This window comes from Dendrobates tinctorius, unplaced genomic scaffold, assembly GCF_039654945.1.
Source record: "Dendrobates tinctorius isolate UK_male_01 unplaced genomic scaffold, ASM3965494v1 ptg000265l, whole genome shotgun sequence".
NCBI classification, from domain to species: Eukaryota; Metazoa; Chordata; class Amphibia; order Anura; family Dendrobatidae; genus Dendrobates; species Dendrobates tinctorius.
This window is the reverse complement of record NW_027361932.1, coordinates 9,424,722-9,568,900: the sequence shown is the minus strand read 5'-3', so window position 1 is coordinate 9,568,900 and position 144,179 is coordinate 9,424,722. Positions and strand designations below refer to the sequence as shown.

Below are 144,179 nucleotides of genomic sequence, written 5' to 3'. Positions count from 1 at the left end.
CCAACAATGACATACTGGTGAATTACCAGGAGTTTCAAAATTCTAACTTAAGTAATTTTGCAGATAATAGCAAAAAAGTAAGCATGGGGGCCTAAAAGGCCCCCAATACGCATTCTAGGTTAAGAATTTTTCGGTCATAGCCAAAACATAAACTGACATGACCAAGAAGGGAACAGATTTTCTTCTTGGTCAGTCAAAGGCAGTAAATGCTTTTTTTGCTCTCAAGACAGCTTTCTCCAAGGCTTCTGTTCTCATTCAACCCAAGGTCAATCTACCTTTCTGTGTCAAGGTAGACGCTTCCGCTATTGGGATGGGAGTCACTCTTTCGCAAAAAAAAATGAGTATCTTCATCCTTGTGCTTTTTACTCCCAGAGGTTTTCTCAGGCCGAATCTAATTATGATATAGGTGACTGAGAGGTTCTGACAGTTAAAAGGGCTTTTGAGGAATGGAGACATTGGTCGGAGGGGGCAAGACATAAAGTGACGGTCTTTATCAATCATAAGAACCTGTTCCATATTGATGCTACTGAAATTGGGAAACAAAAGTGACCACTGGGCCTGCCTGGGGATCAATCTTTTTTGTGATCGGTGATCACAGTGACTGGATGAACAGCCCCCTCCAAAAATGCCTCCTTTCTTCAAAGGCCAATTTCACCACTAGAAGCTCTCTATTTCCCACATCGTAATTTCTCTCAGCAGAAGAGAACTTTCTGGAAAAGAAGGCACAATGTTTGAGGTTGGTCAGAGTAGCGGGACCCTGAGACAACACTGCCCCCACTCCCACCTCAGAAGCGTCGACTTCCACAATAAAAGGTCTAGACAGGTCTGGCTAAACCAACACTGGGGCGGAAATAAAACACTATTTTAAAGTCAGAAAATAATTTTTCGCAGAAGTCGACCAATTCTTCACATCAGTCCCCTTGAGTGTGAGATCAGTCAGGGGCTTAACCACCTGCGAAAAACCCTTAATGAACTTTCAATAGTAGTTTGCAAAGCCCAGAAAGCATTGCAAACCCTATAAATCATGAGGTTGAACCCAATCAATAATAGCCTGGACTTTTTTCCTATCCATGCAAAACCCCTCATAAGAAATGATCAAACCCAAAAAAGATAATTCCTGTAAAAAGAATGAACACTTTTCTAACTTAGCATACAAATCATTTTCTATAAGTCTAGGAAGAACAGTTCGCAGATGGTGCAAGTGGGATTGACTATCAGGTGAGTACACTAAAATATCATCAAGATAAATGACCACAAAGTGCCCAATCAGATCAGAAAAAATTACATTAATAAAATTTTGAAAAACAGCAGGAGCATTTGTCAGACTGAATGGCATGACCAGGTTCTCAATCAGTCCTTCAGATGTGAGAAACACCATTTTCCACTCATCCCCTTCACAAACTCTTATAAGGTTATAGGCCCTCTGTAAATCAAGCTTGGAAAACCATTTGGCCCCCGAGAGTTGGTTACACAGATCTGGAATGAGAGGGAGTGGATACGTATTTCTCACGGTAATCTTGTTAAGTTCCCGAAAGTCGAGGCACGGCCGCAAACTGCCATTTTTTTTCTTAACAAAAAAAACAGCGGCTACAGGCGAGACAGATGGGCAAATATGCCCTTTTTGGAGACTCTCCGCAATATACTCCTTCATGGCTTGGCGCTTGGGCCCGGACAGATTAAACAAATGAGCTTTGGAAAGTTTAGCCCCAGGAACTAAGTCAATGGCACAATCGAAAGGTCTATGTGGTGGTAGCGCCTCAGCCTCGCTTTCGAAGAACACGTCTACAAAGTCTTTTAGGTACTCTGGAATACCCTCCAGACCGACAGACGACATAGATACAAATTTTAAAGGGGTGGACAATGGCACAGAATTGCAACACAGACTGGTACAATTGTATCCCCACTGGACAATTTCCCCAGTTACAAAATAAATAATGGGGTTATGGCATTGGAGCCAAGGCATTCCTATCACCAGACCCACAGGAAAATTATTCTAGACAAAACAGCTTATATTTCCACATGAGCAGGACCCACTCTTAGTGAGAAAACCTCTGAGACAAAGCAGATTCCCTCTCGGGTGAGAGGAGAAGAGTCAATAGCCATCACCTTGACAGGGGATTCAAGCCTAACTGTCCCTATCTTATAAAGAGTCACAACACGATAGTCAATTAAATTGATGGTAGATCCACAATCAACAAAAGTGGTCAAAACGGGGCCACCAACAACCTCCAACTCCACCTGGAGACAGATTTTAGCAAATGAGGAAAATCGTACCTGGGAGTCTGGGCAACATCCTCGATTGTTACACAGACTTAGGCGTTTCCCGACATCTTAGATGAGGAGGGACAAGAAGGACAGTCCTTTTTCCAGTGTCCCGGGGTACCACAGTAAAAGCACAGCTGGTTATCTCTGCGACGTCTCGTCTCTCTCTCTTTGACCCAGATGGCTCCCATCTCCATGGGTTCTGTAGACAAAGTGGTGTCCCCTGAGCTGGAGTATAAAGGAGTTTTCTGCTGCATCACCCCTCTGACACGGAGCCTACGGTCCATACGGACAGCCTGGGTCATGGCGTCTTCCAGGGAATCTGGGGGAGGATGCAAGGCCAAAGCATCCTGCAAATGTTTTGACGGGTCTCTGCGGAACAGCCCTCTTAAGGCGGCATCATTCCAGGATATCTCAGCCGCCCAGCGTCTGAGCTCGGAAGAAAACCACTCCGCTGAGTGCTTCCCCTGTGTCAAACTCATCACCATATCCTCAGCCAGATGCACTCTATCAGGCTCATCATAAATATGCCCAAGAGCCTCAAAAAAATAGATCCACAGACATACATTCCAGAGCGGAGGGAGAGAGAGAAAAAGCCCAAACTTGTGGAGTCCCCCTTAATAAAGAAATAATAATTCCCACCCTCTGGTTTTCATTCCCAGAGGTGCGCGGACGCAGAGAGAAAAACAGTCTACACCCCTTTTTGAAAACCATGAATAATTTTTTATCCCCAGAAAAGGTGTCAGGCAACTTAACAGGTTGTTCGGGGGAGATTAAGGAAACATCTGTGGTACCCTCACCCCGGGCCCCAGAAGGAGAAGAACCCTGCATGACGTCAGCAACCTCTCTCTGAACCTGTTGATGTGACTGAGCCAGGGTTCGCTGCTCCACAGATAGTTTTTGCATCATTTGAGTGAGGCTATTCAGAGAGAGCATGCAGTGAATCCATGACCAAAGGAAAAAAAAAGGTGCAAAATCTCATTCAAATGTTTGGGTCATTGATAATAAAGAACCTTGCTGCAGACTTACAGCTGGAGTCTGTGCACATGTTACAGAAGGACAGATAGTATGTGAGGAGCACTGCGATGAGCTTACCTGCCGGAGCGCAGGACCTTAGACACGTGGCCGGAGGTGGAGCCAGACACCGAGAGAGTAGTCTGAACATTCCGAGGTCAAGCGGGAAGGATTATAAAGTGCCAAAGGGTGAGACAGTAAGAGTGGTCAGTACGTAGCAAAAAGGTCGGGAAGCCAGAGATAGCTGTGCAGTACAAATGGGGCAGGCAGGTGGGAAGGAACCCTGTCCACAACTATAACATTTACCTTCACCCAAAGGTCCATAAGGACCTTCCTAATCCATCAGGGCATATGAATAAAGGCATTGTCTTTGGCATAGGAGCGCTATGTGATATGGCTTGTAAATTTGTCGATCATTATTTGAAAACTATAGTCGAAACTCTGCCCTCCTATATCAGGGACAATACGGACGCTCCTACAAAGGCAAATTGTATCTATCTGGAATCAAACATGATTCTGGTTACTATCGATATAGAATCGTTGAATACCTCAATACGGGAATTCAATTCTTCTTCCTGGGGATGTCCAACTGGAATGGCCATTTGTGCAAGTTTATTCTGGAACTACTTCAGTTCATACTAACACTTTTTTTGTGTTTAAGAACAGGTTCTAGTTATAGAAACAAGGACAGCCATGGGTGCAGCATGCAGTCTGTCGTATGCAAATCTGTTTCTCAGTTTTTGGGAGAGGCATATTTTTCACGGTGACGGAGCGCACTCCGCCGACCCAGTCCAAGGCTGGTTCCGCTACATAGACTATGTCCTGATGATCTGGCAGGGCTTAGTGAATGAGCTTGCACAATTCATGCATACTTTGAATGTTAATGAGTTCAATCTCCGATTCACTTACAAGTGGCATAAGACTCGGATTGACTTATTGCACATTCAATTGTGTGTTGATGAGGATGGTTCTATACAAACTGATCTGTTTCATAATGAAACATCTGTAAATTCTCTACTCCATGCCTCATCAGCACACTTCCTTCCTGTAATAAGGGCCATCCCAGTTGGTCATATCTTAAGGTCTCGATACATCTGTTCCACTGATGGCAGATTCGAACATCAGTCTTGCATTGAAGACCCTCTTAATGTGAACAGCTAATTTTAAACACCATTGTACCCTTTCTCAATTCTTAAATATATCTGCGGGGTTGTTGTTTTTGTGATACAGAGACACAAATCTCCTGCACAGCGAGAGAGGTAAAAAATTAAATAAGTAAGACATAGAGGTTAGCTGGATCAATTTTTGAACTTTGAACTGAGGTGTGGTTACAGGGCACATCCTTATACTTCATCACTGAATAAGTTTATTGCAAATAATCAGTTATTACGTTGTAATGGATTGTTGATGTACACTGATGAGCAAAAGGGTAACAATGTTTTGAACTTTTGACTTACAGGCTCCATATTTCCCCATCCACTACTGCTTTGATTGTGAGACTACCTGTCATGGGTTTACCACTACAGAGAGGAGCCAGAAGACCGCAGCGTCTAATTTCTCCTACTCCTGCATAGTTTAGAAGCGCTTCACCTTCATATTAAACTACGCATGTTTCTTTCAGCAGTACAGGGGTTAATGTGCTCAGTTGACAGCTCATGGAAGCTTTCCTGCATTTAGGCTCTCAGCTGTTCACTCTTAGCCACTCCCATCGCCTATATAATCTGGGCCCTGGCTAGCACTCATTGCCAGAGTAGCTTATGCTGCATGGTTAGAAGATGGTGGTTTGTGGTAGTTTGGTGGATTTATCTGAGACTGTTGTTAGCTTTTGGGTGTGTACTAATTCCCCTCCTTCACCTACTTTGGTTTTGCCCCATCCTCCACTCCCCAGTGTTTACCTCTGTTATTTGTGTGATTATACTGTATTTGTATGATTGGTATTTTCCTTTATTCCTGCTTGTATTATCTTCTTAGTCTGGTTGGTGTATTATGGTACACTACTACTCCCCTCTTCCCTGGGTGGAGAAAAGGTACAGACTGAGGGGGGATTCAGGAGCTAAGGCAAGCTACATGGCCACGGGGTCCTCAGCATCAGAAGTAATCTGGGGAACAGGGCGAGCTAGGGCACCTCTAGCGTTAGGGAAGGAGCCCCTGGTCCCGGGACACCAAACAGCAGAGTTGTGACACTACCATCATTTTATAGAAAATCATCTTAACTATATCATACATAAATTTGACTTGCAACTATTTAGCATATGATTAGTTATGCAGATTCTTGTCATGTCACTGCATTGTTAGTTTTGCTCCTGGTGATGGAAAAATATAAATCTGTTCTCACATTCCCTAATAGCGCATAGTATAATTAGGTTGAGTCCCAAGTGAAAGGTCATTGGTTTGAATCAAGGAGCAACCATAAAGACGATTTCCCAAGAAAAGAGAAACAGTATCATCCAGCTCATCGATAGCGGTCTTTTGGCCAAGAAAATTGCCAAACTGCATCATGTGAAAGCCATGACAGTTGGAAGAATACGAAATGAAGTCCGTCCATCAATTCAGAAGACAAAATATCGGAGTCAACAAGTCGGCACATCCCAAGGTCTATTAGTTATGGTGCGTCAAACACGACAGTGGAGATGACTCGTATGCTTCATAATAGTGAGATCACAGACATTGATGCAAGCACCATGCAACGCACATTACACAAGTTTGGAATAGTGGCCCTAAAAAAGGTGAAGACTCCTCAATTTCAATACTGTCATAAGAAGCGTTGGTTGGGTTTACAAACAAGTACGAAAAGTGGACATTTAAAGATTATAAACAGGTGATTTCGAGCGATGAGACGAAAGTCAATAGACTACGTTCTGATAGGTGCAAATGGGTCTGAAAGAAACAAGAGAAAAGAGGGCTAACAAAATGAGAAATTGAATGAAATGTTAAGTTCGGTGGCGGAAGCCTGATGATATGGGGTTGTTTCACAGCCAAAGGTATTGGATACTTGATCAGGATCGATGGTGGTCTCAATGCTGAGCTATATGTGAGGATCCTACAAGATGAGTTACTTTGTACACTCAAGTACTATGGGTATGAAAAGGACAACACAGTGTTCCAAGAGGACAACACGAAGCATATGTCAAGATTAGCAAACAAATGGTTTAGTGACAATGAAGTACAGGTGCTGGAATGGCCCCCACAGTCCCCAGACCTGACCCAATCAAACACTTGTGGGTAAAGATGAAGAAAAAACTGCATACATACCCAAGTGAGTCAACCAGTATGCAACAACTTTGGGAACATGTTGAAGAAACCTGAGATCAAATTTCGGTTGATACATGTTTGAATCTGATCGAGAGCATGACCAGAAGGATTCAGGCAGTGTTGAAAGTAAGAGGTGGATTTACAAAATAAAATGCTAACAAAACAATAAAAACTAAAATTTAGATCTTTAGGAGCAAAACAGTAACAATGTAACAATGTAATGACATGACAAGAATCTGAATAACTAATCTTATGCTAAATAGTTTTAAGTCAAATTTAAGTATGAGATATTCAAGATGATTGTCTATAAAATGATGGCAGTCTCAAGTTCAAAGCAGAAGTGGATGGTGATATATGGAGCCTGAAAGTCAAAAGTTCATAACATTGTTACCCTTTTGCGCTTCACTGTATGTGGAATGTATGTATTTGCTTCATTAATATATTATTTTATTGTACACAATGTAATCAATACATGTAAATTGTAAATGCCACATAGGTGGTTGTTTTAATGCACTGCATCCCATTTGGGGTGGGCTTGTTATCTTTGCTTTGACCTAGACCTTTAAATGGAGCTCCTGAACATTATATGTTCTGGTTGGAGTGGTTGAACATGAGAGACCTATATGAAATCTTTTTGAAAATAAAATCCTGGCTGTATGTAATTACCACTAGCTGACATTTTCAAGTTTATTTCACGGGAGTCTTATATTAAAGACAATCACAAGATTTCCCCTAGATGCGCTATCTTTAATATTCAAATTTCTCCACATTATTGGAAAAAGACTAACTACTATGGTGTCTCAATTTACTACACACAGAAGAGATCCTGATCCCCCCCACCTCTACTTAGCAGCCCCCCCAAATGTAGCAGCATCATGGAGGAGACGATACAGTATTACTGAGAAGTGTGGATGTGAATCCAGGTCGGCAAATAAAACATCAAAAATGCCATCACTGTGTGTTTTATTCTCGGTGTTACTCTGTCTTTTTGTAGAGACAGAATGAGTTAGCTGAGAATCCACTAGTGATCTTGTTTTAATGGGAGAGTTTAAAACTAATTTTTTCTTCTTCTTATCCATCCAGAAGAGGCTCACTCAGGGATTCTTAAGCCACCTTCACACATAGTGAGTTCGCTAGCGATCTCGCTAAAGCGTCACCGATTTTGTGACGCAACAGCGATATCGGTAGCGATCTCGCTACATGTGACACCTCTGACCCGGCTCCCCGCTGGATAGCGCTGATCGCGCGAGAACGGGATGGTCCATTTCTCGTCGTCGGCTTCCTGCTGGCGCCGACGAGCGACTCCATGGACGCGGGCGGAAGACAGTCATCATCGCCGCGTCTGACAGGTAAGTATCAGCCACCGACAGACAGTGTAACACAGAGGCTATAGAAGGTAAACAGTGCAACGTTTTAATGAAACCCAATTACAAAAATGATTTTTAGCGAAAAAAAAGTGCTCCTGAACATGTCTATATCCTTGAAAGGTCAAATAGCTGCTTATACACAATTACGGACAAAAACAATGCAAAACAAAATTAACACTTCCCACTCAAAATATTGCAAACAAAATAAAATTAAATAGATACAATTTTAATTATAACATTTTTATAGTTAATTATTCTAAGAAATATGGTTGAAAACTACATCCAATAATATACAATAGTTTAACTATTCAAATGAAAGCACCCTTAGGCCTGTTTCACACATCAGTTTTTTAGTGTCAGTTAAAATCCACCAAAAATGGCGGAAAGCGGATCCGTTGGTAACTGATGTGAACGGAAGGCACCGGACCGGTTTTTTTTGACCGATCCGCCGAATGAAGAATTTTAAAGGAACTGCTGCCCGGGAAGGGGAGAGAGAGAGAGAGAGGTAGGGGGAGAGAGAGAGAGAGGGAGGGGGAGAGAGAGAGGGGGAGAGAGAGAGGGGGGGGGAAGAGAGAGAGAGAGAGAATTTTTCCTGTCAGCCAGAAATGATTTCAGGGTTAAATTTCCGGCTGACTTCATTCCTCCGGGCATGCGCACTATAAAAATGTAGATCCTGCAGCACAAAAAACGTTGCATGGTCCGTCCAGGCATCTCGGCGGACGCAAAAGAATTGACGGATCCGCAAAAAAACGGATCCAACGGATGGCCATCCGTCCTGTAATGCAAATCAATGGGGAAAAAACCGGATCCGCCAAAAAAAATGGCGGATCCGTTTTTTTTGCAAAAACGGCGGATTTTGACTGATGGTCAAAAACGGAAGTGTGAAACAGGCCTTAGGCTGTGTGCCCACGTTGCGTTTTTGTAAGCGTTTCCACAGCGTTTGAGCCGGATCAGACGCTGCAGAAACGCATAAAAGAAGCTTCCCATTAAATTTAATGCATTTGGGCATTTTTGCATGCGTTTTTAAACGCTCAGAAAACGCTTAGCGGCTAAAAACGCATCATGCTCATTAATTTCCACATAGCTCCGTGTTTTTAGCTGTTTCCAATGTTCCCAGAAAACACGCGGAAAAAAAACACATCAAAAACGCGCGGAAAAAAACGCATCAAAAACGCATGTTTTTTGTGCAAAGATCGTGCAAAAAAAAGCGCAGAAATAAACCGCGCGTTTTCTGGGAAGGAGTCTGGTTTTCTAAGCGTTTAAAAACGCTAACGTGGGCACATAGCTTAACACACATCTGCATTTACATTAGTTTAAACTGTCAAGTACATGAAGCCGATAAACAACTCCAAAAGTTTCCAAGCAATATTTTTCTTTAGCTAAAATAACACGTCATACTGTTCAATGTTTGTAAACATTTTTTAGGATATTTTACTCACTGTAACTCTTTACTTATTAGCTCTATTAGAAATAGGGGGTCACTAATTAAAAACAGAGACTTGGGGACCACCCAACTTGGATATTGCAACCCCCTCTGGGGAGGTCACAACCCCAGCTTTAAGAACCAGCGGGCGATGACATACGATCCTGGAATATTTTTTCCATAATCTCACTGCATGTTCATCTAGGATTGGTGAGGCTGCATTTGCTGTGATCACTGCAAGCAACATATGCTTTTCAGGAAGCCAAGAACCTTTCAGAAATCATTTGACGGGTGAAAAAAAATAAATCTAGGCAACATTACAGAACACTTCTTGTCTTTCTGTCAAGTAAGAGAAACGTATTGTAAGTCAACAAAGAGGAAAAAAAAAATCCTGGACTTTTTGCCTTCTAAATATTCACTTTGTTTATATGGAATCTAAGGGAGATATGCAAATACTGGCAAAGTAATAAGTAATGTCCAAGATATCTTTCCAAATATTGCATATATATATATTTATGTTTATATGTGTATATATTTATTTAAAATAATAATAGAAAAGTGCAGAAAAAGCTGATAGTAAAAGTAAAATTAGCGAGCGTTATCTCACTGTACAGTGTATCAGGAGGAAATCATTAGATCCCTCAAAGCTTATAGACATGGATACACAGGAAAGAGCAAACGGCTTGAGGGTGCATAGGCCATGGCCATTTAGAATGAAGGAATTTTAAGAACTCTCACTGTATATTTTGACTAGAAACTAATGCCCAGTTGACAAGCTCTACCAGTTTTGGATCCCCTTTTTGTCTTCCTCCCCCCACCCCTACACCACATCTTTGGCAGGAAACTGTGCAGTCCTACAAGCCAAGCCTCGCTTGCTCTCAGCGCTCAAATGATTAATGAACCTACAGGACAAGGCTTTTTAAAGAAATGTTTTTCTACCGATCAAGCACTACCAAGGCAAAAAAACATTATTATAGGGAGTGGAGACAGACCCTAGGTAGTCCAGCTTTCTAAACAAGTGTCCAATGTAATGTTTTGGATATATGTAAGAATGAGTGTATATACAGATGTTTGTGTATGCAGTGTGTGTATATAAGTGTGTGTATACAATCAATTGCATACACACACACATACACTTATATTACACACATAAAAATAAATAATATGTCACAGGTTCCTCAGAAATATGATTGCAGCCACAGTGTTGCTAAATTCCATCCAACTTCCCAGGATTTCTACAGCATCTTCTTGTTAGGCGCCGGATTCCTGCAGCAACACAACAGGAATCCAGAGCAGCAAGTCATTCCTGAGGCTAAGTTCCTCTGCTGCTCCACTGAGCATGCTCGCAAGACGATCTCCCATTGGAGGTCGGGAGTCACGTGCTCAGGTCCTTCTCCAGATCTGATTGGTCAATCTCAGAGATCAGGAAGGTCCCGGCAGCGCACGGCTATAAAAGGCCCGCATGGCCACTCAGCCATGCGCAAGTATAGACTCTTCTTGCTAGATGTGTGAATGGTGATGGATGTATGATTCTGGTGACTGACTTATTAAGATTCCCCTCCCTCTGATATTACGCATGTGGATAGGGAACTATAGAAAGAGCCATAGGCCACTGTGCACACCGCACCTCTACACTAGTGTCCGGTGGTGTCTCGTCTCTCACAGCACTATCGCATAGCGGCTGTGTTTGCCGCCGCGCTGCATTCAGCAGCACTTACCGGCGTCCGCAGTAGCGACGCCGCACGCACGGTAGGTCTAGACGGACACAGTCCCCTGTCTTGAACTCGTGTCCTGTGACCTGATACCGTGCGTGCAATTTCGCTGAGACCTGTGAGTCTAACAGGCTCAGTGTTTAGGTTTATGTTACAGCACCTCTGTGAGTTAACAGAGTCCGCTCTGTGCACATCGGGTGACGTTGAACCCGTGCGCATTATACCGCCATATAGCGTGTCTGCCATTAATTAGCTGCACGGAGGACCCCAAGCGGCGAACGCACTTTATTATTTATTTATTTATTTACTGTAGTGCGTTCCGCCGTTCCTAACACTTCTAACAGGAAACATACTATGAAAGAAGCAAAAAGTTTACATGGGAAAGCTTATCATGCACAATGTAAGTGTCTTCCATCCAAAGCCCGAATTATACCTTTGTAGATTACCATTATACTAGTAAATCTGCTTTGACCCTAGAAAATTAACCTGTTATTTACAGGTTTAGTAGTCAGTTATTGGTATATTTACATTTTGTATTTGCATAAGTGACATGGGAGCAGCTACTGTTCCACAAGTCTATAGATACATAGCGACTTAAATAAAAAAGAAATGGCAATTTGATCCAAAAAAGGCATACAAAATCTCACAAACTAAATTTGTCTTACAGGGACCTAATCTTCCTTCCTGATCCCACATTGCAGTTGGACAATTTCCCTGGAACAATTGGATATTATTTCACTGGGCATCGGTATATTATCTCTAACTTTCAATGACAGACATAAAGGTTATCACCTGTTTTTGTGCACATCTTGTAAAGATTATATGTTAGTTTTGTTGTATTAACAGTGCACATACAGTCATGGCCGAAAGTGTTGTTACCCTTGAAAATGTTACAGAAAGCTAAGTATTTCTCCCAGAAAATTATTGCAATTACACATGTTTTGTTATACACGTTTATTTCATTTGTTTGTATTGGAACACCACAAAAAAAACAGGAAAAAAATATCGCACAATACCCCAAAACTGGACTGGGCAAAAGTGTTGGCACCTTTCCAAAATTGTGGGTAAATAACTTTGTTTCAAGCATGTGATGCTTGTTCAAACTCACCTGTGGCAAGTAACAGGTCTGGGCAAAATGAAAATAACACCTGAAACCAAATAAAAAGGAGAGAAGTTGACACAATCTTTGCATTGGGTGTCTGTGTGTGCCAGACCAGACATAGAGAACAGGAAGAGAAGAAAACTGTCTGAGGATTTTAGATCTAAATTTGTTGAAAAATATCAACAATCCCAAGGTTATTGTAGTGTCGTGATGTCGGCGATAAAGAATTCAGAGACGTACGCTGATGTGCTGGTGCTTGGCTGCCAGGCCGTGCTTTTTCTTTATTCCTTACTTCCTCCTTCCTCTCTACGTCCCTCCCCCCGACTCCTCCTCTCCCCTACATCACTGTTACTAGGCAAAGAATGCAAACAAGGGCAACAGCCCACAAACAACAGGAGATGTGACAACATCACACCTCTTCTTTTCTCACAACAAAAAAAAAAACTGAAACATTTGAAGAATATTGTCGTTCAAACATTAAGTCTCACTGCAGAACATAGTCTGTAAGGTGGGCAGGTGGTCTTCGATAGGTCCTAGTCGGATAGCGGTGAGACAGCCCATCACCAGATGAGCCCTGAGTATCCCCGGAGACATCCCCTGTTAGGCTTACGGCATCTCCAGTCTCTGGCAGGAAGTCGTCGCTCTCCGCTTCCTCAATAGGCGTGGTTTTTGGGACGTGGCCCCGGAGTTTTTTAAAGTGGGACACATTTCGTGTGACCTGACGACTTTGATTCCGGGCAGTAACCATGGTGCCCTTAACGTCTATAACTTGAAAGGGTTCCGGATAGTACGGTGATGCAAACTTGCTAGTCGCTTTTAACCTTTGTGCCAGGACCCAATCGCCCACCTGTATTGCCGGCTGTCTGCCTCGATGGTTGCGCTTATCTGCGTACCGTTTCATCTTTTCCTTTGATATGGAGTCATTAATAGAAATCGGGGTCTGGACGGAGATTGCTGGAATGCTTGGAAGTTTGACCCGTAAGGGCCTGTTGAACAGTGCCGTTGCAGGTGGGATTCCCGTTGTTGAGTGGGGTGTAGCCCTGTACTGTCTGAGGAATGCGTTCAACTCTTGCTGTAAGTCCTTGTGCTCCATGGTAGCAATCCTTAGGGTCTTGTTGAGCGATTGCATGAATCGTTCGACTTCTCCGTTGGCCTGAGGCCAGCAAGGAGTTATTTTCCGGTGTGTGAAACCCAGGCAGGTTGCGAAGGACTGAAAGTCTGTGCTATTAAAAGGCGGTCCATTGTCAGATTTCACGATCTCAGGTATGCCATATGCCGAGAAGATCTTGTCTAATTTTGGTAAAACAGCCTTGGCCGAGGTTGTAGAAACATGTTCGGTGACTGAAAACCTTGAAAAGTCATCCATGATCACCAGCAGATAGGAGCTATCTGGTAGACTGCAGAAATCGATGCTAACAGCTATCCATGGGCCGGCTGGCAGGGGTGTCATTTGTAATGGTGCACGTCTATGGGCAACTGTAGTGGCTTGGCACGGTATGCATGTTTCAACGAGTGCCTCTACCTTTTTGTCAAGTCCGGGAAACCACACTTTCTCCCGAAGTAGCTGCTTCGTTTTCACGACCCCTTGATGAGCTTCATGCGCCAGATCCAGTACCCTGCTCTGAAGTTTCTGAGGTATTACCAGGCGATTATCTCTTAAGAGCATATTTGAGTCTGATACTGATAGTGAATGTCTCGCGTTAAAGAAAACCTCCAGGTACCCAGCCTGATCAGGAGGGTGAAGGCGGGCCTCAGCGAGAAAACTGCTCCAGTTCTTGGACCGAACCGTCTCTATCACAAATTGAAGTTGGTGATCGGCATCCAGCGCTTGCTTAATTTCCTGTATGGTCATAGCTTTCGGTACCGAATGGGCGACGACAAAGTTGACATGCTCCTCCGCCAGAATCGTCGCGGGGATGTCGCCTGTGGTGGGCTGTGGTGCTGGGTGTCTCGAGAAATAGTCTGCGGGATTTCCAGCTCCCGCCTCGTATCTCAACTGGAGAATAGTTCTGTAAGCGGAGCAACCAGCGTTCAAGACGCGGGGGAGGCTTTGACGAGGGCTTATTGAAAATTGGAACGAGTGGCTTGTGGTCAGTTATCACTGTGAATTGATGTCCAAAAAGGTATAAATGGAAATGAAGGCACCCCCACACAACTGCCAGGACTTCTCTCTCAGTTTGTGAATATCGCTGCTCTGTATCCGTTAGTGTCTTGCTGGCATATGAGATTGTGGATATGTCGCCTGCGCTAGACACTTGTGTGAGAATTGCCCCTAGGCCTACTGGACTAGCATCCACCAGTAGCTGTGTGGGTTTTGACGGGTCAAAATAGGCCATGACAGTGTCGCTGGTTATGTTGGTTTTCAATGCGTCAAAAGCTGCTTGCTGCTCAGTACCCCATGTCCACGGAGAGTCTTTCTTTGTGAGCTTTCGCAGAGGTTCAGAAACAGTGGCTAGGTCAGGTATAAATCGCCCACAGTATGTGACCAGTCCTAGGAAGCTGCGAACATCTGACACATTTTGCGGTGGGCTAGCCGATTTTATGGCAGCCACTTTCTGTGGGTCAGCTGAAACTCCTTGTTCAGAAAAGATGTATCCAAAAAAAGTTAATGATTTTTGGTTAAATTCACATTTTGACGGATTGACAGTGAGATTGCAGGCTTGGAGTCTTTGAAACACTTGTTCTAGGCGATTGTCATGTTCCTCTTGGGTTGTGCCATAAATGAGAATATCATCACTGACGTTGAGGACTCCTGCAATGCCAGACAGAACCTGGCTGACGATATTCTGAAAAATTTCTGCGGCCGATGAGATGCCAAAGTTCAATCTCTTAAATCTGCGCAGGCCCACATGCGTGCTAAAAGTTGTAATGTACCTGGAGTCTGGATGCAATTCAAGTTGATGATAGCCCGAGTTTAGGTCAATTTTTGAAAATACCTTCGCACCATTCAGGTCTGCGAGAATGTCATCAATAGTGGGCGTGATGTGCCTTTCTCTTTGGATCGCCCGATTGGCGTGGCGCATATCCACACATAGTCGGATTTTACCTGGCTGCTTCGGTTTAGGTGCAACAACGATTGGTGAAACCCAGGGGGTCGGGCCTTCAACGCGTTTGACGACATCGGACGCCTCCAGGTCTTGCAGTTCTTGCTCCACAAGCTTGCGGACATGGAATGGAATGCGCCTGTGGGGCTGAATAGAGGGCTGTACTGACGGATCTATATGCAATTTTATTTGAACATCCTTTAGCTTACCTAGGCCTTTAAAGAGATTTGGGTACTTCTGCATAATGTGGTGGGCCGAAGGACCTGTAATGCTGTTGACAAGGTTCACAAGGCCCAGAGATATTGCACTGGTACAGCTGAGAAGTGTGTCCGCAGAGCATTCTACCACATAAAAGGTGTCAGTGATGGACTTTCCTTCAGCTGCAACTTCTGACTGAAATTTTCCGCACAGGGGCAGTGCAGCTGCTGAGCCATAAGGAAAAATCTTTATATTAGTACTTTGTAGAGTAGGTTTGTTTAGGAGCTGGTTGTAGACAGTATGACTGATGACGTTGACTGATGCCCCCGTGTCTACCAGGGCTTCTATTGGATTGCCATTCACTAGGATTACTCGTTTTGGATTAGTAACTGCGTGCACAGTATTAGATCCCTCTTCCATCACGGAGAATAAATAGGTGCTGTGGGACTCGTCATTAATCTGCAGTGTTTGGATCTTTGGTGGCCTAGGTTGTGCGGTGGTATGAGGAGATTGTGGCTTGGATCTACACACCTTTGCAAAATGATTTTGCTTTCCGCAATTATGACAAGTTCCTCCCTTTGCTGGGCAGACATTCTGGTGAGGATACGATCCACCGCAGTTGTAACATGTGGCTGCCTGCGTGCGAGGCACATTTGGTTTCTGTGTAAGCTTTGCTATAGAAGATGTCGCGTCTGGCTCATGCTCGATGTTCTCTATCAGTTTAGCTTGTTTGTCTGCAGCATCATTTATACGCGCTGTATCTAGCAACAGGGCTAACGTCATGGTGGGGTCTCTGAGTGCTTGTCTCCTTTACTTGGAGGAAATACATCCTTGTACGATCTGCATTTGGATTTCTTTGTCTACTTCCGCAAATTCACAGTGCGCTGCAAGGTGTCGTAGCCGGACATGATACTCAGCCATGCTTTCTGTCGGCGACTGCTTTGACTGCCTGAACTTAAAAATTTCAAATGCCGGATTTCTGTGAGGGGAGAAGTGCTTGCTTAACGCAGCTTTGCTGAGCTCATAGTCCTTGTCCTCCCCTGTATTCGGCAGAGTAATGAATATATCGTAAACCTGCTCCCCTGCGTAGTGTAACAGCATGGCTTTTTTTCGGGTATCATCAGAGATATTCATGGCTTGCAGAAATATCTCGAATCGCTTTAGCCATTTATCCCAAGATACTGCCAGGTTTGCTTGGGACTGATGCACATCAAAAGCAGGAAATGCGGGTAGACAAGCCATAGTGAGTGCTGATAGCCTTGTAGACTGTTCGTGGGACTGAAATACCTGTGGCTGATGAATGAACGCTTCCTCGTCGCCAGTTGTAGTGTCGTATGTCGGCGATAAAGAATTCAGGTGTCTGTGTGTGCCAGACCAGACATAGAGAACAGGAAGAGAAGAAAACTGTCTGAGGATTTTAGATCTAAATTTGTTGAAAAATATCAACAATCCCAAGGTTATTGTAGTGTCGTGATGTCGGCGATAAAGAATTCAGAGACGTACGCTGATGTGCTGGTGCTCGGCTGCCAGGCCGTGCTTTTTCTTTATTCCTTACTTCCTCCTTCCTCTCTACGTCCCTCCCCCCGACTCCTCCTCTCCCCTACATCACTGTTACTAGGCAAAGAATGCAAACAAGGGCAACAGCCCACAAACAACAGGAGATGTGACAACATCACAGTTATGAGTCCATCTCCAGAGATCTTGATGTTCCACAGTTCATAACATAATCAAGAAGTTTAAAACCCATGGCACTGTAGCAAATCTCTCTGGGTGTGGACAGCAGAGAAAAATTGATAGGTCACAATGCAGGATAGTCTGAATGGTGGATAGGCAGCCCCAATCAAGCTTCAAAAAATGCTAGCTGTCATGCAGGCTCAGGGTGCATACTGTATGTGTTAGTGCGAATTATCCATCAACATTTGAATTAAATGAAATTCAATGGCAGGATACTCCAAAGACCCCACTGCTGACAGATACATAAAAAATAGACTGCAGTTTGACAAAATGTATGTGAGTAAGCCATAATACTTCTGTGAAAGCGTCTTGTTGACAGATGAGACCAAGACAGAATCTTTCGGTAAGCACACCAGCCTACTGTTTACCGAAAACAGAATAAGGCCTTAAAAAACCCACATTACCTACAGTCAAATATGGTGGAAGTTCAAAGATGTTTGGGTTTTTTTGCTGCCTCTGGCACTGAGTGTCTTGACTGTGTGCAAGGCATCATAAAATCTGAAGATTACCAACAAATTTTGGGTTGCAATGTAGTGCCCAATGTCAGAAATCTGGGATTGTATCCTAGGTGATGGGTCTTCCAGCAGGACAATGACCCCAAACATATGTAAAGAAGCACTTGAACACCTGTGGAGAGATCTTAAAATTGCTGTTGGGAGAAGGCAGCCTTCAAATATGAGAAACCTGGAGCAGTTCACAAAGGAAGAGTGGTCCAAAATTCCAGTTAAGAGTTGTAAGAAGCTTGTTGATGGCTATAGGATACAATCTATTGCCTCCCATCTTCTAACGGTGACGTCCTCTTCTTTCCTTCCCGTCGTGCTCCTGCGCAGGTGCACTGCTCTGCCCTGTTGAGGGCAGAGCAAAGTCCTGCAGTGCGCAGGCACCGGGAGAGGTCTGGCACCTGTGCACTGCAGTATTCTGCTCTGCCCTCAACAGGGCAGAGCAGTATGCCTGCGCAGGAGCCACAACAGGCAGCAAAGAAGAAGACATCACCGTTAGAAGATGGGAGGCGCCGGACCGGACTGTGACACCCATCGGAGCAAAACCAGACCCGGAACGCCCCTGGGTGAGTATAATCTAACTCATTTTTCTTATCTTTCAGGTTACATCGGGGGCTTATCTACAGCATTACAGAATACTGTAGATAAGCCCCTGATGTCGGTGCCGGCAGCTGATAGGCGAAAAATAGGGTGACAGATTCCCTATAAGTTGAGCGTTCTAACAATTTTGTCTGGCCCATTTTTTGGTCTTGTGTGAAATTATGCCTAATTTGCATTTTTTCTATGTTTTTTTGGGTTGTTCCATCACCCACAAAGGAAATAAACGTGTATATCAAAACATGTGTCACTGCAATAATTTTCTGGGAGAAATACTTCATTTTCTGGAACTATTTTCAAGGATGCAACAATTTCGGCAATGACTGAATTTCCATCACGTGTGGTGCCTGTTTTATATTTCAGATAGAGAGCTCTCTTATTCCATGTAGTTGTTCATCTTCTCTAATTTTAATTTATCCCACTGTTCTATAAGTAAAACTATACACTGAGAAATTTAAAGTCTTCAGCAGGTCACATGTCAGTTTTTACTGCAGATTATTGCCACGGAAAGGGTGAAAGCTGTTGCAAATTATATCTTTTTAAAATGAAATCACAAAAAAAAGTACATATGTGACTTGCACACTTAGCCATGTAGCCACGAGCCGCTCTCCCTAATCCTCTCAATGTTCAGTAAAAAACTGAAAGCAGGATGAGAAGCTCGTTGTCACAAGACCATAACTATGAAAATCGCATATGAGTGAAGTGTCCATGTGATGACTACTGGAACCTGCAGAGCTGAGTCCTGACATTGCAGCTTCTGAATTCTCACAACGAATGCCCTGCACACTTTTAGGATTCTCCCTTGCCGATGTACAGTCATGTCAGCACAAGTATGTGATTTGTATAATTCTGGCCACATTCCGACTAGACGTGCCCGGCCTCGCTCCGTTCATTTTCATTGAGTGAGGCCACACATGTCTAGTCAGCATGTGACCGCATGTATGTAAATTACCGGCACGAGAGAATCCTGACAGCGTTCAGTGAGCACTGTGAGAATTCAGAAGTCTGCAGTCATATAGAATGACTGCAGACTCAGCACACCTGGAGAACCCCTTTAATGTTCCTAACAAATAAAAACATGAGAATTAGTATCACTAATAATATTTACATCCAGGTACCTTATATATGACGTCGTCTCTGCAGTCGGTCTCCTTTTCTTCTTCTTGTCCCGACCCCATGATGAGTTTTCTCATCCACATCTCGTCTCTGCAGACTTCCATCTTCTCCGGTCTTCTGCAGCAACTCTCCACACGATGCCCTTAAAGATAGAAGTGTCATTATAATGCTCCTAAATAAAAATGTCTGCAATATACTGTCCCCTCACACTATTCCCCTCCCTCCTCATACTGTCTCCTCTATCATCCTCCTGTTCACTATACTGTCTCCTCATATATATACCCCCTCACTCTCTATACTGTGTGGTCACAAATACCCCCGACTCCCCATACTGTGTCTGCACACATCCCATCACCCTCACTCCCCATACTGTGCCCACATACATTCACCCGTTCGCACCCCTTACTGTCTGCACCCATCCCCCATACTGCTTCCTCATATATGCCCTCATACATACTCTTCATTTTGTGTCCTCAAATCTCCCCACACACGTTAAATACCATCCCCACTCCAAATCCCCCCATCTCAAATCCACCACACACATTAAGTACCCCCCATCCCCACTCCAAATCCCCCCACACATTAAGTATCCCCCATCCCCACTCAATAATCCCTCGTCCCTACTCCCAAATCCCCCCACACATTAAGTATCCACCATCCCCACTCAATAATCCCTAGTCCCTACTCCCAAATCCCCCCACACATTATGTACCCCCTCTCATTAACCCCCATCCCCACCCATTAACCCCTCCACTCATTAGCCCCCATCCCCACTCATTAACCCCCATTCCCACTAATTAACCCCATCTCCACTCATTAACCCCCATACACATTAATCCCCATCTCCACTCATTAACCCCCCACTTATTAACCCCCATCCCCACATTAACCCCCATCTCCACTCATTAACCCCCATCTTCACTCATTATCCCCCCACTCATTAACCCCCATCCCCACATTAACCCCAACACTTTAACCCCCACACTTTAACCCCCATCTCCACTCATTAACCCCCATCCCCACATTAACCCCCATCTCCACTCAATAACCCCCCACTCATTAACACCCATCCCCACATTAAACCCCATCTCCACTCATTAACCCCCCACTCATTAACCCCCACACTTTAACCCCCACTCATTAACCCCCATCCCCACTCAATAACACCCCCCCATCTCCCATCTTCGGTGGTTCTTCAGCTCCACAGTGGAGCACACTTACCACCAGCGTTTGCTCTGGGCGCCGGGGAGTGACGTCAGCAGCGTGATCACATGTCATGATCACGCTGCTGACGTCCCGGCGGTCAGAGCTTCAATTGTACAGGTGTCTGTATAGACGCCAGTACAATTGCTCCCTGGGAGCCGGCGCGGCCTCCTTCTCTGCGCCGGCTGTCAGCTTGTCAGCCGTCACAGAGAACCGCCGACTCTCAGGCCGGGGGGGCGGCAGAACGCAGCCGCCGGGGGAGACACTGCGGACCGCTGCATTAGGCGGCCCGACTGCGCCCCCCTGCTGGCTGCGCCCGGGGCAACTGCCCCGGCTGCCCCCCCCTGGATACGCCACTGGATACAAAATAAAACAAAAACAGATATGGGAGACAGATGGGGATAGCCCCAAAGTTAATACTTGGAGGGCAGTAAAAACCACAAAGAGATAGCAATGTAGGCTAGTAGTCAGTTAGACTGATAACAGTAGTCATGCAAATGGAGGTGTCCCAAGGGTACGAGACCGAAAAGATTGTGTTAAGTAATTTTGCAGTGAGAGAGTCTATTAATATAATGCAGCAGGACAGTGAATAAAAGTGGTATTCCCATCTTGAACATTTATGTCTATAGGATATTGCATAAATGTCAGATTGCTTTCAGTCCCCACTATATTGTGGAACACTCCTTTAAATGGTAGTTCTCAGCATCATCTTTTAGGATAGCTTGACTCCCGAGTCTGCCGACTTCCTAATACTGGGGGCAGGTGTTCCTGATTGAGTGATTGTCCACAGCATCATCATGCCACTAGTCTGACTGTGTACTGGGGGGGGGGTTAAGTGGCAATATTGTAGCCCAGGAGCAGCTTTATAGAAGAGGACAGGATCAGCAGTCAGCTCACATGCACCAGAATGCGCACTACCAATATCATTGTTGTAAACTGTATAGGAATGAATGTTCCTCCAACAATCCGCCAAATTAAAAGGTTTCCTGGCCAAGAAGCAATAAACAAAAAAAAAAATAAATAGAAAGGATTAATCAGTGGAAAACAGAGATATATAGAGATGACAAGTACATTGCAAACTTGCTTAATTTCCCAGTTTATGGTTCTGATTATTAACACAAGAAAAGAACTGTAAAGGTGAGGTGGCACTTAATTTCAAAGACAAGGTTAGCAAACATTTTGGCGTGAGAGCCACATGGCGCACTGACTTTGGTGATAGAGGTATCGGCATTTCTAGAACCTGTTAAACTAGTCACCTAACCATGGTCATCTAAGCATATGGAAGTATCTGTTAGAAAAATGACTTGTTTGTGATGGAGGAAATATGCTCGAATTGGGCAGTAGAAAAGTTTGTGGAGTAAAGTAAAAAATCCATGGAGCTATATTGTGCCATGGAGGAGAGGTTGTATTTAGACTGCAGCATCTAAAATGAAAGTAGCAGATTGGAAAGAGGGTTTGCCATCAGTAAATCTAAATAGTGAATATTGGAACAAGGGTCTAGACCAGTGTTTCCCAAACTCCAGTCCTCACGGACCCCACGGGTCATGTTTTCAGGATTTCCTTATTATTGCACAGGTGACGGAAGTACCATCAAGGCATCAGGAATTCTCTCACCTGTGCAACTCTATGGAAATCCTGAAAACATGACCCATGGGGTCCGTGAGGACTGGAGTTTGGGAAACACTGGTCTAGACAGTGAGGCTATGTATGATAAAAATAAAAAAAAATATGAAAAGGGAAATAGAAAGGGGAATCTGGTATTACGCTAGAGAAGCGTTTCCCAAACTCCAGTCCTCACGGACCCCAACATGTCATGTTTTCAGGATTTCCTTAGTATTTCACAGGTGATGGAAGTATCATCAAGGCATCAGGAATTCTCTCACATGTGTAACACTATGCAAATCCTGAAAACATGACCTGTTGGGGTCCACGAGGACTGGAGTTTGGGAACCACTGCGCTAGAGCCAAAAACATCTCCAGTGGCCCTACTAGGTAGTGTAAGTGTGAGTTAGTTAAAAAAAAAATTGGACCAAATGTAGATTATCCACAATTTATCTATTTTACACCACTTGCTATATGCTGAGAGGCAAATACTTGATGCCAGATAACATACGGTAACTGAGCAGTTCAATAATCTTAGTTATTAAAGACAAATCATCATTTTTCTACATAAGCTCCCTGCTTTTCAATACACCTTGTCCATCTGTGAACAAGATTTTGTATTCCATCATTAGATTTGAATGCCATGAAACATTTTAGGCTGAGCGGTGAGCCACAAATGCACCACTGTCTTCACCTCTTCATCAGGCGTGAATCTAGGTCCTCGTAGGGCTTCTTTCAGGGGGAAAACATTATCAAACAACGTCTATCCAATAGAATCAGTTCAGGCGTAAGGTTTTCCAGGTCGGGGCTTGTTTATGTAGGACTGGGACAGGAAGTATTTAGGAAAGGCAATACTGTAAGTAATCAGAGTAAGACCATTTTTTGTCTTGGATGGAAATCTTCTTTAAGTAGTAGTTTCTCATTTTTTTTATTAGTTATAGTAAGCAGACTGATCTAGCCTGACAGATGGCAAGCAATTTGCTATAAGTTAGTTGTTGCTACAAGAATACAGATACAAGCCAGTTTCAGAGTTGCACAATATGGGCACATTGTTACACCAGTAATATGGCTGTACAATGGCTTGAGAAAGTATTCACCTCCTTGGCATTTTATCTGTTTTGCTACATTACAGCCTGTTTAAATATTTTTGCAATCGCTAAAAAGACTAAGTTGGTAAAGTGAGAAAAATATAGGTATAAATTACATTTATGGAATAAAAATAACTAAACATTGGCATGTGCATATGTATTAACCCCTTTTGCTATGAAGCCCTTAAAAATTTCTGGTGAAAGCAATTACCTTCATAAGTCACAGGCTTAGTGACAGGAAGTCCACCTGTGTGCAATCTAAGTGTCACATGGTCTGTCAGCATATACACACTTTTTATGAAAGGCCAAAGAGGCTGCAACATCACTAAGCAAGACGTACCATTAACCAAACACCAAGATGAAGACCAAGGTGATCTTCAAACAAGTCAGGGACAAAGTTATTGAGAAGTACACCCTCATCACCTCACTGTCCAATAACCCGAAACGTCTCTTTGACACTTTTCATTCTCTACTCAATCCAAGAGTACAGGCCCCAACCACGGAGCTCCGAGCTGACGATCTGGCCAATTACTTCAAAGAAAAAATTGACCAGATCCGACAGGAAATTACCTCCCAATCACCTCATACCATGCACTGTCCTCCCTCCCCCACTGCATCGAACTCACTCTCTGATTTTGAACCAGTCACAGAAGAAGAAGTAAGCAGGCTCCTTGCATCTTCTCGCCCAACTACTTGCACCAGTGACCCATTTCCGTCACAGCTCCTTCAGTCCCTTTCCCCTGCTGTCACCCCTCACCTAACTAAAATATTTAACCTCTCTCTCTCTTCTGGTATTTTTCCCTTCTCATTTAAGCATGCCATCATACATCCACTACTTAAAAAACCATCCCTCGACCAAAACTGTGCTGCTAACTATAGACCTGTCTCTAATCTTCCCTTCATCTCTAAACTCCTGGAACGCCTGGTCCACTCCCGTCTTATCCGCTATCTCTCAGAAAACTCTCTTCTCGACCCTCTCCAATCCGGTTTCCGCTCTTTACACTCCACTGAAACTGCCCCCACTAAAGTCTCTAATGATCTGCTAACAGCTAAATCAAATGGTCACTACTCCATGCTAATTCTCTTGGATCTCTCTGCAGCATTCGACACTGTGGATCATCAGCTCCTCCTCACTATGCTCCGTTCCATTGGCCTCAAGGATACCGTTCTCTCCTGGTTCTCCTCCTATCTCTCCGACTGCTCCTTTACTGTATCTTTTGCCAGTTCCTCCTCCTCTCATCTTCCCCTTACTGTTAGGGTCCCCCAAGGATCGGTTCTAGGTCCCCTCCTCTTCTCCTTGTACACTGCCCCTATTGGTCAAACAATCAGTAGATTTGATTTCCAGTACCATCTCTATGCTGATGACACCCAATTATACGCTTCTTCTCCTGACATCACGCCAGCCTTTCTAGAAAACACCGGCGATTGTCTAAACGCTGTGTCTAATATCATGTCCTCACTATATCTGAAACTGAACCTGTCAAAGACTGAACTCCTGGTGTTTCCTCCCTCTATTAATGTACCTATACCCGACATTGCCATTTCTGTGTGTGGTTCCACTATTACTCCCCAGCAACAGGCCCGCTGTCTTGGGGTCATACTTGATTCCGAGCTTTCCTTTGCCCCCCACATTCGATCACTGGCTCGCTCTTGTCATCTGCACCTCAAAAACATTTCTAGAATTCGACCTTTTCTTACCTTTGACTCTGCAAAAACTCTTACTGTTTCTCTTATTCATTCTCGTCTCGACTATTGTAACTCTCTTCTAATCGGTCTCCCTCTTACCAAACTCTCCCCCCTCCAATCTGTCTTGAATGCTGCAGCCAGGATCATATTCCTCACCAATCGTTACACCGATGCCTCTACCTTGTGCCAGTCATTACACTGGCTACCCATCCACTCCAGAATTCAGTATAAACTTATTACCCTCACTCACAAAGCCCTCCATGGCTCAGCACCACCCTACATCTCCTCCCTTGTTTCAGTATACCACCCTACCCGCGCCCTCCGTTCTGCTGATGACCTGAGATTAGCATCCTCAATAGTCAGAACCTCCCACTCCCGTCTCCAAGACTTTACACGTGCCGCGCCAATTCTTTGGAATGCACTTCCCAGGTCAATACGATTAGTCCCCAATCCCCACAATTTTAAGCGTGTCCTGAAAACGCATTTATTCAGACTGGCCTACCACCCCAACACATTAACCTAATCTATCCCCGTGTGGCAGAGCCAAAAGTTTTACCATAACCAGGTTCCCCGCATCATGTTCCCACATGCTTTATGCCTCCATTAGCCCTCTGTGTCTGTACTGTTACACACTTAACATTATGACTGGTCCATACAATCAGGGTAACTGTTACCACCCACCTTTCGTGTCTCCCTCTTTCCTCATAGACTGTAAGCTTGCGAGCAGGGCCCTCTTTCCTCTTGGTATTTGTTATAATCTACTGTATGTGATTATTGTTATGCTGTAATGTCTATTGTCTGTACAAATCCCCTCTGAAATGTAAAGTGCTGCGGAATATGTCGGCGCTATAAAAATAAAATGTATTATTATATTATTATTAGTACAAGTCAGGGTTGGGTTATAAAAAATATCCCAATCTCTGATGATCCCCAGGAGCACCATCAAATCTATTATAATCAAAGTAACATGGTACCACAACAAACCTGCCAAAAGAGGGCCGCCCACAAAAACTCGGCAAGGAGGGCAGCAATCAGAAAGGCAGCACTGAGACCACAGGCAACCCTGAAGGAGCTGCAGATTTCCCAGAGACTGGAGTATCTGTCTATATGACCTCAATAAGCTGTACATTCCATAGAGGTGGCCTTTATGGAAGAGTGGGAAGAAAATAGCCTTTACTTACACACAAATATTGTAAGGCTCATTTTGAGTTTCCCAAAGACATGTGGGAGACACTGCAAATGTATGGAGGAAGGTGCTGTGGTCAGATGACACCAAAATTGAACATTTTGGCCACCGAGGTAAATGCTATGTCTGGCACCAAACCAACACAGCTTATCACCCCAAGAACACCATCCCCACAGTGAAATATGGTGGTGGCAGCATCATGCTGTGGGGATGTTTTTTGGCAGCAGGGACTGGGAAAATGGTCGGAGGGGAAAATGGATAGTGTGAAATACAGGGATATTCTTGAGCGAAAGCTCAAAAAAAGTTTCAGTCTGTCAGGGATTTGGGACTGGAATGGAGGTTCAACTTCCAACAAGACAGTGACCCAAAGCAATCCGTTAAAGCAACACTCGAGTCATTTAAGGGGAAACATGTAAATGTTTTCGACTGGCCTAGTCAAAGCCCAGACCTTAATCCAACTGAGAATCTGTGGTCAGACTTGAAAATTGCTGTTCACCAGGGAAAACCATTTAACTTGAAGAAGCAGTTTTGCCATGATGGACAAAATTCCCAGTGGCAAGGTGTGGAAAGCTCAAAGAGACTTATCCAAAGTGACTTGCAGCTGTAATTGCCACAAAAAGAGGCTCTACAAAGTACTGACTTTAGAGGGGGTACACTGAAGTTCTCAGTTATTTTTTCAGATTTGTTGTTTGCTTTACAATAAAAAGAAAACCAAATGTTCACAGTTGTAGGCATGTTCCCTAAAAAAAACTGTTAAATTCTAGGATGTGATGCAGCAAAACTTGAAAAATGCCAAGGTGGTAAATAATTTCACAAGCCACTTTAAGTAATGGCTCCAGTTTAGGACACTCTGGTACAGGAACCAATGATGTTCAGTGGTCACCTGATTGCTGGGGCCTGTGATTGGCTGCAGTGTATAAGCAACTGAAACAGGACACATTTCGATGTACATCCAATGAACTCCTGTTTTCGTCACCTGACTGCTGTAGCCAAACAAAGGCCTCACCTTGTCAAGTAACCAGAGCACTTCATCACCAATTGAATGGCCCATAATTAAACCAATGGGATTAGAGTCAGTGAATATGCCTTAATTTTTATTTTTTACCTGTATAGCCCCTTTAAATATCTGCAGGGACATAAGGAAGGAATGTATTAAACTGGAAATATGAACATGAAATATATGAAAATGATGTTGCAATAATATGCCTGTTTGGTTGGGCAAGCAGCAGCTCTTCCAATCAAGTGGTTAAAATGTGTAATATTTTTTCAGCATTACATATTATAAAGAACATTTTTTAAAAGTTTGTTTTAGCAATAGACATACCACTAGGACTATATGTAAACACATATGCACATACATTCCCTAACATTCCTGTTATTATTGTAAATGCATATGTGCAAAGTATTACATTATAGCGAAATGGCATGATGAAAAGCACAGTTCTATGAAAACATTGTTTCATGTGCTAATTAGTAAAAGTCTATAAACTATACTCATTTGAAATAAAAAAAACAGCATGCCTTGGGAGTGACAGGCTTAATTTATCATAAGACTCCCATAACTCAGCTTAAGGAGAATAACAGAGTAAGCGAGCACCACCCATTCCAGATGCAAAGAACACGCTGACCCCAGCTGCTTACTAGCCACTATGTAATCCTAAATGGCAAGCTTCTTGCACAAATCTAGATCTGTCTAAAGCAAAGCTATTTTTCGCATTTAATTTCTGATAGTCTACCAATTTATATTAATTATGATGAACAATAGAGATACATAATCCCAAAAATATATGCATATTTATTAGGTCCATTGTAGACACAAAGCATAGAAAAAAAACACGTTTCAAAAAGATGTCCTACATAGACAACAAAAAGGAAGGACATGTAACAAATACATCGCTCAAAGAGGAAAAAGATGTCAAATAGATACAAAAGTAGATATCTAAGATATAAAGTAATGTGGATTCAATAAAGTAAGAAAACCAGTTATCTTTTTTACCAATGATATATGCATATGATGAAAATATAACTAATACATGAAGTGTAAAGTGCACCTGATGTATAAGAGCACAATATGAGTTAGAGCAGGATTATAGTGAAGTGGCAAGTGCAAAGTGCACACCAAGATATCGGAGAATATACTGTATGCACGTAAGGATACAATACCAAGAAACCTCACAATTACGATACAAAAAAGAGGGGCCACTTGGCTTTATTCTTGCTAGCTATCCTGCTATACTTATTGTACTTACTTGGGCCCTGATTCATCAATGCAATTTCACCTGAATTCTGGCTTAAATTGCTTTGAAAAGTCGCAACATTTTGACGCAACTCTGATTTGTGCAAACATACAGTATTGCGACTTACGGTGTTTTTACGCCAGTTTCTCATAGCTATGCCAAAAGGTGCGGAGTGGGGGGCACAACAGCATGGCTCATCAAATTTATGATGAGCTGTGGCGTTCCTTACTCCAGAAATCTTACTCAAGTCAGGGACTGGTGTACGATTTTTGGTGTGCAGGGTACTTGTCAGACACGTTCACCTCTTCATGAATCAGGATGTTCAGTCTCCACAACACCCCCTAATGAACACCGGAGAGAAAATTGCCAGACTTCGTGAATCGGGGCCTTGATGGCTGATCCTTTGTATGTACTTTAACATGTACAGCACTTTTCTGCTCACACTGTGATGTAGGAAAGTGTTGGCACCCTTGAAATTTTTCCAGAAAATGAAGTATTTCTCCCAGAAAAGTATTGCAATTACATGTTTTCTTATACACATTTGTTTTCTTTGAGTGTATTGGAAGAATACAAAAGGAAACCAGAAAAAGGGGGAAATTCAACATAATTTCATACAAAATCCCAAAAATGGGTTGGGCAAAATTGTTGGCACCTTTCCAAAATTGTAGGTAAACAACTTAGTTTCAAGCATGTGAAGCTCGTTCAAACTCACCTATGGCCAGTAACATGTGTGGACAATATGAAAATCACACGTGAAACCAGATAAAAAGGGGAGAAGCTTGCTCAATCTTTGCATTGTGTGTCTGTGTGTGCCACACTAAGTATGGAAAACAGAAAGAGGAGAAGAGAACTCTTTGAGTACTTGAGAACCAAAATTGTTGAAAAATATCAACAATCTCAAGATCATGATGTTCCTTTGCTCATGGTGCACAGCATAATCAAGAAGTTTACAACCCATTGCACTCTAGCTAATCTCCCTGAACTGCAGAGAAAAATTGATGAAAGGTTGCAATGCAGGATACTCTAAAAGGTGGATAAGCAGCCCCAATCAAGTTTCAAGCAAATTCAAGCTGTCATCCAGGCTCAGGGTGCATCAGTGTCAGCGTGAACTATCTGTTGACATTTGATTGAAATGAAACGCTATGGCAGGAGAGCCAGGAGGATCCCACTGCTGACACAGAGACATGGAAAACCTAGACTGCAGTTTGCCTAAATGTATGTGAGTAAGCGAAAATCTTTCTGGGAAACTGTCTTGTGGACACATGAGACCAAAATAGAGCTATTTGGTAAAGCACATCATTCCACTGTTTACTGAAAATGGAATGAGGCCTACAAAGAAAAGAACAAAGTACCTACAGTCAAATATGGTGGAGGTTCAAATATATGTCAAGGTTGTTTTGCTGCCTCTGGCTGTGTGCAAGACATCATGAAATCTGAAGATTACCAAAGGATTTTGGGTTGCAATGTAGTGCTCAGTGTCAGAAAGCTGGGTTTGCGTTCTAACTCATGGGTCTTCCAGCAGGACAATGACCCCAAACATACTTCAAGAAGCACCCATAACTGGATGGAAACAAAGCTCTGGAGAGTTCTGAAATGGCCAATGAGTTCTGATCTAAATCCCATTGAACACCTGTGGAGAGATCTTAAAATTGCTGTTGGGAGAAGACACCTTTCAAACATGAGAGGCCTGGAACAGTTTGCAAAAGAAGAGTGGCCCAAAACTCCAATTAAGAGGCGTAAGAAGCTTGTTGATGGTTATAGGAAGTGATTAATTGCAGTTATTTATTCCAAAGGGTGTGCAATCAAATATTAAGTTGGGGTGCCAACAATTTTGTCTGGCCCATTTTTGAGGTTTTGTGAGAAATGATGTCCAACTTGCCTTTTTTCTCTGCTTTATTGTGTTGTTAAAATAGACACAAAGGAAATAAACATGTGTAATTGCAATAATTTTCTGGGAGAATTGCTTCATTTTCTGGAACAATTTCAAGGGTGCCAACACTTTCAGCCATGAATGTATATCTTTATTTTGTCACTTTGGTTCTCTATCAAGTACTCAGAACTCAACGTTATTACAATGTGGCACTTGCATTAGTGGATCCATCCTATATTATATCTCATTATATACAGCTCTTGCAATTATTAAGAGACCACTTTCAAATGCTCAGTTTGTCTGATTTTTCTCTTTATAGGTATACTAGCTGAGGAGCCCGGTGCTGCCGGGCATAGTAACTAACTACGGTTATAACAAATTATAATGATTATATCTATATATATAAAGCTGAGTGTAGAGCCCCGCCCACTTCGCATAGCCACATTCACCATAATATCCCACATCATCCCGTCAACCAGAGCTACTGGACTACTACCCCTAATATCCCACATCATCCCGTCAGCCAGAGCCACTGGACTACTCCCCCTAATATCCCACATCATCCCGTCAGCCAGAGCCACCGGACTACTACCCCTAATATCCCACATCATCCCATCAGCCAGAGCCACCAGACTACTAACCCTAATATCCCAAAAAACTGGAGTCTGAACTGAGAAAGTAAGTTAATGTGCATGCACAATGTAAGTGCTTATTATTATTATTATTACCTTTATGCATTATTTGCAGTTTATTTTTTAATTTTTTATTTTAGGATATTTGTGTTTTTTGTTTTTGCTTACCACTAATATCCCACATCATCCCGTCAGCTAGAGCCACCGGACTACTCCCCCTAATATCCCACATCATCCCGTCAGCCAGAGCCACCGGACTACTACCCCTAATATCCCACATCATCCCATCAGCCTGGGGTCAGAACCAGAGCGCTGAGTGGAACGGTCCTAACAACCATTTCGGGGATCCCTTTAAGAGAGGCCTGGCATCAGAACCAAAGTGCTGAGTGGATTTGCCCTGACTTCCATACCAATGATCCCGTTGATAGAAGCCTGGGATGAGAATCAGAGCGCTGAGGGATTTACTCTACCTTCCTGTTAGGAACGGCGGAACGCACTAAATAAAAATAATAATAAAGTGCGTTCACCGCTCAGGGTCCACCGTGCAGTAGGTGGTATAACCGCTGCTAAGTGGTGGCAGAAGCAATATGGCGGTATTGTGCACAGGGTTAACCGTCACCCAAGTGCACAGAGCAATCTCTGTTAAATCACAGAGATGCCTATGAACATAAACAAAAGAGTTGAGCCTGTTAAGGTCACAAGTACTCAGAGTAGTTACACACACAGTATAAGGTCACAGGAATAGCCAAAGATGGCTGTACTAAGTCCTTCTAGACCTACCATGTGTGTAGTGTCGCAGCCACGAACGCTTAAGTGGGCTGCTACTGCAGCGCGGCGTAGGACACTGCCGCTATACGACAATGCTAGACGAAAGCGCAATGTCGGACGCTAGCAGCTGTGGACAATGAAGCAGAGGCGTGCTGGCGCTGGTACTGAACTCAATCCCGCACATAAGCGTAATATCAAAGGGTAGGGGTTTCAAATGAGTCATTCACCAGAATCATGCATTCATCGTCATACACACAGCAGTAAGTATAGTCTATACTAGCGCATGGCGGAACAGCCATGCGCGCCTTTTATAGCAGCCGGGACGTTCCGCATGCCTCCAGATCTCTGAGATGGACAAATGAGATTTGGAGCAGGACCTGAGCACATGACTCCCGATCTCCAATGGGAGATTGTCCCATGAGCATGCTCAGTAAGAGGACAGAAGGACTTAGCCTCAGGAGAGATTTGCTGCAAGGCAATCTCCTCTGCAATCTCTTCTGCAGTGGATAAAGAGCAGGAGACTGCAGAATGTGAGGGTCTGGATTCCTGCATAGCGACCGCAGAAACCTGACTCCTAACCCTTCCTTACCGGAGATCCCTTTAGGAGAGGCCTGAGGTCAGTACCAAAGTGCAGAATGGATTTGCCCTCACTTCCATGCCAATGATCCCTTTAAGAGGGACCAAGGGTCAGAATCAGAGCGCTGAGTGGATTTGCCCTGACTTGCATTCCAATGATCACTTTAATAGAACCCTGGGGTCAGAATCAAAGCGCCTAGGGATTTGACCTAACTTCCATGCAGGAGATCCCTTTAGGAGAGGCCTGAGGTCAGTACCAAAGTGCAGAGTGGATTTGCCCTCACTTCCATGCCAATGATCCCTTTAAGAGAGACCAAGGGTCAGAATCAGAGCGCTGAGTGGATTTGCCCTGACTTGCATTCCAATGATCACTTTAATAGAACCCTGGGGTCAGAATCAAAGCGCTGAGGGATTTGCCCTAACTTCCATGCAGGAGATCCCTTTAAGAGAACCTGGGGTCAGTACCAAAGCGCAGAGTGGATTTGCCCTAACTTCCATACCAATGATCCCTTTAAGAGACCCTGGGGTCAGCACCACAGAGCTGAGTGGAACGGTCCTAACTTCCATACCAGGGATCCCTTTAAAAGAGGCCTGGGGTCAAAACCAAAGCGCTGGATGGATTTGCTCTGACTTCCATACCAATGATCCCTTTAAAAGGGAAGATGTGCCTATAGGATGGAGGACGTGTGATGTGTATATGGGCACGGGAGGGGGGATTCATTTCTGTCATGTGCTCTCTGCTCCTTTTTGAGGGCATACAATGGCTGGGAGCTTATGTTGCCAGGGATGTTAGATTTCTCCCACCATTGTCTGCTGAGGTGTTGTCAAGTGGGAAAACTTGCTCATAGCAACCAATCACAGCTCAGCTACTTTTAACCAGCTCTGGTGAAATGAGAGATGCTTAGTGATTGGTTGCAAGTAAAACTGTTGCTCATAGCAACCAATCACAGCTCAGCTTCTTTTGAACAGCTCTGGCAAAATGAAAGATGCTTCGTGATTAGTAGGTGATACATACATTCAGTTTTTATATATAGATTTTGGAGTAAAATGTAAATTGTTCTTTTAGTCTATAAACATCTGACAACATGTCTCCGAATTTCCCAGCAAAAATTGTTGTATGTTTTACCGACAAAGAAAAATGGTGCTTGCAGACCTCAAATAATGCTAAGAAAACAAGTTCATAATCATTTAGAAACAGCAATACTAATGTTTTAACTCGGGAAGAGTTCAGAAATCAATATTTTGTGGAATAACCATGATTTTTAATCACAGCTTTCATGCGTCTTGGCATGCTTGCCTTCAGTCTTTCACACTGCTTCTGGCGCAAAAATTTAAGCAGTTCTTCTTTGTTTGATGGCTTGTGACTATCCATCATCCTCTTTATTACATTCCAGAGGTTTTGAATGGGCTGCCCATGACAGGGTTTTGATGTGATGGTCTCTTAATTTTTTCCAGAGCTGTATATCCATATCTATGTATATTTTTATTATATCTATAAGGTTTCTGAGTACTGTATCTTTATTTGCATATTCTCTGATATCTTGGCGTGCTCTTTGCACTTCATTATGCTGATGTTATAACTCACACTGTGCACTGATATATCAGATTCATTTTTTTATTTCTGATATTAGTTTTGTCATAATGTGATCTAATTCATATGTCGTTGGTGAATAAAATTAACTATGGTTTGCTCTAGGCACTTTCTTACTATTGAATCCATAAGATGTTTTATTCGTGATAGCCACTTTTGTATCTCTTTTAGCAACTTCAGCTCTTAAAATTCTGCATTATATTTGTGGCATGTTCTTCCTTTCTCTTGCCCATGTAAGTCTCCTTTTTAAATGTGTTTTTATACACTTTTTGTCTACTCTAATACAGTATTTTTATATTTTTGGGAATCTGTGTCTCCATTTTTCACCATATGTATTATATTATTTTTACATCTGAGACCCTTTGTTAGTTTGGGAGACCTTTATAAGTAACTTATATTAATTGTAGAATTAGGTAGTGCTACAAAAATATAGTCACTTGAAGACATTATTCTCTTACGCCAAGAAATGGCAATTAAACCCTTGCTTACCGAGTGCATATTGGGTACATTAAAAAAATGTTGCTTTAGAATATAAAATATGAAAAGACATGGCATCTTTTCGATGCTGGATCACCCGCTGACATGTCCCAAACTAAGACACGTTAGGTGAATGGATGTATTTGTTTTTCTGAAGCGGCTTCGCTAACAGTTTTGTTATTGATTTCCGCCATTGGAGTCTTTAGATCATATATTTTCAGGTGTAGAGAACGGGCAAATTCCTACAGGAAGCCACTAGAAAATTAAGCATGTCACTTCTTTTAACCCCTTCACGTTTCTCGAACTCTGAAGCGGTTAATAGACGTGACATAACATGGAATATGTGCACAGCAATGTTGCTTTGACATAGCTGTGGATTATGTGCATTTTATAGGGCAATTTTGGGGTGCTTTTTGACGCAAAATCCAGGTACAATCACCCTGAAATACACGCTTTGTGCATTCTTGAAGTGTGGTTTGCAGCCTTTGTCTCTTTGTCTCAATAGTGTCCTGTTTGGCATGGTTTCCGTCAGGATTCTGTTCAAATAAGTGACAAGCAGTTTCTTTTTCCCACTATACATTTTTCAAAATACTTCAACAAAAAAAAGCTAAACCCCCTCATATGAGCAGAAAACTGGGTTTCCTGTAGAAATTTATTGGAAGAATTTTTCAAGAGTTCTTGAAAAGTATTTTAGAGATTATCTGTTCAAAAACGCCTTTTAAAATTCTGTGAACATAAGCCACAGGATATGTACAAACCACATCTTTTTCAGTCAGTTTGTGCAGTGGAAACCACCTGAAAAACCTATTGAGAAACACTCTAAATAATGAATATATGCATTTCTATGTAATAATGACTCGCTGTGCAATTGTTCAGGTTTTTTTAATATCAACCACTTCAAGTTACTTGTACTTAAAATGCCAAAAGTTTAAAATAAGTGATACAAAGTCCAGAAATAGAGGGCGAGCACCATCACAATAGTCCACACATCCGAACCATCATACGAGTATAAAAGAGACGCAGCCGGCAATACAACTGTTTTACCCTTAGGTGCACATTCATGGAAAATAAGCTAATCCGCATAGCAAAAAATAGTAGAAAAGAACGGCACTCACCGGGTAGTGTAGTCAAGGCCTTATTATAAAAGCATATCAGCGGGAGAACGGGTGCAAAAAGGAGATAGCAACGACGATCGTTTCGCGCTGCAAAGGCGCTTCCACCCTCATGCATTGTTCACCCTCTGTTTTTAATTGGTATGTCTGCACTCTGTTTTTTTCCCGACTTTAATTCCATGTATCATACTTCAAATTGACTGTCTGAATATTGATATACCCATGCTCCTCACATCTTCCATCCTTCCATCTTATCCCACCTCTTTCTTCAACTTTGATGCTAGTCAAATGTCCCATTAACTGCACTCTGTTAATTGCTAACTGCTGTGACCCATAGACAGATTATCATAGGAAAAATTCATACCACAAGATATGGCCTTCCCAAACCCTGTCTGATGAACAAATGCACATGTAGCAGGATGCAGCAGGCCTCCACTAATAAAGGCAAGGCGCAGCACAGGTTCAATCCACTGATAAAACAACCACCCCACACCTACCAGACCATGGAGGGGTTAGCTGCCTAGTGGAAAAAATGCACATAGATAAAGGCTTGCTTTGCATAAGCTGTTTTTGAATTTAGTGTTAGGGACTCGCAAATATGAGGAGCCGTGAAGTGGCTTGCGAGCTTAATTTATCTTGGCCAAAATACTAACCAATACCTCATTTAATGTATTCATTGTATGCATTAATTTTTTGCACTTATCATATCAGTTTTTGCAGGATGCAGCCGGGCTTCTTTCTGTTGGCTTGGTCTGGGGCGTCTGTCACTGTGTTTTGCATACTATAGTGCTGGAGCAGCCCGCCTGATAATACTATGGGCGTCATTAATAGGTTGCAAGCCAGACACTCTGCATCACTCATTTGCCTGTGTGACTGGCGTCCAAAGCAAGCCTTTATCTATGTGCATTTTTTCCACTAGGCAGCTAACCCCTCCATGGTCTGGAAGGTGTGGGGTGGTTGTTTTATCAGTGGATTGCACCTGTGCTGCTCCTTGCCTTTATTAGTGGAGGCCTGCTGCATCCTGCTACATGTGCATTTGTTCATCAGACAGGGTTTGGGAAGACCATATCTCCTGCTGTGAACCATAGAATCGTAGAGTTGGAAGGGACGTCCTGGGCCATCTGGTCCAACCCCCTGCTCAATGCAGGATTCGCTAAATCATCCCAGACAGATGTCTGTCCAGCCTCTGTTTGAAGACTTCTATTGAAGGAGAACTCACCACCTCTCGTGGCAGCATGTTCCGCTCATTGATCACTCTAACTGTGAAAAAGTTTTTTCTGATATCTAATCTGTGTCTCCTCCCATTCAGTTTCATCCCATTGCTTCTAGTCTTTCCTTGTGCAAATGAGAATAAAGATGATCCTTCTACAATGTGACAGCCCTTGAGATATTTGTAGACAGCTATTAAGTCTCCTCTCAGTCTTCTCTTCTGCAAGCTAAACATTCCCAAATCCTGCAACCTTTCCTCATAAGACAGGGTTTGCAGACCAGTCACCATTCTGGTCGCTCTTTTCTGAACTTGCTCCAATTTGTCGATGTCTTTTTTTAAAATGTGGCGCCCAAAACTGGACACAGTATTCCAGATGAGGTCTGACCAAAGAGGAGTAGAGGGCAATAATGACGTCACGTGATCTAGACTGTATGCTACTGTTAAAACATCCTAGAATTGCATTTGCCTTTTTTGCTGCTGCATCACACTGTTGACTCATATTCAGTCTGTGATCTATTAGTACACCCAAGTCTTTTTCACATGTGCTGTTGCTTAGCCCTATTTCTCCCATTATGTATGTGCTTTTTTCATTTTTATTGCCCAGATGTAGTACTTTGCATTTTTCCCTGTTAAAAACCATTCTGTTAGTTGCTGCCCACTGCTCCAGTTTATTTATATCTTTTTGAATCCTCTCTCTCTCTCTTCTCTAGTATTAGCCTCTCTCTCTCTTCTCCTTCAGCCCCCTTCTCCTCCTCTATCCCTCACTCACCTGGCTTCATTTCATGGACATTTGAATGGTATAAGTTTGAACAGAGCAGGTCAGATATGACCTTGGTCAGATGTGACATCATTTGAAGTGACATATTTAAAGTAATACATGAGAAATATACCAGAAATCGTCAAGAAATCGGTCAGACGGTAAGACTAACCACTGCTTTCTCACTTTACTTGCTTTTTTTTTTTTAAACTCTGCTCACTTTAACCATGCTCACATTTGCCCTCACCGTTTTTGCTCCACTAATCTTCACTCTCCTTCGCTATCCCCAAACCCCTGCACCCTCGAACCAAATAACTATCTCCCCCTCTCTCTTACCCCCCCACTTCGCTTTATCTGCAGACATACTCCTTAACCTCAGACCTCTCCTACTAAAATACAATACAAGACGATCACTCTCCTTCACCCACCTGCTTTCCCTTTCTCTGCTACTTCTCACTGCCGGTGACATATCCCCCAATCCTCGCCCCTCTGCCTCATACATCCCACTAATCCCCACCCCTATCTTTCTCAGGCTAAGACAAACTACTGCAATCCCTCACACTTAAAACCTGTGCCACTGACCCCCTCCCTCCCGCACCCTCTTTCTGGAGCACTTTGGAATGCTCGCTCCATCTGCAACAAGCTCCATGTGATCCACGAACTCTTTACCTCCCACAACCTTTCCTTCCTGGCCCTCACTGAGACCTGGCTGACACCCCCTGACAAGGCCTCCCCGGCCGCACTGAGTTATGGCGGCCTCCACTTTACCCACACTCCTCGCCCTGGCAACAGACATGGTGGAGGAGTGGGTTTCCTCCTTTCTAAAAACTGCTCCTTCAACCCTATCCAACCCCCACCCTCCCTTATCCTCCCTTCTTTCGAGGTTCACTCTGTCTGCATTTACACTCCCTCTACTCTCCAAATGGCTGTCATATACCGACCACCGGGCTCAGCCACTGCCTTCATCGACCAATTCTCCACCTGGCTCCTCCACTTTCTCTCTGCTGACATCCCCACCATCATCATGGGGTCTTCAACATCCCCATTGACACCCCCCAGCCAGCAGCCTCCAAACTCCTGTCACTTACCTCATCCTTTGGACTTACTCAGTGGTCCTCCACAGCCACCCACACAGATGGACATACATTAGACCTCATCTTCACCCGCCTGTTTCCTATCTAATCTCACAACCTCTCCCTTCCCCCACCATCTACTCACCTTCTCATCCTTGTCCTTCTCACCTGCCCCCCATGTCCAGCCACTAGCACATCCTCGCAGAAACCTTGCACACCTAGACATCCACAGACTCTCAGACTCTCTTCTACCTCTGTCCTCCATATTTTCACTCCACAACACGGACAGTGCCACCACTTTCTACAACGCCACCCTCACATCAGTCATAGACTCAGTCGCTCCTCTCATGCATGGCAAAGTGCGACAAACCAATAGGCAACCCTGGCATAACAACTTCACCAAAAAACTTTGAAAAGCATCCAGGGTCGTGGAGCGGCATTGGAAGGAAACACGCCTGCCAGACGACTTCACTTCTTTCAAACAAGCTACACTTGCCTTTACATCAGCCCTCACCTCTGCTAAATAGACCTAATTCATAAACCTTGTCTCTTCATTATCCCATAACCCAAAACAACTGTTCAGCACATTCAACTCTCTCCTCCGCCCACCACTGCCACCTCCAACTCCCCTCATCTCTGCTGAGGACTTTGCCACCTATTTCAAAAACAAGATTGACAAAACAAGGCAAACCTTTACAGTTCCACCACCCCAACCACTCCACATACCAGACCTCTGCCCTTCCCTAATAACCTCCCTCTCCAACATCACTGAAGGAGAGCTTACTCATCTCCTTTCCAAATCAGCCTCACCACCTGTGCACTTGACCCCATCCCTTCACACCTGCTCCCCAACCTCACTAACATGATCATTCCAGCCCTAACCCATCTCTTCAACCTATCCCTAACTTCTGGTACCTTCCCCTCTGCCTTCAAACATGCCACCATAACACCCATCCTCAAAAAATCAAACCTTGACCCAACTGCTATGCCCAGCTATCACCCCATATCACTGCTCCCATTTGCTTTCAAACTCCTTGAACAGCATGTCCATGCTCAACTTTCCTACCAATTCTCATCTAACTCCCTCCTTCACATCCTGCAATCTGGCTTCCACCCATACCACTCCACTGAAACTGCCCTGACCAAAATTACTAATGGCTTACAGCCAAAGCTAACAGACAGTTCTCCATCCTCCTCCTTCTTGACCTGTCCTCTGCTTTTGACATAGTCGACCACTGCCTACTGCTACAGATTCTTTCTTCCCTTGGCATCAAAGACCTTGCCCAGTCCTGGATTTCCTCATACCTTTCTGACCGCACATTCAGCATTTCCCACTCCCACACTACTTCCTCATCCCGCCCCCTCTCTGTTGGAGTCTCCCAAGGCTCTGTCCCGGGACCCCTACTTTTTTCCATCTATACTCTTGTCCAAGGACAACTCATAAAGTCCCATGGCTTCCAGTACCACCTGTATGCAAGTGACACTCAGCTCTACCTCTCTGGCCCAGATGTCATCTCTCTGCTGTCCAGAATCCTGGAGTGTCTATTAGTCATATCCTCCTTTTTCACCTCTCGCTTCCTAAAACTCAATATAGACAAAACTGAACTCATTATCTTTCCTCTATCTCACGTATCTTCCCTACCCGATCTATCTATTATGGTAAACGGCATCACGCTCTCTCCCGCACCTGAAATCCGCTGCCTCGGAGTAACTCTCGACTCTGCCCTGTCCTTCATACCACACGTCCAATCTCTTGCCACCTCCTGTCGCCTCCAACTCAAAAATATTTCCAGAATCTGTCCCTTCCTCAGTCCTCAATCTACCAAAACTCTTGTACATGCCCTCATCATCTCCCGCCTTGACTACTGCAACACTCTCCTCTGTGGCCTCCATGCTAACTCTCTTGCACCACTCCAGTCTGTCCTCAATTCTGCTGCCCGACTAATCCACCTCTCTCCTCGCTACTCCCCTGTCTCCCCCCTCTGCAAATCCCTCCATTGGCTCCCAATTCCCCAACGAATCCAGTTCAAACTACTAACATTGACCTACCAAGCCATCCACAACCTTTCCCCTCCCTATATCTCTGAACTAATCTCCCAATATCTTCCCTCACGTAATCTTCAATACTCCCAAGACCTCCTACTCTCCTCCACACTTATTCGTTCCTCACACAACCGCCTCCAAGATTTCTCCCGAATATCCCCTATCCTCTGGAATGCCATGCCTCAACACGTCCAATTATCCACCACCCTCGGATCCTTCAAACGGAACCTGAAAACCCATCTTTTCTGGAAAGCTTACAGCCTGCAATGACCATTCTGCCGCCTCACCACCGCTTGAGCTGCCGCCTCATCACCACCAGAGCTGCTGCACCCCCAACCTTCTGTCTCTTCCCCACTATCCTGTAGAATGTAAGTCCGCAAGGACAGGGTCCCCTCCCCTCTGTACCAGTCTGTCATTGAAAATTTGTTTACTGTTAACGATATCTATAACTTTGTATGTAACCCCCCTTCTCATGTACAGCACCATGGAATTAATGGCGCTATATAAATAAATAATAACAACAAAAAAATAACACATCTAAGTGATACAACTAAGTGATACATCATTGGAATCAGTGTCTCTTTTCCTACATTATGCTGCTTTCAAATGAGATAGCAAAAATCTGAGGACAGATTCACCCTTACCTGTCACCAGGTCAAAAGTGGCCAGTTTTTGCTCGTATTTTATTCCTGTGCTTCCCTAAATATTCATATTTTTCCGTTTTTTTAAAACCCTCCATATGGCTCCAGAGATATGAGCCTTTTTTATTTAGTGCACCCAATATTCTAGTTTTTATGGCTTTTCCCAAGGGGGTGCGGAGCAGCCTATAGACACATCCCCCAGAGAATCCTGTCAGCACTGCACTGCCCACTTGTACAGACTATAAAAATTAGCATTAAATAAAAAGTCAATATCTTTGGAACCATACATTGGATTTTTAAAAATGTAATAGTCAAGGGAAGTAATACGAATAGAATGAGAGCAAAAACTGGCAACTTTTGACCCGGTGACAGGTCCACTTTAATGTGCCATTAAGACTTGCTTTTTTGTTAGAACATTTTAATTAATGCAAATGATTGCAAGCTCTCACAGACGACCTTTACTCTGCTATCATAAAATTGTCTTTTCTACTGGTCATTTCTCTGGTTTGTTGCATCCCTAATTATAAAGGCAGCAGAACATGTTAGTGCTATATAAAGATTGTTATTTATAACATGAAATCTGTGAGCCTAAGTTTACCTGTCTCAGCAGCGAGGGCTTCAACAGTTACTTAACAGTTTATTTGTGGTCATTTACCAGTTGGTCTTCTGTCAACATGGCAGCTGGGCATCGTCTAATCACCGCAGACGGCAGCGATGTCAAAGTCATATTACCATACCACAACAGTTATTGGACAATGAAGTTATGACATTAGAGCGCTAAGGACAAGCTGGACATTGACTGTAAAATGCAGATTTATTTTTTTTTATTTAAAGGGAGTCTGTTATCAAAAACAAAAGAAACAAAAAAAAATAATTAAGGGTACAGTCAGATTGCCGTACTACTCACGCGAGGATCGCATGAAATCCTCGGACTGGCTGTCGGCTGTCCTGAGCTGAGCATGACAGCCTGTATTTCTATGCAGCTGTCAAGCTCAGGTCTGGAGAACCGATGGCCAAATTGCACTACGATCCTCGTGAGATTAATACGGCAATCAGATTCTACCCTATAATAGTATAAAACAGTGTTCACCTGAAGTTAGATACGATTTTATATACATTTTAATTTGAAGTGCTGCTGCAGGAGAAAAAGACTTTATATTCTCCCAGCCGGAGACTGTGAGCAGTCACCGTTCTGTAATTACAGCCTCTGCACCTTGTAATTACAGAGAGCTAACTGTTCACAGCCTAGGTGACTGGAAACGAGCAGCTGCCTGGAGTATATATCATCATTTCCTACCTGCACTCACACTTCCAGTTAAGACTGCTGGATGTGGAGAATGCCATTTTCCTGCAGATTACCACTATCACCTTACTGGTTCATGTTATATTTATTTTACAGTTTAGGTCTAGCTGTTTGATGCTTAATAGTCAGACTATATGCTTTCGGAAAAACTTTCAATAAATAATTAAATTTGATGAAAATGTTTCCAATGATTTCCAGCTCATAGTTCTTTAGCGTCACAGTAAATCTTTATCTACTGACTGCTATTCTATTTAATAATCAAGATACATTGCATATTTTACTTTTAGCTTACTTTTACACAGGATTATGATACAAACTGTGATAGCAACTCAATTTATAGTGTTTTATAAAAAAAAACAGAAACAAAAAACAGATCTATATATTTTGTCAACTAACAACATTTGAATAGCATCATTTGTCTTCAGTGCAGCCTAAGATTATAGAAATGTTAATATTGTACATAGTAAGTATACATATTACCTATAGAGCACATTTATTTAGAAACCTTACAACAGTGGTATGCCACCAGCGCTCTGCACAGGTTGTAGTATCATGCTGGGAGTTGCAGTATGGCAATACTGGTCTATGATAAAGCTGTGCATAAAGATTAGTAGATGCCCTCTACAGGTCATTTAGTATATCACACCTTAATGAGACATCAGTGCTGTGCAGTAGCTGAAAACAACACAAAGGAATGAATCACCTAATCCTGATAAGCCAATGAAAAGAAAAATATAAACTTTGTGTAAATTACTTTTCCTCAAAAAGTAAACATAAACCAAGCTATCACAGATCAAAAATTCTGATCCGCACAAAGAATATACTGTACCACTGCTTAGCAGGAAGGAAATTCTTGCTGTAACAACTCGATTATTTATAAAGGTTCTTTTTCGTGATATGAATGGATTCGAATGAATTAATCTATTACAATGAAAGGATCGTCTATAAATTTGGTTAAACATAACATATTTAGGAGCGACCTCTATGTTTCTTCTTTATATTATGATAGATGTTATATGCTGTGTAGAAGGTTGCTGAGTCTGCACTATTGTCCCTTAATGATGTGATTTCAAAGCAAAAAGAACAACTCACTCACCAACCCAAACGAGCATGGAACACAGGCCAACAGGCAAACTATCCAGCAGCAAATGTCATAAACTCTCGACTTGGCTTTACCAGATATCATAAATATAATTCAGACCAAATCTGACGCATTTCAGATCGTAGTTCATCTGATATCAACTTAAATGTGACTAAGGATCGCCTACGATCCAAAACGCGTCAGTAATGTGCTACTGTGTCTTTGTCTGGATGTTTATGATATCTAATAAAGCCAGGTCAAGATTTTACAATATTTTGGGCTGAATATTTCCTTTTGGAACATTAAATAAAGGGATGCAGAAGTGAGGACAAGTACAAGGACAAGAGATATGTGGCTGCCTAGGGTAACATCAAGGGTCTTGGCTAGGGAAATTACAATGTAGAAACAAAAAGTAATTACATTTTTTAGGAAAGTCACTCAAGACAATGACAATTCTGGAAGCACATTGATCACTAAAGGGAAGTAATCATTAGTAAGGAAACAGCTCCCAGTGGTGGATGATAATTAGGGCAATTCTGAGTCTAAAACCTCCTTCCTGGCAGCAGAATAAAGTTATTACATCTTAACTCATCCTAATGTACTCATCCTAGTATATTATAGTATACCACTAATCCTATAACAATATATACAGGAAGACGAAGAGGTCCCAATAAAAAGCAATTTATTGTAACAATTAAAATACATAAAAAAGCCAAAATGCAGTGGGGGACACCACAAAAACACCAAATAATGTAAAGCCGAGGGAATAAATAATTGTAAACACCATCAAAAATGAAATATGAGGCTAACATGAAGTGCTATACTATGTATCTGCATAATATCCCTCAATAGGCAAGAATATTATAATTGCAAAATATCAATATGTTAACCAAAAAACCTCCAACAATAAAGAATCCTATATGTACAATAATACAAACAGTGGAGTGTACCATCCTGAATAAAATAACATAAGTATGCCTCTGAGCAAAATAACCCATAAAGGCAAAGAAGTTAAATTAATAATACATATCTATACATATATATAACCTCTGCTTAATGATAAGATGTATCAAATAGAATAGGTGCACAATACAATAAAATCCACTGATCCCAGTACTAAGTAGAATGCCATATGAGACAAGGATTCACTTACCTGAATAACGGTGGTGGTGTACGTGGTGTCTCCTCACCCTGACGCGCGTTTCGCTACCTGCTTCTTCAGGGGGCATGTCAACATATTGATATTTTTCAATTATAATATTCGTGCCTATTGGGGGGTATTATGCAGATACATAGTACAGCACTTCATGTTGGCCTCATATTTCATTTTTGATGGTGTTTACAATTATTTATTCCCTTGGCTTTACTTTATTTGGTGTTTTTGTGGTTTCCCCACGGCATTTTGGCTTTTTTATGTACTTTAGTTATGTTGCAAGAAAATTGCTTTTTATTGGAACCTCTTCGTCTACCTGTATATATTGTTAGAGGATTAGTGGTATTACTATTGTGAAGTGCCCTTTGTATTGGTAGGACATAGGTTGATTTATATTATAGTGTAGCATATCCAGCTCGTGTCCTTAGTATATTCTTAAAATGATGTTTTATTAATCCATGTTAAAAGTCATTCCATGAATGAAAAAAATACCTCTTCCTTATGCGTTCTGAACCTGCATGCGTGCACAGTTCTTGATTATGCTATGAAAAATATTCAGGATTGAGAGTCCTCAGTAATTGATACCTTTTAATGGCTAACTGAAAAGATGGTAATACATTGCAAGCTTTCGAGACTACTCAGGTCTCTTCATCAGGCTAGACTAATACAAAATCTGAAGTCACATATTTATGCACAGTACAGCCTAGAAAAAATGCAATAGATAAGACAAGTGACGTGAAGCAGAACTATCAATATGGGAGAGGGAGAAACATAAATATAAACATTGGACCAGTTCATAGATAAGGAGTCTGGATGTTTTATGGTCCTCTGATTGGGGTCTAGTTCTGTGTTGCCCCGCAAGGTTTTAAAAGGAAATTCCTTAATTGATGTAAAAAGACATAAATCCATGCGACACATTCATTCCAGCACTGAGAGTGTCAAAGTTCGTCATAAATTTGTACTCCCAAACTCGTCTCTCTCTCTGAGATGTGAAGTTACCTTTCAATACCAGTAATTTCATATCCATGCTGCTGTGATCAGGGATACAGAAATGTTTTGCCACAGGTAGATCCATTCTTTTTTCTCTTATTGTGTGACGATGAGCATTCATCCTTGTTCTAAGCTTTTGCCCTGTCTCCCCCACATACAGACCCCCAGTTGGACATTTAGTACAAATAATTAAGTATACCACATTAGATGTAATGCAGGTGAAAGTACCTGGGATCTTGTAGTCCTGATGTGAGTTGGGGATCTTTATCTTGTCCGTGGTCATTATAAATGGACAGGTTTTACATTTTTTCTGGTTGCACGGAAAGGTTCCTGCAGCTGTTGGAGAGGACAGGGAGCTTCTGACAATGATGCTTCTTAAATTTGGGGGCTGCCTAAAACACAGCAGTGGGGGGTCTGGAAAAATGGATTTTAATCGGGCATCTTTTTGTAGTAAAGGTTGCAATTTCCGTGCAGCTCCCCATAGCACCTCCAGATTTGGGTTGTAGGTGACTACTAGAGGCACTCGGTTATTTTCTTCTTTAGCTTTGTAATGTAGCAGGTGATTCCTTGACAATCTGGTGGCTCTTGTAATTTGGTTTTCAATTGTTCTTGGATGGTAACCCTGATTCAAAAAGGTCTTTTTGAGGCGACCAAGGTGTTTGTCTCTATCCATGGGGTTGGAACATATACGATTGTATCTGATGGCTTGGCTATAGATAATAGAGTTCTTTATGTGTTTTGGATGGAAACTGTCCCATTTAAGGTATGTTGGATGGTCGATTGGCTTCTGATACAGGGATGTCTCTATTTCATTGTTTTTTAGCTTAATGATGGTGTCCAAAAAATTAATCTCGGTACTGGAGTAGTTGAGTGTTAAATTGATGGTGGGATGAAATTGATTAAACTGTTCGTGGAACGTCTTTAGCTGTTGCTCAGACTCCGTCCAGATGATTAAAATATCATCAATGAAGCGGTAGTAGGCCAGGGGCCTGATGGGGCATGAGGACAAAAAATCGCTTTCAAGCTTGACCATGAAAAGATTTGCATACTGTGGAGCCATTTTACTTCCCATAGCTGTGCCAGTCTCCTGTAGATAGATCCTTTTGTCAAATTCAAAGTAATTGTGGGTGAGGATGAATTTTATAAGTTTCACCACAGCATCAGCATCAGTCCCTGTGTTTTCCATGAAGAATTTGCAGGCATGTAAACCATCTTGGTGTGGGATATTAGAGCACAAAGATTCCACATCCATGGTGGCCAGGATGGTTCCTTCTGGTAGAGGACCTATTGCTGCTAGTTTATTCAATAGGTCAGTTGTGTCCTGAATGTAGCTGGATGTATCCTTCACCAGTGGTTTAAGAATACCCTCTACCCATCCAAATACCTGCTCAGTGAGGGTGCCCACACATGAAATAATTGGTCTTCCTGGATTTCCAGATTTGTGGATTTTGGGAAGCATGTAGAATGTCCCTATTCTTGGAGTCTCTGGTATCAGGTCATCGCCAGCTCTTATGGACTGGTCAGGCAGACAAGAAACCAACTTGTTTAGTTCCTTGTAATAGTCCTGTGTAGGATCCGACTCCAATTTTCTATAGTAGAATGTGTCCATAAGTTGCCTGTTTGCTTCCTTCATGTAGTCTGACGTATTCATCATGACTATTGCACCTCCCTTGTCAGCAGGTTTAATGATGATTTCTTTGTTGGTTTTTAAAGACTGTATGGCCTTTCTCTCCTGGGCACTGATGTTGGATGCTTGTCTCCTGTTAGTGTCTATGATTGAGGATTTTATCAAATGTCTGAAGGAGTCTATATATTTATCCAAATGAGGGTTGCGTCCAGGTGGAGGTGTCCAGTCTGACCTTTTCCTAGTTGTTACGATCCCTTTTCCTTCGGTCTGAGTGTTTTCTGAATCTTCTGTATCATTGAAATATTCCCTCAGGCGCAGTCTCCTGAAATACTGTTCCATATCACTGCAGAGTTCAGTTTTATCTAGGGCCTTAGTGGGACAAAATGAGAGTCCTCTAGAAAGCACGGCCAGTTCCACTTTGTTGGGTTTATAATCTGAGAGATTGATGACACAGTTAGATGCTTTTGTGTCTGGAATGGAGTGGTTGTCCAAGTTGTCAGGTTTTGGATTTGTTTTGTATCTGTTTGTATAGAGTCCTGAATTGAGACGCAGTCTGTGTAGTTTCTTTTCCTTGTTATGAACCAGAAAGGTCCGTAGTTTGTTGTAGTATTGTTGTAATTTTTGCTCTGTGCTTTCTGTAAGTGTTTTCCTCAGAGTTTCAAATTGCCCCTGGACTTTACTCCTTATGCTGTAGCAGACATGTAAAAGGTGGTTCCTTAGTCTCTCAGAAGTCCTGTGACAAAGGTTTTGTGCATAATGGGTATTGTAGGTATGAAGAATTGGGTTTGTAATCCAGAGTCCTTTGGGAATTAGATTCTCCTTTTTGCATGATTTGCATGATTATGCTATGAACTTTTACCTGCTACCAGCATAGATGATATGCCAGAAAGAACTGCACAAAGGGGAAACGGTAATTAGCCAGGGAAAATAGACAAAAAATGTGCAGGAAAACGTGATCATGACAACAATGATGTTAGGGTTACATATACGATCCAATCAGCCTAAGAACATGCGTTCTGCTGACTCATCAAGGATCAGTGGTACGACTACATTGACCAAAGATCAAGAACAATCATACTTGGGATGATTATTGGCCAATGTAAAGGGATCTCAAGGGTCTTGTGGTAAAGCAGTCATTTTGCTATTGATAGAGTTAGAATAACTGTTTTACCATTAGTTTCAGATAAAAGCAACTTCAACTGTGATAAGTATTATGACTGCACTTAATGTTGGCACACTTGCTCCTGAGGAAGCCACACGTTTTGTGACGATACGGGCGGGGTTTGGCCCTTAATACTACCTGATGTCCAGCACAGGTTTTATATGCTCGCATGATTTATTATTTTATTTTACCCATTTATCTAGCGCCATTAATTCCACAGCACTTGACAGACATCATCACCGTCCCCGATGGGGCTCACAATCTAAATTCCCTATCAGTATGTCTTTGGAATGTGGGAGGAAACTGGAGTACCCGGAGGAAACCCACGCAAAAACAGGGAGAACATATAAATTCCTTGTAGATGTTGTCCTTGGTGGGATTTGAACCCAGGACTCCAGCGCTGCAATGCTAACCACTGAGCCACCGTGCCGCCCTTATGGGTTATTTCTTTAGGCCATATTGTTGGTCTTTGCCTCTCTTTTTTATTGCTATGCTCATGGGCAGCGATTATTTGTCCATGTTATATGACATCTTTACATGCTTTTTTTCTTTCTCATAGAGGGTACTTTTTCCTGTTGACACACTTTATGTGCATTTGTTTCTGTGTTTTATGACATTGGATGCTCATTTTCAGTGTGTTTTCTCCTTCACGCACATTGGTATTTTATTTCATTGTTTGAATGAATTTCTTTCATGTATCGCATCATAGAGGCTTCTAATATACGTGGTTCACATTTACCTGTGTTACCTGGTTGATTAGGGTGACCACAACTGTATTACAAGTTGTATGGTCAGTTTTGCAAACTATGGGCTTTTAAAAATGTTTGAAATTTTTGGCTTGTAGTTTAATGTATTAATAAAATGTGTTAATTACTTATGAGCGATCTCATGTTTCTTGCATATTCTTTTTCTTCTTTTCCTTTGATTGGCTTACTATTTATGCCATTGGTTGATCTCTATACGGCTGGCGGTGCCCGCTCTCACTCATCTTCAACTAGTTTCAGATAAAAGCAACTTCAGCTGCGATAAGCATTACGATTGCATTTAATGTTGTCATTTTTGCAAAAAATGGGCACCTAACAGGTGAATTAATTATATATGGCCAAATATACATTTTGGGCAGAAACACTTTAAATTCTCTCACTTTGGTAATTACTTTAAAAGTTTTCAATATCAAGATTTTTTTTTCTGTCCAATTGAGAAAAGTCAAATTATAACAATCTCTTCAATGACAAAATACATAACAAATTATTTCTCTCACTAAAAGAATGCCAATGTATGATCCACTACTACTTCATCTTCATGTAACATATAATGCAGGTGGAATACATTTTTTTTTTACTTCTGTCATTAAGATCAAGCCACCCAAACTGCATATATAGGGGCTTTCAGGTCTTGAAATGTAAATCCATCACTGTCTGATTTTCTTTCCTGGTGTCACATGGCTAATGTGCTATCAATCAAGATAAAGAGGCTAGTGATGGGCGGGGAAACAAGTTCTGGAGGTGTGGCTCCCTAAGTGCTCTGTCACACCCATAGCAATAATGCAGCAACAAATAGAAGTTATAAAGTTTTTGATGGATTTAAATTACAGATACCTGCATGGCCGTATATGCAGTCTGGGGCAGGGGTTAATTTTACTGACATATTCTCCTTAAAATGCAGAATGGCATAATAATTGGGTAATACATCTGCTAAAACTGTGTAAAATTAGAGAAAACGTGTCAATTACCAGCCAGATTTAGTAGCAAAACATTTCAAATCAAGAGGACAAAGTTCTGTACAATATTACTTACGGAGATTCATCAGGTTTAGCAAGAGACAAGCTGCATAAGTTGGATGATTGTAATAGACGGCCATTTTTCGACACTTCCTCACATATTTCTTTTATTTCTGCACAAAAAAAAACTTTCTTTGGTTCAATTCCCTTTCCTCTGAGTTGGGGAAAGATAGTTTGAAACAGATGCACTCTTGAGATAATACAGGCAGAAATTCAATGTCTCTATTTAGTGTGATGCCAAGTCTGCATGCCATCAAAACCCACGGAAAAGGTCTTTTCAAAGAACAGAGCAGACAGTGGTCATTATTCTGAAGGCGGCCTAGGTGACCATGGGATAAGCCATTACTGAAGAGACAAATGAGTCAGCTATTTGAATTTGAAGGCTGTATACATTTTTCAAGAGGGGAAATTCTGTCCCAAGATAGTTTGACATGTTTTACTTTACAAAACCATTAACAATTATATGAAAACAGTTAACATTGGTGAAACACAAATAGAGGAACGCTAAAAATAGTAAAAATAAAAAAAAGTATTAAAGATAACATTTATTACTATAATGCAACTTTTAGTACAGCAATTGTCAAGATACTTATTTCTTCACTTTGCTTTAGCTGTAAACAAACATCCCTGATGTCCAAAGGATATATCCAAACCTGTCTTCGGGAGTCCGTCATTTTAGCATAAAACATGTTATGAGATTTAATTTTTTTATTTGTAAAATATGACAAAATCTGAATTCACAGCAGATGTGAATATAGATTATAGAATCATAGAATGCTAGCTGGAAGGGACCTCCAGGGTCATCGTGTCCAACCCCTTGCTTAATGCCAGATTCACTAAACCATCCCAGACAGATGTTTGTCCAGCCTGTGTTTGAAGACCTCCATTGCAGGAGAACTCACCACCACCTCTTGTGTCAGCCTGTTCTATTCATTGATCACCCTCACTGTCAAAAAGTTTTTTCTAATATCTAATCTATATCTTCTCCCATTCAGTTTCCTTCCATTGCTTCTCCTGTTTTCATGTGCAAATGAGAATAAGGATGATCCCTCCACACTGTGACATCCCTTCAGATATTTGTAGACATCAATTAAGTCTCCCCTTAGCCTTCTTTTTTGCAAGCTAAACATTCCCAAATCCTTTAACCATCCCTCGTAGGACATACTTTGCAGTTTTCTCACCATCTTGGTAGTTCTTATCTGAACTTGATCCAGTTTTTCAATGTCTTTTTAAAATTTGGTACCCAGAACTGGACACAGTATTTCAGATGCGGTCTGACCAAGGAGGAGTACAGGGGGATAATTGCTTCACATGATCTAGAAGCTATGCTTCTTTTAATACCTCCTAGAACTGTGTTTGCCTTTTTTGCTGCTGCATCCCACTGTTGATTCATGTGCAGTCCGTGATCTATTAGTACTCAAACAAAATAGGAAGCACACTGTAGTGTCATAGCATGCAAACATGAAATATGAAAAATGAATTGCATTACTGCATTAGAAATATGAACTACTGAGAAAGCTTAGCGCATAAAATGGCCAATTTATGTGCACCTGGAAGCCACGGTAAGGCGTTTCTCCTTTTCCAGGACCCTAGCCTTGCCAATCCTCACTTAGGCTAGTTTCACACTAGCGTATCTTCCACGCAGCACACGGCTCCGCTAAGCCCCACCCCCTGCCCGCCCTATCCGGTCATCTCCTCCTACTATCGCACACGGCTGCATGCGATCTGCGCACCCTATCTTTAGAATAGGGTGCACAGACCGCACGCTGGCCATGAGCTAGTAGGATTTTTGCGTGCGCTGCGCACTTTTGAAGGTGATAGATGAGGCGGGCAGGGGGCGGGGCTTAGCGGAGCCGTGCGCTGCGGGGAAGATACGCTAGTGTGAAATTAGCCTTAGACTAAAGTCTTCATCTGAATGGGAACCTATGAAAATCCTATCTTTAGACTGAAGTCTCTATCTCTGTGGAGGGGTGGTGGCCCTGCTGTGATTAAAAATGCCTGCAGCTAAGAGGTGGAGTGCTCAGTCAGAAGGTTAATGAATACAAATTTAAAAAAACTGATCATCACATCCAAGCATAAACTAAATGTGAACAGGTGCTTAACCTAGAGTCACTAACTCATATACACTCAAACAAAATAGGAAGCACACTGTAGCGCCATAGCATGCAAACATGAAATATGAAAAATGAATTGCATTACTGCATTAGAAATATGAAAAATTAAGAAAGATTAGCACATAAAATGGGCAATTTATGTGTACCTGGAAGCCACGGTAAGGTGTTTCTTGTTTTCCAGGACCCTAGCCTTGCCAATCCTCCTTAGACTAAAGTCTTCATCTGTATCACATTTAGTTTATGCTTGGATGTGACGGTCAGTTTTTTTAAATTTGTGATCTATTAGTATACCCAAATCTTTTTCATATGTGCTGTTGCTTAGTTCTATTCTTCCCATTCTATAGATGTAATTTAAGGGTTTTTTTCCATCAATTTTATCTATTACCTAGCCATGGGATAGCTAATAATAATAATCTTCATTTATAATAATCTTCATTTTTTTATATAGCGCTAACATATTCCGCAGCGCTTTACACACATTATCATCACTGTCCCAGATGGGGCTCACAATCTAGATTCCCTATCAGTATGTCTTTGGAATGTGGGAGGAAACTGCCGGAGTACCCGGAGGAAACCCACGCAAATATGGGGAGAACATACAAACTCCTTGCAGATGTTGTCCTTAGTGGGATTTGAAGCCAGGACCCCAGCGCTGCAAGGCTGCAGTGCTAACCGCTAAAATGTATACAAATGATTATAGGCCATGTTCAGTACTTGGAAAGTATTATACATCAATATTTGCAAGAAAAATAAGAAAAAAAACAGGAGTGGAACAATCAGAGAAAAAGTATAATAGAAACAAGTCACCACTCCTGGTTTTGGCTTACAAATACTGATGTAAAATACTGGCCAAATTTTAAACGTGTGAATGGGACCTTAATGTTCCATAGCTTCTGATAACTGACTGTAAGACAGGCAGATAATACAGTTTATGAACAGAATTAGTAAAAGATAATAAGAATATTTGTATAAACAAAAACGGAAAACAACTCAGATTTTAGTTTAGAAGCTCCAGTCTAATTTAGCAAAACAAAAGGTAATAGGGACTTCGGCGTGCTGGACTGGTATATCCCACGCAATGGAAAGCACTGCCTTGAGAAATCCAAATAAAACAAATCCAGCAAGTCTATTTAATTAAAGAGTGATAAAATTTATAAACAGAGCAAGGCCAGCCAAATGTTTTGGGAGCAAATTTACACCCCTCTGCAGTAGCTCAGCTCAGCAAGCTTGCAGCTCACAAAGGAATATTGATGTTGCCATCTGGTCTGGGAACTACATGCTGCTTGATTGGCAGCTTGCCCAAGGAGCTGGAGTTTTACACGCAAATAACATTTTTACACATGGATTCCAAGGACCTATTTTACCTTGTTATTGGTCTTGGAAAAGAAAGCAGCTGAAAAATGTCCTGTATAAAAAACAGCATATCATGTGCTGGCAGTGCAAAGGAAACAGAGGTGCTGACCGCAGTGAAAATGGCAATTCTGACCAATAAAGTTCATGTGTTAGGGGCCAAACGTACATTTCTGGTCACAAAGTTAACATTTTCCCAAATGGTCCTGCTTGTATGTCATAAGATTTCCTTACATGTATAATTTACAGCATCCTGTAAAGGTTCAAAGATGACCAAAATAATAAAGACAGGTTGATGTTGGCAAAATATTAGTAGAATAAGACAAAGTGAAACATAAAGCCTAGATAATATGTCTTCTCATCAGGTGGATCAAGGTCTACTGCCTACACATATCGGGTCATACTTTAAAGTTTGACATACGCTTCTTATTTTCCCATACAGCACCATTTTTAAAAGCAATTCACTCAAATTACTGCGCAAACGGTAGAAGGAACATATTTACTCTAATTTTACAGTTAAAATCTCTGGTCTTTTCAACGTGTAACCAATGAATGAAATCTGCATAAAAATTTAAAGCGACTGTGAGGTAATGTGCCCGTAAATTAAATACAGTGGTTTGCGAAAGAATTCATCCCCTTAGGCTGGTTTCACATTTGCGTTTTTTAGCACTGGAAAAAAACGCACACCTGCGCATGCGTTTTTTCCCCTATATTTAACATGGGTGCGCATACCTGCGCACTGGTCAGCGCATGTATGCGATTTTCATGCGCTGCGTTTTTTTGGGGTGTGCGTTGGGATTTTCCAGACGCAGCATGTTGCATTTTTTGGCCCTGCAAAAAAGCGCATGCGCACATATGCGCACGTTTTGCGCTAAAAATGGCCATTATAGCCTATGGATGCGCATATGTGCGCACTGGCATGCTCATGTATGCGTTTTTTTGCATATGCGTTTTTTTTTTTAAACCATGGAATTTAGGGGTTTGGGTTAGAGTTAGGGTTAGTTAAGGGGGTTTAGGGTTAGGGTTATGGTCAGGGTCAGGGTTAGGGTTAAGTATGGTTTTGTTAAGGATTAGGGTCATGGTTAGGGTCAGGATTAGGGTTAAGTATGGTTTTGTTAAGGGTTAGGGTCAGGGTTAGGGTTAGGGTTAGGGTCAGGGTTAGGGTCAGGGTTAGGGTCAGGATTAGTGTTAAGTATGGTTTGGTTAAGGATTAGGGTCAGGGTTAGGGTCAGGATTAGGGTTAAGTATGGTTTTGTTAAGGGTTAGGGTCAGGGTTAGGGTTAGGGTCAGGATTAGGGTTAAGTATGGTTTTGTTAAGGATTAGGGTCAGGGTTAGGGTCAGGATTAGGGTTAAGTATGGTTTTGTTAAGGGTTAGGGTCAGGGTTAGGGTCAGGATTAGGGTTAAGTATGGTTTGGTTAAGGGTTAGGGTCAGGGTTAGGGTTAGGGTCAGGGTTAGGGTTAAGTATGGTTTTGTTAAGGGTTAGGGTCAGGGTTAGGGTTAGGGTCAGGGTTAGGGTCAGGGTTAGGGTTAGGGTTAGTTAGGGTTTGGGTTAGGGTTAAGTATGATTTGGTTAAGGGTTAGGGTCAGGGTTAGGGTTAGGGTTAGGGTCAGGGTTAGGGTCAGGGTTAGGGTTAGTAAAGTCATGGTTTTGGTAGTGTGAGGGGCCACCTAAAAATGTTGGAAAAAAACGCAAACGCGGTAAAAACGCGCTAAAAACGCATACAAACGCATAAAAACGCTGCGTTTTTTTCATGCATGCTCATAAAAATGCTTGAAAAAAACGCAGCAGTTGTATGCTTATGTATGCGTTTTTTCAATGCGTTTTTTTGCGGGAAAAACGCGCTGCAAAAAAAAGCAAGTGTGAAACTAGCCTTAGCTTTTTAACTATTTTATTACATTACAACCTGTTTAAATATTTTTGTAATCTGATTTGTGTGTGACGCATCAGCACTAAATAGTCTAAGTTCAGGAAGTGTGATATATACAGGCATACATTACATTTATGGGATCAAATAACTAAAAATTGGTATGTGCATATGTATTCACCCCTTTTGCTATGAAGCCTCTAAAAATTTCTAGTGCAAGCAATTACCTTCATAAGTCACATGCTTAGTGACATGCAGTCCACCTGTGTGCAATCTAAGTGTCACATGAAGACCAAGGTGATCTCCAAATAAGTCATGGACAAAGTTGTTGAGAAGTAAGAGTCAGGACTGGGTTATGAAAAAATATCTCAATCTCTGATGATCCCTTGGAGCACCATCAAATCCATTATCATCAAATGGAAAGAACAATGGATCACAACAAACTTGCCAAGGGAGGGCCACCCACAAAAAGGGCAGAAAAAAAACTTTACTTACACACAAAAATGGTAAGGCTCATTTTGAGTTTGCTAAAAGACATGTGGGAGATTCACCAAATGTATGGAGGAAGGTGGTAAGATGAGACAAAAATTTAACTTTTTGGCTTATCTTTTTGGCTAACTTAAATTCTATGCCAGGCGCCAAGCCAACACAGTTCATTAATCTAAGAACACCATCCCCACAGTAAAACATAGTGGTGGCAGCATCGTGCTGTGGGGATGTTTTTTCGACAGCAGGGACAAGGAAAATGGATAGTGTGAAATACAGGGATATTCTTGATCAAAAAAATGTTTCAGTCTGTCAGAGATTTGAGACTGGGACACATATTCACCTACTAACAAGACAATGACCCAAGGTATACTGCTAAAGCAACACTTGAGTGGTTTAATGGGGAATCGTGTATCTGTTTTGGAGTGGCCTAGTCAAAACCCAGACCTTAATCCAATTGAGAATCTGTGGTCAGACTTGCAGGATTTCTGTTCACCAGAGGAAATCACCTAACTTGAAAGCACTGGACAGATTTGCCTTGAGGAATGGGCACAAATTCCAGTGGCAAGATGTGGAAAGCTCAATGAGACTTATCCAAAGCGACTTGCAGATGTAATTGTCGCAAAAGGAGGCTCTACAAAGTACTGACTTTAGAGGGGATGTATAGTTATGCACACTGAAGTTTTCAGTAATTTTGTCCTATTTGTTGTTTGCTTTAAAATAAAAAAAAAATGTTTACAGTTGTAGCCTTTTCTTTTACATTAACTGATGCAAACCCACTAAAAAAATCAGTGAAATTCCAAGTTGTGAGGTAGCAAAACACTGTATAAGTCAGTGCTTACAGGCGATTTTTACGTGCTATTTATTATCTGCAGGTATTGTTATTTCAGGTTAGCTCCACTAGGGTAAAGCTGTAATTTGTGACTACAGCTTACTGTAGCTACAGGGAGTATCACATAGTCTGAGACACACCTGCTTTCTCATGATTGGTCTACTGTGCTACAAGCTCAGCCCTGCCTCTTCTAACAGATGTGTTTAAAGACAGCCCCTAAACTACAGCAAGAATAAAATGATTATAAAGTACAGATTACTAAACCATCAGTGAAGAAAATAATTTAAATAGGTGATTACTTTTGATGATGGGAATAACCCTTTGAAGACATGTGGTATCTGATTTTCTAAAATAATGTCTTTAGGCTTGTAGTATTTGTTGCGATGGTGACTGAACTAATTTTGACCTTTGGGACTAAATCTAATTTCTCAAATCTGATGTTTCTTTTGTGGTAATAACTTAAGAGTGATGTTACATGTCCCAGTGATTCTGAGAATGTTTTTTTATTACACATTGTACTTTATGCTAAAGGGATTGTCCAGTGAAAACAAGTTATCGCACTGATCAGCAAATTTTGTATCCCCAATAGAATGGAGCAGCAGTGCGCATATGTCTCCAGACGACTGACGAGGGCCAATAGCCCAAAACACTGTGTCTGCAAATTGAGATTCTGATTTGGCTTTTATCCTAAGTCATATTACAAGACTCGTTAAAGGGTTGATTGTGACTTATAGGATCGATACTACCAACAGATGGCGCTATAAAGTTCAAGTCCTCTTCCTCTCTGAAGAGGCAATTTGCATATGTCTCCATTCATTTTCTACAAAGCTGTTGAGCACTGAGCTGGGCTGTTTCTGTCAGCCCCATATAGAATGACTAGAGCGGTGGATAGGCATTTGAACATCGATGCCATTTTGTACCAGGGATAAATGTTCACCATCAAAGATAAAAATTCCCCAATCTGCCCATCGTTGTAGGTCAAATCCCAGTGATGGGACATTCACTGATCAGCAAGTCATCACCTACAGTTGTTGGCAAAAGTATTTATACCCCTTCAATTTTGTCAATACTCAGTTTCTTCCTGAAAACGATTGCAAACACAAATTCTTTGGTATTATTATCTTCATTTAATTTGTCTTAAATGAAAAAACACAAAAAGAATTGTCCTAAAGCCAAATTGGATATAATTCCACACCAAACATAAAAAAGAGGGTGGACAAAAGTATTGGCACTGTTCGAAAAATCATGTGATGCTTCTCTAATTTGTGTAATTAACAGCACCTGTAACTTACCTGTGGCACCTAACAGGTGTTGGCAATAACTAAATCACACTTGCAGCCAGTTGACATGGATTAAAGTTGACTCAACCTGTCCTGTGTCCTAGTGTGTACCACATTGAGCATGGAGAAAAGAAAGAAGACCAAAGAACTGTCTGAGGACTTGAGAAACCAAATTGTGAGGAAGCATGAACAATCTCAAGGCTACAAGTCCATCTCCAAAGACCTGAATGTTCCTGTGTCTACAGTGTGCAGTGTCATCAAGAAGTTTAAAGCCCATGGCACTGTGGCTAACCTCCCTAGATGTGGACGGAAAAGAAAAATTGACAAGAGATTTCAACGCAAGATTGTGCGGATGTTGGATAAAGAACCTCGACTAACATCCAAACAAGTTCAAGCTGCCCTGCAGTCCGAGGGTACAACAGTGTCAACCCGTACTATCCGTCGGCGTCTGAATGAAAAGGGACTGTATGGTAGGAGACCCAGGAAGACCCCACTTCTTACCCCGAGACATAAAAAAGCCATGCTGGAGTTTGCCAAAACTTACCTGAAAAAGCCTAAAACGTTTTGGAAGAATGTTCTCTGGTCAGATGAGATAAAAGTAGAGCTTTTTGGGCAAAGGCATCAACAAAGAGTTTACAGGAGAAAAAAAGAGGCATTCAAAGAAAAAAACACGGTCCCTACAGTCAAACATGGTGGAGGTTCCTGATGTTTTGGGGTTGCTTTGCTGCCTCTGGCACTGGACTGCTTGACCGTGTGCATGGCATTATGAAGTCTGAGGACTACCAACAAATTTTGCAGCATAATGTAGGGCCCAGTGTGAGAAAGCTGGGTCTCCCTCAGAGGTCATGGGTCTTCCAGCAGGACAATGACCCAAAACACACTTCAAAAAGCACTAGAAAATGGTTTGAGAGAAAGCACTGGAGACTTCTAAGGTGGCCAGCAATGAGTCCAGACCTGAATCCCATAGAACACCTGTGGGGAGATCTAAAAATGGCAGTTTGGAGAAGGCACCCTTCAAATATCAGGGATCTGGAGCAGTTTGCCAAGGAAGAATGGTCTAAAATTCCAGCAGAGCATTGTAAGAAACTCATTGATGGTTACCGGAAGCGGTTGGTCGCAGTTATTATGGCTAAAGGTTGTGCAACCAAGTATTAGGCTGAGGGTGCCAATACTTTTGTCTGGCCCATTTTTGGAGTTTTGTGTGAAATGATCAATGTTTTGCTTTTTGCTTCATTCTCTTTTGTGTTTTTTCATTTAAGACAAATTTAATGAAGATAATATTACCAAAGAATTTGTGTTTGCAATCATTTTCAGGAAGAAACTGAGTATTATCTGACAGAATTGCAGGGGTGTCAATACTTTTGGCCACAACTGTATCTGACAAATAGTCTTGAAATATCAAGGAATTCTGCAGCAAAATGTGTTGCCCAGTGTCAAAAAATTTGGTCTGAGTCACATATCATGGGAACTCCAATAGGATAATGACCCAAAATACACAACTAAAAACATCCAAGAATGGCTAAGAGCCAATAATTGGACTATTCTGAAGTGGCCCTCTATGAACATTGATCTACATCCTATTGAACATCCATGGAAAGAGCTGAAACATGCAGTCTGAAGAAGGCATCCATCACATCTAAGACAGCTGGAGAATCAGAATGAACTGACATCCGGCAGTGATTGCCCACAAACCCCCCCCCGTGTGTGCGGGCGATCACGATGACATATTAATCTGTTCAGTTGAGAGTTCCTGGAGCTTTCTTGCTTTGATGGATTCAGTAGTTCAATACTGGCCTAACCCCTCTGCTACATCTACTCGTCTCTGGAAATTAAGGATTGCTAGTGCTAGTTTCATGCTGCTTGGTTCTGGAGTTGGAGGTGCTGGTTGTTTGAGGAGGCGTTTGGAGTGTTGTTCAGAAGACTGTTGCTTGGTGATTTGTCTGAGCACGATACCGCAGTGACATGGATCTCGCTCTGACATAGCGCTACTTCCATTAATCTCAAGTCTCCCCCAGATGGCAATCAGTTCTGATGAAGGTCTAAACAGATCGAAACATTATATTGTGGATTGCCAATAAATATTCACATGATCATAAACTTTCGAGTGCCAAGTTTATTGCTACTATTGTCTATGTGCTTATCCTCATCCTCTCCTATTTGTTTTTCCTTATTTTTATGCCACCCTGGGTGAAGGATAAGTGCACAACGGGGAGAGGGAGGTGGGAACCCAAACACTAGGTAGGGAAGTGGAGACCTCAAGGCAGATCTAAAATCACCCTGTCTGCCCTTATTGTCTCTATATAGGTTCTGCACCTATTGCTGAGCAAGAATTTAATCCCTGTCTGACCCTAGCGATAGACTCTGGTTAGGGAAGGGGTGGAGTGCCACTTGTAAGTCCCCACTACAACTAAAGACATGAGGGTAGACGAACGAGGGGAACACTTGGCTTGAGGAGACAACCGAGATTTCACTCCAGCAATTCTTCGAGTCCTCTGAGAAGTAACTAACCGACTGTGAGTACATCCAACTAGACAGAGAAAAGTAAGAGCTAACATAAGCACCATGCTGCAGCAATTGAATGTATTTAAACCTACAGCTCAGGTGTGTAATTAGCAGCAGAAGGTGAGGTAACTGTTGGGTCCTACAGGGAGGATATCGCTTCATAACAGAGATGCAAAAATCAGGAAGGTGCTTGATCTAATCGCCAAGACCTTCTACAGCTGGATCCAAGATAACTGTCTGTCACACCTGACACACCTGTGACACTTTACTTCAAAGTGTTCCACTCTATTATTTGTAGCGCATATTTGTATGATTGGTATTTTCATTTATCCCTGTACGTCTTCACTTGTTGGTTTGGTTTGTGTATTCTTATACAACTCCCCACTTTCTTCAATGAGGGAAGGGGACAGATAAGGGCTGATTTAGAAGCTCAGTAAGGCATGTGGCCCCATCATCTTCACTATCAGATGTAATCCGGGTAGCAGGGATAGCTAGGGTGCCCCTAGCTTTAGGGATAGGGAAGGAGTCCCTAGCTGTGAGATATCCTGCAACTGTTCCATGACAATATGGTTGTACACTTCTGTTTTAGCAGTGCTATTTAACTTTTGGAGTCTAGATTTTGCTGGAATTGTTGGAAGGTGCCATTTCCAAAGTCCCTGAGTTGCAAGAACATCAGAAAACTCCAATAAGTGACACTATTTTGGAAATTACACCTCTGAAGGAATTAATCTTCAAGTGTGATAACTATTTTGACCCAACTGGTGATTTGCAGAATTTAGCACACCAAGGATGTGGCAGAGTAAAAATTGCAAATATGCAGTTTTAGTGACCAATATATTGGCGTGGCCATGTGATTCTGGAGATACACCACATAAAATGTTCAGTGGTTTCTTCACACTACAGAAATTCCATAGATGTGGATGCTAACTACAGTTTAAGCACACTGTGGGCTCAGAAGGGAGAAGGACCATTTGGCTTTGGGAGAGCAGATTTTTATAGGAGGTGGTGGTGGGGATTCTCTCATTTTTCCAGAGCTATTCTATTACTGCTACCAATAATGTGTAAATCCCGCTATTTTTCCTTTGACAGATGGCGAACTAAAGTATGTTTTTTTTGTGGGTTAGATTGAAGTTTTTATTGGTACCATTTTGGGTTACATAACATTTTTTGATGAGTTTTAAAGGTAGGTTCACATTTTTCTTATGCTCATTGCCCACCATTTTTGTCAGGGTTCCATCCAAATTCACAAAGGCACAAACAAAATTTTGACTTTTCATTTTGGCAGAACCGGAAGAAACTAGAGTGAAAACGCCAAAAATATCAAAATATTTGTGCAACAGCAAGTTGTGCAAACAAAATTGTGACTTTTCAAAGCAATTTACTACAGAATTCTGGCAAAATTGCTTTGATGAATAGGGGCTAAAGTGTCTTTCATGTGGATACACTCTGAAACCGCCTGAAAAGCGCTAAATGCTAACAAGAATGAAAATGTGCATTGCAACGTAAAACAACTTGGTGTGCATATATTCAGTGTTTTGAGCTTCTTTTAGCTGTTTGACGTTTCCAAAGACGTAAAGTAGTTAAAAGAAGCGACCTAATCATTCTTCAGGCGGCTTCCGATTGGAAGCAGCTCACTATTTAATTCAACACAAGTTAAAAAAAAAAAACGAAAAGACGTCAGCCAAAGACATTGCCAAGAATGACTGAAAGGATGCCAAAAAGACGCTTCAGGTCAAAAGAAACTGGCATGTCCTGAAAAGTCTTTCTCCTGAAAAAGCTGCCGGGTTAGCACACGTCTAAAAGACATCATGTGCCCATACCCTTACAGTGTAATTATGACCTTTCCATTGTGACCCGATAGGTGAGAAACAAAATCCAAGCATCAAAAACAAATACTTATAAAACATCCATGTTTCAGACAGATAAGTTGTGAATTTTGTTTTTCAAGTTTGGTTCACGCGAGTCTTGGATGTCTGTGCCCAGGCATTCCTGGTCCACAAAAGCGACGTGGTGAGCTGACTGCTAACTTTGTGTGCCGCAGACCTGTAAGAACCTGTTACTTTTTGACCCATTAATTGTTTTTTTATTGTAACTACTGTTTTGATAATTAGTTTTCTGTTACCTTGTCTTGTGAACAACACGATGACTAATAACCTATTGACCTGAATCTGTGAGTGTTGCTGGTCTCATCATTTTCACGAGTGCCGATCCACCATAAGGCATATTTAAAGGGAATTTGTCACTAGATTTTGCAATACAAGCCACATCCATTATTAAAATATATATCGCTTAGACCGGATAAGCTTGACTCATGACTTGCTCATTTTAATATCAGGGAGTAAACTATAACCCCTTTACGCTGCAGCCAATTTCTATTTTTGCGTTTCAGTTTTTTCCTCCTCTCCTTCCCAGAGTCATAACTTTTATTTTTCGGTTCACATAGGTGTACATTTTGTGGTAAACATGATCATGCAATATGATTCTCCTCATCAATACGACTACGGCAAGATCAAACATGCAGAGTTTATTCGCCATTTTTCGAAACCCGTAACATTTGTATTTTTTGCCCGATGGAGCTGTGTGAATACTTATTTTTTGTGGGGCAAGATGACGTTTTTATTAGTACTATTTGGGGATAAAGGTGACTTTTTGATTGCTTGTTACAGCATTTTTTTGGGAACTACTAAGACCAAAAACATTTGGCATTTTTTATTTTTTTCTATTTTACCAATCGGGTTGTTTTTATATTTTGATACATCTGACTTTTCTGAATGTGGCGATACCGCATATTTTTTAATATCTTTATTTTCAATGGGGAGAAAGTGGGGTGATTTGAACTTTTTTTTTTTTAAGCTTTTTACTGATCTTGTTAGCCCCTTAGGGGGCTTGAAGATGCGATAGTCTAATTGTATTGCTGCATATAGCAGAAATCACCATCTCCTTTAAAGACCGGCCACAGGCAGGATTTCCAATGAGCTCTGTAATGACAGGCACTGGGACCATCAGCTCACCTCCAGCTGTCATGACAACCCATCGGAGACCCGCGATTTCGTCACGGGCGTTCCGATGGGTGGAGTTAATGACGCACACGCTTGTCAGCGCGTGTTGAATGTCGCTGTCAGAGATTGACAGTGGCATTTAACAAGCTAACAATTGGGGGCAGAGCACCACTCCACTCGATATTGTTACCGTCAGGTCCCGGCTGTAATACACAGCCATCACCTGCCAGGTATGGGGTGAGCTCGCTGTCTGAGCCCGCGCCATACACCAGCTTCTGACATGTGCCATATATACACAGCGGATGTCATGAAGGGGTTAAACAAGAATTACCTTATACAGTTAATCTAACAAAGACTTTCAAAGTAAGCATACCAATGACATCAGGTCTATACTTTCTATTCGACTCCTTAAGAATCATAGAATCGTAGAGTTGGAAGGGACCTCCTGGGCCATCTGGTCCAACCCCCTGCTCAAAGCAGGATTCGCTAAATCATCCCAGTCAGATGTCTGTCCAGCCTCTGTTTGAAGACTTCCATTGAAGGAGAACTCACCACTTCTCGTGGCAGCCTGTTCCACTCATTGATCACTCTGTCAAAAAGTTTTTTCTAATATCTAATCTGTCTCCTCCCATTCAGCTTCATCCCATTGCTTCTAGTCTTTCCTTGTGCAAATGAGAATAAAGTTGATCCTTCTACAATGTGACAGTCCTTTAGATATTTGTAGACAGCTATTAAGTCTCCTCTCAGTCTTCTCTTTTGCAAACTAAACATTCCCAAATCCTGCAACCTTTCCTCATAAGACAGGGTTTGCAGACCGGTCACCATTCTGGTCGCTCTTTTCTGAACTTGCTCCAGTTTGTTGATGTCTTTTTTAAAATGTGGTGCCCAAAACTGGACACAGTATTCCAGATGAGGTCTGACCAAAGAGGAGTAGAGGGCAATAATGACTTCACGTGATCTAGACTGTATGCTTCTGTTAATACATCTTAGAATTGCATTTACCTTTTTTGGACTGCCTTAGGCTGGTTTCACACTTGCGTTTTTTTTAGCGGTATTTTAGCGCTAAATAGCGCATGCGTTTTTTTTCCTATACTTTGCATGGGATGCGCTTATGTGCGCATACACATGCGTTTGTACGCGTTTTTCCGCGCATGCGTTTTTTTGCGGTATGCGCTCGGGCGCACAAAATGCAACCTGTTGCATTTATTGGGCGTCCGACTTGCCTCAAAAAAACGCATGCGCGCGCAATGCGTTTTTTTACAGCAAGACACCCATTATAAGTCTATGGTGAGCATATGTGCGCATTGGCATGCTTATGTATGCGTTTTTTTGCACATGCGTTTTTTTTTTTACCATTAGTTTAGACAATGGAATTTAGGGGTTTGGGTTAGAGTTAGGGTTAGTTAAGGGGGTTTAGGGTTAGGATCAGGGTATGGTATGGTTAAGGGTTAGGGTCAGGGTTAGGATCAGGGTATGGTTTGGTTAAGGGTTAGGGTCAGGATCAGGGTATGGTTTGGTTAAGGGTTAGGGTCAGGGTTAGGGTTAGTAAAGTCATGGTTTGGGTTAGTGTGAGGGGCCACCTAATGTTTGGAAAAAACGCAAACGCGGTAAAAACGCACTAAAAACGCATACAAACGCATAAAAACGCTGCGTTTTTTTCATGCATGCTCATAAAAATGCTTGAAAAAAACGCAGCAGTTGTATGCTTTTGTATGCGTTTTTTCAATGCGTTTTTTTGCGGGAAAAACGCGCTGCAAAAAAAAGCAAGTGTGAAACTAGCCTTAAGGACTGAACCGTTTGTCACTAAATGACCAAGCCAAATTTAGAAAGTCTGGAGGGTTCAAATCCCACCAAGGACAACATCTGTAAGGAGTTTGTATGTCCTTCCTGTGATTGCGTGGGTTTCCTCCAGGTGCTCTGGTTTCCTCCCACATGCCAAAGACATACTGATAGTGCTCACAATCAAAATTCCCTATTGGGGACAGTGATGATGATGTCGTAAAGGTCTGTGGAATTAATGGCGCTATATAAATGAGTAAAATAAATAAAATAAATATGTGTGATTATATTAATAACTCTGTAAACGTTTTACGCACCCTAGTAATTATGACATAGTTTTTTTGTAACATACCGTCATATGTAAAAGTTTGGGCACCCCTATTAATGTTAACCTTTTTTCTTTATAACAATTTTGGTTTTTGCAACAGGTATTTCAGTTTCATATATCTAATAACTGATGGACTCAGTTATATTTCTGGATTCAAATGAGGTTTATTGTACTAACAGAAAATGTGCAATCTGCATTTAAACAAAATTTGACCGGTGCAAAAGTATGGGCACCCTTATCATTTTCTTGATTTGAACACTCCTAACTACTTTTTACTGACTTCCTGAAGCACTAAATAGGTTTTGTAACCTCATTGAGCTTTGAACTTCATAGCCAGGTGTATCAAATCATGAGAAAAGGTATTTAAAGTGGCCACTTGCAAGTAGTTCTCCTATTTGATTCTCCTATGAAGAGTGGCATCATGGGCTCCTCAAAACAACTCTCAAATGATCTGAAAACAAAGATTATCCAACATAGCTTTTCAGGGGAAGGATACAAAAAGTTGTCTCAGAGATTTAACCTGTCAGTTTCCACTGTGAGGAACATAGTAAGGAAATGGAAGAACACAGGTACAGTTCTTGTTAAGCCCAGAAGTGGCAGGCCAAGAAAAATATCAGAAAGGCAGAGAAGAAGAATGGTGAGAACAGTCAAGGACAATCCACAGACCACCTCCAAAGACCTGCAGCATCATCTTGCTGCAGATGGTGTCACTGTGCATCGGTCAACAATACAGCGCACTTTGCACAAGGAGAAGCTGTATGGGAGAGTGATGCGAAAGACGCCGTTTCTGCAAGCACGCCACAAACAGAGTTGCCTGAGGTATGCAAAAGCACATTTGGACAAGCCAGATACATTTTGGAAGAAGGTCCTGTGGACTGATGAAACAAAGATTGAGTTGTTTGGTCATACAAAAAGGCGTTATGCATGCGCTGTAATGTTGACCGATGCACAGTGACACCATCTGCAGCAAGATGATGCTGCAGGTCTTTGGAGGTGGTCTGTGGATTGTCCTTGACTGTTCTCACCATTCTTCTTCTCTGCCTTTCTGATATTTTTCTTGGCCTGCCACTTCTGGGCTTAACAAGAACTGTGCCTGTGTTCTTCCATTTCCTTACTATGTTCCTCACAGTGGAAACTGACAGGTTAAATCTCTGAGACAACTTTTTGTATCCTTCCCCTGAAAAGCTATGTTGAATAATCTTTGTTTTCAGATCATTTGAGAGTTGTTTTGAGGAGCCCATGATGCCACTCTTCATAGGAGAATCAAATAGGAGAACTACTTGCAAGTGGCCACTTTAAATACCTTTTCTCATGATTTGATACACCTGGCTATGAAGTTCAAAGCTCAATGAGGTTACAAAACCAATTTAGTGCTTCAGGAAGTCAGTAAAAAGTAGTTAGGAGTGTTCAAATCAAGAAAATGATAAGGGTGCCCATACTTTTGCACCGGTCAAATTTTGTTTAAATGCAGATTGCACATTTTCTGTTAGTACAATAAACCTCATTTGAATCCAGAAATATAACTGAGTCCATCAGTTATTAGATATATGAAACTGAAATAGCTGCTGCAAAAACCAAAATTGTTATAAAGAAAAAAGGTTAACATTAATAGGGGTGCCCAAACTTTTACATATGACTGTATTGTTCTATATTTACATGGTAAGCGTGGGCACTATAATTTGCATTTTATTAAAAACACAAAACTTTGTTTTTCATAGTTCAGCCCCAAAATGTTAAATGTTTAAATACTGTACTAATGTGTGAGGAAACTCATATTCACATGTCTACTTTATTCTGACAGCAACAAAGTTGAAAAACTAAATTTGTGATGTGCAGTCTACTACATCTGGGTGTCCGCCTCCCAAGTAGGCGTATATGGCCGGAAATGATGAACGGCAGAGCACACGGCGACTTCGTCTGCACCATTATAGTCAATGGCACAGTCGGAGTATACGCTCAAATCCCGTTTTGGGGGGGTGGAACCACTGACCGTGGAGATGCAGTCCTGCTGTTGTTTGAAATGTTTTATATACGTGCTGCACAAACAAGGTCTAAATATTATTCTGTGGGTCAGCCCGATTATGGCAATACCAAATTTACATAGTTTTATTTATGTTTTATCACTTTTGTACAAAAAATGCACTATTTAAAACATAAAATCATTTGTTTTTGTACAGCCATATTCTGAGAGCAATACATTTTACAGTCCTCTGGCAATGGAGCTGTACGAGGGCTCATTTTTTGCGGGACAAGGTGTAGTTTTCAGTGGTATCATTTTAGGTGTAAATAAAAGTGGTCAGAAATGGTATAATTTTTTGTGAGGCTGGATTAGCAAAATCCAGCAATTCTGTTATAGTTTTTTTTAAATTATATTTTTATGGCGTGAACTATATGGGATGAATAATTATAAAATTTGATAACACAGGTCAATATGATTACAGTGATATCCAACTTATATCATTTTTTAACATTTATTTACTACTTGTACACAAGAAAATCACTTTTTAATGAAAATATTTTTTTTAATTTGAATCATGTCCAGAAAGACATAATTTTTTTATTTTTTGACTACAGCTGAAAAAGAGTTTGTTTTATGCTTAACAAGTAGTAGCAGTTCTTGGTACAATCTTTAAATACACAAAACTGAAAAAAAAATTGTTCAGATTTTCATCCAGAAAAGTTGGACCGGAAATATGGTTGTGCGAACGATCCCCTACAGCCAAGGTACTGCAGCTGATTGAAGCGGTACAGAAGCTGTACTGTATGATAATAATGATAGATACAGGTGCTTCTCACAAAATTAGAATATCATCAAAAAGTTAATTTATTTCAGTTCCTCAATACAAAAAGTGAAACTCATATATTATATAGTGTCATTACAAACAGAGTGATCTATTTCTAGTGTTTATTTCAGTTAATGTTGATGACTATGGCTTACAGCCATGAAGTGCTCTAAAATTTCCTGGTAGACGGCTGCGCTGACTTTGGTCTTGATAAAAAACAGTGGACCTACACCAGCAGATGACATGTCTCCCCAAACCATCACTGATTGTGGAAACTTCACACTAGACCTCAAGCAGCTTGGATTGTGGCCTCTCCACTCTTCCTCCAGACTCTGGGACCTTGATTTCCAAATGAAATGCAAAATTTACTTTAATCTGAAAACAACACCATGGACCACTGAGCAACAGTTCAGTTCTTTTTCTGCTTGTGCCAGGTAAGACACTTCTGGCTTTGTCTATTGGTCATGAGTGGCTTGACACAAGGAATGCGACACTTGTAGCCCATGTCCTGGATACGTCTGTGTGCGGTGGCTCTTGAAGCAATGACTCCAGCAGCAGCCCACTTCTTGTGAATCTCCCCAAAATTTTTGAATGGCCTTTTCTTAACAATCCTTTCAAGGCTGTGATTATCCCAGTTGCTTGTGCACCTTTTTCTACCACACTTTTTCCTTCCACTCAACTTTCCATTATTATGCTTGGATATAACACTCTGTGAACAGCCAGCTTCTTTAGCAGTGACCTTTTGTGGCTTACCCTCCATGTGGAGTGTGTCAATGACTGCCTTCTGGACATCCGTCAAGTCAGCAGATCTCATATACTATCAGGATATTCCGTAGTGACATAGATATTGATAATAATAGACACTTAACTACTTTGTTAAAATAATTATTTACAGGACATGATTTTACACATCAGCATAGAATAAAGCAGTATAGAAAGAACACCGTGAGCACAACTCAAGATGGTGCTAAGGTTAGGTTCCCAAACCGTTAAAGCAACAAATATGAACCTAGCACTCAACTTAAAGGTATTTGTAAGGCGGTGTATTGTAGTACACGAAAAAAGACGTTTCGGTCAGTGTGACCTTCTTCAGTTACGTGTGGTATATAGATTGTGTAGAGCTTATAGGCATCTATCAGAAAGGACGATGGTGCTTTAGGCATTGAGGAGAATGATCTCTCTAAGGTAATGAGCTTGTCAGTATATAGGAGAGGGGCAAACATGCCTCCAGATGCGGTGTCCACCGGCCATCTCTGATGTGGGAACCATCGTCCTTTCTGATAGATGCCTATAAGCTCTACACAATCTATATACCACATGTAACTGAAGGTCACATTGACCGAAACGTCTTTTTTCGTGTACTACAATAAACTGCCTTACAAATACCTTTAAGTTGAGTGCTAGGTTCATATTTGTTAGAATAAAGCAGTGTCGTGAGTCCTTTTACACTGGCAGAAAATCTGCCCATACCGAGCGCCGACTGCTGACATAACATGTGGATTGATGCTTGTGACCCATCCTTTTACATGTGGCAATGATCTACATGTGTACGCTGTATGGGGATAATTGATCAGTAGTCCCCATACAGTCCATATTGCACATCTTTTTTTTCAATACATTTACATAAGAAGACAATAAATGAAGATTTTTAGGCCTGCGTAAAAGATGTCTAGTGGTTAGATCATAGAAAATCAGAGATTTAGTTTCTGATTGGTTATCCACAACTTTTAACAAAAATGTACATTCACAGAATTAAAATGCTGTTTTCTAGGTTCGAGAATATATTGACCATAAGCTAATTCTCTGATCTTTTGAGCCGGCAGCCAGCAGTCTTTCTTCAGGAATGATGTGATCGGAGAAGGACACACAGTTCACTGTTGCAGAATGGTATTGGAGAACTGCTAATGGTTTCATTTTCTTCCACCCAAAAATCCGAACCCGATAGTCCCAGCCAGCTGTTGCCAAAATCTTCCTGTCTTGACGTATTCTGACATCGGCAATTCCTGGATTGACAAGTTCTTGTGCTTTGAAAGCCTTAAGAAAAAAAACAAAAACAAAAAAATTCTCAAACAATGTTTATATTTTCTGCAGCTGATGGGTCGGTAGACCCAGGTTTAGGATTTCCTCAGTGCCGAGCATTACATCAGTGGGCCGTTGCAGGCAGCGCTAATAGAGGCTATCCTGATGCAGGCTCTGCTCATTAGTACAAATCCGCTTGCTTTATACTTGCTGGAACCAACTGGCTTTTCCTAATAGAAAGGCAACTGGACTGAAGCCCGGACTTCAACATTCATAGAGCTGGAATACGTGAATTGTGAGGAACCGTGCTGATTCCTACATGATGTCATTAGCTCAGGTACCAGGAATGTAACGTTCCCACATCTGTTTTGCATTATTAATGGATGAGTGGGAAAAGAAAACCGAAATTGCTCACAGTCCCTATCATTTATGTGGGAGGAACATCTATTTATTTTATTAATGCTCACTTAAGACCATTTAAGTAAAAACTATGAGATAAACCTCATGGAACTGATCAAATGTCACAAATTTCCTTGGAGCCGTGCAGAGGCCTATATAATGTAATTAATGAAGATGAGAAACATGACAGATAAAAATGGTGTTATTAAAGCACCACTCCAGCAGGTTATTTTTGTCAGTGCTGCAGTGGTGCTTCTAATCTAAGATCCCTGCCCCTAGTCTTATACTCGCACTCTGGCATCTTCACGTTTTTTTCGGAGTCACTCCGGTCACGTGGCGCCATCTTGCGACTCCGACTTCTGACTGATTAGAAGTGACATCACAAGCTCTCAGTGCAAGTCTATGAGGGTCAGAATGAGGTCAGAACAAGGCGCTCATAGACTTGCATCGATTTGGGACCTCCAGCAAACTCTGGAGCGATCCGGCAGGTCACAAACTGCTGAAGACCGATGGGAGCAATGGTGATAAATGGTGAAGACGGCGGGAGGTAAGTATAAGAGCAGGGCGAGGGACCGTAGATTGGAAGCACCACTGCAGTGGTAAAATAAGAAAAAATCACTGAGTGGTGCTTTAACAATTACCTGTCATCCTCGCCGTAATAATACTGATTATGTTATCCAACTCCATATAACCAGAATTGTAAAGCAGATGCATACATTTTGTTTGAAATATATATTGGTATCATGCAGGGAAAATTTGTTTAATGTGTATGTACCTATGGGTACAGAGGCTTAAAGAGAATCTGTCACCAGGTTTTTGCTACCCCATCTGAGAGCCACATGATATACGGGCAGCGTCGGTTATTCTAGTGATGTATCATTTACTGAGCTGCTTGCTGTCATTTTGATAAAATCACTGTTTTATCTGCTGCAGATTTTGCAGTTCTCTGAATGCTGAGCCCTGTATAACTCCGCCCACACCAATGATTGGCAGCTTTCTCTCTACACTGTGCATAGGTAGAAAGCTGCTAATCAGTGGTGGTAGTGGGTCATGAACATGCCAAACCACATGGCAGCCGGTTTACTAATCCTTTAGTTGTAATCTTCTGCTAATAAACTAGTGATTTTATCAAAAGTATATCAAGCAGGCCAATAAGTGTCACATCAGTGGAATCAAAGTCTATGTCTCTACATTATGCTGTTCTCAGGTGGCAAAATCCTAATAACAAAATCCCTTTAAACAGGTCAGACTAAAGATAACTGTTGACCAAACGATTGTTCAACTGACAATTATCTATGGCAACAATCCCATACACAGGAACGCTTTGCTCAGCTCCTGTTGTCTCTATAGGGAGAGCAGCCTAAGAATCATCTGGCTGATACTTATGTGCCTTTAGAACAAAAGGATCAGGCAACATATATTGTGAAAATTCAATCGCTTTGTCCTCTGATAGATTAGGGAGGCTCCAATACACATTAGATGGTCAACCGAACACACCAAAATTGGTAGGTTCAAGCCCATTTCTTTCAAATTAATATGGAGACCTATACAATATGTAAAATGATTGTTTTAAAAAAGACATGTAAAGAAAAACCACACATATAAACATCTGTTCCTGGATCCTTGAACCCAAAGCCAGGCAGTTAATAGTTGACTAACGGATACTCAATAGTTCAAGCATTAGCTCTGTTAATTATGGAAAGTAAACATCAATATGGAACTTCTTACCTTGAGGTCCTGCTGTTCATCAAGGCTCCAGACATTCAATATATTCTCAGACGATCCCGAGACACCTCTCGCACTGTCACAGTCAAAGTCAAGGCTCATAACAGGCTCTTTGTGGAATATTTGCCTACTCATCAATCTGTGTTCTAAGACATTCCATAGTGCTATTGAGCCATCCTCATAGCCAACAACGAGCCAAGGGCTACTTCCAGATTTAGGCTTTTAACAAAAACAAAAAATACAAGTTATTAAGGTCAATAACTCAACTATTAACTGATGTTGCTAATACCTTTCACAGCTGTACATCTCTAGGAATCAAACTGTTGGTTGGTACTGGGCAAAATGACAACAGAGATCACTATTCGGAAAACCCTTAACGGTGATGTCCACGACAGCCAAGCCAATTCAGGAGCCGTATTAAAAGAAAACAGTGTATACTCACCTACTACAATAGTGCCGTTCTAGCAATGTCGGCGGCGCTGTTTCCGGTGGTGACAAGATATTGTTTTTTTATTCAATAGTTTTTTATTAAGGATTTTTGGAAATAACAGGTATGACAAAGGGGGGGGGGGGGGTAAATTAACAGGTTCATCATAAGTACAATAAATCGTACAGTATTGATACATTGAAAAATAATATAACAAAAAATACACTGAAGTAATGAACCAGGGAATGAGAGAGGATAAACTGAAAATGTTGAAACTTTCCTCTCGGCTGGGGTAGGGGAAAGAACAGGGACATCAAAACAGTAAGTTAACAAAGGGGAGAGAAAAAAAACTATGAAAGGGTATACTCTCCAAGTGTAACAATCTATAGGAATCCACCAAGTAAATTGGCTAATTCAAAACTCCACTGACTATCAGATCGTTTCCCTCAATGGTGGAAGGTGTACTTGCTATACATAGATTTGTTAAATACAGAATAATTTTTTTACGTCAGGCCACACGCTCCATCTTTGTTGAGTTTTATCCTTTTTAGAAATGTCCCATGATAGAATTAGTTCATGTGAATAGAATGAATCCATTCTCTGCCAAATGTCATCCAGTGATGGGATTGAATTGGAGGCGAGGGCTTGTCTTGCGGCAGTAAGTACAAAAGAACAGAGCCATCTATTAGCATAAGGAAGATCAGTGATGCCTATGTTTAATAAAGCTAATGCGGGGCTCATTGGAACCGCGCATCCAGTACAAGCTGATAGTATCAGAAATATATCATCCCAAAAGGGTTTTAATTTACAACAAGACCACCAAGAGTGTAAAAGCGTGCCTATTTCACCACAGTTTTTCCAACAAAGAGGGGAAGTTCCTTGAAAGAAATGGGCTATACGATTAGGGAGGAGGTACCAGCGAAGTTGAATTTTTTTTTGCAATTTCCATGTGGTTAATACACGATGAGCTTTTAAGGGGCCAGGATATGGCTAATTGCCATTGTTCTTGGGTAAAGGAAGTTCCTAGGTCATTTTCCCATTTGACCATGTATTGAAGCTTATCATTTGTGGGAGAGTTAAGATAATTATAGGTGACTGAGACCCCTCTAGAAAATCCTTTTTTCCCCCAGGATAAAATGTTGGATTGAAGACGGGGCTACTTGGGAAAAAATTGCTGGATGAGTAGATAGGAAACTTTTCAATTGGACATAGGAGAAATATAAATTACCAGGGAGTCGGTATGATGGTCTTAGATCCTCAAAAGTTTTGAGGAAGACTCCTGAAAGTATGGCTTGCAAATTAGGCACACCATAATCATCCCAGCGATGGAATTGGGAAAATGGGACCACCAAATCAAAGCTTTTAAATGAGACATATTTCAACGGGATGTGATCAACTCTTTCCACATTTTGAGGGCGTGTTCCATCACGGGAAGCGAGCGAGACTGTGATCCCGGGTGTAAGAACTCCGCCTCCATCATTAGTCTAGTAGAGTGGAGTTTGGTGTTGGATTTTTCCATTTGCACCCAAGAGTGTTTGGATGTAGTATCCCACCACTCTTTAAGGGCATCAATCATGCATGAATTATAATAAAGATGGATATTCGGCAGTCCCAAACCTCCCTCTCCCGTCTTATAAAATAGCAAAGAACTCTGAAATCTAGACTTTTTACCACCCCAAATGAAGTGGAGTAGCAGGGACTGGATCTCATCCAGCAATTTTCTAGGTACGGGTAGTGGGATACATCTTAAAATGTATAAAATTTTTGGCAAAAATATCATCTTACAAGTCTGTATGCATGCCATCCATGAGATTTCTAGGGCGCTTATTCTATTTAATTCAGGCTTAATGGAATGTATTAATTCCGCAATGTTTTTGGATACTAAGTCATTGGAAGGGGAAACCAGGTGAATTCCCAGGTAGGTAATAGAATTTTTAGCCCAAGTAAACGGCAAGGATCTTTTTAATCTAGTAATCAATCCGGGAGGGCAACCAATCGGAAGGGCCATCAACTTTGAGGAGTTCAATTTGTAAAATGATACCTTAGAAAACTGAGAGAGAATAGATAAAAAAGCTTGAAGAGAGTTTTCGGGATTTGTCACAGAAACAATTACATCGTCTGCGTACAGCCCGACCGGGTAGGCCACTTTCCCTATCCTTACTCCTGTGATAGCTTCGCAGGTACGTATCTTCTCCGCCAGAGGCTCCATCACCAATGCAAAAATTGCAGGAGATAAGGGGCACCCCTGACGGGTACCGTTAGAAATATAAAAGCGGCCCGAACTAAAACCTGCTGCCAGTACTTTTGCACTCGGGGAAGAATATAGCGCCATTATGGCTCTCTGGATATGTCCAGTGAGCCCAAATTTAGTCAGCACCGCCTCCAGGTATCCCCAGTGCACCCGATCAAACGCCTTTTCTGCGTCTAGCGAGATGAGCACACTGGGGATCCCAGATCTGTGACAAGATATTGTTGTCACGTGCCAGCTGCAGCCAATGAGCGGTCGCTCGTCAGCTGCAGCTCATCGACATTTTGTCAGATCTGATGGAACCATAAAAGCTGCAGCTAACAAGTGATCGCTCATTGGCTGCAGCCGGCACGTGACAACAACATCACGTCACCATTGGGAACAGGCTGTGAGTGTCGACTGTTTTTATTTTAATTTTGATCGTAAATTGATTTAGCTGGAGTGGTCCAGTGATGGACAGCCCCTTCTATGCTATGCTCAACTCAGTACGTCTGGGTCATTTGTGACCGTTCCAAAAAGAGGTGGCTCCCTTCTGTGAACAAAGGAAGCCAGCACCCCGGTAAGGGCCGCCTGCAGTGTCTCGGGGGGGAAATGTCAGTGTTGAGATGCTGATGAAATGGAAAATCTGCATTTTGATTTTATTATATCGGGTAAGTTAAAAAAAAAAGTTACTGCTGTGTGAGATAGTCTTATTTATTGTACCACAAAGATAATCTGAAAAATTAGTAAAAGTTGCTATACATATATACACTCACTGGCCACTTTATTAGGTACACCATGCTAGTAAGGGGTTGGACCCCCTTTTGCCTTCAGAACTGCCTCAATTCTTCGTGGCAGAGATTCAATAAGGTGCTGGAAGCATTCCTCAGAGATTTTGGACCATATTGACATGATGGCATCACACAGTTGGCGCAGATTTGTCGGCTGCACATCCCTGATGCGAATCTCCCGTTCCACCACATCCCAAAGATGCTCTATTGGATTGAGATCTGGTGACTGAGGAGGCCATTTGAGTACAGTAAACTCATTGTCATGTTCAAGAAACCAATCTGAGATGATTCGAGCTTTATGACATGGCGCATTATCCTGCTGAAAGTAGCCATCAGATGTTGGGTACATTGTGGTCATAAAGGGATGGACATGGTCAGCAACAATACTCAGGTATGCTGTGGCATTGCAACGATGCTCAATTGGTACCAAGGGGCCCAAAGAGTGCCCAGAAAAAATTCCCCACACCATGACACCACCACCACCAGCCTGAACCGTTGATACAAGGCAGGATGGATCCATGCTTTCATGTTGTTTACGCCAAATTCTGACCCTACCATCCGAATGTCGCAGCAGAAATCGAGACTCATCAGACCAGGCAACGTTTTTCCAATCTTCTACTGTCCAATTTCGATGAGCTTGTGCAAATTGTAGCCTCAGTTTCCTGTTCTTAGCTGAGAGGAGTGGTACCCAGTGTGGTCTTCTGCTGCTGTAGCCCATCTGCCTCAAAGTTCGACGCACTGTGCGTTCAGAGATGCTCTTCTGCCTACCTTGGTTGTAACGGGTGGCAATTTGAGTCACTGTTGCCTTTCTATCAGCTCGAACCAGTCTGCCCATTCTCCTCTGACCTCTGGCATCAACATGGCATTTCCGGCCACAGAACTGCCGCTCACTGGATTTTTTTTCTTTTTCGGACCATTCTCTGTAAACCCTAGAGATGGTTGTGCGTGAAAATCCCAGTAGATCAGCAGTTTCTGAAATTCTCAGACCAGCCCTTCTGGCACCAACAATCATGCCACGTTCAAAGGCACTCAAATCACCTTTCTTCCCCATACTGATGCTCGGTTTGAACTGCAGGAGATTGTCTTGACCATGTCTAGATGCCTAAATGCACTGAGTTGCCGCCATGTGATTGGCTGATTAGAAATTAAGTCTTAACACACAGTTGGACAGGTGTACCTAATAAAGTGGCCAGTGAGTGTATATAAACTCCTGCATACATGACTACACACATTCAGGTGGCTCTAAACCTTACAAAATACATATAAACTAAAAAAAAACAATCACAAAAATACACAATTTATAATCCCACCCACAAATAGTGTGCGGTCGAACCATATTTTGATTTTTTGTTAATGCATACTATGTAAACTCTTCATCAGCTTAACAAAAATTATAAAATATATAAAATTAAAAAAACCCCTATGTTTAAGAACATAGATATTTTTTATTCTAAAAACAAAAACTTCACTTTTCTTGAAGGATTAGCATGGAGTCCGACCATTACTGTAACCAATCAGATCTAATTTGATTAATGATGGTAGAGGTCACAGGGCATGACACACTGACCAGACACCTCATTTATTTTAGCCTCTGAAATAACTCCGAGGAGATGGAACTTCAGTGGATAAAGTGTCACTTTTCAGAGAAAGGGATTCATCATCTCACTAGAGTGAACCATAATAACCAGTCAGACAGGAACTGGTCAAGCCAGGATAAATATCCCAGGGGAATGTCAGGTTTAAAGCCTTGGATTGTGATGTAGTAAGACCCTCTGTACAATATCGGGATTCAATTCTCCTTGTTCTGCGCTCACAAATATGACTCTTACTCTCTTAGCTTATTATGTTCTCAGCTACAGGGGGATCCTCAAAAATTGACATTCTCAGTGACTTTTTGTCTATAGTTTAGCAGAACTATTGAGGCTGGTCGATGAAAACTCAGGTAGACCAATGAATGACCAAATTGCATAGACAAACTTTGAGAGGCCAATATTTTGAACAAATTATTTTTCCAGCAGCTTACCAGCACATTGAATTGTTTTTGGGGAATAAGAAACATTTTACATTTACACATTTTTGAGAATTTGGGAAATGAAAAAACAAACAAATCAGGAAACATTAGTAGAAACAAAAATACTTTTTTACATTTTTATATACAAATTGATGACATGACCCTACAGTCTCTTTAGCAGAAGACTCATGGCCGTATTTTCAGTCCGAGAGCGATGCAACAAAATCGTACGGGATCGTACTGGGACCGATGTTATTATAAGGGATCGTGCACATGTCAGATTTTTTCCTTGGGCTGAGGAAAAAAAATAGCTGCATGCCCAAGTTTGATCCGATTTTTGGGTCGCACTAGGCGATGCAAGTCAATAAGTGAACTGAAAACATCGGACTGCACTTGGATGACATCTGAGTGCAGTCTGATTTCTGTGCATTGACACAATGGAGACATTTTTTTCTCCATCTGAGCGAATCGGATCACACTATGTTCACACTCTGATCAGAGTTTAATCTCAGTTTGATTCGCATAACTGACCCGATCTTCTTGGATAAGAGAATACACGGCCATCTGCTTAGCAATGCCTGATATTCCAAAGTATTTTTGCCTTTCAGTGTTATACTCATGTAGCCTATAAACAAAAGCTTATTTCTTATTTATTAGCTTGCCTACTGTCATGGTAACCTCATCCCCCTGCCAGACTCCTTAGGTTCCACAGTCATTATTCAATGCGGCATCTACCGTATTTTTCGGACTATAAGACGCACTGAACCTTAAGACGCACCCCAAATTTTCAGAAGGAAAATTGGGAAAAAAACTAATGTGTCAAATGCGGGTCCGTCTTACAGTCCGAATTCAGTTTACCGGGGGGGGGGGGGGGGGATCAGCACAGGTGGAGGAGTGGTCACAGGTGAGTGAGGGTCACAGGGGTTGTTCGGTGGTCCAGATGATGCGGTGGCCTCCGGCAAATCCCATCCCAGGCTGGTGCGGCTGTGGTGCTCTGGGGTTCCCGGTGGTTCTGCCGGTATGTTGCGACAGGTTCGGCGGTGGTGCAGCGGGGCTCTGCCGGCATTTTGCGACAGGTTCGGTGGTGGTGCTCTGTGGTGCAGCGGGGCTCCACCGGCATTATGCGACAGGTGCAGCGGTGATGCTGAGATCTGAATCTGAGCATGTGATGCCCCCGGTGGCCATTTTCCTGCAGGCCACCGCATCACAGCAATGGATCTGCGGGGGCCTCCAGGATTTCATCAAGTGCCGGTGATTCCCCGCCGCACCACCGCTGTACCACAGAGCACGGCCGCCGCACCAGCGTGGGAAGGGAGGCTGCATCGCCCTACAGCGTCGGACTGGGACCACCGCCACAGTATTTTGTAAGTATAATTCCGACCATAAAATGCACCCCCATTTCCCCAAAAAATTTTGGGTGAAAAAAGTGCGTCTTTTAGTCCGAAAAATACGGTAGTTATCAAAACTGCTGAGATCAGAGAATCTTCAATCCTGAGAAAACGCCATTCCAAAACGTTTAACCCTTTCTGCATCACCATTAACGCAAATACTGGTGCTGTCACATTGGAGGAAACATCCTATGTCACCCCACAAAGCTCTTCTGGTACATACCTTAGGTATGCCCTATCAGATGCCTTTGCAATTTATGTCACATCATAGAGATAAGACACTATATTACAGTAAATAAAAAAGAATGTGAGAGTCCCCCGATGGAAACAGAACAAAAAATGTTAATTGAAAATTTCTTTTATTATTTTTAAGTAAATCAAAGAAAAAATGCAATAAACTTCAAAAATCTATATTTTTTTCATTAAATTAAAAAGGATACACATTAAGAATCCTTGAACTTGTAATAATGCATATTAGAACATTTTTTGGCAATTATGGTAAATGTAACAAAAAGTGACCAACGACAGAATCGCATAAGGTATGGACTTGCCAATTTAAGCTAAAAACAATATAAGTGAAATATTTCTAAAAAAAAAAATCTACAAGTTTTAATGCAAAAAAGGCCCTAAGAGGTTATTTAGGCATACAACAAATGAATTATAGGCAAAACTGGCCACATGATGATGTTGCTGGCTGGCTAGTAATGACTTATATTGGCCTGTGGGACAACAATCATGACTCCTGAGAACACTAGGGCCGCCCATAAGACTCTTCACAGGTAGTGGGCACTGATTTATACCTTTATTTTCTTCTTTCAGGGACATTCAGAGAATGACATATCTAGATAAGCGATTTAGAAAAAACACAAGACATTGACGCTTCCACTCTGTGTTTCCGGGATTCTTCAATACGGTTTATTAAATTGCAAAGCTAACAACATCACCACCAGTGCTTTTATCTTTGCATTTTAAGAAAACATATTGAAGAAAATTGGAAACACAGAGTAGAAGTGCCAATTCAAGAAGGTGGCAGCAGACTGCTATTAAGGAATGCACGTTACCCTAGAGTTGTGCCTGGGTGTACAACCATAGAAGGTGAGCAAAATCTTCAATTTACCACCAATCATGATATAATCTAATACTATACTCAGATAGCGCTCCCTTGTAATCTAAGTTACACCCTGCAGCATATCTAGAAATGTATTACTATCTATTTATATATTTGCCTTGTAATGTTTTCATTTCCTGTTCTGTCCAGATGTCACTGTATCCCAGAATTCCAAGCGGAGGAAGTTCACCGACCGCCATATTGGGACACCCAAGTGATGGGTGTCTCAATATGGAAACTGCTGCTGGTACCAACCTATTGCGTGGTACCACCAGAAGAACACCATCGCAACACACACACACAGACACACTCACTCTATACGCCGTAAGCACAACACACACTCTCACACTCACGCAGCCTCTTGCGCAGTACCACCAGCGGAACACCATCGCACTGCGCCTGCACGAATTCTGCGCAGGCGCAGTGAATCATTCGGCTGATCCCGGCAGCAGATGCACAACGTGTCTACAGGCAGAGGAAGCCGGTCACATTAAAGGGGTTTTCCCACAAGCAAAAGTTCATTTTAAAAATTGTCTGTGTCTGACCGTGTACAAAGCATACCACATCTCCTGGGCAGGGGAGGAAGCAAAAGTCAATACTGACATTACAGCAGGGGATCACAGAGGATTCATTTTGTGAGGTAAAATATTTCACTGACTGTTTTTAAACAATATTTTACCTCACAAAATGTATCCTCTGCGATCTCCTGCTGTAATGTCAGTATTGTCTTTTGCTTCCTCCCCTGCCCAGGAGCTGTGGTATGTTCTGTACACAGTCAGACACAGGGGTGAGAGAGACAGAGCACAGAGGGGAGACAGCTCAAACGGGACAGCACATGAGGGGAGAACACTGCACAAGAAGGAGAGAGACAGAAGACAAGGGGGATAGCACATGGGGTAGACAGGTCAAAGAAGAGAGCACAGACGGGAGAAGTGAGCACATGGGGAAAGAGAGAGTGGATAGGTGGGTGAGCACATGGGGGGAGAGATTCTTAACGCTGTAAAGCCTGCCCCCATCGTGACAATACCGCCCTCCTGATGCAATAGCATTGGGCCTCCATCTAGTAGTGTATAACAATATGCCTGCAGTTCAGGTACTGGACATGGGATGATACCTGTCATTAACGCCTCCATTAGTACATAAGGAGATATGTATCAGTTGAGGGAAAGCAGGAACTTGGTGACAAAGAAGGTAAAGAGGATTTCACTACAACAAATACATACATTACTAATCGCTTAACGAGAACCTGCAGGATTTTGCTATGTAAGCTACAGACATGGCCATATTATTGCTGTAATACTGATTAAAATGATACTTGTGGTGAAGAAATCTGTTTTGTGGTTCTTGTGTAATGAGTGTTTAAAGTTTTGCTGTAATCATGTCTTTGTGCTTTGGGGTGGGACTATGGGCAGTCTTTTTTCTTGTTGCTCTGGCACCTCCATCTGCCTGAATGACAGGTCATTGATCATTTTAAAGCACCACTCCAGCATTTTTTTAATTGCACCGCTGAAGTGGTGCTTTGAATGCAAGTGCCCTGTCTTATACTCATCTGCAACTGGCATCATCAATTTCAAGCGTTGCTTTCATCGGTCTCCAGCGAAAAGTGACTTGCCAGCAATTCCAGTGTTTCATGGAATGTTGCAGAGGTCACTTTTTTAACACAAGTCTATGAGAACTTTATTAGGGCTATCATAGACTTGCATTGAGAGCTTGTGACGTAGCTTCTGGCTTCCAGACAGTCAGAAACAGCTCAAAAATGGCGTCATGGGACCGGAGTGTTGTAAAAAATTGGTTCTGTCCTGGCCCCAGTGTTGTTCAACATTTTTTTAAATTATCTAGATATGGGAACTGAAGGTAAACTATCGTATTTTTCGGATTATAAGACGCACTTTCCCCCCCCAAATTACCTTACCGGCCGCTGTGGAGCAGGGTCCCAGGGTTGTTGCTGGAGGAGGCAAGAGTGGAGCGTTGCTGCAGGCCGCAGGCTGGGATGAAGGGGTGTTCGGATGTGTGACGCTGCTGGTGTTCGGTGGTGCAGGGACTCGCCGACATTTTGTAAAAGTCAGGAGCCCCCGCACTTCCATGGTTTACTATGCGATGGACTCCGGGAAAATGGCTGCCGGGGCGGCACATGCGCAGATGGAAATCTCAGCACCAAGATCTCGGGAGATGAGATCTCAGCTCCAAGAACTCCATCTGCGCATGCGCCGCCCTCGGTAGCCATTTTCCCGGAGTCCACCGCATAGTAAACCATGGAAGTGCGGGGGCTGCGGGCTTTCACAAAATGTTGGCGGAGCCCCTGCACCACTGAACACCCACAGCGTCGCACATTCGTACACCCCTTTTTCCCAGTCTGGGGTCCGCAGCATCGCCCCACTCCTGCCTCCGCCAGCAGAGACCCTGGCACCCCGATTCACTGCAGCCACCACCCCCCGGATAGCAATAAGACACATGGATTATAAGAATCAACACCATTTTATTATAAAAAGTCTTTTTTTCCTATTTTTTCTCCTCAAAATTTGGGGTGTGTCTTTTAATCCAGGGCGTCTTATAAACCGCAAAATACGGTAATCAAATTTGCAGACCGTGCAAAGCGAGGCGGGATAGCTAGAGATAGTGAAGACAGAGAAATGGTTCAGAATGATCTAGATAAGCTTGAACAACGGGCAGCGACTAATAGAATGGTATTTAACAGGGAGAAATGCAAGATTCTACATCTGGGCAAGAAAACAAAAAATTACATCTGAAGAATGGGAGGAATAGAACTAAGCAACAGCATGTTTGAAAAAAAAAGATTAGGGTATACTAATAGATCACAGACTGCACATGAGTCAACAGTGTGATGCAGAAGCAAAAAAGCCAAACAAAGTTCTTAGATATACAGTGGCATGTAAAAGTTTGGGCACCCCTGGTCAAAATTACTGTTATTGGGAAAAGGTAAGCAAGTTGAAGATGAAATGATCTCTAAAAGGCATAAAGTTAAAGATGGCACATTTCCTTTGTATTTTAGGCAAAAAAATAATAATTTTTTACATTTTAAAAATTACAAAAAGGAAAATGGGCCGATACAAAAGTTTGGGTACCTACCATGGTTAGTACCTAATAGCACTCTCTAGTAACAAGTGTGGTATCATGGAAAAAATACAATTCCACCATTGGTTTTAGGGTATTATTTTTACTGTGTTAATTGTGCACTAAAAGTGGCCTGGAAACATGATTCTAACAGTTCAGCAAAATTACGGTGATACAAGATGTAAAGATTTTTTTTCACTATTTGATTTACTACTAGTGGCTTAAAAAAAATCTGAACTTGGTAAAAAAAAATAGTTTTGTGACGCCATTTTCCGAGATCCATAACTTTTTATTTTTAAATCAATGCAACTTTGTTAATAGTGTCATGAAAATTCCCAGCCACAGTACGGAAAGTGCGGCAAACAGGAGAAAATTTACTTTATTTCTTCTGGGAGATGCCAGGTTCAAGTCACACAGGCAGTCTGGCGTTGCTACAGTCATCGCTTACAGCACTGAGATTAGTGGATGTAAGCACTCCCTGGCACTGACTGACAGCGAGCTCTGTACTATTGCACCGCTGGCTGTCAGTCACTGTCGAGGCACCACAGCTGCTGCACTCAGTGCTGTGAACGATGTCTGTAACCGCAGTGGTAGGCCTGTATAACTGGCAGCTCTCAGGAGAAATAAAGTTCATTTTTTCCAGGGGTCTTTTCGGCCATGACATGATTCTCTTTAAATATAGCTGTTAGTGATTTACAGCGGAATTTAAGAGGTTAACTGCAGTGATGGTAGATATCTGCTGTTAAAAGCAGATGTAAGCTATTTAATACACCGTAGCTTACATCAACCCTTTGTGGAGCAGGCTCACCTCCTGAGCCCGCTCCAAACATCTCAACATACTCCATGAAGAAATAGTACGTCATGGAGCATTAAGGGGTTAAACAGATCTATTATACTTGATAAGGCTAGTGAAATTACTTTGACAATCCATGTCAAGATGGTTCTCTAATCCTTTTTGGAAATTCTCCTGTTTAATATTAAAATGAGCTTTTCATAAGTCCACCTCTAGCCAGACTCATATAATGCTCATTTTAAAATCAAGTGAAAATGAGAATGGTAAAAAATACACCAATTTCAGACCTATTTAATATGCCGTATGCCGTTTCTATTGTGAAATCTAGTGACGGATCCTATTTAAGATTGCAGATTTAAGGTTTACCAGAACTAACCCGAAGTGCGGGTAAATCTTTCTGGCTTGCAAATAAATTCACATAAGAAAAAAAAAATCTTCGCACTGAAATTGTCCTTTATTTTTGTTATTAAACTAAATGGAAAACTGCAAATTCATGAGATACAGAGTTCAAATCATTAGAGGTGTTCATTCATCTTCTTTACAACTTCAGTTCCCTTTGCAACAATGTCTCTTTACAATAGATGTGCACATTTATTTACATCCAAAATTGCTACAACAGGGTCAAAATTAAGAGAACTGTCTCATTTGGAACAAATGTGGCATATCAATAGAATATGCCATAAATGTCTAATTTACATAATAAGAACAGGGTCCGGCAGGAGTCATTTATAGACAGGTGGTTGTGCATGCGGGGCTCTCTATTTATTTCTATGGGAACTCCAAAAATTACAGAGTAAGGCCTGTTTCACATTTCCGTCTTTTCATGTCAGTCTAAATCCACCAAAGCGTTAAAAAACGGAGCCGTTTCCGTCATAGGCCAAACGGATGCCACTGGATCCTTTTTTATACGGATCCGCTGCAGCCAGCAAGTGGATGAAATATGAAATTTAAAGCAACTGCGGGGGGCAGAGAGAGAGAGAGTTTTTTTTTCTTCACGGCGTTTCCAGAACACTATTTAGGGTTAAAATGCTTGGCAGAGCAAATAGCAGTCCGTCGCTCCAAAAAAAAAAAAGTTTCAGAGTCCGTATCCTCCGCCCGGGAGACGCTACAATTCTAACGGATCCGTCAAAAAACGGATGTGACGGATGACCATCAGTCAAAATCCGCCGCTAATGCAAGTCTATGGAGGAAAAAACGGATCCGCCAAAAAAGGGGCGGATCTGTTTTTTGCTAAAGGTGGCGGATTTTGACTGACGTCAAAAAACGGAAATGTGAAACAGGCCTAAGAGGATAACTGTTGGACACTCATGGCATATTGAATGCCGTACAGTACAACCCTGTTAGAGTAGACATGGAATTCAATCCACATGCCAACAAGTCTACTTCTCATTATGACAGGACAGAGGAAGAAAGAATAATTACACTGCCTGATAATGGTTGATAATGGTTGTTACATGTTTGATCGCAGGTGTTTGGCTCAGGTCCGGGTGGGTACACAGACTCCAGGCGTTGGTGCAGCTGGCAGGAGGGCGCATGGACATGGCACAGTCAGGAATCTTGGAGCAACATGACGGATGAAGTTAAGTCAGTAGGGATGGAAGGATGTCAAGTATGGTGTGCAATGAGGTGGAGTACAGCAGTGTTAATTCCAAATCCTGTCCTAATGTGCCTTAAAAGGCCATGGGAGATGATGTCATCGAGCCACTCTGGGCAACCTGCAAAACCTGACGTAGAGGGAGCAGAGCCTGGGATAGCCGGGACAGGACTGTAACAGCAGAATACTTTTCAAGGTTTTCATGTCGGTAGGCGATTCTGAGTGATGCATACTGGTGAATTATGACGTTACAACATATGATTGGCTTGGATATGTTTATATCGGTTTCAGCAGTATCAAACCACATACTATGATTAAAAACGGTGTGCTCCAGGCACGTTAGCGAGGTGTGCTACTATGTAACGTCTGGCAAGTGAACAAAAATAAAGGACAATTTTAATGCAAAGAGATTCTGGACACAATTTGTTTTCCTGCCGTGAACTCAATGGTAGGTTCCCTCAAATGTTTCCTATGATTAGTTTTCATGAAATTAGAAATTGTCTACATATTAATCAGTACATTCATTTTTGTAGTTGACACTTATGTAAAATAGCTGGAGGTTATAAGCTTTCAACAGCACATTTACAAAATATCATGTACTTTCTAGTCTGTAATTCTAAATCTCGGATTAGTCACAGGCTTTCCTTATCGGGACAATTACGTAGCTCATTAAACAATAAATCAAATGCGCAACAAAAAAAGAAGCGTGATGATTGTATACTGCTGTATGACATGGTCTGCTCAGATGCTTTACAGTATGGTATCTGGTAAACAGTCATGTGTGTGCAGACTTACCACTGTCCTGATACTATACAGCAAATGGCAGTCATTCCAGAGCCGGTGGCGAGGGGGCAGAAATAGCTCGAGCTTCAAGAAGTCGTCAGCCAAGATAGGTCATATCGGTGGGTATACCACCACTGGGACCCTCACAGATTGGGGAATTTTTATCCCCAAATGGGAAGTTTTATCCATATTGCAAAATGGTGTGGGAGGTCAGAAGCTTGACCGCTACTAAATTCTTTCTATATAGTGCCGGAAATAGCTGAGTGCAGCCACACAGGGAAAGAATGGAGCAGCAATCGAACATGGACATTGCCGCTCTATTCTAAAAGGGAAAAAGTGCCATTCGGTGTAGATCCCAGCAGTTGGACCTCCACCTATCTGCATGTTACCCCCTATCCAATGGATAGACAATAATGTGCTTTTCTTGAACAACCCCTTAAACCCTGTGCCTCTCCCCAAATCTTCAAATGGCTACACAGTGTCATAATGGATAAAGATCTCCTCCTTGCCCGGTCAGGTAATATTACCGCTACTTGACATTGACATAGTAAGACAAGTGTCTTGTGATACTGGAAATTTATAACAATATAATTTACTATATATTAGTGTCTCAATAAAATGGTAGAAATTTATATTTTAAGAAAACACAATTGTAGATATGAGAATAGACATTTCATCTCTAACAATAGACAACAACCTTCCTGTGATTTCTAGAGTTTATAGAAGGTAAGAACATTTATGTTATTCCACAGGATCAGCAATGTTGAAATCAAACATCCCCATGTTTTGGTCTTCCAGATAGATACATGTGGTCAGATAGAGTTGGGAGGCCTCTCCATAAGGCTGGGTTCACACGTGGCGTTTTTTACCGCGAAAAATAAGCATCCCGTGCATTCCTATGGGATTCCGCAATGCTGTGCTAATGCTGCGGTTTTTACCACGGCGGAATTGCTTCGCGGTAAAAAAGGCAGCATGCTCATTAATTTTGCGGAATCGCGGCGATCCCGCACCCATAGGAATGCATTGTTCTGCTTACTTTCCGCATGTGGCTGTGCACACCATGCGAAAAGTAAGCAGAACATTTGCGGATGGTACCCACGGTCCGGAGGAGAGGAGACTGTCCTCCGGGCTTTGGGTACCATATCCCTGTAAAAAATAGAATTTAAAATAAAAAATATTGTTATTCTCACCTTCCGACGTCCCGCGCAGCCTTCCCGCCTCTCTCCACGCTCCGGGTCCCAGTAAGCCTTTGCCACAATTACCGCGATGACGTTCTCCAAGCGATGCTCCAGATCGCTTGGAAAACGCTAGTAATTCTGCAAGCTAATTACGCTTGCAAAGTGCTAGATTTTCCGCGGGAAAATCACGGGAATTCAAAATGCGATTTTCCCGTGGAATGGAATTCCGGAACTCTCGCGGTAATTTCCGCGAGAGTTCCTCTACGTGTGAACCCAGCCTAAAAGTTAAACCGTCAACCGATCTTGCCAGATTCAACTATATTTTTAATGTGTACAGGCACAGTTTAGTATACTTGCCTAATAAATGCAATCTTTTTATTTTTTTATATTAGAGATATTTCTGAATTTGGCTGCTGCAGCAACGGATATTTTTCTTCTTCTCTGTCTAGCTGTCAATTACCTCAACTGTGGAAATAATTTCTCCACATCCAGCAAAGCAAGAGGGAACAAGTCTGACACAGCTAAGCGAAAGTTAGATAAATGATGGTGAATATTTGGCTAATATATATATACATACATATTATAAGGCTGCAGCTGGATAGGTCCTGGATGGGAGATGTGTGTCACTAAGGTAGTGCTAGCCTCGAGGATGTTAAGCCCGGAAAAGCAGGCTGCAGCACCATTAGTAATGAGAGGGTTTTTTTAATGGACCCTGATTTTGGGTCTGGGTTTTAGGAGTTGGGTGGACCTGGCTGCTCCCATATCTATAATCAAAGCATTACAGCTCATCTAAAAGGCAGCTGAGATGTCTCATATGTGGTCTATGTGTGGGAGAAGGAAGGACCTTTACGGTTGGTGAAGCACAGCTAGTGACAAAAGTGTGTGCACTGTATTTTTGTCTGAGCATGCACGTTCTGATTATTGTGATCTATTCCCAAAATTCTGTAAATAATCATTAAAATCTTGTTCTTGCATGAGCCTGGATCCACACAATTTACCAATGCCATTTTCATTTTTCTTTTGTCCCAAAACACTGGTGCCAGATTTTCCTTCATGACTGGGCAATTTTCCGCTGTTTTTTTTAGTTTGTTTTTCCCTCCCCTTCTTGCAAGAGCCATAGCTTTTTTATTTTACCATACACATAACCGCATGAAGGCTTGTTTTTTGCTGGGCAAGTTGTACTCTAAATACCACCATTCATTTTGTCACGTGATGCACTTGAAACTGGGAAAAATTTTTCAAGTGCGTTGAAATTGCAAAAATGTGCAATTCCAAAACTGTTGATTCTACAAATCAGTACGAGTAAACAGAACCCAAACATGTATATGTATATATTTTTATTTTTTTTTAAAGTGGCGAAAAAAAATCACAAACTTGAAAAATGTTTGCATTTGTTGCCATTTTCCGAGACCCGTAACGTTTTCAGTTTTTCGATATAGATTTGTGTGAGGGCTTATTTTTGGTGTCCTGAGCTGACTGGTTAACCGATACCATTTTGGGGGTAGATTTGATGTTTTCATTGCCTTTTATTGCTATGTTGCGGTGGCCAAAAAATTGTAATTCTGGAGTTTTCATTTTTTTTTTGTCATTACGTTGTTTACCAATCAGATTAGTTTATTTTAGATTTTGAAAGATTGGACTTTTACAAACACATATTTAGACTGGCTTTCACAAGTAATAGCTACGACAAGCATGGAGGTCTTCAGCAGAACCCCAGCTGTCATGATAATTCATCAGTACCCACGATCACATCAATGATGTGCCCACCTGCCGGCTCGTGTTACGTGTCTCTGTCAGAGATTAATAGTGGCATTTAACAGATTTAGATATAAGAAGAATGGTGTGTACTCGGTCACGGTTAGAAGTGCTGGTGGAATGGGGCAAGTGACCCCTAGATAAAGGCAGGAGAAATTTACTGCACACAGGCTCTTTTTTACAACGTCACTAAGGTAATTGAGGTCCGCGAGGCGTTCCCGGGCCTAAATTGGGGATTTTTTACCAATTTTGGGGTCAAAAGATTTTTTTTTTTTTCAAAAGACCTTGGACCTTACTTAGTTTTTGCATATGTGCCTATTTTTTTTATTGAGTTTTTACCGTTTAGCACCGTTTTTTGGATTGCGACAAATTCTTTCCATTTCTACCTTTCTGAAGTCTATTTTACAGTGGGTATGGAAAGTATTCAGACCCTTTTAAATTTTTCATTCTTTGTTTCATTGCAGCCATTTGGTAAATTCAAAAAAGTTTATTTTTTTTCTCATTAATGTACCCCATCTTAACTGGAAAAAAACAGAAATGTAGACATTTTTTGCAAATGTATTAAAAAAGAAAAACTGAAATATCACATGGTCATAAGTATTCAGACCCTTTGCTCAGTATTGGGGACCCTCTGCCATTCTTCCTTGCAGATCCTCTCCAGTTCCGTTAGGTTGGATGGTGAATATTGGTTGGCAGCCATTTTCAGATCTCTCCAGAGAAGCTCAATTGGGTCTAGGTCAGGGCTCTGGCTGGGCCAGTCAAGAATGGTCACAGACTTGTTTTAAAGCCACTCCTTTGTTATTTTAGCTGTGTGCTTAGGGTCATTGTCTTGTTGGAAGGTGAACCTTTGGTCAAGTCTGAGGTCCAGAGCACTCTGGAAGAGGTTTTCATCCAGGATATCTCTGTACTTGGCCGCCTTCATGTTTCCTTCAATTGCAACCAGTCGTCCTGTCCCTGCAGTTGAAAAACACCCCCATAGCATGATGCTGCCACCACCATGCTTCACTGTTGGGATTGTATTGGGCAGGTGATGAGCAGTGCCTGGTTTTCTCTACAAATACAGCATAGAATTATTACCAAAAAGATCTATATTTGTCTCATCAGACCAGAGAATCTTATTTCTCATAGTCTGGGAGTCCTTCATGTGTTTTTTAGCAAACTCTTTGCAGGCTTTCATATGTCTGGCACTGAGGAGAGGCTTCCGTTGCGCCACTCTGTGATAAAGGCCCGACTGGTGGAGGGCTGCAGTGATAGTTGACTTTGTGGAACTTTCTTCCATCTCCTTACTGCATCGGTGGAGCTCAGCCACAGTGATCTTGGGATTCTTCTTTACTTCTCTCACCAAGGCTCTTTTCACAAGACTGCTCAGTTTGGCTGGACAGCCAGGTCTAGGAAGACTTCTGGTGCTCCTAAACTTCTTCCATTTAAGGATTTTGAAGGCCACTGTGCTCTTAGGAACCTTGAGTACTGCAGAAATTCTTTTGTAACCTTTGCCAGATCTGTGCCTTGCCACAATTCTGTCTCTGAGCTCCTTGGCCAGTTCCTTTGACCTCATGATTCTCATTTGGTCTGACATGCACTGTGAGCTGTGAGGTCTTATATAGACAGGTGTGTGCCTTTACAAATCAAGTCCTATCAGTTTATTTAAACAAAGCTGGACTCCAATGAAGGAGTAGAACCATCTCAAGGAGGATCACAAGGAAATGGACAGCATGCGACTTAAATATGAGTGTCTGAGCAAAGGGTCTGAATACTTATGACCATGTGATGTTTCAGTCAAGATGGGGTGCAGAGTGTACATTCACTCCTTTACCCCCAATGGTGGTTTGCATTATAATGACCAGGCCAATTTTTACAATTCTGACCACTGTCCCTTTATGAGGTAATAACTCTGGAACACTTATATGGATCCAGGTGATTCTGACAATGTTTTCTCATGACATATTGTACTTCATGATAGTGGTAAAATTTATTTGATATGACTTGCGTTTATTTGTAAAAAAAAAAAATGCAAATCTGTCGAAAATTTTGAAAATTTTGCAATTTTCCAACTTTGACTTTTCATGCCCTTAAATCACAGAGGTATAAAATACTTAATAAGTAACATTTCCCACATGTCTACTTTACATCAGCACAATTTTGGAATCAAAATTTTTTTTTGTTAGGAAGTTATAAGGGTTAAAAGTTGACCAGCGATTTCTCATTTTTACAACACCATTCTTTTTTTAGGGACCACATCACATTTGAAGTCACTTTGAGGGGTCTATATGATAGAAAGTACCCAAAAGTGACACCATTCTAAAAACTGCACCCCTAAAGGTACTCAAAACCACATTCAAGAAGTATATTAACCCTTCAGATGCTTAACAGAAATTTTTGGAATGTTTAAAAAGAAAAATGAACATTTAACTTTTTTTTACAAAAAATTTACTTCAGATCCAATTTGTTTTATTTTACCAAGGGTAACAGGAGAAACTGAACACCAAAAGTTGTTGTACAACTTGTCCTGAGTACGCCGATACCCCATATATGCAGGTAAACCACTGTTTGAGCGCATGGCAGAGCTCGGAAAGGAAGGAGCGCCGTATGACTTTTCTATGCAAAATTGGCTGGAATTAAGATTGGACGCCATGTCGCGTTTGGAAAGCCCCTGATGTGCCTAAACAGTGGACACACCCAACAAATGACACCATTTTGGAACTAGACCCACAATGAACATATCTAGATGTGTGGTGAGCACTTTGAACTCCAAGTGCTTCACGGAAGTTTATAATTTAGAGCCATAAAAATAAAAAATCATATTTTTTTCACAAAAATGATCTTTTCACCCCAAAATTTTTATTTTCCCAAGGGTAACAGGAGAAATTGGACCCCAAAAGTTATTGTGCAATTTGTCCTGAGTATGCTGATACCCCATATGAGGGGGTAAACCACTGTTTGGGCGTAAGGCAGAGCTCGTAAGGGAAAGAGCGCTGTTTGACTTTTTCAACGCAGAATTGGCTGGAATTGAAATCAGACACATGTCGCGTTTGGAGACCCTAACCCCAACACACCCCTAACCCTAATCCCAACCCTAACCATAACCCTAACCACAAACCTAACCCTAATCCCAACCGTAATCCTAACTTTAGCCCCAACCTTAACCCTAACGAGAAAATGGAAATAAAACAGGATTTTTGGGTTCCTTACCGTAAAATCTGTTTCTCGGAGCCTTCATTGGGGGACAGAGACCATGGGTGTATGCTGCTGCCACTAGGAGGCTGACACTATGCACAAAAAAGGTTAGCTCCTCCGCAGTGTACACCCCACCGACCGGCAGGGAATTCCTCAGTTAGTGAGAAAGCAGTAGGAGAAGTGACAGAATAGATCGAAAACAGAACAAACAACTCAACTGTAACCAAACAACCAAAGTAAGAACAGGAGCTGTAGAACATGGGAGGGTGCTGTGTCCCCCAATGAAGGCTCCGAGAAACAGATTTTACGGTAAGAAACCCAAAAATCCTGTTTTCTCGTTCGCCTTATTGGGGGACACAGAGACCATGGGACGTCCCAAAGCAGTCCCTGGGGTGGGAAACAAACTTCCATCAGGCCAGTGGACTCACCACCTCAGCCTGCAGAATCCTTCTACTTAGGCTTTGTGTCCACCGAAGCGCAGGTGTGGACTTTGTAGAATTTCACAAACGTGTGAACCGATGACCAGGTTGCAGCTTTGCAAAGCTGCAGCGCGGAAGCTCTGTGGCGTACCGCCCAGGAGGCACCCACTGCCCGTGTAGAGTGCGCTCTGATCCCCGGAGGAGCTACTCGATGCTTAACTCGGTAGGCCTCCAAAATTGCCGATCTGATCCAGCGAGCAATAGTGGCCTTTGAAGCTGGGTGACCTTTCCGCGCCCCCTTTGGAATGATGAAGAGAGACTCTGTCTTTCGCAAGGAAGTCGTCCTAGATAGATAGACTCTCATCGCCCTGACCAGGTCCAGCTTGTTCAAGGACCGCTCCCGAGGATGAGTTGGACAGAAGGATGGCAGAACAATGTCCTCATTGAGGTGAAATGAGGACACCACCTTCGGAAGGAAAGAGGGCGGAGGCCGCAGAACTACCTTGGCCTGGTGAAGTACCAATAAGGGAGAGCGGTAAGAAAGAGCCACCAATTCCGACACGCGCCGGATGGAAGTGATGGCCACCAGAAAAGCCACCTTCCAAGAAAGGAGAGAAAGGGAAACATCCCTGAGAGGTTCAAAAGGAGGACCTTGCAGAACCTCAAGAACCAGACTAAGATCCCATGGATCCATGGGCGCTCGGTACAGAAGAGCCGTGTGGGCCACACCCTGAAGAAAGGTTTTGACCTGAGGGCGGGAGGCCAACATCTTCTGAAATAAAATGGACAGTGTCGAAACTTGACCCTTCAAGGAACTGAGGGCAAGCCCCGCATACAGCCCTGCCTGAAGAAACGCCAGAACAGAAGGGAGCGAAAAATACATGGGCGCGATGTCATTGGCCTCACACCAAGTGAAATAGGCCTTCCAAGTACGGTAATAAATCTTGGAAGATGAAGGTTTTCTGGCTCGGATCATGGTATGAATTACTCGATCGGAGAATCCTGCCCATTTCAAAACCTCGGTCTCAACAGCCACGCCGTTAAATTGAGCGACCGAGAACTGGGGTGGCAAATTGGGCCTTGAGAAAACAGATCTGCCCTGTCTGGAAGCTTCCAGGGGACGTCCGCAAGAAGGTTGACAATGTCCGTGAACCAAGACCTTCTGGGCCAATTCGGGGCGATGAAGATGACTGGAATTCCTTCTGCTTTGATCTTCTTCAACAGGTTGGGAAGAAGAGGCAGAGGAGGGAACAGGTAGGGGAGTTCAAACTGCGACCAAGGAACGGCCAGAGCGTCGGCGCCCACTGCCAGAGGGTCTCGGGACCTGGAGACAAACTGTGGGACTTTCCTGTTGAGGCGAGACGCCAGCAGGTCTACATCCGGGGTTCCCCACCGACGGCAGAGCAGATGAAACACCTCCGGATGTAGGGACCCTCGCGGCTGAGAAAATCGGCGGCCCAGTTGTCTACGCTGGGAATGTGTACCGCGGAAATTGTCGGAACGGAAATCTCTGCCCAACGAAGAATCTTGGACACTTCTGCCAGGGCTGAGACACTCCGTGTCCCTCCTCGGCGGTTGATATATGCCACCGCTGTGGCATTGTCTGTCTGAATCCGGACAGGCAGGCCCCTGAGGGGCCTCTCCCAGTGGACGAGAGCCAGATGGATCGCTCGTATCTCTAGGACGTTGATCGGCAGAGCTGATTCCTGAGTCGACCATCGACCCTTGAACAGTGTGATTGCGGAACACTGCACCCCAGCCGAGGAGGCTGGCATCCGTTGTTACAATCTGCCAGTGAACGGGAAGAAAAGACCGACCAAGGGGATGAGAGGAGACGTCAACCACCAGTTGACTGACCGCTTGATCCGGCATGAAAGACGAACAGGGCGATCCAGGGACAGAGCCGACCTGTTCCACCTCGACAGAATGGCATGCTGGAGAGGTCTGGCGTGAAATTGGGCAAAGGCAACTGCCTCTATCGCCGCCACCATCTTCCCCAGGACTCTCATGGTTGTTCGGAGGGACGGAAATCGTGTGATCTGCAGCGATCGTACATCCTGCTGCAGGGAAAGAATCTTCTCTTGTGGGAGAAAGACCCTTGACCGACGAGTGTCGAACAGTAGGCCCAGAAACACAAGACGTTGAGTAGGAACCAGACAGGACTTTTTCCTGTTGACGATACACCCGAAACTGGAAAGGGTGTCTAGGACGATCGTCAAACTTAGGCGAGCCTGTTGAAAAGAGGGAGCTTTGAACAGAATATCGTCGAGGTACGGAAAAAGAACGAGACCTCTGATCCTCAACAAGGCCATCAACGCAGCCATAATCTTCGTGAAGACTCTGGGAGCGGTGGCGAGCCCGAAAGGCAGCGCGACGAACTGGTAATGTTCCTGGTGAATCGCAAAACCCAGGAACTTCTGATGTCCGGAGAATATGGGCACATGTAGATAGGCATCTTGGATGTCTATTGAACACATGAATTCCTGCTCCTCCATGGAAGCGATTACTGAACGAACCGACTCCATCCGGAAGTGGCGAAGGCGAACTCTCGTGTTGAGTAGCTTGAGATCCAAGATGGGTCGGACCGCCCCGTCTTTTTTCGGCACCACAAATAGGTTCGAATAAAACCCTGTGAAGCGTTCCGAATCGGGAACGGGCACAATCACCCCTGAACTGAGAAGAGAGGCGAAGGCTGGATCTTTTGGAGGATGGGATTGGAAGAAACGATCCAGTGGAAGAGAAACGAACTCTATCTTGTATCCTGACGATACAACCTCTCTGACCCAAGCGTCCTCTACTGAGGCCAGCCAGACGTCCCTGAAGAAAAGAAGTCGACATCCCAACTGGAAGGGACCCTCGGGAGTCCGACGATAGTCATGCTGATGTAGACCGCCCAGATCTGGATCTGGATGGTCTGCCCTGGGAAGAGTGGGATCGCCAGGAAGGAGTGGGTCTGAAGGAAACCTTCTTTCTATCCTGGCGTGCCTGCGGTCTTTGTTGGTTGGAAGGGTTTTCCGCCGTATTGAAACGGCGGAAAGCCCGAAAGAGACGAAACTGACGCCTTAGTGGAGGTCTGCGAGGCTTGGACTGAGGGAGGAGGGAACTCGTGCCTCCGGTAGCGTCCTTAATAATCTGGTCCAATTGGGATCCAAAGAGACGCACTCCCTGAAAGGGCAGATTAGTAAGAGACATTTTAGAAGACAAGTCCGCCTGCCAGGACTTGAGCCAAATTGTACGTCGGATTGCCACAACGTTACTTGACGCCTGAACCGCGCAAGATGCGGCATCCAGAGAAGCAGCAAGCAGATAATCCCCTGCATGGGAAATCTGATTGGCGAGATCGGCCAATCGCTCTGGTTGTGCTTTATCTAGGATGCCCTGACGAAGATCCTCTGCCCAAGTAGCTATGGCCTTTGCTGCCCAAGATGAAGCAAAGATTGGACATACCGCCGCTGAAGCCGCTTCGAAGGCAGACTTTGCTAGGGATTCTATAATCCTATCATTAGCATCCTTTAGAGACGCCACACCTGAAAGCGGGAGAACCGTGTTATTAGAAAGTCTGGACACGGGAGGGTCCACCGAGGGAGAAGCAGACCAGTTGTCCGTGAGCTCTTTAGCAAACGGTAACAGTATGCCGAGACGCTTTCCTCTTTGAAAGCGTCTGGTCGGATCTTCTCTTTCCCTGGTAAAAATCTTTCCAAACTCGGAATGGAAAGGAAAAACCTTGGAGGGTGTTTCCGCCCGTCTGAACGAAACCTCCTGATCTGAGGGTTTCACAGGGGAATCAGCGATGTCGAAGGTATGATGAATCGCTGCAATGAGGTTCTGCAGCGTAACCTTCATGTTCGCATCCTGGTCCGAATCCAGCTCTAAAATCCCTCAGATGACCTGTCCGAAAACGCTTCACCTGACTCGGGAGAGGAGGCCCGGGAGGGAGGCTGCTGAGGATTATGCGGTGAGGTGGGACGAGGAGAGGATTCCGGCTGGAGATCCTGCCTGGGTCTTTTGCGACTGACACTGGCTGGCTCAGATGGAATCTCTTGAGACCTGCTGAGCCCTGCAGAAGTGTCCAGGGGCAACTTATCCAGAACGGCTACTAGGGACTGAGACACCCTGGTGAGGTCTGCCACTGATTGAGATAGAGACGAAGCCCAGCCAGGCATGGGGGGGTTCACTCTCACAAGGGGCCATAGATGGCTCCTGAGCGGCATCGGGCTGAATTGGATTGCTACAGTCCAGGCAGAGGGGAGTAGACTGACCTGAGGGAAGTTTGCGATTGCAGGAAGAACATGCAAAGAACTTGACTAGAGTGCAGGAGGGGACCGTAGGGCGGGTACGATCAGATTTAGAGTTAGACACAGTGAAATCTGAGGTAGTGCCGGGAGGTTGGGGGACAGAAGGCAGAGAAGGGTGTCAAGTCTGCAGATGCAGAGCTACTCACGGTCCGGTGTCCCCAGAGACGATGCTATCCGACTTGTCTGCAGAAGCAGGCCAGAGCGAAATCCGTCTGACAGGCCAGGGGAGCGATATCCGGCAAGAGAATGGTGTCCGGCTGACAGGCTAAGAAGATGGCGACCACCTGAGAGGAACGGTGGAAAAGCGCGCTTCCAGGGGAAGAAGGGCGGAGCTAACCGCCAGACTGAAATAAGCACCGCCCGCCGGCCAATAACAGGCTGTGCAAGGGAAGGAGGCTGGGAGGGCCTGGAATGGGCGGGAGAGAAGCCCGCTTAGAAGAATGGGGCGGGGGGCGTGGCCGCGACGCTGAAGTAGGCCCAAAATGAAGCCGGGGCCTAAATTAATAGCGGCGGCCGCCTGTCAGCACGGGATCAGCGCGGAGGTACCGCCGCATGATCGGTACCGCCGAAAAACCTGCCAGGGAAGAAAGGACGGCTATAAGAGATAAGAGGGAGCGGAGGCTGCCTGTAGGCGCAGGAAGGCCGCAGGTGTCTGCAGCGCTGCCGCATCCCTGCTCCAGGGGGAACGCTGCAACTGTGCCCTCTGTGGAGGCCAATGGTGCCCAATACTTACCCGTCCCGGGCCAGAACTCTACCTTGTTCCTGAAGGGCGTCTGCGTCTCGTCCAACCGACAGGCTCTGGTAGGCGAGTGGGTGGGGGACTAAAGATAAGGACCCTTGGAATCGCTGACACGTCTTCGTGTTGGTGTCCGCCTGGAAGGCTGCTGGTCCTGCTACGGAGATCTGCGAGGATACGGGGTGGCAGTACACGCCGTACTCACAGACTCCTTGTGGGAGTACAGATGTGACTATTCACTCTGTATCCCTCCGGAAAAACCTGAAAAGAAACGACGCACGACGAGGTAGATATGGGTCTAATCAAAGACCCGTGTCCACCTCCTACTGACACTAAGCTAAACTGAGGAATTCCCTGCCGGTCGGTGGGGTGTACACTGCAGAGGAGGAGCTAACCTTCTTTGTGCAGTGTCAGCCTCCTAGTGGCAGCAGCATACACCCATGGTCTCTGTGTCCCCCAATAAGGCGAACGAGAAATATATATTTTTTATTTTATTATTTCTACCTAACTTTGGGGTTGATAAAGGTGGGGTTGGTTTACTATTTATAGCGGGTTTTTATGTTTGGCAGCTGTCACACACTAAAAGACGCTTTTTATTGCAAAAAATAGTTTTTGCATCACATTTTGAGAGCTATAATTTTTCCATATTTTGGCCCACGGAGTCATGTTAGGTCTTGTTTTTTGCGGGATGAGTTTTCATTGGTACCAATTTCGGGCACATGACATTTTTTGATCGCTTTTTATTCCGATTTTTGTGAGGCAGAATGAACAAAAACCAGCAATTCATGAAGTTCTTTTGTGTGGGGGGGCGTTTATACCGTTTCGCTTGTGGTAAAATTGATAAAACAGTTATACTCTTCGGGTCAGTACGATGACAGCAATACCTCATTTATATCATTTTTTTATGTTTTGGCGTTTTTATACAATAAAAACTATTTTAAATAAAAAATTATTATTTTTGCATCGCTTTATTCTGAGAGCTATAACTTTTTTATTTTTCCGCTGATGGAGCTACATGGCGGCTTGCTTTTTGCGCAAGAAGATAACGTTTTCAGCGGTATCACGTTTATTTATATCCGTCTTTTTGATCGCGGGTTATTCCACTTTTTGTTCGGTGGTATGATGCTTTTTTGCATTTTTTTTATGGTGCTCACTAAAGGGATTAACTAAATACTAAATATGTGTATTTTTGTTTAGATTTTTTTAATTCAAATATTTATTTAGTGATGGAATAAATATTGTTTTTTTCATTGTTATTTTCTAAAATATTTTTACAATAATTTAATTTTTTTTTAAAATTTCATTCTTACTTTTGCACTTTGGGACACTCATTTTGTGCAGGCTGATCGCTTATATGGCATGCAGATCTGCATGCCATATAAGCTGTCAGCGCTGCACTCTGTGCACACGGACCTCAGAGAGTTCCTGACATGCACTCTCAGCTCTGGTAATCTGGATGTCGTCATGACATCAGGTTACCATGGGAGCGATCGGGACCCCATGTCATGCTGTGGGGTCTCCGATCCAAAGGCAGAGGGGCTGTCAGCCCCTCTGCTGGCTCCGGAACGCTGCGATCATGTTTGATCGCAGTGTTCCGGGGGATAAAGTGCTGGGAGCGGTATGTGACAGCTCCTGGCACTTAGTGCCGGGTGTCAGCTGTGAGAATCAGCTGACACCTGGCCGCGATCAGCCGCACTCCCCCCATGAGCGTGGCTGATTGCATATGACGTACTATTCCATTCATGGGGATTAAGTCCCAGGTCACAAGGACGAAATAGTACGTCCAATGGCAGAAAGGGGTGAATTTACCAAATGGCTGCAATGAAACAAAGAGTGAAAAATTTAAAGTGGTCTGAATACTTTCCATACCCACTGTATATGTGTTTGCCTGCTTCATTTTTTTAGGTCGCCACTGTCAGTGAAGATTAAAATTTTACAGATAATTTTGCCAAATGTATCATTTGCGACTTTTTGAAAAGTCACAAAATATGTCACAAATGCGCTGTCACGATTTCCCTTTATTGTCAGCGAGATGGACAGTCACATGCCGAGATTCTCATCCATTTCTCACTGTAATGATTTGCTAATTTGCAGCCACATACGAAGGCTGCAGAAAGTTGTCTGAGGCCAAGAAAAGCCCTTGAAATCCATCAATTTCTGTCCAGATTTGTTTCACTAGCGTGGATGAGATTTCCTAAAATCAAATACGGGTGAAAAATTTGAAATGTAGGCTCTACGTTGGGCACACCACAAAGTATCCACAATTTAACACAACACTTTAACTAGGTACATGTGGCTGAGAAATTAGTTGGCAAATTAGTGCAACTTTCAACAGTAATGTAACTAGAAAACTAACCTGCCAAAGTTTCATACACATAGCCATTCCCCATGTGTTATCTGCTGTAGGAGCCATTGAGCTGAGAATAACTTTGGATGTCATGTCCACAACTTGAACCTGTAAAATGGGGAAGAATTAGAGTTACTTTTCAGACAATATTTTTAATCCAAGACCCGAAGTGGGTTCAAAACACTAAAGAAGTGAAAATTCTTCCCATGACGGGTTTCTCTGTAGGTTACCATCCTTGTTTTAGTTAACAAATATTGATGCAAAATAGTGTCCCAAATTCTGTGAGAGTGCTTCAGAGCTGTAATCTCCAAGCAGTCCTATACTAGATGCAGAAAAAATAGAATTGTCCTACACACTTGGGTATATCGCTCAATTCTACAAGCTCACACCCTTTGTTTTTCCGTAGATTGTGAAGAAAGTAAAGTTTTCCCACATTTAGGAGATATTGACTTGATATGCAACATCTGTATGAGTATAGTGGACCCTGACTGTTGGCACCACTGCCAAATGCTAAAAGGAATGGGGCTTTATTCAGAAGACATCATGTTGTCACCTTGGCTCAGGAGCACTTTGTCACGGACGTGGTTTGTGGAACCACTGTGCCATGGAGAGCCTCGAGGGGCGTGACTAAGCGAGCACCTAACTGTTCACTAGAGCCTCTGATGGTGAGGTTAGACTTGGCTCCAGATGAACACCAGGTGCTACTCAAGGACAGACCAAAGGACATGCAGCAGCTGGACAGGGAGGACAGACTTGATGGAGCAGTAGGCACAGTTTGTATTAGAATGCAGCAGACACAGTTCGCACCAGAGTGCAGCAGGCAGGATTTGAACTAGAGTGCAGCAGGCAGGATTTGCATCAGAGTGCAGCAGGCAGGAATTGCACCACAGTGCAGCAGACAGGGTCTGGTATGCAACCTTACACAATATAGACAACAAACAGGAAGGTTGCTCAGGCACCTCCCCAGTGGGGAGGAAGCAATATATACATAATGCCTCTCAGCCATTGGCTGGGGAGGAACTAACAAGTGCACATGCTGGCCCTTTAAGAGGGCAGGAGCGTGTGGGCGAGTGCCCTAAGGACATGGCTGGAAGCCTGACTGGAAGCTCTGCTGGGAGCATGCAGAGCATAAGGTAGGGGGGAACCGACCGCAGCGCGGGTGAGTGAAGTGACACGCCAGAGACACTGCCTGTCAAAGCAGGGATCGGGCATGGTGCTAACACACTTGCACGAACATGTGGGGAGACCTCTACTTTTGCCATACTATATAAGTGGTTGAAAGTCCCAAATTAGGTCACAAATTGTTGGTTTAGAGATTACGAGAACTTGTCAAAGCTGAAGGAAATATAAGGCAATACTTCTCGACTTATGGGCCACTGCCATGTTCTTTATTGGGGAGTTTTATTAGAGGTAATTACAATACAAGGGGATTTTTTAATAAAAATAAGATTATTTCGTGCATGAGGTGGCCGTAGGTGAAAACTTTCTTCGAGGACTTATAACAATTAAATAAAAAAAACTAAAATTTTTGCCACCGTATGATCTGTACTGAAAGAACAGCCTCCCTCTTGTCAGATCGGGCAGGAGCCGAGCGTCTAACTATTGAAAAGTAATTTTAAACTTGAAATTGTATCATTACTAATTAAGAGAAATGATGGCTGGCTTTGCCAGAGGCCTGTAGTGTTCCTGTGTGGTTGTGGAAGTGAGGAATGAAAGGCACGCCCGTTCACAAATTAATAATCTTTATAAATGCATCCAGTGATGTCAGGATAGAATGATGTGTCACTCATAACTGCTGCCGTAAACAGATAAGCCCCTGCCCATATCACATAACTCAAGGCAAAGGCTAACAGATAAAATTAATCATTTATTGGGCAAAAGCCAAGAATAAAGACTTCCTGAGATCAGATGCATATCTCATCCTTAATGTGTTAGAGCGAGGATATGTTAGACAGCGATGATGCCAAAAAGTACATGTTACCACTCAATTCAAGCTCCAAGACAGAAAGAAACCCATGTAGCAAAGGGAGTCAACATTTGTAAGATCTGGTGTGCACTTAGTTATTACTTTTTGGTTTTACTGAAAAAATGAGAACTAGTGACAACAATAAAAATGCTTTGGCACTCCGAGGTATAATTTCTTTAAATCCCTCCTATTATAAAAACCAATAGGTCGTTATCTGTCTACAAGTTGTGTGATATATGTTCATGTATTGTTGATGCCTTGGTTAAAGAAGAAAATTGGTTCAAACAAAAATTGTGGAGCTACCTTCTTTAAAAATGCCCTCCTTCCGTCAAAGTTTTTATCCTCTTAGTATATTCCAGTCATCATATTATAGAGCACTGTGTACTTACAATTGCTCATTTTACCTTTCTACTCAACCAAGTCTTCTATTTTCTCTGATCTACATATGTAGAAACAGGAAGACTCAACTCCTGACCCAGCTGCTCCCTCCTCCTCACTGCCAGAGACGGTTTCTACATAGAGCTTAGAAGGATTTAGTTAGTCAGTTTACATTCAAGTAATGTCATAGATCTGTAGTCCTGAGTATACTCCCATTTATTGGATATGCAGCAATAGGATTACTACGTCCTAGGTGCATTACTCTACATTTAACTAGATTAAGTCTCATTTGCCAAGTGTTTGCCCATTCAGTCATCGTATTCTGATCATATTGCAATATTGTAATGTCAAGGTCAAATCTCCATATCCTAAATAGTATGGTGTCATTAGCAATGACTGACACTTTACTCGCAATCTCATCCACAAGGTCATTAATAAAGAGGGTAAAAAGAATCGGTCCGAGCACAGATCCCTGTGGTCCCCACTGTTGACTGTATCCTATTTAGAGAACGTACCATTTATGACAACGCTTTGTTTCCTGTCATTTAGCCAATTCCTTACCCATCTGCATATAGTTTCCCCCAGTCCTTGCATCTGTAGCTTCAGTATAAGCCTGTTACCTGGAACAGTATTAAAGGGAATCTGTCACCCCTTTTTTGAGATATCATATAATGATATCATTCAATTGTGTGTCAAATAAGGATTCTCTTAGTACTTTTGCTTCCCCCTGACCCCGCACCTTTCATGCATAAATACCTTTCTTATATCGGTTCAGATGTATGTAAACTGCCACTGTCCGGTCCGCTGGGCGGGACTCATTCAACTGCTCCCCCCCTCCCTGTCTTGCTCTACACAAGAAGAAATGCATAGAGCAAGACAGGGAGGGGGGAGCAGTTGAATAAGCCCCGCCCAGCGGACCGGACAGCGGCAGTTTACATACATCTGAACCGATATAAGAAAGGTATTTATGCATGAAAGGTGCGGAGTCAGGGGGAAGCAAAAGTACTAAGAGAATCCTTATGTGACACACAATTGAATGATATCATTATTGTCAGAGACACCGCACTGAACTTGCTCACTGAGCCAGTGCGCGTGTCCTGAGTAAAGCGAACAGTGCTCAAAGCTACCTGTGGAGAGCAGCAACCGAATAGATGTGTACTTCAGAGCCGCAGGACCTGAAGCACGTGACTGCTAGGGGCGTGGCCTAAACTCCACAGAGCTAGGAGCTGCAAGACAATTCCTAGCAGAGTAACTGCGAGACAAAGTTACCAAGGGGCATAGACAGGGAGAATAGTCAGGACGTAGCCAATGAGTCACACACAGAGATAGCTGCAAGGTACCAAAGGGGTGAGCAGAGAGTGGTCAGGTCACAGGCAATGAGTCATACACAGAGATAGCTGTAGGGTACCAGAGGGGTGAGCAGAGAGTGGTCAGGTCACAGGCAATGAGTCATACACAGATAATAACGCAGTACAAAATCAACAGGCAAACTCACAACGGGAAAGAGGCGGGTCAGAACCATATAATCAAGCTATAGCAACACACAGGCACACGGGGGTCAGCACACTAGGCCAAAGGCAAAAGTATAACTGGCAGGGATTGAAGCTACCCAGGGGTTTATGAAGCTCTCCCAGAACCAGAAAGAGGCCACAATCATTAACCCCAAGTGTGCAGGTCAAAACCTGCACAGAGCTCCAGACATTAACCCCCGGTGTGCAGCTCAAAAACCTGCACTGGGATCATGACAATTATATGATATCTCAAAAAAGGGGTGACAGATTCTCTTTAAATGCCTTTGCAAAGTCCAGATAAATCACATCAGCCTAGTTGTGGTACAGTGTTCTACTGTTCAGAGACACCTGCCAAATATGGCCTGCATGGAAGAGTCATCAGAAGAAAACCACTTCTGTGTTCTGACCATAAAATTCAGAGTCAGAAGTATGCAAAAGAACATTTTAACAGGCCTGGTGCATTTTGGAAACAAGTGCTGTGGACCAAAGAGGTTAAAATACAACTCTTTGGCCACAATGATCAAAGGTATGAGTGGAGAAAAAAGGGCACAGAATTTAATGTAAAGAACATCTCACCAACCATTAAGCATGGAGATGGATCAATCGTGCTTTGGGGTTGTGTTGCAGCCAATGGCACAGGGAATATTTCACAGGTAGAGGGAAGAATGGATTCAATGCAAACATAACACCATTTGCAAAAAAAGCTGAAGCTGAAGAGAGGATGGCTTCTACAAATGAATAATGATCCTAAACACAGGCAAAATCCACAATAGGCTACTTCAAGGTGCAAGCTGAAGGTTTTACAATGGCCCTCTCAGTCCCCTGATCTGAACATCATTGAAAATCTATGACTAGACGTCAAAACAGCAGTGCATGCAAGAGGAGCCTCGGATCTCACAGAACTGGAAGGATTTTTCCAAGGAAGAATGGATGAAAATCCCTCAAACAAGAATTGAAAGACTCTTGTCTGGCTACAAAAAGCATTTACAAGCTGTGATACTTGCAAAAGAGTGGTGCTACTAGATACTAACCATAACCATACAGGGTGCCCAAACTTTTGCATCGGCCCATTTTCCTTTTTGCAATTTTTAAAATGGAAAATATGAATATATGTGTATTGTATATATATATATATATATATATATATATATAGCCTAAAATATAAAGTAAATGTTTCATCTGTAACTTTAGAACTTTTAGAGATCATTTCATTTTCAACTTGCTTAACTGTTCACAATAACAGTAATTCTGACCAGGGGTTCCCAAAGTTTTACATGCCTCTGTATGAGCACACAGCAGAGCTGTGTTTGTTTATATGTGCATGTAGCAGAGCTGTGTTGTGTGTATAACACTGTAGAGAGACACTAACAGTAGATTTATTACTTGCCTATTGTACCTTAGCACGTATTATACCTTAGTACAATAAAATTAGTGATAATGACCCCTGTACTTTACACGGCCAGGGATGGTTTCATTAATAGGAAAAACTGTTTTTCCTATTTTCTGCTGTCTAAACCTGGTGTGCGCCTTATGGTAAGGCGTGTTTTACAGTCTGAAAAATACGGTAGTATGACGACTGCAATATACTATGAGGATACAAATTTTAATGGGAGGAGTGCTTCTTTAGAGGTGTCCCTCCAGGCATATTCTTCCATCAGATCCTACTAGGACCCATGCACAATACTTGTCAGGTATAGATCTGCATCAACAACTGTCTTTCCATGCCTAATGTCAGATCGGGTGGAAGAATAAGCCTGGATGGATACTTCAGGCTTGAGATATACTTTAGGCTCTGATGGAGATGAGCAGTTCAAATGGACTCGTCTGTGCTTTTTCCCAGCACTGTTCGGCCTTTCAGACAAGCACAAGAGTCCCATTCAGGGCCGGACTGGGACTAAAATTCAGCCCTGGCATTTGAAGTTACACAGGCCCACTAGTCACATGGTGACTATATAATATCTTTGTACACTTGTAGTTTACAAGAAGTGAGAGGAGATTAACACGACTATATAACATGTAGTCAGAGCTGTGCCCAGTATTTCAGCTCAGTCCTATTTATTGCTTTTAGGTACAGTACTCCTCCCAAAGCTCTGTCCCCTTTTGTATGCATGATTACAGAATTCCTGGCAGAACTACTCTCTATTGGGCAACCAGACCCCCTGGTCATAGCCGCCCCTATCATACCTCCCAACTTTTGAAGGGAAAGATGGACAAAGACTGCGCGTCGCTGCAAATTTTTGGCCACGCCCAGCCACACCCATTTCACAACTAGTCACACCCATGTCCACACCTAATCGCACCCATTTAGCACTGCTGATCACATTGACTGGTACTGAGGGCACAGTGGCTGGCATTATGGGCACACTGACTGGCACTAAGGAAGAGAGAAAACAGAGAGAGAGAGAAAAAAGAAAACAGAGAGCGAGAAAGAAAGGGGAAAGAAAGAACAGAGAGAGACAGAGAAAGAACAGAGAGAGAAAGAAAGAAGTAAAGAAAAGAGAGAACAGAGAGAAAGAGAGGGAAGAAAGAACAGAGAGAAAAAAGAAAGATTAGAGAGATAGAAAGAACAGAGAGAGAAAGAACAGAGAATGAAAGAACAGAGAAAGAAAGAAATAAAGAAAGATTCTACAAAGATACTATAGCAGCCCGGCTCCCACTGTAGTGCCCACCTGAGCCTCCCGGTGCAGGACCTATCATGATCCGCTCACATGGCCGGCATCCCCGATTCCAAGGCGATCCTGCTGTCTGCGCTGTCTGAGGAGGACACGGTGATGGATCTGAAGCATTCCTGGTTCCGTCACAATCTCCTCAAGAAATTATCTCATTTCCGGTCAGCTTCCAGCACATCACTTCAGGTGGAACGTCATGTGTGTGTTTTAAAATGCTCCTCGGGGCTGCGCCATGTACTCCTGTGTCCGTGGGAAAAGCCCGCTTTGTATGCTTTGTACACACTTGGCTCCGCTCCGTACATCCCGTACACATATGGCTCCACTCCATACACACACGGCTCCTCTCCGTACACCTCGTACACGCGTGGCTCCTCTCCGTACACCTCGTACACGCGTGGCTCCTCTCCGTACACCTCGTACACGCGTGGCTCCTCTCCGTACACCTCGTACACACTGCTCCTCTCCGTACACCTCGTACACATGCGGCTCCTCTCCGTACACCTCGTACACGCGGCTCCTCTCCGTACACCTCGTACACGCGGCTCCTCTCCGTACACCTCGTACACGCGGCTCCGCTCCGTACACCTCGTACACACGGCTCCGCTTCGTACACACGGCTCCTCTCCGTACACCTCGTACACCCGCGGCTCCTCTCCGTACACCTCGTACACCCGCGGCTCCTCTCCGTACACCTCGTACACCCGCGGCTCCTCTCCGTACACCCGCGGCTCCTCTCCGTACACCTCGTACACCCGCGGCTCCGCTCCGTACACCTCGTACACCCGCGGCTCCGCTCCGTACACCTCGTACACCCGCGGCTCCGCTCGGTACACCTCGTACACCCGCGGCTCCGCTCCGTACACCTCGTACACCCGCGGCTCCGCTCCGTACACCTCGTACACCCGCGGCTCCGCTCCGTACACCTCGTACACCCGCGGCTCCGCTCCGTACACCTCGTACACACGGCTCCGCTCCGTACACCTCGTACACACGCGGCTCCTCTCCGTACACCTCGTACACACGCGGCTCCTCTCCGTACACCTCGTACACCGGCGGCTACGCTCCGTACACCTCGTACACCCACGGCTACGCTCCGTACACCTCGTACACCCACGGCTCTGCTCCATACACCTCGTACACCCACGGCTCTGCTCTGTACACCTCGTACACCCACGGCTCTGCTCCGTACACCTCGTACACCCACGGCTCTGTTCCGTACACCTCGTACACCCACGGCTCTGCTCCGTACACCTCGTACACCCACGGCTCTGCTCCGTACACCCACGGCTCTGCTCCGTACACCCACGGCTCTGCTCGGTACACCCACGGCTCTGCTCCGTACACCTCGTACACCCACGGCTCTGCTCCGTACACCTCGTACACACACGGCTCTGCTCCGTACACCTCGTACACACACGGCTCTGCTCCGTACACCTCGTACACACACGGCTCCGCTCCGTACACCTCGTACACACACGGCTCCGCTCCGTACACCTCGTACACACACGGCTCCGCTCCGTACACCTCGTACACACACGGCTCCGCTCCGTACACCTCGTACACACACGGCTCCGCTCCGTACACCTCGTACACACACGGCTCCGCTCCGTACACCTCGTACACACACGGCTCCGCTCCGTACACCTCGTACACACACGGCTCCGCTCCGTACACCTCGTACACACACGGCTCCGCTCCGTACACCTCGTACACACACGGCTCCGCTCCGTACACCTCGTACACACACGGCTCCGCTCCGTACACCTCGTACACACACGGCTCCGCTCCGTACACCTCGTACACACTGCTCCGCTCCGTAAACACGGCTCCGCTCCGTACACCCCGTACACACACGGCTCTGCTCCGTACACCTCATACACACACAGCTCTGCTACATCCACACTGTAAATCCTGACCTCACACATACTTACCTCAACCAGCACCAAGACAACAGCAAAGCAGAGTCTTGCAGACGGTAGAGGCAAGGCTGAGCGCACAGGACCTGTGATGAGGTCACAGGAGGGGCGGAGTCAGGGATGACATGATCGGGGGTCTGGACAAAGGCTCCTGATCATGTGACCCCCTGACTCCTCCCCTCCTGTGACCTCATCACAGGTCCTGCGAACAGAGCGAGCAGGCAAGCGAGTGCGACGCTGTGAGTGGCTGCTGGGGGGAGGGGGTCTCATGCTAAGGCGAGGATGGGGTGCGAGGGGGAGGCGTGGCGGCTTATCTCCCTGCAGTGCGGGAGGAACTTGAATCTATCACCACAGTGCCCGCAGAGGGCTGGCGGCAGGAGCAACAGTGGCCGCAGCAGCTGGCAAGCAGCCAGATGATCGGGCGCTGCCGCCCGCGGCCCACGTGACAGCGGCCCAGCGGGAAAATGCCCGGTTGGTTATATTGCCAATCCGGGCCTGGTCCCATTGCTAAGGGATTTAGGAAGGTCACCTGATGGAAGGGGAATAATACAATGTGAATGGCCTCTTATTCCTCCTACAGATACAAAAAAAATAATGTAACAAAAATAATAGCATTTTAAAAGGGCATATTTATACAATGAGGGAGATTTATCAAACTAAATGTGTCAGAAATTTAGGGTAATTTAACCCAAAAGAACTACCTTTCTAATTTTTACTATTTATTGAGTATTAAAGACAATTTCTGTACCTTGTCCAACAAGGATTCATGGTGGAGTCAAGCAGTAGGAACATCTTCCTATATAGATATTACAAATTCCAGTATTGCAGTTCACATGGCTGAAGGCACTGGATGAATGAGGACACTGAAAAGGGCATCTTATTTTCTAGGGGAGGACCTGATCATTGTAGGTTAGGCAACTACAACCCCCCACTGATCAGCAGCATATACAGACAACTTCATAGCGCCAAAGTAGGCACAGCAGAATAGGGGTATCAACTAACCAAGTAATACCCTCTCTGCTCCAGCAGAGGTGCACATCCCTCTCTGTGATATCCAGGTGCCCCAATGGAGCATAACTACCGGGAACCACCCATCAGTAACTGACTGACATGTAGATTTCTTACCTGTGAGCTTTCTGCTCCTGGCATGGCTAGCAGGCAGCGTTCAGTACTCAATAGTGAACATTTACAGAAGCCAACACTACTGACGGGTATCGACGCCATCACTTCATTCCTTCCCTCGGCTAAATTCCATGTACATATGTGTAGATCTCTCCCCTGACTGTGATGAAGAGAATGGAGGGCCACATTAATTCTTAAATAATAGACATTCTTAGTTACTGATAGCTGCAATCCTACAGACAAATATGTCCTACAAGCCAGACCAATAATACAGACAAATAAATAACAAATATCCAATATTCAATCTTCAAAAAAAAAACTATTTGAATGTAATTGTTGGATTTATTTTATTTATTCAGTACCGTATGAAAAAATTAGGCTTGAATAAAACGGTATTGGGTTAGGTTAGACCCCTTTCTGCATAAAATGAAAAATAACAAAAACTTTATTTCCATTTTTTTTATTATATCGATTGTATGAAGATATCAGTGTCAATGATTAATTTCCACACGGCTTGTAACGATATTTCTCCTAACCAAAGAGTATGTCTCGTTACCTAAAGATAGATATCCCATAAAGATGCCAACACACTCTACAGGAACCCGCCATACAAAAACGGTGAAGCTCCGCCCACAGCCCGTCACTCAGGGAGACTGGGTCCCGCCTCTCTGATGGCGGGTCAGCTGCCAGTTCCGGAAGTTGACGTGACATCGCCAGACATCAGAGGCAGCTGCTTTCATAAAGGTGGTGCCAATTGCTGATGATTATCAGCACGTGGTTGCTACATACCCTCTTATTATTATGGAAGCAGTAAGGATGTACTTATTTTTACCTAGTTTTAGTAAAATAAATAATGACCGGATCTCTTTTTATTATGTCCTTATACGTTCAAACAGGGTGTACTTCTTTTCCCATAACTGTATATGAAGCAAGTACAGTCCAGTAATGACCCACACTGTAAATTTAATAACCCTAATATAATCAACTAATTAAAAGTATTAATATAATGTATTATTACAGACGAGTGTACGAAAACTCATCTGATTTTCATACAGAAAAATTAGATGACTTTTATTTGCATGTCTGTTTTTTTTACGTCTCTACATCATCTGTATTTCTGCATCAATATGTACATGATCAAATGCTGTTTCTTAGGCCGGTTTCACATTTGCGCTTTATAGCGCAGCGATGGCCTGCGCACGGCCGCCGCTAAGCCCCGCCCCTTCCGGTCATCGCCGCCTACTAGCGCACATGGACGCTTGCGATCTGCGCACCCTATCTTTAGCATAGGGTGCGCAGATCGTGTGCACTAGCAGGATTTTGCCGTGCGCTGCGCACTTTTGAAGGTGCGCCGTGCGCACCGAAATGCAACATGCTGCGTTCGGCGCACACGGGCGCACCTTCAAAAGTGCGCAGCGCACGGCAAAATCCTGCTAGCGCATGGCCAGCGCACGATTTGCGCACCCTATGCTAAAGATAGGGTGCGCAGATCGCAAGCGTCCATGTGCGATAGTAGGCGGCGATGACCGGAAGGGGCGGGCAGGGAGCCGGCAGGGGGCAGGGCTTAGCGGCGGCCGTGCGCAGGCCATCGCTGCGCTATAAAGCGCAAATGTGAAACCGGCCTTAGATAGACAATTTCAATATATCCATAATATGCAAATTGCCTCTTCAGAGAGGAAGAGGACTTGAACTGTATAGCGCCACCTGTTGGAAGCAGCAATCCTACAAGTCACTATTGACCTTTAACGAGCCTTGTTACATAGCTTAGGATAAAAGCCAAATCAGAATCTCAATTTGCAGACACGGTGTTTCGGGCTATTGGCCCTCATCAGTGAGGAGCGGGTATGTCAGTCACTCTCCACAAGGAGAAATGTTACCCCTTAGACCCAAATATATCCATAAAAATCGAATGCAATATGGATGACTCGCAATGGATCCTTTTTTCTTGTGCACTCGTGGACTTGAATAGGCAAGTCTCATCTGAAATAGGGAAGACAGACACTAGTGCATGTTGCAAACTGACTTTTTTTCAGACGAACACAGTCTATGTTTCAGGATCTCCAGTCTGGTGAGTAAGTCCCGTACAGCGACCTCTCCTGCCCTGCACCAATCAGACTAATCAGGGAGAGGCTGGAGAAGAGGGAATTGTGCCCTTAGGTCTCAGTGATCAGGAAGGACACTATAGCTATAGAAGCACTTCCCTCAAACAGGAAGGACCTACAGAATATAAGACACCCTCTTTTTAGCAAAGCATTTCCTTGCTGAAAAGTGCGTCTTATATTTTTAATAAATGCTTTCAATAAAGACAGGCACCAGCCTAATGCTCAACAGTGAGCCATTATATAACCATAGTACAGCGTGTACTGTATTTATGGCAGACATACGGTAGATTAATGGACATGACACAAGTCACTGAATATCAGTAGAAATACTAAAGGAAAGACACAACCCCTTTCTTCCTACACCTCCAAAAATGTTGTGGGAAAACATTACTTTTTCTTCTAACCTATTTACCTCATTAGTCTCTCTCTATCAGGAAGAGTCTGAAGCCAGAAAACAGATTTGCCACTATGTCCATCCAACACAGCCTCTGCTCTCCTCGTACTGAGATTCCACACATGGATCTCTCCACTAGACGACCTAAATATATAGGGACAAAGAAAGCAATGGTCAACCCATAGTCAATTGGAATAACACGCAGGCTTACAGTGGCTTGCAAAAGTATTCACCCCCTTGACTTTTTACCTCTTTTGTTACAATGCAACCGGTGTTTAAATAATTCTGTAATCTGATTTGTGTGATGCATCAGCACTAACCAGTCTAAGTGGGTGAAGTGAAGGGAGAAAAATACAGGCATAAATTAAGTTTATGGGACCAAATAACTAAAAATTGTGATGTGCATATGTATTCACCCCTTTTGTGATGAAGCCCATAAAAATTTGCAGTGCAAGAAATTCCCTTCATAATTCACATGCTTAGTGAAACGTGTAAATGTTTTGGCGTGGACTAGTCAAAGCCCAGACCTTAATCCAATGAATCTGTGGTCATACATGAAGATTGCTGTTCACCAGAGGAAACCATGTAACTTGAAGGAGCTGGAGCGGTTTTGCCTTGAGCAATGGGCAAAAAAATCCCAGTGATAAAATGAGGAAAACTCATACTTATCCAAAGCGACTTGCAGCTGTAATTATCAGAAAAGGAGGCTCTACAAAGTGCTGACTTTTGTTATTTGCTTTTCACAATAAAAATAAAACCAAATGTTCACAGTGGTAGGCATGTTCTTTACATGAACTGATGAAAACCCTCAAAAAAAATAGTGAAATTCCATGTTTTGAGTTACCAAAACGCAAAAATGCCAAGGGGGTGAATACTTTTGCAAGCCACTGTACATGGTAAGTGCATGCCATGTCTTTTTTAGGCAGATTCCGCCTGATAAATCGCTCAGCAAACACTTAACCGTTCCTGACATCTGACGTACTATCCCGTCCACGGGACCCGGGCCCCTATGCCCATGGACGGGATAGTACGCAAAGCGATCAGCGGCGCTCACGGGGGAAGCGCCGCTGATCGCGGCCGGGTGTCAGCTGATTATCACAGCTGACACCCAGCACTATTTTATTATTATTTATTTATATAGCACCATTGATTCCATGGTGCTGTACATAAGAAGGGGTTACATACAAATTACAGATATCACTTACAGTAAACAAACTAACAATGACAGACTGATACATAGTGGAGAGAAGACCCTGCCCTTTCGGGCTTACATTCTACAGGATGGTGGGGAAGGAGACAGTAGGTTGGGGGCTTAAAGCAGCGCCAGTGACGGTGAGGCGGTAGCTCCAGTAGTAGTGGGGAGGTAGCGGGGATCACTGCAGGCTGTAGGCTTTCCTGAAGAGGTGGGTTTTTCCGGTTCCGTCTGAAGGATCCGAGTGTGGTTGATAGCCGGACGTGTTGGGGCAAAGAATTCCAGAGGATAGGGGCTATTCGGGAGAAGTCTTGGAGGCGGTTGGGTGAAAAGCGAATAAGTGTGGAGGAGAGAAGGAGGTCTTGGGAGGACCGGAGATTACGTGAGGGAAAGTATCGGGAGATTAGTTTAGAGATGTATGGAGTAGACAGGTTGTAGATGGCCTTGTAGGTCAGTATTAGTAATTTGAACTGGATACACTTAGGGAATGGCAGCCAGTGAAGAGATTTGCAGAGGGGAGAAGCGGAGGAGTAGCGAGGAGAGAGATGAATTAGTCAGGCGGCAGAGTTGAGGATGGACTGGAGAGGTGCAAGGGTGTTAGCAGGGAGGCCACAGAAAAGGATGTTGCAATAGTTGAGGCGGGAGATGATGAGGGCTTGCACAAGCATTTTAGTAGATTGAGGGTTGAGGAAGGGACGGATTCTGGAAATATTTTTGAGCTGGAGGCGACAGGAGGTGGAGAGAGCTTGGATGTGCGGTTTGAAGGACAGGGAAGAGTCAAGGGTTACTCCGAGGCAGCGGACTTCCGGTACTGGGGAAAGCGTGATGTCATTAATTGTGATAGATAGGTCAGGTAAGGAAGATCTGTGAGATGGAGGAAAGATGATGAGTTCAGATTTGTCCACATTGAGTTTGAGGAAGCGAGAGGAGAAGAAGGAGGATATGGATGATAGACACTCTGGGATTCTGAAGAGCAGAGAGGTGATGTCTGGGCCAGAGAGGTAGATCTGAGTATCATCGGCATAAAGGTGGTACTGGAATCCGTGGGACTTTATGAGTTGCCCCAGGCCAAGTGTGTAGATTGAGAAGAGTAGGGGTCCTAGAACAGAGCCTTGGGGAACTCCAACAGAGAGAGGGTCGGATGAGGAGGTAGTGTGGGAGACGCTGAATGTGCGGTTGGAAAGGTATGAGGAGATCCAGGATAGGGTGAGGTCTTTGATGCCAAAGGAGGAGAGGATCTGTAGTAGGAGGCAGTGGTCAACTGTGTCGAAAGCAGAGGACAGGTCTAGAAGCAGGAGTATAGAATATTGTCCGTTAGCTTTGGCTGTATGTAGGTCGTTGGTAATTTTGGTCAGTGCTGTCTCAGAGGAATGATGGGGGGCGGAAGCCAGATTGTAGATTGTCAAAGAGCAAGTTAGATGAGAGGTGGGAGGAAAGTTCAGTGTGGACATGCGGCTCCAGGAGTTTAGAAGCGAATAGGAGCAGCGAAATTGGGCGATAGCTGGACGTGGCTGTTGGATCGAGTGATGTCAGTGATCTGACATATTACAGTGATGTGCCCCCTGGGACAATATAATAAAGTAAAAAAAAAAAGTGTAAAAATAATTTATAAAAAAAAAAAAATCACTAAATAAATTAAAAAAAAAATATTCCCTAATAAATTCATTTTTTGGAAATAGAAAAAAACAATAAAAGTACACATATTTAGTATCGCCGCGTCCGTAATGACCCGCCCTATAAAATTGTCCCTTTAGCGAACCCCTTAAAAAATATAAATAAAAAACAAAGCAAAAAATAATGCTTTATTATCATAGCGCCAAACAAAAAGTGTAATAACGCGCGATCAAAAAGACGGATATAAATAACCATGGTACCGCTGAAAACGTCATCTTGTCCCACAAAAAACGAGCCACCATACAGCATCATCAGTGAAAAAATAAAAAAGTTATAGCTCGCAGAATAAAGCGATGCAAAAATTATTATTTTTTATATAAAATTGTTTTCATTGCATAAAAGCGCCAAAACATAAAAAGACATAAATGAGGTATCGCTGTAACCATACTGACCCGAAGAATAAAACCGCTTTATCAATTTTACCGCAAGCGGAACGGTGTAAACGCACCCCCCCAAAAGAAATTCATGAAATGCTGGTTTTTGTTCATTCTGCGTCACAAAAATCGGAATAAAAAGCGATCAAAAAATGTCACGTACCCGAAAATGGTACCAATAAAAACGTCAACTCGTCCCGCAAAAAATAAGACCTCACATGACTCGGTGGGTCAAAATACGGAAAAATTATAGCTCTCAAAAAGTGGTGATGCAAAAACGATTTTTACAATAAAAAGCGTCTTTTAGCGTGTGACAGCTGCCAAACATAAAAACCCACCATAAATAGTAAGTAAAAACCCCCCGTTATCACCCCCTTAGTTAGGGAAAAATAATAAAATAAAAAAAAGTATTTATTTCCATTTTCCCATTAGGGTTAGGGCTAGGGTTAGGGGTGTGTTGGGGTTAGGGTTGGAGTTAGAATTGGGGGGTTTCCACTGTTTTGGTACATCAGGGGCTCTCCAAACGCAACATGGTGGCTGATCTCAATTCCAGCCAATTCTTCATTGAAAAAGTCAAATAGTGCTCCTTCCCTTCCGAGCTCTGCCATGCGCCCAAATAGTGGTTTACCCCCACATATGGGGTATCAGCGTACTCAGGACAAATTGCACAATAACTTTTGTGGTCCTGTTACCCTTGGAAAAATAAAAATTGAGGGTGAAAAGATCATTTTTGTGGAAAAAATATTTTTTAATTGTACGTTATAAACTTCTGTGAAGCCCTTGGGGGTTCAAAGTTCTCACCACACATCTAGATAAGTTCCTTGGGGAGTCTAGTTTCCAAAATGGTGTCATTTGTGGGAGGTTTCCACTGTTTTGGCACATCAGGGGCATTCCAAACGCGACATGGCGTCCAATCTCTATTCCAGCCAAAAAAGTCAAATGCGCTGCTTCACTTCCGAGCTCTGCCATGTGCCCAAATAGTCATTTACCCCCACATATGGGGTATCACCGTACTCAGGACAAATTGCACAATAACGTTTAGGGTCCTGTTACCCTTGGGAATATAAAAATTGAGGGTGAAAAGATCATTTTTGCGGAAAAAATATGATTTTTTAATTGTAAGGCTGTACGTTATAAACTTCTGTGAAACCTTTGTTGGTTCAAAGTTCTCACCACATATCTAGATAAGTTCCTTGGGGGGTCTAGTTTCCAAAATGGGGTCACTTGTGGGGGATTTCCACTGTTTAGGCACATCAGGAGCTCTCCAAACGTGACATGGCGTCCGATCTGAATTCCAGCTAATTTTGCATTGAAACAGTCAAACGGCGCTCCTTCCCTTCTGAGCTCTGCCATGCGCCCAAATAGTGTTGTACCCCCACATATGGGGTATCAGCGTACTCAGGACAAATTGCACAAAAACTTTTGTAGTCCAATTTCTCCTGTTACCCTTGGTAAAATAAAAAAAATTGGACCTGAAGTAATTTTTTTGTGAAAAAAAGTTAAATGTTCATTATTTTTTTAAACATTCAAAAAATTCCTGTGAAGCACCTGAAGGGTTAATAAACTTCTTGAATGTGGTTTTGAGCACCTTGAGGGGTGCAGTTTTTAGAATGGTGTCACTTTTGGGTATTTTCTATCATATAGACCCCTCAAAGTTACTTCAAATGTGATGTGGTCCGTAAAAGTAAAATGGTGTTGAAAAAATGAGAAATCGCTGGTCAACTTTTAACCCTTATAATTTCCTAACAAAAAAAATGTTGGTTCCAAAATTGCGCTGATGTAAAGTAAACATGTGGGAAATGTTATTTATTAAGTTTTTTATGTGCCATATCTCTGTGATTTAAGGGCATAAAAATTCAAAGTTGGAAAATTGCGAAATTTTCAAAATTTTCGCCAAATTTCCATTTTTTTCACAAATAAACGCAAGTTATATCAATGAAATTTTACCACTAACATGAAGTACAATATGTCACGAGAAAACAATGTCAGAATCACCGGGATCCATGGAAGCATTCCAGAATTATTACCTCATAAAGGGAGAGTGGTCAGAATTGTAAAGATTGGCCCGGTCATGAACTTGCAAACCACCCTTGGGGGTAAAGGGGTTAAAAGAGTGACCATATGCATTTGCACAGTGGGTACGAAAAGTATTCAGACCCCTTTAAATTTTTCACTCTGTTTCATTGCAGCCATTTGGTAAATTCAAAAAAGTTCATTTTTTAATTATTAATGTACAATCTGCACCCCATCTTGACTGAAAAAAATAGAAATGTAGAAATTTTTGCAAATTTATTAAAAAAGAAAAACTGAGATATAACATGGTCATAAGTATTCAGACCCTTTGCTCAGACACTCATATTTAAGTCACATGCTGTCATTTCCTTGTGATCCTCCTTAAGATGTTCTACTCCTTCACTGGATTCCAGCTGTGTTTAATTAAACTGCTAGGACTTGATTTGTAAAGGCACACACCTGTCTATATAAGACCTCACAGCTCACAGTGCATGTCAGACCAAATAAGAATCATGAGGTTAAAAGAACTGGCCAAGAAGCCCAGAGACAGAATTGTGGCAAGGCACAGATCTGGCCAAGGTTACAAAAGATTTTCTGCAGTACTCAAGGTTCCTAAGAACACAGTGGTCTCCATAGCCCTTAAATAGAAGCAGTTTGGGACCAAGAGAAGTCTTCCTAGACCTGGCTGTCCAGCCAAACTGAGCAATCGTAGGAGAAGAGCCTTGGTAAGAGAGGTAAAGAAGAACCCCAAGATCACTGTGGCTGAGCTCCACAGATGCAGTAGCGAGATAGGAGAAAGTTCCACAAAGTCAACTATCACTGCAGCCCTACACCAGTCGGGCCATTATAGCAGAGTGGCCCTACGGAAGCCTCTCCTCAGTGCCAGACATATGAAAGCCCGCATAGAGTTTGCAAAAAAAACACATGAAGGACTCCCAGACTATGAGAAATAAGATTCTCTGGTTTGATGAGATGAAGATAGAACTTTTTGGTGATAATTCTAAGTGGTATGTGTGGAGGAAACCAGGCACTGCTCATCACCTGCCCAATACAATCCCAACAGTAAACATGGTGGTGGCAGCATCATACTATGAGGGTGTTTTTCAGCTGCAGGGACAGGAGGACTGGTTGCAATTGAAGGAAACATGAATGCAGCCAAGCACAGAGATATCCTGGATGAAAACCTCTTCCAGAGTGCTCTGGACCTCAGACTTGGCCGAAGGTTCACCTTCCAACAAGACAATGACCCTAAGCACACAGCTAAAATAACAAAGGAGCGGCTTCAGAAAAACCCTGTGACCATTCTTGACTGGCCCAGCCAGAGCCCTGACCTAAACCCAACTGAGCATCTCCGTAGAGACCTGAAAATGGCTGTCCACCAACGTTCACCGTCCAACCTGACGGAACTGGAGAGGATCTGCAAGGAAGAATGGCAGAGGATCACCAAATCCAGGTGTGAAAACGTATTGCATCATTCCCAAGAAGACTCATGGCTGTACTAGCTCAAAATGGTGCTTCTACTCAATACTGAGCAAAGGGTCTGAACACTTATGACCATGTGATATTTCAGTTTTTCTTTTTTAATACTGTACATTTCAAAAATTTCTACATTTCATTTTTTTTTCACTCAAGATGGGGTGCAGAGTGTACATTAATGAGAAAAAATGAACTTTTCTGAATTTTCCAAACGGCGGAAATAAAACAAAGAGTGAAAAATTTAAAGGGGTCTGAGTACATTCCATACCCACTGTATGCATTACCAACGTGCTGGTAATGTTCAAGCTTTTGAGCATCTTTTTTTATCACTTCAGGCTTCAAAAGATGTCAAGTGGCTAAAAGAAGTGTCAAGACCATTCTTCGGAAGAGGCTCTATGCTTTACAAAACAAGTCAATGGGAAGGCTTAAAGATGTCCATTTTTCCCAATATTTTCACTAGAGGTTTTTACATTGTTCAATGTAGAATAAAAAATGCCTGGAAAACGCCAGTAAGACAGAGAACCCAAAAATTATAGAAAAAATGTAAGAAAAGCAATAAAGGAAGCTATCAGAAAACAGCAAGACACAAAAAAGACGTGTGCCTTTCTCTTGCAAAACTCAGCGGGTTCACCCTATTTTAAATGTCGCATGCACATACCCTTTGAGAGGTTTCTAAGGGTGCAGGCACACTTCTAGGCCAAATATTAGGATATCATACTGCATGGTATGCACTGGCAGACACAGACAGAAGAGGCCCCTGTGCAGGAACAGTATATGGGCTCTTGGCAGCCCAATAGCTCATCACAAAGCACCATTCCCACTGCGCTGGTGGTAGAAATGGGCCCCCTTACCTCTTGGACCCCTGTGGGGCTGCACAGGTTGCACGAATGATATGACTACCATACCACATTAATAACTGCTGATCATGGGTGGTCATACACGAGTGGTTCACTAAATTACACTCTGCTACTCCTGGAAGCCCCATTTATACATGCCGCACCACAGCCCCATTAAAATGACTGTGGGAATTAGGAAGTGTAATCCTTTCATATGAATAGCACTGTACCAACAGCAAAAAACGGTGAATCTTGTCAACTCCACTACTATAACTTGGTGAGAGTGGTATTTTCTTAAGATAGTTGGAAAGGTGGAAGAGCTCCTCATCAGTACTCACCCAGAAAGAAGAAGCGGGGGACACGGCTTGAGGACATTGCAACTGAAGTGCAAACAGTTGACTTGTGCACCAACTCCTCGAAGGTCAAATTTGGGATCTGGAGGAGGCAGAGCCATCTTCAAAACCTAAGAATGAAGAATACAATGCAACCGGTGCATGGATAAGTGTCCCAGAGCACTTCCAGCAGATTTCATTGAAAAATGGTGAGACTTTTCAAAGCAATTTACACCAGTATCTGACCTAACCGCCTTGATGAATCTGGGCCTTATCAGAACCAGTGCATTTCTATATGTAGCGTTGCGCTGCCATCCGCCATCAGAATCAGAGCACCATATCATTCATCTAATAATGAGTTTGTAAGAGCTGTGCTCATTGCCTAGGAGACCAGCCACTGCTGATAGGCCACAGCGGTGTCTGGTAACCTAGGCAACGAACAGTAAACCATAAAATTCTTAAGAATAGAGAATTTAAAAAAAATAAGTGAATTGAAACAGTCCTTATTTTTTAATATGACTTTTCTGCGGACAATGAGAATAACAATGAGTTCCCAGTACAGCACCTCCCGCACCCATCTACCACCAATGTTTCCCCATGGAGCTGTGTGATGTGCGTGTGGCTCAATAACTAGGAGGGGATCTTTGATCACTAGGAGGGGGTCCTTGATCACTAGGAGGGGAACCTTGATCACTAGGAGGGGATCCTTGATCACTAGGAGGGGATCCTTGATCACTAGGAGGGGATCCTTGATCACTAGGAGGGGATCCTTGATCACCAGGAGGGGATCCTCGGTTCATACTGAGCACTTGCTCCCATGATGTGCGGGCACTAGTGACCACAGAGCTCCTCCATGATAAATGATGTAATTCCATGCAGTGACTTTATCTCACTAGTTATTAGGGAGAGCAGGAATGAATGGTACACGTGGCGGCATTAGGGGGCACCACTGCCCCTCTGCGGCGGCTCCTGCAGGTCACCATCTCCTCATAGACCCATATTGCTGGGGTGAGGAGAGGGGGACCCCCGATACATCATACACTGACCCTCAGATCACTGCAGCTATCAGCCCGGCAAAACAACACAGCATGCTACAAGGGAACAGGACCTTCCGTGATGTCAGCAGCATGTGATCAGTCACATGACTGGGAGGAGCCAGGCTTTGGGTATAGGCGTTCTGCAGTAGTAGCTTAGGTAATTACAGAGCTCTGCGCGGTCACGGTGCAGCGTGCACATGTCAGATGCAGCGGAGCTGAGTGCTGCCATCACCTGTGTATGTATAGCCTGCTACAGGAGCCGCTGCATCTACCCCAGTGTGTATCACACGCCTGACTGCCCGTCCCCCAGTGTGTGTCACGGCTGCTGCAGGTGCCCCAGTGTGTGTCACACGCCTGACTGCCCGTGCCCCAGTGTGTGTCACGGCAGCTGCAGGTCCCCCAGTGTGTGTCACGGCAGCTGCAGGTCCCCCAGTGTGTGTCACGGCAGCTGCAGGTCCCCCAGTGTGTGTCACGGCAGCTGCAGGTCCCCCAGTGTGTGTCACGGCAGCTGCAGGTCCCCCAGTGTGTGTCACGGCAGCTGCAGGTCCCCCAGTGTGTGTCACGGCAGCTGCAGGTCCCCCAGTGTGTGTCACGGCAGCTGCAGGTCCCCCAGTGTGTGTCACGGCAGCTGCAGGTCCCCCAGTGTGTGTCACGGCTGCTGCAGGTCCCCCAGTGTGTGTCACGGCTGCTGCAGGTCCCCCAGTGTGTGTCACGGCTGCTGCAGGTGCCCCAGTGTGTGTCACGGCAGCTGCAGGTGCCCCAGTGTGTGTCACGGCAGCTGCAGGTCCCCCAGTGTGTGTCACGGCAGCTGCAGGTCCCCCAGTGTGTGTCACGGCAGCTGCAGGTCCCCCAGTGTGTGTCACGGCAGCTGCAGGTCCCCCAGTGTGTGTCACGGCAGCTGCAGGTCCCCCAGTGTGTGTCACGGCAGCTGCAGGTCCCCCAGTGTGTGTCACGGCAGCTGCAGGTCCCCCAGTGTGTGTCACGGCAGCTGCAGGTCCCCCAGTGTGTGTCACGGCAGCTGCAGGTCCCCCAGTGTGTGTCACGGCAGCTGCAGGTCCCCCAGTGTGTGTCACGGCAGCTGCAGGTCCCCCAGTGTGTGTCACGGCTGCTGCAGGTCCCCCAGTGTGTGTCACGGCTGCTGCAGGTCCCCCAGTGTGTGTCACGGCTGCTGCAGGTCCCCCAGTGTGTGTCACGGCTGCTGCAGGTGCCCCAGTGTGTGTCACGGCTGCTGCAGGTGCCCCAGTGTGTGTCACGGCGGCTGCAGGTGCCCCAGTGCGTGTCACGGCGGCTGCAGGTGCCCCAGTGCGTGTCACGGCGGCTGCAGGTGCCCCAGTGCGTGTCACGGCGGCTGCAGGTGCCCCAGTGCGTGTCACGGCGGCTGCAGGTGCCCCAGTGCGTGTCACGGCGGCTGCAGGTGCCCCAGTGCGTGTCACGGCGGCTGCAGGTGCCCCAGTGCGTGTCACGGCGGCTGCAGGTGCCCCAGTGCGTGTCACGGCGGCTGCAGGTGCCCCAGTGCGTGTCACGGCGGCTGCAGGTGCCCCAGTGCGTGTCACGGCGGCTGCAGGTGCCCCAGTGCGTGTCACGGCTGCTGCAGGTGCCCCAGTGCGTGTCACGGCTGCTGCAGGTGCCCCAGAGTGTGTCACACGACTGACTGCAGGTGCCCCAGTGTGTGTCACACTAGGGTGACCGCAAAAAATCGATGTCGGAATTTTGTCCATCTGGACCCCACAAAACGATTCCCCTTTCCAGATATTGAGAGAGCCAAAATTTGAGCTCGATCAAACGACGTTAACCCGTGCCGCTCGTCGCTCAAAGTTTGAAAAAATCCAAATTGAGGTATTTTAAGATTTAGGTATTTTGCATAGTCTGTTAGACTATAAAGAATGTGACAACAACATTGCAGAAATAGCCCTGACCAAATTTTCGAACCATTTGTGGTATTTGAATGCAGAGTTGGTGGGATTATCGTTTTTTGATCCCACCATTACAGACAATGAAAAGTTGTTAATGGCTAATAAATTGCTCAGTAGCACAGATGAACCATCAGAGCACGCTAGGGTTGTAAATCCAAAAGTTAGGAAAGAAAAATTAAAAGAGGTAGGAAGTAACCGACTTTAACGACCTTCTGACAAAAGATGAAGAACAAAAGCAATATGTCCTGCAAGTTGTAAGCAAATGCCGAGCATTATATTCTGACGTTTCAAAAACTACTTTAACAAAAGCTCTAGAATAGATTAGATAACTATGTAAAATTATCAACTCATGTAGGTTAGCGTGCTCTGATGGTTCATCTGTGCTACTGAGCAATTTATTAGCCATTAACAACTTTTCATTGTCTGTAATGGTGGGATCAAAAAACGATAATCCTACCAACTCTGCATTCAAATACCACAAATGGTTCGAAAATTTGGTCAGGGCTATTTCTGCAATGTTGTTGTCACATTCTTTATAGTCTAACAGACTATGCAAAATACCTAAATCTTAAAATACCTCAATTTGGATTTTTTCAAATTTTGAGCGACGAGCGGCACGGGTTAACGTCGTTCGATCGAGCTCAAATTTTGGCTATCTCAATATCTGGAAAGGGGAATCGTTTTGTGGGGTCCAGACGGACAAGATTCCAACATTTTTTCCCCCCCATATGAGATCCGGTCACCCTAGTGTCACACGACTGACTGCAGGTCCCCCAGTGTGTGTCACACGACTGACTGCAGGTGCCCCAGTGTGTGTCACACGACTGACTGCAGGTGCCCCAGTGTTGTGTCACACGACTGACTGCAGGTGCCCCAGTGTTGTGTCACACGACTGACTGCAGGTGCCCCAGTGTTGTGTCACACGACTGACTGCAGGTGCCCCAGTGTTGTGTCACACGACTGACTGCAGGTGCCCCAGTGTTGTGTCACACGACTGACTGCAGGTGCCCCAGTGTTGTGTCACACGACTGACTGCAGGTGCCCCAGTGTTGTGTCACACGACTGACTGCAGGTGCCCCAGTGTTGTGTCACACGACTGACTGCAGGTGCCCCAGTGTTGTGTCACACGACTGACTGCAGGTGCCCCAGTGTTGTGTCACACGACTGACTGCAGGTGCCCCAGTGTTGTGTCACACGACTGACTGCAGGTGCCCCAGTGTTGTGTCACACGACTGACTGCAGGTGCCCCAGTGTTGTGTCACACGACTGACTGCAGGTGCCCCAGTGTTGTGTCACACGACTGACTGCAGGTGCCCCAGTGTTGTGTCACACGACTGACTGCAGGTGCCCCAGTGTTGTGTCACACGACTGACTGCAGGTGCCCCAGTGTTGTGTCACACGACTGACTGCAGGTGCCCCAGTGTTGTGTCACACGACTGACTGCAGGTGCCCCAGTGTTGTGTCACACGACTGACTGCAGGTGCCCCAGTGTTGTGTCACACGACTGACTGCAGGTGCCCCAGTGTTGTGTCACACGACTGACTGCAGGTGCCCCAGTGTTGTGTCACACGACTGACTGCAGGTGCCCCAGTGTTGTGTCACACGACTGACTGCAGGTGCCCCAGTGTTGTGTCACACGACTGACTGCAGGTGCCCCAGTGTTGTGTCACACGACTGACTGCAGGTGCCCCAGTGTTGTGTCACACGCGCTGGGTACCTGGAGTCCTGGAGTCAGGCGTGTGACACACTCTGGGTACCTGGAGTCCTGGAGTCAGGCGCGTGACACACTCTGGGGTACCCGCTGTTAGGCGCGTGACACACTCTGGGGTACCCGCTGTTAGGCGCGTGACACAAACTGGGGGACCTGCAATCAGGTGTGTGACACGCCTGACTCCAGGTACCCAGAGTGTGTGACACGCCTGGCTGCAGGTGACCCAGTGTGTGTCATGTATTTCTTTAGACTCATACATGATTTAAAATACATTGATTTATTTTAAATATTATTGTAACTAATAAGTCATGTCAGACTAACTTAATTTCCTTCTATGACGGAATCACTGATTGGGTGGATCAGGCAAATGCTGTAGATATAGTATATCTTGACTTCAGCAAAGCATTTGGCAAAATATCTCACATCACCCTTATTGAAAAAATGGCTAAGTATGGAATGGACAAGGCAACTGTCAGGTGGATTCATAGCTGGCTTAGTGATCGGAACCAAAGAGTGGTCGTAAATGGCTGCACATCCAGTTGGAAGAATGTCTCAAGTGGGGTACCACAGGGCTCTGTCCTGGGCCCTGAATTGTTCAACATCTTTATCAATGATTAGATGAAGGAATTAAGGGTACACTGATTAAATTTGCTGATGACACAAAGCTAGGAGTGATAGCTAATACTAGAGAAGAGATAGCAAGGATTCAAAAAGATATAAGTAAACTGGAGCAGTGGGCAGCAACTAACAGAATGTTTTTTTAACCGGAAAAATGCAAAGTACTACATCTGGGCAATAAAAATGAAAAAAGCATAAAACAGAATGGGAGGAATAGGGCTAAGCAGCAGCACATGTGAAAAAGACGGGTATACTAATAGATCACAGACTGAATATGAGTCAACAGTGTGATGCAGCAGCAAAAAAGGCAAATACAATTCTGGGATGTATTTGTGGCGCCCCTGAGGCTCAGTCGCCACAGAGGTACTGCACCTTCTCCTAAGGTGTAGTGCCCCATCACCTAGGTAAGTTGGGAACTCCTTTCCACACTCCAACACTCGCACCCCACACAACAAGGTAGTTCTGCACAACCAAATTGAGGTGTCTCTCTCCTCCTAGACATTAGGAGTGCCTTGGTGGTTCCCTGCATGGAACACTGGATGTGCTGGGAGGTGGGTGGAGTTGAGATCCATATAAAAGGTTGGGAAGGTTTAGAATTACAGATCAGTCTGGAGGTCAGTCTGAGGGGAGTCTGGACAGTCAGTCAGGAGAGTCTGAGGACGGGTCTGAGAGGAAGGAGATCCCTAGAAGAGGGAGAGAAGGAGTGCTGCAGCTGCCTCAGTGATCTGAGCCAGCTGGCACGGCAGAGGAACAGAAGGAGAAAGATGTAGAACTGCAACCTAAGCTTCCATAGGAAAGAGGAGTAGAGAGAACAGAGAGGAGTTGTGGGTCGGAAGAGGAACCCTGCCTAGAGGTTCTCAGCGCAAGGCCGAGACCCAGTCCCCAAGGTTGTATGGATGCTTATGGTTCTGCAGCAGACACCGGTCGAGTAGTTGGCTGTAAATGCACTACTCCCATCTAAGACTTGGGGCACAACAGCAACTGAATAGAGAGCCAGGACTCCGGAGAAGGGAGTCCCCGAGAGAGGCTACAGCTGTCTGCCATACAAGTAGAGTTGTTAGGAATATCTGACAGGAGGAACTCCAGAGTACTACGGTACTGCAGCTCTTCACACCTTAAGGTGTAATAGAGGAGTCGTTCAGGAGAGGTACATGTTGGTGGAGTGTTGGAGAGGAGAATCCTGACTTGCCCGGGAGGTTGATTGAGTCTCTGCCCCGGAGGACACGGCATGGAGGCAGGCACCAGTGTGTACCATGGACTTTGAGTAAAGCTTTGGAACTGCAAGCCCTGGTGTCTTCCATTCATTTGTGCGCTAACACCGTCAGATCTGGGTACCAGCATTCCTCACACAGCCTGCGCCTATTCTCATCTATTGCCATTACACTGCCATGGGGTTACGGCTTCACCTGTGGGGAGCTACACCATCTATGCTGCAACACACCATCAGCCCCAGAGGATCTGCACGCAGCGTTGGCTTAACATCTTGCTTGCCCAACACCACAGGTGGCGTCACGAACTATCACATAAACTATATCACAAACCACCATTGATTTGGGCGCCCAGGGCCACGGACCGGGTCACCGCTGCTGTGACACATTCCCCTGACACCGGCCCGGTACCGAGTACCCCGCAGCCCTGGGAGGGCGACCCATATTAACAGAAGCATACAGTCTAGATAATGAAAAGTGATTATTTCCCTCTACTCCTCTTTGGTCAGACCTCATCTGGAATACTGTGTCCAGTTTTGGGCACCACATTTTAAAAAAGACATCAACAAACTGGAGCAAGTTAAAAAAAAAAAAAAAAGCGAACAGAATGGTGACCGGTCTGCAAATCCTGCCCTATGAGGAACAGTTACAGGATTTGGAAATGTTTAGCTTGCAAAAAAGGAGACTGAGAGGAGACTTAATAGCTTTTTTTCCTTACTGGGCATTTGCCATAGCCTAGAAAAACAGGTGCCCATTTAGATCTAAAGTTCACAATGGATTTAAAGCACCATATTGGTTTTGTTGGGTCCTGTGGTGGAAGGTTAAAAAAAAGACACTAAAAATTATCCCACATGTTAAAGAACACACAACCCCTGTAAAGAAATGTTCAAAATTGCCTCACATAGAAATTTGTCTTGACCGGTCCACAATTAGATATGTGTGTATACAGCTGTGGCAAAAATTAAGAGACCACTGCAAAATTTTCAGTTTGTCTGATTTTTCTCTTGCAGAGGCGTAGCTTTGGTTCAGGGGAGGGGAGTGAAACTTCTGAGTGGGCCCCTAACCAGGTAACCCTGATTACAACTATGGTGGTGCACCCTAATAGTGGATATACAGTAGGAGATCCTCAGCAAATTACTGCGCTGTTACTGAAAATAATCTCCATACGAAGACAAACATCGATATTACCACCATATGGTGACAGTGGTAGATACCAGAACTGCAGAACATATAAGACTGTTACAGCACAGTTATACTGTAGATGGTGACTTACAGCTGACGATCTTTCTGTTGGAGTCGTTCACTTTTCCCATCTTTTCCATCCAGCCCAGACCGACATGACAAGTTCTCCAGCCAGGACTCATCTGCAGAGATTACAACAAAGGCACATCTGACTTCTCATATTTCCTGCACTGTCTTTATTCACAAACCCCTCATCCTGCTGATACCCTAATACTGAGCCTCTGCGGCTGTATGTGTCCCTATTACTGGACCTGCTGTGTGGTACTGTGCGCCCTCTAATTTTCCTCCTACTGAAGCCCTAGATTTCCCTTTCATTGCACTTGTAAAGTATGATGTCAACAAAAGTGCCCCATAAACACTAAGATAGTGAATTCCTCCACAGTACCCTCCACACACACAGTATGATGACCCTACTGTACCCCACCCCGCAACTGTCCAAGAAAAGTATGGTAACCCCAACAGTGTGATCCCCCAACTGGATCCCCCACACACAGCCCTCCATGTAGTATAATGGCCACACACCTCTCCACACTGTATGTTGCCCCCACACAGTATAATGGACCCTGCACAAATTTTCACACTGTGTAGTAGATTGCATAAAGTTTAACCCCTTCACAAGATTTGACGTACTATACCGTCCATGTGTCCTGGGCCTTAATGTCCATGGACGGTATAGTACGTCATGTGCGATCAGCCTCGCTCACGGGCCGGGTGTCAGCTGATTCTCATGGCTGACACCCTGCACTAAGTGCCAGGAGGAGTCACGGACCGCTCCCGGCATTTTAACCCTGGGACACTGCGATCAAACATGATTACAGCGTTCCGGGAGCAGACAGAGGGGCTGTCAGCCCCTCTGCCTTTGGATGGGAGACCCCGCGTCATGACGCGGGGTCCCGATCGCTGCCATGGAGGCTTGATGTCGTCATGACGACATCCGGGTCTCCAGAGCTGAGAGACTTCCTTTCATGCGCAGTGCATGTCAGGAAGTCTCTCAGGTTAGTGTTATAGAAGCTGCAGCGCTGACAGGTTCTATAGCATGCAGATCTGCGTGCTATAGAAGCAATCAGCCTGCACAAAATGAGTGTCTCATAGTGGGACACAGTGTAAAAGTAAGAATTAAATTTAAAAAAAAATTAAATAATTGTAAAAATATTTTAAAAATTAATAATAAAAAATAAATATTTATCCCATCAATTAATAAATATTTAAATAAGAAATCCAAACAATAAAAGTACATAGCATCACCGCGTCCGTAACGACCCAACCTATAAAACTGTCCCACTAGTTTACCCATTTATTGAACACCATTAAAAAAAAGGCAAAAAAAACATCATACCGCCGAACAAAAAGTGGAATCACATGCGATCAAAAAGACTGATATAAATGAACGTGCGCTGAAAATGTCATCTTGTCCCGCAAAAAACAAGCCGCCATATAGCTCCATCTCCGGAAAAAATAAAAAAGTTATACCTCTTAGAATAAAGGGATGCAAAAATAATTATTTTTTATATAAAATAGTTTTCATTGTATAAAAGCGCCAAAACGTAAAGAAAAGATATAAATGTGATATTGCTGTCATCGTACTGACCCCAAGAATAAAACTGCTTTATCAATTTTACCACAAGCGGAACAGTATAAACGCCCCCCCCCAATAGAAATTCATGAATTGCTGGTTTTTGTTCATTCTGCCTCCCAAAAATCAGAATAAAAAGCGATCAAAAAATGTCATGCGTCTGAAAATGGTACCAATAAAAAAGTCAACTAGTCCCGCAAAAACAAAACCTCACATGACTCTGTGGGCCAAAATATAGAAAAATTATAGGTCTCAAAATGTGGTGATGCAAAAACTATTTTTTGCAATAAAAAGCATCTTTTAGTGTGTGACACCTGCCAAACATAAGAACCCACTATAAATAGTAAATCAAACCCCCCTTATATTACCCGCTTAGTGAAAAGTAACAAAATAAAAAAAATGTATTTATTTCCATTTTTCCATTTAGGTCTAGGGCTAGGTTTGAGGTTAAAGTTAGGGTTGGGGCTAAAGTTAGGATTACGATTATGGTTGGGATTAGGGTTGGGTTTGTGGTTAGGTTTATGGTTAGGATTGCGATTAGGGATAGGGGTGTGTTTGGGTTAGGATTGGAGTTAGAATTGGGGGGTTTCCACTGTTTAGGCACATCAGGGGCTCTCCAAACGCGACATAGTGTCTGATGTCAATTCCAGCCGATTTTGCATCGAAAAGTCAAGCGACGCTCATTCCCTTCCGAGCTCTGCCATGCCCCCAAACAGTGGTTTACCCCCACATATAGGGTATCAGCATACTCAGGACAAATTGCAAAACAACATTTACGGTCCAATTTCTCCTGTTACCCTTGGGAAAATAAAAAATTGGGGGCAGAAAGATCATTTTTGTCGAAAAAATGATTTTTTATTTTTACGGCTCTACATTATAAACTTCTGGGAAGTACTTGGCGGTTAAACGTGCTCACCACATATCAAGATAAGTTCCTTAGGGGGTCTACTTTCCAAAATGGTGTCACTTGTGGGGGGTTTCCACTGTTTAGACAAATCAGCAGCTCTCCAAATGCGACATGGCGTCTGATCTCAATTCCAGCCTACTTTAGCCCCAACCCTAAATAAACAGTGGTTTACCTGCATATATGGGGTATCAGCATACTCAGGACAAATTGTACAACAACTTTTGGGGTCCAATTTCTCCTGTTATTCTTGGCATAATAAAACAAATTGAATCTGAAGTAAATTTTTTGTGAAAAAAAGTTAAATGTTCATTTTTTTTAAACATTCCAAAAATTCCTGTGAAGCACCTGAAGGGTTAATAAACTTCTTGAATGTGGTTTTGAGTACCTTGAGGGGTGCAGTTTTTAGAATGGTGTCACTTTTGGGTATTATCTATCATATAGACCAGGGGTCCCCAACCGCCGGTCCGCGGCCCAGCACCGGGCCGCTGCAGTGCCCTTGCCGGTCCGCGGACACAAGGGGAGCCAGGGGCGGTCAGTGGCATAGCGGGGGCTGGGGCGGCGTGCTGCAGTTCTTAGCGGCGGCCAGGGAGCGATCCAAGCAGCTCCGCTGCCTGCAAGAGGGAATAGCAGGAGCGGAGCTGCAAGGACCCGTCCACTGCGTCCAGCTTCCTGCCCGCCGCCCGCGCTTCCTGTCTCTGACTGACAAAGAGAGGAGAGCGCGGCCGCTGCTGTGTCAGAGCGAGGAAGCGCGGGCGATGCTGCGGACAGGTGAGAGGAGAGAGGTGGTGTGTGTGTGTGTGTGTGTGTGTGTGTGTGTGTGGCCTGGCCGTGTGTGTGTGTGTAGCCTGGCCCTGGAGGAGATGGGGACATGAGGAGAAGGCCATGAGGGGAGTGATGGAGAGACGGGAGTGATGGGGTGAAGGCAATGATGGGGTGAAGGCAATGATGGGGAGAGGGGAGTGATGGGGTGAAGGCAATGATGGGGAGACAGCAGTGATGGGGTGAAGGCAATGATGGGGAGAAGGGAGTGATGGGGTGAAGGCAATGATGGGGAGAGGGGAGTGATGGGGTGAAGGCAATGATGGGGAGACGGCAGTGATGGGGTGAAGGCAATGATGGGGAGACGGCAGTGATGGGGTGAAGGCAATGATGGGGAGAGGGGAGTGATGGGGTGAAGGCAATGATGGGGAGAGGGGAGTGATGGGGTGAAGGCAATGATGGGGAGACAGCAGTGATGGGGTGAAGGCAATGATGGGGAGACAGCAGTGATGGGGTGAAGGCAGTGATGGAGAGACGGCAGTGATGGGGTGAAGGCAATGATGGGGAGACAGCAGTGATGGGGTGAAGGCAATGATGGGGAGACAGCAGTGATGGGGTGAAGGCAATGATGGGGAGAAGGGAGTGATGGGGTGAAGGCAATGATGGGGAGAGGGGAGTGATGGGGTGAAGGCAATGATGGGGAGAAGGGAGTGATGGGGTGAAGGCAATGATGGGGAGAAGGGAGTGATGGGGTGAAGGCAATGATGGGGAGAGGGGAGTGATGGGGTAAAGGCAATGATGGGGAGACGGCAGTGATGGGGTGAAGGCAATGATGGAGAGACGGCAGTGATGGGGTGAAGGCAATGATGGAGAGACGGCAGTGATGGGGTGAAGGCAATGATGGAGAGACGGCAGTGATGGGGTGAAGGCAATGATGGAGAGACGGCAGTGATGGGGTGAAGGCAATGATGGAGAGATGGCAGTGATGGGGTGAAGGCAATGATGGAGAGAAGGCAATGATGGGGAGAAGGGAGTGATGGGGTGAAGGCAATGATGGGGAGACAGCAGTGATGGATTGAAGGCAATGATGGAGAGATGGCAGTGATGGGGTGAAGGCAATGATGGGGAGAAGGGAGTGATGGGGTGAAGGCAATGATGGAGAGATGGCAGTGATGGGGTGAAGGCAATGATGGGGAGAAGGGAGTGATGGGGTGAAGGCAATGATGGGGAGAAGGGGGTGATGGAGCACTCATTCAAAACCTATGGTGAGTTGAGTCACATTCTAAATGTTATTTAATTATAAGTATGCACTGCTACACTACAACTGCGTCCATAGCCTCGCCCCCTTATGACCAAAGCCCCGCCCCTGCCACACCTCCATCCCCGCCCTGCCGGGCCATGGAAGAATGGTCTTGCTTGAAACCGGTCCCTGGTGCAAAAAAGGTTGGGGACCACTGATATAGACCCTCAAAGTGACTTCAAATGTGATGTGGTCCCTAAAAAAAAAAGTTTTGTAAATTTTGTTGTAAAAATTAGAAATCGCTGGTCAACTTTTAACCCTTATAACTTCCCAACAAAAAAATTTTGGTTCCAAAATTGTGCTGATGTAAAGTAGAGATGTGGGATATTACACCCAGTTCTGGCCCTGCACCCGGTTCTGGCTCTGGTCCTTCTCCCGCTTCTGCTCCCGAGGCTGCCCCTGTACCTCTGCGAGGTCCCCGTCGGGATCCTCGCTCTCTGTTTGCCCCTCGGCGTCCTGCTGCTGCCTCTTTCTCCTCTGCTTCCTGGTGCACTGCCAGCAGGAATCCAGGGAGAGTGCTTAGGATGTGCGCCCACTTACCTCCGGTCTCTTAAAGAGACAGCGCTCATTTTTTGAAAATACCAAATAACCAATGGCAGCGCACTGATTACTATTTCTGTCCCCTTCGTCATAGGGAGGGTGCCGGAGCAACGAGTAATACGTCCTGGATGGGAGATGTGTGTCACTAAGGTAGTGCTAGCCTCGAGGATGTTAAGCCCGGAAAAGCAGGCTCCAGCACCATTAATAATGAGAGGGATTTTTTTAATGGACCCTGACTTTGGGTCTGGGTTTTAGGAGTTGGGTGGAACTGGCTGCTCCCATATCTATAATCAAAGCTTTGCAGCTCATCTAAAAGGCAGCTGAGATGTCTCAGATGTGGTCGGTGTGTGGGAGAAGGACCTTTACGGTTGGTGAAGCACAGCTAGAGACAAAAGTGCGTGCACTGTATTTTTGTCTGAGCATGCACCTTCTTATTATTGTGGTCTATTCCCAAAATTCTGTAAATAATCATTAAAATCTTGTTCTGCATTAATTTAATGCCACAAAAGTATGCATGAGCCTGGATCCACACAATTTACCAATGCCATTTTCTTTTTTCTTTTGTCCCAAAACACTGGTGCCAGATTTTACTTCATGACTGGGCAATTTTCTGCTGTTTTTTTTAGTTTGTTTTTCCCTCCCCTTCTTGCAAGAGCCATAGCTTTTTTTATTTTTCCATACACATAACTGCATGAAGGCTTGTTTTTTGCTGGGCAAGTTGTACTCTAAATACCACCATTCATTTTGTCACGTGATGCACTTGAAAGTGGGAAAAATTTTTCAAGTGCGTTGAAATTGCAAAAATGTGCAATTCCAAAACTGTTGATTCTCCAAATCAGTACGAGTAAACAGAACCCAAACATGTGTGTGTGTATATATATATATATATTTTTGTTTTTTTTAAAGTGACGAAAAAAAATCACAAACTTGAAAAATGTTTGCATTTGTTGCCATTTTCCAAGACCCGTAACGTTTTCAGTTTTTCGATATAGATTTGTGTGAGGGCTTATTTTTGGCGTTAACCAATACCATTTTGGGGGTAGATTTGATGTTTTCATTGCCTTTTATTGCTATGTTGCGGTGGCCAAAAAATTGTAATTCTGGCGTTTTCATTTTATTTTTTTTTGGACTTTTACAAACACATATTTAGACTGGCTTTCACGAGTAATAGCTACGACAAGCATGGAGGTCTTCAGCAGAACCCCAGCTGTCATGATAATTCATCAGTACCCACGATCACATCAATGATGTGCCCACCTGCCGGCTCGTGTTACGTGTCTCTGTCAGAGATTAATAGTGGCATTTAACAGATTTAGATATAAGAAGAATGGTGTGTACTCGGTCACGGTTAGAAGTGCTGGTGGAATGGGGCAAGTGACCCCTAGATAAAGGCAGGAGAAATTTACTGCACACAGGCTCTTTTTTACAACGTCACTAAGGTAATTGAGGTCCGCGAGGCGTTCCCGGGCCTAAATTGGGGATTTTTTACCAATTTTGGGGTCAAAAGATTTTTTTTTCAAAAGACCTTGGGCCTTACTTAGTTTTTGCATATGTGCCTATTTTTTTATTGAGTTTTTACCGTTTTGCACCGTTTTTTGGATTGCGACAAATTCTTTCCATTTCTACCTTTCTGAAGTCTATTTTACAGTGGGTACGGAAAGTATTCAGACCCTTTTAAATTTTTCATTCTTTGTTTCATTGCAGCCATTTGGTAAATTCAAAAAAGTTTATTTTTTTTCTCATTAATGTACCCCATCTTAACTGAAAAAAACAGAAATGTAGACATTTTTTGCAAATGTATTAAAAAAGAAAAACTGAAATATCACATGGTCATAAGTATTCAGACCCTTTGCTCAGTATTGGTGACCCTCTGCCATTCTTCCTTGCAGATCCTCTCCAGTTCCGTCAGGTTTGATGGTGAATATTGGTTGGCAGCCATTTTCAGTTCTCTCCAGAGAAGCTCAATTGGGTCTAGGTCAGGGCTCTGACTGGGTCAGTCAAGAATGGCCACAGACTTGTTTTGAAGCCACTCCTTTGTCATTTTAGCTGTGTGCTTAGGGTCATTGTCTTGTTGGAAGGTGAACCTTTGGCCAAGTCTGAGGTCCAGAGCACTCTGGAAGAGCTTTTCATCCAGGATATCTCTGTACTTGGCCGCCTTCATGTTTCCTTCAATTGCAACGAGTCGTCCTGTCCCTGCAGTTGAAAAACACCCCCATAGCATGATGCTGCCACCACCATGCTTCACTGTTGGGATTGTATTGGGCAGGTGATGAGCAGTGCCTGGTTTTCTCTGCAAATACAGCATAGAATTATTACCAAAAAGATCTATATTCGTCACATCAGACCAGAGAATCTTATTTCTCATAGTCTGGGAGTCCTTCATGTGTTTTTTAGCAAACTCTTTGCGGGCTTTCATATGTCTGGCACTGAAGAGAGGCTTCCGTTGCACCACTCTGCGATAAAGGCCCGACTGGTGGAGGGCTGCAGTGATAGTTGACTTTGTGGAACGTTCTTCCATCTCCTTACTGCATCGGTGGAGCTCAGCCACAGTGATCTTGGGATTCTTCTTTACTTCTCTCACCAAGGCTCTTTACACAAGACTGCTCAGTTTGGCTGGACAGCCAGGTCTAGGAAGACTTCTGGTGCTCCTAAACTTCTTCCATTTAAGGATTTTGAAGGCCACTGTACTCTTAGGAACCTTGAGTACTGCAGAAATTCTTTTGTAACCTTGGCCAGATCTGTGCCTTGCCACAATTCTGTCTCTGAGCTCCTTGGCCAGTTCCTTTGACCTCATGATTCTCATTTGGTCTGACATGCACTGTGAGCTGTGAGGTCTTATATAGACAGGTGTGTGCCTTTACAAATCAAGTCCTATCAGTTTATTTAAACAAAGCTGGACTCCAATGAAGGAGTAGAACCATCTCAAGGAGGTTCACAAGGAAATGGACAGCATGCGACTTAAATATGACTGTCTGAGCAAAGGGTCTGAATACTTATGACCATGTGATGTATCAGTCAAGATGGGGTGCAGAGTGTACATTCACTCCTTTACCCCCAAGGGTGGTTTGCATTATAATGACCAGGCCAATTTTTACAATTCTGACCACTGTCCCTTTATGAGGTAATAACTCTGGAACGGTTATATGTTTTCTCATGACATATTGTACTTCATGATAGTGGTAAAATTTATTTGACATGACTTGCATTTATTTGTAAAAAAAAAAATGGAAATCTGGCGAAAATTTTGCAATTTTCCAACTTTGAATTTTCATGCCCTTAAATCACAGAGGTATGTCACAAAATACTTAATAAGTAACATTTCCCACATGTCTACATCAGCACAATTTTGGAATCAAATTTTTTTTTTTTATTAGGAAGTTATAAGGGTTAAAAGTTGACCAGCAATTTCTCATTTTTACAACACCATTCTTTTTTTTAGGGACCACATCACATTTGAAGTCACTTTGAGGGGTGTATATGATAGAAAGTACCCAAAAGTGAAACCATTCTAAAAACTGCACCCCTCAAGGTGCTCAAAACCACATTCAAGAAGTATATTAACCCTTCAGGTGCTTCACAGAAATTTTTGGAATGTTTAAAAAAGAAATGAACATTTAACTTTTTTTTTTACAATAAATTTACTTCAGATCCAATTTGTTTTATTTTGCCAAGGGTAACAGGAGAAACTGAACCCCAAAAGTTGCTGTACGACTTGTCCTGAGTACGCCGATACCCCATATATGCAGGTAAACCACTGTTTGGGCGCATGGCAGAGCTCGGAAAGGAAGGAGCGCCGTTTGACTTTTGTATGCAAAATTGGCTGGAATTGAGATTGGACGCCATGTCGCGTTTGGAGAGCCCCTGATGTGCCTAAACAGTGGAAACACCCCACAAGTGACACCATTTTGGAACTAGACCCCCAATGATCTTATCTAGATGTGTGGTGAGCACTTTGAACTCACAAGTGCTTCACGGAAGTTTATCATGTAGAGCCATAAAAAATCATATTTTTTTCACAAAAATGATCTTTTCACCCCAAAATTTTTATTTTCCCAAGGGTAACAGGAGAAACTGGACCCCAAAAGTTATTGTGCAATTTGTCCTGAGTATGCTGATACCCCATATGTGGGGGTAAACCACTGTTTGGGCGTAAGGCAGAGCTCGTAAGGGAAAGGGCGCCGTTTGACTTTTTCAACGCAGAATTGACTGGAATTGAAATCAGACACATGTCGCTTTTGGAGACCCTAACCCCAACACACCCCTAACCCTAATCCCAACCCTAACCACAAACCTAACCCTAATCCCAACCGTAACCGTAATCCTAACTTTAGCCCCAACCCTAACTTTAGCCCCAACCTTAACCCTAACGGGAAAATGGAAATAAATATATATTTTTTATTTTATTATTTCTACCTAACTTAGGGGGTGATAAAGATGGGGTTGGTTTACTATTTATAGCGGGTTTTTATGTTTAGCATCTGTCTCACACTAAAAGACGCTTTTTATTGCAAAAAATAGTTTTTGCATCACATTTTGAGAGCTATAATTTTTCCATATTTTGGCCCACGGAGTCATGTTCGGTCTTGTTTTTTGCGGGACGAGTTTTCATTGGTACCATTTTCGGGTACATGACATTTTTTGATCGCTTTTTATTCCAACTTTTGTGAGGCAGAATGAAGAAAAACCAGCAATTCATGAATTTCTTTTGTGTGGGGGGGCGTTTATACCATTTCGCGTGTGGTAAAATTGATAAAACAGTTATACTCTTCGGGTCAGTACGATGACAGCGATACCTCATTTATATCATTTTTTTTATGTTTTAGCGTTTTTATACAATAAAAACTATTTTATATAAAAATTTATTATTTTTGCATCGCTTTATTCTGAGAGCTATAACTTTTTTATTTTTCCAGCGATGGAGCTACATGGCGGCTTGCTTTTTGCGCAAGAAGATGACGTTTTCAGCGGTACCACGTTTATTTATATCCGTCTTTTTGATCGCGGGTTATTCCACTTTTTGTTCGGCGGTATGATGATAAAGAATTGTTTTTTTTGCATTTTTTTTTTCATGGTGCTCACTAAAGGGATTAACTAAATACTAAATATGTGTACTTTTATTGTTTAGATTTTTTTAAATCAAATATTTAGTGATGGAATAAATATTGTTTTTTTCATTGTTATTTTCTAAAATATTTTTACAATAATTTAATTTTTTTTAAAATTTCATTCTTACTTTTACACTTTGTCCCACTATGGGACACTCATTTTGTGCAGGCTGATCGCTTATATGGCATGCAGATCTGCATGCCATATAAGCTGTCAGCGCTGCACTCTGTGCACATGGACCTCAGAGAGTTCCTGACATGCACTCTCAGCTCTGGTAACCTGGATGTCGTCATGACGACATCAGGTTACCATGGGAGCGATCGGGACCCCATGTCATGCTGTGGGGTATCTACTCTTGCTAATTCCGGTTCTGTCTCTGTTCTGCCTGCGCTGTATAGCATTCCGTTTGCACTCTGCTTACATTCTTTGTCTCAGCAGAATATCAATGACCAGTGGTTCGACTATTCTAGAAGACATCTGTACCATAAGGCTGGAGTCACACACAACGAATAAAAAATCGGTCCCATTTTAACGGTCCGAAATCGCACAAAAGTATCTTAACCAGTGATCCGTTTTTGATGCGATTTTTTTCATTGATGCGATTTTAATCGCATGTAAGGATCCTTTTGACATCCTTCTTGCGAGATTTTCTCGCAGGATAGCAAAATGGACAAATAATGGAGCCCAATGACAGGTTTCCCCATATTTATATATATATATATTTTATACATGTCATAGAGACACATTTATATATATATTTCTAATTCGTGCAGTTCTTAATTGCAGAATAGCCGCTGAAACATTAGCCGGCTTTTGTATAACATTCTCCTGCCCGACATGAAATGACACATGGTTTACATATACAGTGGGGAAAAAAAGTATTTAGTCAGTCAGCAATAGTGCAAGTTCCACCACTTAAAAAGTTGAGAGGCGTCTGTAATTTACATCATAGGTAGACCTCAACTATGGGAGACAAACTGAGAAAAAAAAATCCAGAAAATCACATTGTCTGTTTTTTTTTCATTTTATTTGCATATTATGGTGGAAAATAAGTATTTGGTCAGAAACAAAATTTCATCTCAATACTTTGTGATATATCCTTTGTTGGCAATGACAGAGGTCAAACGTTTTCTGTAAGTCTTCACAAGGTTGCCACACACTGTTGTTGGTATGTTGGCCCATTCCTCCATGCAGATCTCCTCTAGAGCAGTGATGTTTTTGGCTTTTCGCTTGGCAACACGGACTTTCAACTCCCTCCAAAGGTTTTCTATAGGGTTGAGATCTGGAGACTGGCTAGGCCACTCCAGGACCTTGAAATGCTTCTTACGAAGCCACTCCTTCGTTGCCCTGGCGGTGTGCTTTGGATCATTGTCATGTTGAAAGACCCAGCCACGTTTCATCTTCAATGCCCTTGCTGATGGAAGGAGGTTTGCATTCAAAATCTCACGATACATGGCCCCATTCATTCTTTCATGTACCCGGATCAGTCGTCCTGGCCCCTTTGCAGAGAAACAGCCCCAAAGCATGATGTTTCCACCACCATGCTTTACAGTAGGTATGGTGTTTGATGGATGCAACTCAGTATTCTTTTTCCTCCAAACACGACAAGTTGTGTTTCTACCAAACAGTTCCAGTTTGGTTTCATTAGACCATAGGACATTCTCCCAAAACTCCTCTGGATCATCCAAATGCTCTCTAGCAAACTTCAAACGGGCCCGGACATTTACAGGCTTAAGCAGTGGGACACGTCTGGCACTGCAGGATCTGAGTCCATGGTGGCGTAGTGTGTTACTTATGGTAGGCCTTGTTACATTGGTCCCAGCTCTCTGCAGTTCATTCACTAGGTCCCCCCGCGTGGTTCTGGGATTTTTGCTCACCGTTCTTGTGATCATTCTGACCCCACGGGGTGGGATTTTGCGTGGATCACCAGATCGAGGGAGATTATCAGTGGTCTTGTATGTCTTCCATTTTCTAATTATTGCTCCCACAGTTGATTTCTTCACTCCAAGCTGGTTGGCTATTGCAGATTCAGTCTTCCCAGCCTGGTGCAGGGCTACAATTTTGTTTCTGGTGTCCTTTGACAGCTCTTTGGTCTTCACCATAGTGGAGTTTGGAGTCAGACTGTTTGAGGGTGTGCACAGGTGTCTTTTTATACTGATAACAAGTTTAAACAGGTGCCATTACTACAGGTAATGAGTGGAGGAAAGAGGAGACTCTTAAAGAAGAAGTTACAGGTCTGTGAGAGCCAGAAATCTTGATTGCTTGTTTCTGACCAAATACTTATTTTCCACCATAATATGCAAATAAAATGAAAAAAAAACAGACAATGTGATTTTCTGGATTTTTTTTTCTCAGTTTGTCTCCCATAGTTGAGGTCTACCTATGATGTAAATTACAGACGCCTCTCATCTTTTTAAGTGGTGGAACTTGCACTATTGCTGACTGACTGACTAAATACTTTTTTTCCCCACTGTAGTTAACCATTTCATTTCATGGTTTTTTTTTATGTCTATCACTATTAATTATATGAGGGCTTGTGGGTAAAATTTTGGAGTTGTAGGGGTTCATTTAAGGGGTTAATTCATTGTATTAAATTGCGGGGACTCCCTGCAGCCTCAGTGACGTCAGCGGGAGTCCCCGCAATTTAATACAACGAATTAACCCCTTAAATGAACCCCTACAACTCCAAAATTTTACCCACAAGCCCTCATAATTAATAGTGATAGACATAAAAAAGAAATGAAATGGTTAACTATATGTAAACCATATGTCATTTCATGTCGGGCAGGAGAATGTTATACAAAAGCCGGCTAATGTTTCAGCGGCTATTCTGCAATTAAGAACTGTATGAATTAGAAATATATATACAAATTTGTCTCTATGACATGTATAAAATATATATATATATTTATTTATTTAATGTGTCAAGATCTATTAATTCATTTCTTTATTTAACCGGACACTGTGATTTTACTGTATTTTGGATAAAAAAATGCCTGCTTTTGGTGCGATTTTACCGCAACTCACACATCGGGTCCGTTTGCAATCCAATTTTTTCATGCCCCCATAGACTTGCATTGTCGAATCCGATCCGAAAATCGGTGACAATCGCAGCATGCTGCGATTGTCTCGGTCTGAGGATCGGATCCGATCAAAAATCGCATGATGGGAGCTGCCCCAGAGAATAACATTGGGACGAATGCAATGCGATTTTTTTATCGCATTGCATTCGTCCGTTTTAATCGCCAGTGTGACCCCGGCCTAACTCTCAAGTTCCATCCCGTTCTGCCACTTTGCCATCCGTACACGTGGACAACACTAAAGTTGCTGGAGCCAGCTTCCTCCTATCTACCCAGAACCTGACTATCCTTGCCAGAGCCAGCTTCACCTCATATACCCGGTGACTGCCAGTCAGCTCCACTATATCTGTAATATCTTTTTACCTGTTTGTCCCCCTGGGACAGCTGCTACGTGTCCAGGGTCTAACTGGAGGTAGCACCTCTGTCCCCCAGATATTCCACTCTGGTCCTGTTCGAGGGACCTTACTACTGGTACCTGGGGCTCACTAGTCACGCCCCCTTCGGAGCCCCCGGACGGTGGTCCCAAGGTTCCACTAAAAAAATAAGACGAATGTGAATTTCATCACCTGTGCCTCCGCTTCCTTCGTTACATGGGAAATTGGGAAATGTTACTAATTAAGTATTTTGTGTGCATATCTCTGTAATTTAAGGGCATGAAAATTCAAAGTTGGAAAATTGCAAAATTTTCAAAATTTTCACCAAATTTTTTTTTTTCCACAAATAAACGCAAGATGTACATTTTCTGGGCAGTTGTGTACTGTTATTTTTAGGCTGGGGGGTGTCAATATCCATGGCCCCTTACCAGCCTGAGAATACCAGCCCTCAGCTGTCTGCTTTAGCAAAGCTGGTTGTCAAAAATTGGGGGGGTGTGGCCTGCTTGCTAATGGCACCGGTCACTTAGCTGCTGAGCTCCAGCCACTTCGACTCCTAATCGGCTCATTGCGGCTCGCCAGCGGCACCAATCTCTCTGCACACGGGGGGGGGGGGGGGAGTGCTGCGGAGGTATCCAGGATCGTAGCATGCCAAGGGGAAAATCCCAGAAGAAGCCGTCCCCGGCGAAAGTTACAGACTTCTTCTCCAGCACGGGGCGAGGGAAAATGGCGGCAGCATCCTCCTCCACAGCTTCCTCACGCTCATCCAGGAGGGGATCCACAGCAGGCCCAGACTTGGACACAGACGCTGCAGATATACCGCTTGCCAAAGGTACAATGCAGAAACTGCTCAGTGCCCTCCGCTCATCACTGCAGCAGGATTGGAAAGATATGGTGGCTGAGCTGAGGGGAGATATCACTGCCATAGGCAGCCGTACAGCACATATTGAATCTAAAATGGGGGAGCTGACAAAGTCACACAATAGCCTCATTGATGCCAATGCAGCACTGGAGGAACAAGTGCAAAAGCTCCATACCAAGGTCTTGGATTTAGAGGACAGGTCCCGCCGAAATAATATAAGAATCAGAGGAATTCCAGAGGCCATACCAGACAAGGGGCTGCAGAGTTTTCTGGGCTCCTTGCTGCAGGAGCTGCTCACAGACCTGACTGCAACTGATTTCCTGGTGGACAGAATACACAGAGTCCCTAATCCTAAATCCCTCAGTGCTGATGTCCCTCGGGACACTTTAGCTCGCCTGCACTTTTACAAGACCAAAGAAGCCCTGCTGCAAGCCCTGAGAAAGAGACCCCCTCTGTCTGAGCAATTCCGGCACCTGTCCATTTTTCCAGATCTGTCTGCAGGAACCCTGGCAAAAAGGAGGGAATTTGCTCCTTATACCAAAGTTCTCAGGGATGAAGCTATATCCTATAGATGGGGTTTCCCTGTAAAGATCCTGCTTTTCCGAGCAGGAAATACCCATGCCTGCCATTCCCCACAGCAGTTGGCAAAGCTCCTATCCTCATGGAACTTGGCAAATCTCCCGGCCAGATCTCCAAGAGCTACAGGATCATCCCAACAGGATAAAGTGAATGAAGATTGGTCCGTCGTGTGAGTTATGTGATATGTTTGAGTCGCGGCTGAGACTTAGTTGCTACTTTTTAAGGTCCGCTGGTTCTGTTCAACCAGGACCGTGAACCCCCATGGCGGTAAATTTCCACCATACCGCAGGCCCCTTTTTTGGGCTTTTTTCTTTGTGGACTGATGCTCCCTACATCAGTAATGTTAGTGATGTCAATATTGTTAGTGTTATCTCTTTCCTGCCTAACCTTTCTTTTCCCCCTGCAGCTCTAGGCAAGAGACTTTTTTTCATGTACAATGGTACTGAGCTGTATGTCTATAAATGTTAGGGGTCTGAACTCGCCAGCCAAGAGATCCATGTTTTGGCGGGAAGTGGCTAAATCCAAATGTGATGTAATATGTGGTCAGGAGTCTCATCTCCTCCAAGGGGACTCGCACAGGTTAAATAATGCTAAATTTCCTTTCATACTGCTGGCTTGTGGGAAAAAAAAAAAAGGCTGGGGTATTCATTTGTGTAAAAAATAATGTTGCGTTCACACTACATTCAC

General features: G+C 43.5%; 1 protein-coding gene across 1 annotated transcript; it reads right to left on the bottom strand.

Moving 5' to 3' along the window:
• Positions 1-69,853: 69,853 nt before the first annotated feature.
• GNB1L (G protein subunit beta 1 like) lies at positions 69,854-121,836 on the bottom strand. The gene is made up of 7 exons (XM_073559080.1): positions 121,733-121,836; positions 120,693-120,817; positions 112,808-112,933; positions 110,297-110,453; positions 100,741-100,839; positions 72,637-72,852; positions 69,854-70,524 (listed from the first exon to the last, which is right to left on the bottom strand). The coding sequence occupies exons 2-7, from the start codon at positions 120,806-120,808 to the stop codon at positions 70,258-70,260; spliced, it is 981 nt and encodes a 326-aa protein (XP_073415181.1). The 5' UTR covers positions 120,809-120,817; positions 121,733-121,836; the 3' UTR covers positions 69,854-70,257.
• Between the last annotated feature and the right edge of the window lie 22,343 nt (positions 121,837-144,179).

Excerpts from the sequence above, each read along its gene's own strand:
- GNB1L (XM_073559080.1), bottom strand. The coding sequence starts at position 120,808 with ATGGCTCTGCCTCCTCCAGATCCCAAATTTGACCTTCGAGGAGTTGGT. Across the intron at positions 112,934-120,692 it reads CCCCCGCTTCTTCTTTCTGG|GTCGTCTAGTGGAGAGATCC; the intron begins GTGAGTACTGAT and ends CTATATATTTAG. Across the intron at positions 100,840-110,296 it reads CAGGAGCAGAAAGCTCACAG|GTTCAAGTTGTGGACATGAC; the intron begins GTAAGAAATCTA and ends CCCATTTTACAG.